A 144,179-nucleotide genomic window follows, 5' to 3' on the forward strand; every position below is an offset into this window, starting at 1 on the left:
GGCCTCGTGATTTCATCAATTGTTTTCATTCACACTTTCAAGTGCTGCTAGTGAAACATCAAGTCTTCTCTCTCACTCCCTCTCCATGGGAGCTCAAGAAGAGGTTTCTATGCTCAAGAGCTTCGCTATGGATGCATTGTTACCATATACATGTGGTAGTGACGTGTGTGAACACACTAGGACCGCCAGGGCATTTTTTCCCTCTTTAGGAGGTTTTTTCCCCCGTGCATTGTATATACGCCCATCACTCTAGGGCTATCTATCTTTCCATTGCACACTAAGTAACGCACACTCTATTGTGTGCCTTGAGCTTCCTTCGTCTTCTCCAAGCTTTGTGCGTTTCTCTACAACCATAAATCCAACAATTGGTATCAGAGAAGGTCACGTCCTCCCAGGCTTAGTCGCCAGCTGCTCCAGCACACGCTTTCTCACTTTCTCCAATTTCAGTGAGCTTTGGCAAGCGTTCGCAAGTCGACAAATATTTTGGGAGAGGTCGTAGAGCTCGGTCTGCTCAGAATTTTGATTTGGGCTCATTTCGGCCTCCGTTTCCACTACAGGGAGTACTGCACAATCTGTTTCGTCATTTTGTGCAAAATTTCTGTCAGTGCCGTTTTCTGCATAACAGGTGCCTTATAGTCTTCTACGGTTTGTGCTATATAGCACAGGTTGTTCCCGCTCCGTTTCTCCTATTTTCGTGCAGTTTTCACATCAGGTGCAACATTTACCATGGTTGACAACAACAACACAGATGTGTTCAAGATGTTTGCTGCTGAGGACAGGTTGGATGGGGACAACTACCCTATGTAGGCTTATATGATGCAACATGTTCTTGTGTCAAAGAGTGTCTGGAACATTGTGCAGTGCATTGATGTACGTCCTGGTTCTGAGGATGTAGGCGATGTTGAGGATGTTGCAGGTCTTGCTTCAAAGAATACAGCTGCTAAAGTTGTTTTGCCTACGACAAAACAAGCTCGTTGGGATGTTAAGGATGCGTAGGCTCATGCATTGATTGCGTTGTCTGTGAAGCGCACCATTGTTCCTCACATCCGTTTAGCGAAATCTGCAAAACAGGCTTGGGATATTCTAGCAGGTCTTCATGCAAGCCGCAATGAGGCTAAAATTGCTTTCCTGCGTAAAGAGCTAGAATCGAAGATTATGCATGAGGAAGATGATATGGACACTTTCCTTGCTAGTGTCAAGGATATCAATGAGCAACTTATTTTTGCAGGTGAAGTCATTTTAAACAGTTCCCTTGTGCAGACTGTTCTTGATGCCTTACCACATTCCTACCAGACTTTTGCTAGTACTTGGAGACAGATGACCCAAGGAAATCCTGAAGTTGTCCAGTTTGATGCATTATGCACATTGCTGTTGCAAGAGTCACTTTCTAGAAAAAACAGGACTAGGCAACGTGCAGTTGAACAGGCTTTTATTGCTTCTCAAAGAAAGGGTGGTAACAGCAATGCAGCCACTTCTTATGGTTTTGCTGCGAGTGGCAAAAATTCTGTTCCTAATGCTTATGTTGGCAGCAATTCGTCTGGAAATTCTGGTGATAAGGGCAAAAAGAAGATGCGTTGCCATTATTGTAAAGCCAATGATCACTTGATCAAGTCGTGTCCTAAGTTGAAGGCCAAAGAGGCTAAGAAGAAAGAGGGTGGTTCCACTGCAAATGCTGGTTCCACTACAAATGCAGGCATTGTTGAGTCTTCTATGAAAGGAGACTGTGTTGCTGATGTTGATGCAGAATGGGCTTTTAGCGCAGAGTGCACTTACAATCCTGTTGTCAATGATGCATGCTTGTCAGTTGCTGCAGATTCACATGTGTGGTATTTCGACAGTGGTGCTACAAAGCACATTACCTCACATCGTGAATTGTTTACCTCTCTCGAGTCTGTCCCTCATGGGAATTCAGTCACTTGTGCCAACAACGCCTCTTATCCAGTTCAGGGAGTTGGAAAGATTGTGCTCACTACTACTAATGGCAGTTCCTTCACACTTGTTGATGCACTTTATGTACCTGGGATCAAGAAGAATCTCTTGTCTCTATCCACACTTGCTAGACTTGGACTTGTAGTCAAATTTGTGGATGACAGATGTACAGTTCATGATCTCAGTTTTGGTGATGAAATTGTTGCATCAGGCCTTTTGTGCCGTGGGCTATATAAGCTCACTTTGTATAACCAGTGTGGACAAAATTTTGCAAATGTTGTTGCAGATTCAAGGGCTATTTCAGATGCAAAACTTTGGCATGCACATTTTGGTCATCTGAATTTTGCTAGTTTGCTGCATTTGCAGAAATCTGATATGGTTGCTTCTTTGCCGCCTCTTGAAGCACCTGTCAAACATGTTTGTGAAGGCTGTATTTTGGGTAAGATGCAGCGTTCTAAGTTTCCAAAGGATGGTTCAGTTCGGGCCACATGCAGGTTGCAGCTTGTGCATAGTGACGTTTGTGGGCCCATGCAAACTCCGTCCTTGGGCAATTACCTGTACTACGTGACTTTCATTGATGATTACTCCAGGCATGCATGGGTATTTCCGCTTAAAGGGAAGTCCAAAGTTTTATGTGCTTCAAACAATTTCTGGCTATGGCTGAAAATGTCTCAAAATGTACTATGGGCACCCTGTGTTTCGATCGGGGGGGAGTATATGTCTCATGAATTTAATGCATTTCTAGCTAGTTGTGGGATAAAACACCAATGTACAGTGCCTTATACACCTCATCAAAATGGTGTTGCTGAGAGGAAAAACAGGTCACTGACGGAAATGGCACGATGTATGGTCAAAAGTTAAGCTTTGCCGCATTCTTTTTGGCTTGAGGCCATCATGTGTGCCACTTATGTACTCAACAGGTGTCCTACGAAAGCTTTGCAGTCTATTACTCCATATGAAGCATGGCATGATAGAAAGCCTTCTATTGAGCACATGCCTGTTTATGGTTGTTTGGCATATGCTTTGGTGCCACAAGTGCAGGGCAAAAAATTGGATGATAAGGCTGTCAAATGTATTTTTGTTGGTTATAGTGCTGAAAGAAAATGTTACAGGTTGTATCATCCACAAAACAAACGTATTCTGGTTTCTCGGGATGTAGTGTTTGTGGAAGATTCTGTTCAGCCCTTGCTGTCATGTACTAGAGACAGTAATGTAAGCTCACATGACATTTATGACACTTTGTTGCCTCTTTTCAGTGGTGGAAATACGAATGTAAGTTCCAATGAGGCAAATGTGCAGCCTATGGGGTTTCTGAAAATGTTTTAGATAATCCTATTACTGATGCAGATGTACATGATGTACTTGATGAGGAAAGGGCTGAAAATGAGCAGGCTAGAGGTATGCCAAAATGGTTGGTTCACACTTTGCGTGACAGTAAATTAAATGCACCTTTGTCTAGTCGTACTCGTTCAAGCTCTCGCCATGCATCTTATGCATCAGATTGTTATGCTTTGGCTGTGTCTAGCTTACATGATGTTGAGGAGCCACTATCTTTTGATGAAGCACAGAATTCAGAAAATTGGATGGCTGCCATGCAATCAGAATATGATGCACTTATAGAAAATGACACAGGGAATTTATGTGATTTGCCTCTTGGCAAAAAAGCCATTGGTACGAAGTGGGTTTACAAGTTGAAACGCAAGCCAGATGGTGAGATCAATTGCCATAAGGCTCGATAGGGTTATGCACAGCAAAAAGGCATAGATTATGAAGAGACTTTTGCTCCCACTTGTCGTATGATTACTATGCGTTTTCTATGTGCATTGGCAGCTCATTTTGGTTGGGATGTACATCAATCAGACATTGTTACTGCTTTCTTGAATGGTGACATATTTGAGGAAGTTTATGTAACGCAGCCTCGCGGTTTTGTCATAAAAGGACAAGAGGACAAAGTGTGTAGATGTAAGAAGGCTTGGTATGGGTTGAAGCAATCTCCTCGTGCTTGGTATGAGAAAGCTGACACTCATTTGGTTAAACGAGGCTGTCGTAACAGTCCAACAGAAAGCACATTGTATGTAAAGTGTGGGGATGATGTATTTCTCATTATGGTTCTTTATGTTGATGATTTTCTGATCACTGGACGAAATGAGAGACATATTACTGAATTTAAGGCTAATTTGAATGCTACTTTAAAGATGAAAGATTTGGGGCTGTTGCATCATTACTTGGGTATAGAGTTTAAGCAGTGTGATGGTGGTATTGCCTTGTGTCAGAAAAGTTACATAGAGACATTGCTATGTAAGTTTGGACTTGAGGATTGCAAACCTATTGCCACTCCCATGGAAACAGGTTTGAAGTTGAGTCTACATGATGCTGGCCTACTGATGTCACTCTTTAGCAAACTGCTGTTGGCTGCCTCATTTATGTATGCAACACGAGGCCGGATATTCAGTTTGCAGTCTCACAGGTCAACAGATTTATGCATAGCTCAGGGTCTAAGGATTGGCAGGCTGTCAAGAGGATTTTCCGCTACCTTAGTGGCACTTTACATCTTGGCTTGTTTTATCCCAAGGGGGGATCATTGCCGCCAGACTTACATGCTTTTTCGGACTCAGATTGGGCTGGTTGTTTTGACACGCGAGTGTCAACAAGTGGTTTTTGTTTCATGCTTGGCAGTTCATGTATATCATGGTTGAGCAAGAAGCAACCTACTGTGGCCACTTCGAGTTGTGAGGCTGAGTACAGGGCAGTCTTCACAGCTACGGTGTAGTGTGTATAGCTCAGACGCCTTATGGCTGATTTGGGTGTTGGAGAGGAGACTGCCAACACTATCTACACTGACAGTCAGAGCGCATTGGTAGTTGCGAGGAACCCAGTTTTTCATGCTCGCACAAAGCACATTGAGGTGCATTACCACTATGTCAGGGAGAGGCTCTCAGCAGGAGAGATCAGCTTGGCTTATGTGCCAACACAGGACAACCTTGCAGATCTTTTCACAAAGGCATTGTCTCGTGAGAAGCTTGAAGCTTTCCGCAAAGCTTTGGGCTTACTCCCCTTTGTGGACTGATCATGTTCTTAGGGCATGGCACTTCCCTTTACTCATGTGCCAGCTCTTGTTCACCGCATCACTCTAGGGGGGATTTGTTACCATATACATGTGGTAGTGATGTGTGTGAACACACTAGGACAACCGGGGCATTTTTTCCCTCTTTAGGAGGTTTTTTCCCCCGTGCATTGTATATACGCCCATCACTCTAGGGCTATCTATCTTTCCATTGCACACTAAGTAACACACACTCTATTGTGTGCCTTGAGCTTCCTTCGTCTTCTCCAAGCTGTGTGCGTTTCTCTGCAACCCTAATTCCAACATGCATATCCAAGCAAGTGAAAGTACTTCATCTTCTTCTCCTTCTCTATTATTCTAGATATGCTTAAAGCTTGCTCATGGAGTAAGAATACTAGAAATTATTCCTTCTTTACTTAAGAAATGCTTCTCGTCATCCTCATCTACCTCTTTCCCCATTGAGGTGTTTAGGGCTTGGGAAGGAGGGTTATACCATGGAACCATGAAGTTCACCGTTTTCTTGGTTTCAGGAATGCTCTGCAAGAGCACAATCCTGTATTGTAATCAAAGCTCTCTTTTAGTATATTATAATATAAAGTCTTTTTTGGAGGGGGGGGCAGCTCCAAGAAAATCTAGTCCTCAACAGGTTGTCAATCTTAATCATGTTATTCTCTTCAAGTTATGTGCATGATTTAATGTTCTAATGTGTAAATGTGAAATGAAATCATCCCGACACAAACTATAATCTCCTCTAGAATCCTCCTAAAGGAAAACTCTCTCCTTTCATAATATAATTTTGATGAATTTATAAGAAAATACTAGATTCTCTAACAATGCAGGCTCCAAAGGGTGCTCTTTTGTCTTCTTGTGCAACTGATCACCTAAGACCACACGCTATCACATGGTTTCTTGCTGGCTTGATGCTAATTAGACTGGAGACGGTACACCATCAGCATGTTGTGGCATAGGCCAGCGGCCACATACCCCTCTGTTTTTGCATTTTGGGGGACATGGAAGTTGAGAAGTTCAATGGGGAGGGCTTCCACATGTGGCAACGAAGTTACAGGGATACGTAATGAGAAAATAGCTATGGGCTATTGAACCTAGGGGAACAAGCCTAGGGCAAGTGGGACATCCACCTCTAGAGGCACACCCAGTAGAGCCCAAGTTGTATAGGCACATGAAAAAAATGAACAAGATCTAGGTATAATTGTCACTAGATGATAGTTATGTGCACTTTACAAATGATTTCACCATAGCACTTCAAGCATGGACAATTCTAGAGGAAGACTTTGGTGCTAAGCAAAAGCAATCTAATATAATCTTAAAGAAAATTCTCTCCAAGCTAACTATGATTCAAGGGGAGGACATATCTAGCTTGACAAATAGGTTAAGGAGCATAATCTCATAGCTCACCTACATTGAGTGCCAGATCCCTAAAGGAGACAAAGCAGCTACGCTTTTGAGTGCTCTACCCGACACCTATGACAACATAGTCACAATTCTGAAGCAAAAGGATCCCACACTTTCACTGTGACAAGCAATTAGTGTACAAAGAAGAAAAGAAGCAACAAAGAAAATTACATCAAATGGAGGAGCATGTCTTACATCATCATCTAGGTCAAATAACAATAAAAAGAAGTGTTATGTGTTGAGATGAGCCCAACTCATGGCCTTTATGGGAAAGCTAGCTAGCCACCTAGAAAGGATGAAATAATGACATGGTTCAATAGCAAGAGAGTGCAATAGCACTGGCCAATGATTGTAAAGCACCAAGCGTATTCGAGAGGCTCTTTTCTAATCAAGCACTTGCATTTTTTGAGTCACTTTTCATTGTGTCCACACACTACGTAATTTGCCTAAAGTTTATAGCCTTAATTCTCATCACATTGATCCTAACAACATGGTGAGCTTGAGGCTACATCCTCCATAGCCAAGCTCAGTCATGGTGCAATGGAGATTGCGATCCACCTGACAAGTGGTAACAGAGCACACAGTTAAGTTCTCCATTGATACAACTCTGTTGTCATATTCTCACACTCTCCACTTGGCAAGATTTCATTTGATATTCACTTAATTCTAAGCATAATAGTTTATGTGCATATCTAGCAATCTGGCATTACTGTAGTATTTTGTGTTTTTCATGTGTGAGTGAATATAAGAAAGGAGCACCTTTTTGTGACTGTTGTAAGAGAGCATTCAAATCCTTTTCCCAAGAAGAGAAATAGTGCACACAATTTAAGAAAAGAAGGTGAACCATTTGCGAGATCTACCACATCACGACCGGCGTTACCTATGGGCTTTCAGACACCTTTGAGCACTCCTCACAGCAGTGCTAAAATCCACCAAGCATCACCGCAATGCATGTTGGTGTGCTACTCACCGCTTAAATTGTTGCCTTATCCTTGCTCTTGGTCAGCCTCTCCACACCTATAGCTTATGTATGCTGGCGTAGCAACACACACTGTTCAGCACAAGGCCTCTACGACTGCACCTATTGTTGCCCAAGTCACTTTGGAGTAGCGCCATATCTTGCCCTCAAACTTCACATCGAGCACTCATAGTCCTTGCTCGTGCACCTCCATCAGCATGCCCAGAGTATCCTATGGACCACTCTAGCTCCTTACATCTCAAAGGGGAATTATCTTGCTGGGACAAAGGCATTACGCCTCTGCCCACGGTCGTGCGGTCGACTACCCACCCACTATACACCATACCTTATTCTTCATATACACAAAGAATAAGGGGCTCCTCACATTCTTGGAGATTGCTCCACCCACACAACACGGTCTTGATTCTCCCCTTCTTCGTACCGCATTGCAAGCTGGAAAATGAGGAATCATCGAAGCCAAAACGCCGTCGGGGGGTGGGGGGAGGGGGTCGTTGAGGAGACACTACGGAGCTGAGATGCTCCAGATGGGGGCTGGAGGAGAGTCAATTCTGCTCTCTCTCGTCTGTCTCCTGCTAAATTAAAGTCAAGAAGATGGGGTGCCAGAGATGTTTGTTGGAGCAAAAATCACTCCGGAATGAGCATGGGAGGAAAATTGATGGCATAGCTACGCTGTAGGAGAGTCCGACTTCTCTCTCTCTCGCTCTCGCTTGAGGCTAGTAAAATGCTCGATGTCGCCTTCCATCACCAAGCAAAAGTCGCTAGTCGAACCATCGATGCTAGGCATAAATCTGAGAAGAAGATGTTGTAGATGTCAAGAGCCGAGGCCAATGCCAAGGAATCCGTCACCTCCAGGGATGATCGGCCTAGATCTCTCTCTCTCAATCTCCTCACTTTATGCACAGTCAATGCTAAAGAAGCCAATCCGTCAAAGTTGATATCAAAAGTGCTGGAGAAGGCGTTGTTGAGTGAATTCAAGAGTGTGTGTGTGTGTGTGTGTGTGCCAATTTATAGGCGGTTTTCTCATAGGTTGTGCATTCTTTCCATTGCATATTATATGGCACAGATTGTGCACATGTATGATTGTGTGGGGACTATTGGAGAGTGGTTTTAACATGGTTTTGTGCAGTTTATGCTATGTATGCATTTGCGAATACAACTTGAGCTAGGTATAGCTCACAAGTTGGCAAATTCACAGGTTTATAGGGTTTTTTGGATAGGTACAGTCATCCATAGAGCCACTCATCTAGGAGTGAGCCACTTTGCCAAGCTTTTGGCAATGCATATATACCATTTGTGGATCTATTTACTGAGACACTGAGTGTCTATTTTCATGAGGTTTTGGTGAGATTTGTTTTTACTTAGTTTTCAAGGGAAACTCTACTGGATTTTTCCTACACTCTCACCATGTTTTATGTGTATCTGCAATTTTACTCTCTAATGGTTCCCAGACTTTTCCCAGGTTTTCTCGCCATAGTTTTGGTTTCTTGGCATCCATATAGCAGACATGTGTGATAGTTAAGAGTCTACGGTGATGACTGGTGAGAGACGGAGGTCTCACAGTTGCCAATATATGTGATGTTGGCATTGTGTTCCCATAGGGCACATTAAGCGTCGCTATTTCAGACGTATGAGGGAGCAGTGGATATGTATACGAGATGAAGATGAGGTTTTGACACATGCTAGAATGATGGCCTCATATGCCAATGACGGTGATGTCATGTTTTTATTTAATATTCCTCTTGCTTACATGTCTTTGAGAGGTGACACTTCTCCTCGTTGGTTGCTAGATGAGGATGCAGTTTCCCACGTCACACCACATCATGCATGGTTTAACACTTTCTCAAGTGGAAGCTTTGATTATCTACACTTGGTAGATGGGTTCGGCATTTGACATTGTAGGTGCAGGAGATGTTTGTTTGTCATTGCCCAGTGGCTCATCCCGTTCGCTAGACATGTACGTTATGTTCATCAGTTGAGATAGAGCTTGATCTAAGTGAGACAATTAGCAGATTATGGGTGTCAGAGACTGCTTAGAGAGAAGTCTTTCCATATGCATTGCAAATCATTAATGATTGCCAAGGGAGCATGTAGTGGCTTGGTTTATCTTATGCATGTATCTGAGGTTCGAGACGACATGGTCTCAGTTTTGTTGCTGGCATGTGTTGCGCAAGAGACGTGACATGTCTCCTTTGTAAGTGAGCTCCACCATGCTCACAAGACAGATCATTTAGCTATGTAGGATGCGTTAATAGATTTTGTAGAGACAGAGGTAGAGCGACAGTGCTCTAGTGAGACACAACAATTGTTGTGAAAGTTTGTGCAAGCAAAGGTAGAGCACTTTTGCTCCCTAGAGACACAAGGAGAGATGACAGACGTGGAGTTCTTTGATATGCTCATGCTAGAGGTTGATGAGTTGATGTCAAGATGCATGGTTCCGCCTATGGGTGAGAGTGACCATGTCGACGATGACACATCCATACATGATGCATAATCCCGATGATGCAGTGCATGCAAATAGCGCATGGGAAGCTAGGATAGCCAGGTTTACATAGATTTGTCAATGTTCGGGTGTCCCATGTACGACCTACTAGCGTTGAGGTCCGAACTAGCATTTGCATTGGGAGCATTTGCAGTAGCAAGGATTTTCAATTGTATGTTGACTCACACTAGCATGATGCATCGTGGAGCTTTGCAGACCATATAGAATTGCCTGTGAGATGTACATGCCGGCTCTCGTATGGATACACACACTCGCCTATTTGCTAGAGCCGTTATGGTTGCATGTAGATTGTTTAAGCAAACTAGTGGCTGTAGGTTTAGAGAGTCTCTCACTTGTTTTCTTGTACATACTAGTAGTTGAACTAGTAGCACTCACTTATCGTGACGCATCACCTTTAAGTGGGAGTTTGTTGGGATAAAGGCGTTATGCCTCTGTCTACGACCGGTGATCGACCGCCCGCCCACTATACACCCTACCTTATTCATCATATACACAAAGAAAAGAGGCTCCTCACTGTCTTGGAGATTGCTCCACCCACACATCATGGTCTTGCTTTTCCCCTTCTCCGCACCGCATCACACATGCATGCATTTCCTGCACAGTGCACTCACATATCTCCTTGCTCAAATACACCAAGTATCCTAGATTCATCTAGGTATATGTGTAAGTGTATGTGTGTTGTGGGACTCTTTGTTCAGCTTGTGAAAAAAGCTGTCCCCATGCTTGTACAATAAGCAAGCCCTATGCTTGCCCAAAACACCTACGCTCAGTCTGACACTGCCTCAACTACCAGCTACCACATCATCAACCTTGTCAAGGCTTCAACAGACCCTCATCACCATTTCAAACTCAGTCGACCTACCACAAGTGTGCACCTATATATGTCCTTACTGCACAGTCAACTCAGCACTACCTGATCGCATTCTGTCGTGCCGCTCTCATCTATAGCCACTGCTCGCCTGGCTGAACTACTAGCCACGAAGACATTTGTTGCTTGACGATTCAACTCTTGCATTTCTTGCCCATGATTACCCTCATCTTGCTAGTTGTTCTGTAAAGCCTCTCGCCCGTGTGCTCAGCAAGCTCATACCTCGCACGCTGCTCGGCCCCGGCCCCACCATCATCTGCCTGCAGTCGGCTGCCTACTCACCCCAGCTATCACGTTTTAATGTTATGTAGCTTTACCTTTTGTTTTGAATCATCCTCGGGTCCACCTAGCCAAAGGTACCTTCCCACGCAAGTTCACCATCTTCTGCTTGACCCTTGGTGATCTTTTAGCTCTCAGGCCTAGTTTCCTCTACTTCTCATGCTCAATCGGCAACAGAAATGTATGTACAAATCATGCACTATCTTGAGTTTGAACATGGATGTAATTCGATTGTGTACTCACATGCCAAAGATGTGAAGAGAGTAGACACTAGCCATGACATCTCTATATTGGCATCACATATTATATATGCTCAAAATGCTATGTGTGCTACAACCCTTCAAAGAAGAATGCCTGTCATCATATGCACACAAGACACATGAAATGTATGCATGCTATGCACCCTTGGCCATGAATATTGCACCCTCAAAAAAATGGACCAATAAAAATCAAGAAACTGAAGATCAATATTGGCATATAAATGAAAAAAACAAGATGACAAATGAAATACGAGAAGAGGAAGATCCCTCTTCACATGAATTTATTTGATATGAAATTTTGTATGAGCCTTAGGATCTCCGGAGACCCTACATGTTGTATCCGATTAAACCATGGTTATTGAATCCCCTGAGAATCGCCACGATGTATCCAATTGAGAACAGTGAAGTGTTAAGTCACTGAGACCGGCCATGATGTATCACAAGAACCTTGTAGATGTATCCAACAAGATACCTGATCACTATAACATCACAATTTCTTCAAAAAAGCCCCAAATTTGATCTAAGGGAGCGATTGTTGGGATAAGCCCAATTTGTGGCCTTTATGGAAAGCCAACTAGCCACCTAGGAAGCATGAAATAATGATATGGTCCAATCGCAAGAGAGTGCAATAGCACTAGCCAATTATTGTAAACACCACGCCTATTTGAGAGGCTCTTTTCTAATCAATCAGTTGCAAATTGTTGCATCAAAGGTCATCCACCATCAAAGTGTCACAATAGTAGCAGCATCAACAAGGACAAAGGTAAAGTCAATATAGTAGAGGATGAAGACAAGGAAGAGGAGAGCTCTCTCCACGTTTGTATTATACCTAACCCTTAAATTTTTTATAGTGACATGTTGTAGAGGATATGGTTTCTCTGCAGCCTATTCATTGAGTCTACATTGATTCTTTATGTGAGGGGAGGATACTTCAATTTGTGTGACACCATATCATGACGAAACTACCTATTGTAGCTTGTGTGGCTGCAAAGCGTGTGTGGTAGTGAGTTTCTATGTAGCCTTTTTCATTAGTCCAAAGTCCAAGGGAGGGTTGTTGGGCATGTGGTCCCACAACATGTTGGTGTGTACCATGTCCACTTTAGTTAACATCCAGTTAGCAGGAAATCATGTGTGCTTATGTGAGCAATACAACAAGGAGCCAAAAGAGTGCCCTTAGGAGCCTACATTGGGAGGTTGACCTTTGACCTTGTGCCTCTTGGTCCTTGAGAGGTCATTGTACTACCATTTGCACTAGCCTTGCTACTTCTATATAAGTAGTCACATCTTGTACACACACTAGTAGTGTTGCTAGTTCATTTCATAATCAAGTTAATGTTGTTGGTTTTACACTTTGTGCATTGTCTGATTGCTATCTCTAATCTTTCATTAAAATGCTACTCTAATTATGCCACCCTAATGCTAACCCTAACCCTAACATATTTGATGCACATGAAGTTGTTTGAGTACCATGAGCTTAGGGGAAAGGAGCTCTCTCTCTCTCTCTCTCTCTCTCTCTCTCTCTCTCTCTCTCTCTCTCTCTCTCTCTCTCCCCCCCCACAGTCTTCGAATTGATAAATATTTTAATTTATACCTAGGGTTCAAAGTAAGCTCTAAGCTCAAAATTTTGGTATGAACATCCAGTCAAGACTTGATATGTCAATTACTACAAAGTTTGAGCTTATAACTTTGCTTAGCTTGACTCATTACGTAAGTACAAAAAGATTACAATTAGCAAATATTCCAGTATAATCAAGCAAAAATGACAAAGTACCATATTGTCTTGGAGCTTTCTATCTCTTGTAGAACTCTTGCAATATAGCACAATGTTTGACAAACCCATTATTTGAAATCTTGTCCTAAATTTAGTTTCACTATTCAAATCACAACATAGGCTTTGATCATGAACACATAGGGCAATTCATTTAAAAGAATGAATTTGAATTGCATCTATTTGAAATAGTTGGAAGCTTGTGAACCTTGCCCTTTTGTGGTATACTGTACAATAAAAACGTTTAAGGACATGCAATCTTATGCAAATGAAAACAACACTACACATATGCATTTATGAGTATATTACACATCAAAATATGATACTCCGATATCGCCTAGTTGAATTGACGAATTTGCTTTCCCTATTATAGCATAGATGCCATGTAAGGTACTTCACTAAAAATGATGCATGCGCAGTGTGTGTATATGAACTAGCCAATATCTTGTTAGCCTTGCCTATTTTGGGTATATTCTACAATCACAACATTTGAGGAGATATCTTGAGAAGGAGGGTTCTCTATGTCACTTTGCAATTGGCAAGAAGCACCACACTTTGCATAGATATTCCAAGAGCAATACTCTGGTGCATATACAACAATCAAAGAAATTTGAGGAATAGTATTTGCGAGAAGGTTGCTTCTCTATGACACTTTGTAACTTGCAAGCAATGTGTACTAGGTTGGACATACACATCCATGAGAGCATCACTCAAGGCAAGGTAGTGCTCAAAAACAACTTTGCTTGTCTAGAAATTACATCGTTTATTCTTGTCGAAGGCTCCAATGATAGTAGACGGACTTTGAGGACACATGGCACACATATATGCCACTTAGTTTATAGGGACAACCTCATGCTCTTGTCGAAGGCTCCGATGATAGTACATGGACTTTGAAGATGCATGGCACATGAATAGGCCACTTAGTTTACAGGGACAACCTCATGCCGTGTCTGTCTAAGACAACCAAATGCTCGTAAAGTTTGCTTAATTTAACTATACTCGACAATTAGATCACTCAGAGGGGTCATCATTCAAAAGGTAGTAAAAAACCCCTTTATTTACAAACATTGAAGTAATAAAACAATTCCTTTTTCTTAAGAAACTTATGGATTTTTTCAAAAGGCAATAAAAAGCCCCTTCTGCTAATGTAATTCTATTAATTCGAAAAAATAAAAGCCCTTTGTTTTGAACTCACTTGATATACTTACATTTTTGGGGTTAAGGACCCCCCCCCCCCCCCCCCCCCCCCCCCCCCCCCCCCCCACACACACACACACACACACACACAAAGTTAGGGCATTCTACAAGAAGATTTGCTCAAAGAGAGCTTCTAAAGGACATTTTGCACCTAGTAAAAAGCACCAAAGTTACGTACACATCCATGAGAGCATTGTGTACGACAAAATAATGCTCTAGCAACCTATGTGAACCTATGTGTGAAAGCTTCCTCATTTTTTTGCCCATTTATTGATGGCTCCAATGGCAACACATGCTTTGATGATACACATATGGGTCACTTCATTTTGCAAGATGTCCTTGGACCTATCATGCTATTGATGGCAATGCCATTTTCAACAACGTGCAGTGCAAGAAGTGGGTCTTGAGCAAAATGCTTAGGGTTGGTCGATGGCGCAACTTCCGGCTTATTGAAAGTTTGTTTAAACAGAAAATTTTGCAATCGTCATGTCCTTTATATTGATGGTAAGCGTGCTTATTGATTTGGTGTCAATGTGAGGCTTGTATTTGCATACCCGTGCTAGTTGTGGTAAGGTAGATTCATTCTTGATTGCTTTTGGGGCTTACACACCACCTAAACACAATATCAAGCTGCTCAAGTCATGGCATCCACTTGTGAATGGGGGGCAGACATTTGGCCGTGCAGGGTTGCAAATTGCCACCAAAGGGTACTACATGATTGGAAGCTTGAGCACGGGTTTCATTAGATGTAGATTGAGCTGATTGGCTAAAGAAAGCTCCACCATATTTGGACAGCCCCATGGTGCCGTCCAAATATGCCACAAGTTTCGGCATGTAATAGCTTCCAGGTTAACTATGGTCATGACCTCCAAATGGTTGTGTGTAGTAGCATCCAAATCGACGTGTCGAGAAGCTATTGGCCTTCATTTAATCAAATAGGGGGCGCTCCATATAGTGTGTCTTACTGTTTTGGGAAACTGTTTGTCGGCACTGTCGAAGGCAGTTGCTAATGTTGTTTTACTACAAAAATGTGGCCGTTAATTTTTGACCACAAATAGAAATTATCCTTTACCACAACCCATCTTCTATGCTAAACTCCTTATTTTTGCTAAGCTATGTTTTTGCTCTCTCCATGCTAGAGAGCGAGAGAGGGGGAAAGGAAACGAGGGCTTTTCTCTTAGTGTGTCCACCTCCTAAGGCTGGGTTCAGACGAGCGCGGCGGCGGCAGACTCAAAGATTTTCTTCTACCTCTGTCCTCACGTTCACACAGGACGACGTCTGGGTTTGTATAAACAATGGCGGGAGCGTAGACAGGCAACCATGCATAGCCTGGCGGGTGTGCTACTGGTTGCAGTTCTGACGTGCAGGGTTCAAGCTTGCTTCTCCGTGTTTTGCGCTAAAAGGGAGCCCAACAATGAGGTTCTCCCGGTGTGGTGGTGGTGGTTCGGGGGGGGATCGCCCAAGAGAAGGCGGGTTTGTAGAGAAGTACGAATTTTGCAATCCGATGGGTGCACGCCAGGTATGAAGCACGCACCTTCCTTCCATTCTGCTGCCGGCCCATCTGAGCCCAACCTAAGCTGCGTCTTCACATCTCGCTTCAGGCACGGTCGTTCGTCCTTGGGATATTCTAGGGTAAAACCCCCTATTTTAAGACCTTTAAGCTGTGGACGAGCGGAATTTTCCTAAGGTGTTGCATTTTGGGCATAGAAGGGTGCAATCCATAGCCAACGTCAAGACCGAGCTGCAGCAAAAACCCTGGCGCAAATAACCCTTCACAGGTTGCGCTCGTCGATAGTCTTTGCAATCGCGAGTATCAAAAACCGGTGCCATTAGCAAAAGTGTCGCGGCCCTACGGACAAGATCTTATTTCTGCCTTGCTAACCACGGAAGCATCCACTTTTCGGTGTCTCTAATGTGGTCCTAACACTAGTTATTTTTTGGGGAGTCGCTCGTCCCAGCAGAGGACCCCGACCCACAACTGGCCCCCGTACCCTACCTACAATTGTAATATGCAACAGATCCGATTTGGATTTTGAAAACAGCATGACAGTAAAATGTGTGTTTTTTTAAAAATGTTCGCGACTCGAAACACGTAGAGCGAGCTCCGTCCCGACTCGACTGCGACAGTCCGCGTTTCAATTCTTTGGAGGGCTCCTCTGCTTTCAACCATTGCAACCCTTTGGTACTACAGCTATGAAGCCGTTGCAGGAGTACTTGAAGCGCTACACAAGCGATGCGGATAAGCAGAAGAAAAAGAAGAAGAAGAAGTCCAAAGCTTCGACTGGAGGCGCTCTCACTATTGTTGACGCAGACCCCGTTTGGCAGAAAGAAGTCAAAGATGACTCTTCTGAATCAGAATCTGAGAAAGGTACTTTCGCGCGTGCGCCCGCACACACACACACACACACACACACACACACACACACACACACACAGACAGATGGTTTGGCGTGAGAGTTCTCAAAGCATTGTCCATTTGCGCAACTTGGTGATTGCTCTTGCATGTTTGATTTGAAGAGGATGCTCCCTTGGTAATCGAGGATGTGGAATTCAAGCGGATGCAGAGGTTGGAAGCTTTGAGGATGCGTCCCTATCTTGCTATGGCAGCTGATGGTAGTGGATGGGTCTCACTAAATGACAATGAAAACCAAGGTAAGTTTTACTAAGGTCTGCGCTTGTTTTCGTGTCTATGAGAGGGACCGAAGCTATGCTTTCAATGATTTGTTTAAGCTTGTGTAGAAAGTGAGTCAAAAAAATTTGGAGAGAGAGAGAGAGAGAGAGAGAGAGAGAGAGAGAGAGAGAGAGAGAGAGCATCCGGACGCCGACCTCCTCTTCTCATCTATGTTGGTGGTCTCCATCATGTGCAGCCGGTGTCACTCGGCTTGTCGAAGTTGATGTGCCTGATTCTCCTATTGCCCCACTTTGCTTGGTGTAGTATCCTTCCCGCCATCGCGTACTCATGTGGCAACTTCCTAATTACCAAGGCCGCTAACTGAGTGTAGCCCATGTACTTTCCATAACCATGTTTGAACTTGGTTCACCGTGGTCGTCAGAAACCACTCGTCGCAGAAGACAATGCCCTAACCTACGCGATTCCATAGCGTTTCAAAACGCTAATGCAAAGACGCGCCTTCATCATTCTGAAGCTATTGGCGCGAACATATTTCATGGCCCAAAATAGTAGTCCTTTAAATTTTAGGAGATGAAGCCATTAGACTCTCATTGGTCATCTGACCATCTTTCACCATTGGGACCACGTCCAAAAATACAATGTAGCCAAGTTCTCGCGTGATTTTCTCTGGGTGACCCCACCTTGTCACTCACTGTGTCTCTATGGAGTTAATTTCCTAGTATCCACCAACTTATTAAGTGCAGCGAGGGGACCTAAATGACTTTGAAATGAGCCTAGACACCCTTTTACTACTCGAACTCCTGTGCTGACCAACTTCCCGTCTGCGGGTGAAACTACTATTTCACACTGGCCATACAATGGTCGGCCATTTGCAACTTTAAAAAGAGGGTCTCAAAAATTAAACGAAAATCATCGGAAAGAAACCAACAACTAAGGTTAGCAGTTGCCACGTCCTCGTGACATACCCCCCTCTTGAAATCGCAAATGTCCTTGATTGCATACCATAAATACATGCCATTGATGATCTTGTGTTGTTGGCACTCTTTTATCATTGCATGTATCCGTAAGAAAGATGATAAGACATAGATACAAATGACCTTCATACTTTTGTCATTTCCATCTATGATAGAAATGAGCATTATATCTTTTACACTTGAAGAGCGATGCACACTTTTGTTGCACTGAATCTGTATGTACATTTGATGTGCTAGCTCCATCATTACCCCTCCTTTGAACACGTTGAGTTGGGGCATACATAGGGTGTAACCCAAAGGCCTCAAGGTAAAGTTGCAATACATTTGGTGACTCTAGCAGTTCAGACTCTTCCATCCACTTTGCATCCATAGGTGGATAGTTCTGAACTTCACCAAATACTGTCTTGCAACTTGTCCCTTAACTTTTCTTTCTTTATGTGCCAAGATTTGCGGAGGTACCAAGATCTGATCAAGTTCATCAACTTCAGGCTGATCCTCCTGTGGCATATCTTCTAGCACATCACCTACAAAGGGTCATAGAAGACTCACGTGAAATGCATTATGAATCTTCCAAGCGTTAGGCAATCTCAGCTTGTAAGCAACATCGCTGATCTTATCACGCACTTGAAAAGGTTATAGTAACGCATGCTGAGCTTCGGAAATAACCGTTCCTTGCCCTTCATTTTCTTCAACCCTGTCTTTTCAAATCGCAAAAGTACCCAATCACCAGGTGAAAACAACAGTTCACGACGGTGACGATCAACAACCCTTTTCTGTTTGGCCTGAGTCTTCTCCGGGGCAACTTTAATGTTCTTATACATCTCATGCATGTTCTCGACATACCGATCTGCCTCAAAGTTCTTGTCGTTTGTTTGCAAAATGGGAGGAACCTTTTTGCCGCCTTCCACAATCTCAAAAGGTGCCTTGTTAGTTGTCACAAACTCCTGACGTGTCAAGCTACTGAAGAACGGAGCCAACCTTTAGATCCCGGCCAGCCAAAATCCTAAGAAGAAGCAACAACAGAAGAAGAAGTTTAACAGACTTACAAAGTCCTAACCAGTGGCCTACTTTTAAAGAAGAGTTCCCACCAACTTATGGGACCTCGTCTGATGGGGCCCAAGTGACATAAAAGCATTAAAAATAAAGCAAAACACACTCAGAAGACTTTGCACAACAAAATATGATGACGTGGCACGTGTACGGACGTTCTGCAATTCGCCGGCAGATTTTTAGAAAAATCCCAAAATTTTAGGAAAGTATTTTTTTGGGGCCAGCTTTTCATATTTGATGCTTTTAGGCTTTGGGTCTTTAAATATGAGCCTTGGGGGCCCTCTCCGGCACGAGGTGCTCCCCAACTGTTGTACTTTGCGAATCAGCAATAATAAAGAAATACCGAAAGGGGCGCCAACATTTGGGCCAGTGCTCTCTTGGGGTGGAACTTCGCCACTCCCTGTCTCGGGTCGTGCATCTTTTCCAATTCAATTGTTATTTGAAGTGCTTAAAGTTGTTTAGTTTGTTCTTTTCTATTGGCACGTGGTGCCCGTCCTGCCTGTCCTGTGACAGTGGTATCAGAGCATTAGGCGTGTGCTTTTCTGAAAGCATACCGGTCCTACAAAAGAGCAGACAGAGCAAACCAAAGACTACTATAATTTTATTTGAAGTGTCTTCAGGCCCCGAGCCCGGACTTATTAGGCACTCCCACCCTTACTTCATCGCGCATCGGCCGTGCTCTCGTCTTCATCGCTCATGTCTTACAAGGCATAAGCCAAAAAGATCACTTGCAAGAGAAGGATCCAAGATTTGTTTGGAGTCACTGTTTTTCTCAAAAGCAGTGCCATGCAGATGCTGATGTCTATAGCTACCAAGCCGCACACTCCAAGGACTTGGCAAGCTTTCAAGAAATTTTTGCCTGAAGTTATATGGTTTCTTACATCTTCTTCCGAAGTGCAACTTTTGGCAGAGTGGGGTATTAAAAAATGCTTGCCATGGAAACCCTAGCAGATTATAACTTCAAATTTTTAGACAACTCTAAACAGGTGTCTCTTGTTGATAACCTCGAAGATCCGATGTGACTGCTATGTCTTGGGACTACCATCACCGCCACAGGAACACGGTCTATCCAAGACCTTATGGACCATGGTACAGTCAGCTATGACCTTATGGAAGGAACCTAACGCTAATTTTTTTGGTATAGGTTTCAGGATGGAAAGTCAGTCGACTTTTCGAGCTCGGCTGATATCGAGATTGCTTTTTAAGTTTGAGTTCTGTTTGAGAACTTGATTGGTGATCCTGTTTGGAATTTGTTTAAAATGGATGGTATCTGTTTTGAACTTGTCTTGGTGCCGATTTGAATTGTTTGACTCTGGTTTTAATATTGGTTTCAATGATTGGTGATTTTACTTCCGGGTGGAGTAGTGAGAAATGATGTTTGAGAATGCTTGTTCATACTCATGGCCCGGAGGACCCTTGTGGTTATTTTCGGGGGGAGTATTGAATGATTGAAAAGTGCTGTTTTTACTCATGGCCCGGACCCTTGTTGTTATTTACAGGGGGAGTATTAAGAAGTCTGAGTTGTGGTTACTCTCAGACGCAGGCTGCGGTCTAGGGGGAGTTTGGTTGTAAAAGGCCTCTATATCTCATGGCCCATACCTTTTTAGGTTATTTGCGGGAGGAGTGATGAGGGACTCGTTGAACAGCTCATGGCCCGGACGTGGATGATTATTTGTGGGGGGAGTGTTCATCGGCGGCTTTATCTTTCTACGTCTTGTAACATGTATATGTGAGCATTTGTTTTGCATTGTGATATGTGCCAACCATTGAATATTCCTAATTGGATGAGATTGCCTGGATAAGTAATTTCAGTGCATCAAGATCAGTGCGGTCTAGGTGTGATGGCTAATTTTACTACGCCGGAATATCGAGTTCCAATCTGGACAAAAGGAGAAGCCAACTTCTTAAAAAAAGAGCCAAAAGGAGAAGCCAACTCCTTAACACAAAAAAAAGAGCAATCTGATTGTCTAGGATTGTCCCTCGGAAATTTTTGAGCTAACTTGAGTTTTTTTGCAGATATGTTGTAATCGGGGACAGTTACTTTCTTTCAAGAAGGGGGGATGTCACAAATTGCTGACGTGTCAAAGCCACTGAAGAATGGAGCCAACCTTCACATCTCGGCCAGTCAAAACCCTAAGAAGAAGCAACATCCAAAGAAGAAGTTTTTTAGACTTACAAAGTCCTGACGAGTGGCCTATTATTAAAGAAGAGTTCCCACCAACTTATGGGATCTCGTCCGATGGGGCCAAGTGACATAAAGGCTTAAAAGATAAAGCAAAACACACTTCGAAGACTTTGCACAACAAAATATGATGACGTGGCACCTGTACGGACGTTCCGCAATTCGCGGCGGTTTTTTAGAAAAACCCCGAAATTATAGGAAAGTGTTTTTTTGGGGTCATCTTTTCATATTTGATGCTTTTAGGCTTTGGGCCTTTAAATATGAGCCTTGGGGGCCCTCTCTCGCACTCTTCAGGGCGTAGATTGCAGAGGAGGTGCTCCTCGGCTTTTGTACTTTGCGAATTAGCAATAATAAAGAAATACCGAAAGGGGCGTGAGCATTTGGGGCCAGTGCTCTCTTGGTGTGGAACTTCGTCACTCCCTGTCTCGTGTCGTGCATCTTTTTCAATTCAGTTGTTATTTGAAGTGCTTAAAGTTGTTCAGTTTGTCCTTTTCTATTGGCACGTGGTGCCCGTTTTGTGACACCAGTTGACGAATGCACCATATTGTTACACGCATACTCAAGCATAGGCAAATACTGTTCCCACTTGCCTTTGTTATCTGACACATAACATTTCAGCAGATCCAGGACAATAGAATTAGCCTCTTCTGAGTGTCCATGAGTTTGTGGATGAAACGAAGACGAGAACTTGAGCGTAGTGCCCATGTTCTCAAACAATCCTCTCTAATACAAACTTGCCATGCGAGGATCACGATCACTGGCAATCGATTGTGGCATACCATGGTACTTGAACAGAGTGTACATGAATAACCGTGCCATCTGATCAGATTTTATCTTCTTCCTGACACGGGTAAAATGGGCCTGTTTGCTGAACCTGCAAATAATGGTCCATATACCATCATTCCCTATTGGCGTTCTTGGAAGATCAAAGATAAAATCCATAGCAATACTTTCCCATGGCTTATCCGGAATCGGCAGTGGCTGTAACAATCCTGGTGCCTTTTGCTTGTCAAACTTGACCTTTTGGCAAATCAGGCATGCTTGCACAAAGACATCCACATCTCTCCTCAAGGTAGGTCAGTAAAAGAATCTACTGCTTTAGCTGTCGCATCAATACCACGATGCCCTGCATACGGTGGGACATGACTTTCTATCATGACCTTATGTTGTAATGGCCTAGCGACACAAAGTCTGCATAAAACCGTCTCTAAGGAGGTAGTGCTCATGATGTTGCCTCTCTTGCAACTATTCAAAATTCCTTGCGAAGTCTTCATAGGTAGCATATTGTTCCTTCATGTCATCAAGTTCATGATGATAAGGAATTGACACAGCTGAAATCTGTGGCTTTCTTGATAACGCATCAGCCACAACATTCTTCTTGCCTTCCACATGCATAATCTAGAAGTGGAACATAGAAACAATGTTTGCCCATCGCATATGCTTTTCGGGTAGCTTTGACTGTGTCAAGAAGTATCGCAAGGCTTGATGATCTGTCTGGACAACAAAATCAGTACCTAACAGGTAGTGCTTTCAGCTAGAGAGAGCATGAATGACGGCCAATAACTCTTTCTCATAGATTTGCATAGTCTTTTCTGGCCCTTGCAAGATTCTTCTCTCATAAGCTACTACCCGATCATCTTGCATTAGCACTGCTCCGATGCTATTGTCACACGCGTCACACTGGACCACAAATGACTTTCTGAGATCAGGTAAAACAATCACGGGATCTGAAGTCAACTTTTCCTTTAAGAGACTAAAAGCTGAAATCTCTTTTTGGGTCCATCTGAAAGTGACCTCTTTCTTTTGCAAAGCGTGAAGGGGTGAAGCTATCTCTACAAAATTCCTGATAAACCTTCTATAGTATGAGCATAATCCCAAGAAGCTTCGGACATCGTGCATAGTCTTCAAGTCTGGCCATGTCTTAATAGCTTCAACCTTTGCGGGATCCATTCGGACACCATCTTTTGATACTATGTGGCCAAGAAAGTGGATCTCTCCTAGGAAGAATTGACTTTTCTTAGGATTAACTAGTAACTTGTGACTGCGCAGCTCTTCAAACACAATGGTCAAGTGACGCCTATGCCCCTCTTCATTCTTCGAGTAGACTATCATCTCGTCAAAGAATGTGCCAATGAACTTCTGATGCGAGTGGAAAATCCGGTCCATCATCCTATTGAACGTGGCAGGAGCATTTGTAAGACCAAATGTCATCACTAGAAACTCATAAAGACCAAATGTCATTCTAAACGCAGTCTTGTACACATCCTCTGGCCTTATATGAATCTGATGGTACCCGCTGTTAAGGTCTATCCTACTGAAAATTGCAGCATCCTCTAAACGGTCAAGAATATCATCAAATCTTGGGATAGGAAGCCTGTTCTTGATGGTATTCTTATTCAAGGCACGATAGTCAATACACATGCGTCAAGAGCCATCCTTCTTCTGCACTAAAAGCGCTGGGGAGCAGAAAGGTGAAGAACTAGGCTGAATCAGCCCCTTCTCTAAAAGCTCCTCTACATGGCCCATAATCTCTTTCTGTTGAGCCGCACTAACCTTGTAAGGAGGTCTGTTTGGTGGGCTACACCATGGCACCAAATCTATCTCATGGTCCTCAGGGCTCTCCGGCGGCAATTTCGACAGTAATGAATTAGAAAAACAACCCTAAAACTCTCGCAAAAATGTTGACCTTTTCTTTATCTAACACAGATAAATTTGACTGACAATAGCATCATGTGCAAAGATCAAGTACATAGAAAGATGATTTTTAATTACAGAAGTGATAGCTGAAGCAGATACAATCGGGACAGACTCCCCTTTGAGCTTTACATCCAAAACATGAGTTTTGCCCCTATGTTGAAGGGTGATCATTTTGCCGAAGACATCCAACACACCATGTACTCTGAACATCCACGGGATTCCCAGTAGCACATCACACCCTTCCAATGGCATGATATAGAACTCTTCAGTGCCCGCATACGACTGAATATGCAGACGTAGTTTTCCAATAATGGGAGTAACACACTCTGCGTGGCCAGGACATGCCAACCTTGCCTCTGCCGTGTACCCCATCTCTTCATAACTCGCTGGCATTTGTACTTGGCTTGTCACCCTGTCACAAAGTGATGACGTGGCGGACAACAGAAACCCTAAAATTCCTGCAAACCCTAATTTCTGCCAGAAACCCTAATTTCCGGAAATCGCGGAGGCGGATTATTAAAAAAAAAATTTAAATTTTTTTTTTTTTGGGAAAATGATAAGCGACGCGAATTTTGCTTTTCCTTTAAAAAAAAAAAAAGAGAAAAGACTCTCTAAGAGAGAGAGAACTGATGCTTTTGATTTTAAAAGCTTTTGGGGCTCTGCTTTTGGGCATCCCTTGTAACCTTTAAATTAGTGGTGAGGGCCTCACTTCTCAGAGCATCTGGACGCAGAGTCTGAGAGTGAAACCCTAACCGCTCTCTTGTACTTTGATGATTGATTAATACAAAAAGAAATACCGAAAGGGGCGCCAGTCTTTGGGGCCAATATCTCTAGGCACGGAACTCCGCCGGGCCAGTGCAAATCTATTGTGATCTGTGAATTGTTTTGAAGTGGTTATTTGGTGCTGTCGTGGTTGATTCTTGACTTGGAGTGTCCAAGTTTGTTACACACCCACCATATCTGGCACCAAACCTGCCGTGGGCTTAAGCTTCTTCCCTTTCTTGTCCTCTTTTATCATGTGAGTCAGCTGGTCTTTTCCTTTATGGACAATCTGCAGCAAAGTGATTAGGCTGCTCGCATATAAAGCATTTATTCTCAGCCATCAAGACCTTCTTTTCCTCGAGCGACTTACGCACAAAAGGCTTCCTTTTGTGTTTCTTTGCTTGCGCTCCAGAAGTCCCGGTTGAGTCCTTATCCTTGTTGACCTTTTCTAACCCGTGTGACGCTTTAGAAGCGTTTTCACAAAGGGCTTCTTTGCTGAATTTTTATTTTGCTACCCCCTTTCACGTTGCTCGGAAACCCACTGTCTGTCACAAACGGGAGCGCATAACAATATAAAATATTCTCGGATAAATAGAATTTATCACTTAATACTGAAGCCAAAGGAGAGAGAGAGAGAGAGAGAGAGAGAGAGAGAGAGAGAGAGAGAGAGAGAGAGAAGATCGACACAGTACTGGGGACCAGAAGATGGGCTGGTCCCCTCCTTAGAGAGAATCCTTTATTAGGTACAATCTTTTTATAAGCACAAGAACCGGAGAAAACCTTTCCGTTCTAATTCTCTGACTCGATGGTCGTTTCTTCCCGTAAGGGAAATGCGAGAGACGAGCTCTCAATCCTTTTTCCGTCTGTACTCGGAGTCGAGACTCCGCATACAATTTCCGAATTCCGTTCCCGGAACTCCCAAGCGTAGGCCGAAGCCTTCTCGCTTCTCCTTCGCGATGAAGTACCTGCAAACACATACGCAAACACGCGACAACAATTCGTATGGCGAATCCACAATAGATACCTGTCGCTCTTGCGCGGGAAAAGCGACTTCCGTGCTTTGTAGTCTCGCGATCTCTTGCGTTATTTGGCGGCAGAGTCTTCTCTTGCTGATGTTGGTAACCACTTTTCGGTGAGGGCATGTGGTGCTTTTATAGCTCCTTGGCCACGGCACGAATAGCTGCTCGCGAAGAGATCGCGACCGTTTTTTTTTTTTGGGCTGTTCTACCCGAAATAGGGAGAGAGAATTTGTTGGCTGGTTTTGTTGCTTTATTTTCTAAGTGGCTGCCCACTTATTAAGTGGACGGCTGACATCTTTTAAAATTGGTTTGAACTTGCCCAAAAACTCAATAAAACCTTATAAGTTAAAAACAATGCAAACATAGACTCCTCGCGGGAAAGCGTCTACTCTTCCCGGAAAACTCGTTAAAATATTCCGCTTTTTAAGAAAAGCTTCTCAAAACCTATCTTTATTCATTCTTGTGCTTGCGTCTTTACGCGTATTCTTCTTTTCGAGTTTGGATTTCCTCTTGACCTTGTGACACATCAGGAATACCCATCACCTAGTCCTTTCCTACCGAACTTACGGTACAATCCCCTTCACGATGCTCGATGTCACCCATCGTATGACGCATCAGAGATGTCCATTCCAAGATGGTCGGATACTTCTTACTGATGCTCCCCGTCACCCATCCGTTGTGACGCATGAGAAGTACCCGTTCCTGGTGGCCTTACAGATATTCCCATTCATAGTGCTCGCGTCATTACTTTGAATGACGCACTAGGAATACTCTGTACTCGGATGTCTCCAGTGAGAAAAACCCTCTCACTTAAAATTCCAATAATTCATTTAGAATTATTTTTCCTTGGTGTTCCAAGCGAGAAAACCCTCTCACTTATAAATCCAATAATTCATTTAGAATTATTTTTTTGTCAGACAAAGCCAATTTAGCAACACTGTCCTCTCCCTGCAACAAGGCAAGACTAGTGTTGGCAACTTCCATAAGCTGAGTGAGGGTAGCCACTTTGTTCTTTGTACAATAATCTCGAAGCCCTTTAGGCAACCCACAACAATACTTCTCTATCTGCTCTGTGAATGCCACGAATCTGTAGGAGGTTACTGAGAGCAACGCTTTGCAAAACCTCCGATTGTACTCCTGTAGGCTCTTGCAAGTAGCCGCAGTGAGTTGGTGCCAATCCGTCATGACATTGGCTTCGAATTCATTTGACAGCCACGTAGATGTTAACATTTGTTTGAAGTATATCCATGTGGCAGGTGCCTGTCCTTCCATTAACAATGTAGTCCACCATGTAAGCGCATTCTCTTTCAAGAAAGTGGCAGCTTTCTTGACCTTAGAGGCCTCTGTAAAATTCCCTCTTGCATACGCTGTATCAAACTGCTGGAAAAAAGTAAGAGCCTTTGCCTTATCCTCAAAGCCGCTGAAAGAGCTAAACTTTACAGCTGCACCATCTTCTTTGTAAGCTTTCGGCTTTTCCGGTGCCCCCAAATTGTCATAAGGAATTGTTTGTAACATGGGCACTGTAGTAGGGATCATCGGCTCGTCTTGGCCATTGACATTTTGCGTCATAGGTGCCTGTCTGGCTGCTGTCCAAAAACACCAGCGATGCCAAAATTGCCTTGTGGCACCCCAAACTGGCCCTGGTTGCTCTGAAAGCTTTGTTGCATGCCAATGCTACCATACATGGGTTTGGCATCATGCCTTGCATACCCCCAAACACTGTTCCTGGCATTGATTGCTGGTTTCTAGGTGCATAACCAGCCATACGTTGGAACACAAATCCACCCCCGAAATACCCAGGATGTACCGTGTGTGCTCAAAAAACATGATGCATTGCCTGGAAATGGGTTCCTTGTCCCTGCAACGCAACATGCGGGCTTGGAAAGGTGGCGGACTGAACTGGCGAAGCCTGTAGAATAGGTGTCCTAACCACCTGTTCAAGGACACAAGGAACCTGTTTTGGAGCCCCTGACTCCGGAACATGCGAGTGCTCCCTATCTTGCTGGGACGCATGAAGTACCTTGGCTTGAGCTTCAACAGGCTCCATGGGCTGTGTGAGTTGCCTTGACTGCTGTGGCACTGGTGGTGCTTGCAAAAACTCCATAAACCTTGGGTTCTACAACAGTCGAGAAAACACGTTCACAGGGGCAACTAACTAAGTCGTGAACGCATCATCTTAAAGTTGCCCAGCCATAAAGTCTTGCATTGGAGGAGCATTCACATCGATAGGAGGTACAGACAAACGTGACTGTGAACTCTCGCCAACCTCAAAACACTGTAGGAATTTCTTGCCTGTCCTTCAAAGAGGAACCCTCTTCCATAATGCCCTTCCCTTTGTTGGCCATAGTATAATCCCGCGTTCCTGTATTCTGTGTCTTCGCCACAAACCAACCGAGGCTCACTTCTTGAGAAAAAAGTGATTCTATCTTGGTGACGGAACCATGAAGGGCGGTAGACGTAGGCTTTCACCCGAAACTTTACTTTAGACTTTAGGACATAAAGAAACTTTGCAAATAAAAACCTTTAACGGGAATTGATACTTCAAACACACACGACTTGGAAGCTAGAGCGCTACCAAGCAGACACCGACACCTGTTGGCCCCAAAGCCCCTTTCGGTATTTCTTTATTGTATTCACAGAGGGAATAAAACGTGCGATTTCCTACAAGTTGCTCCGCTTAATCCGTGCCGAAAATGACATGTTTTGGCCCGATTTCGGCAGCATAACCGTACTAGGATGCTTCACAGACAGTATCCCCATGCAAAAAGGGACTTTCCTGACGCATACAGACACTTTGCAAAACCTGGTGGCGAGAATTTACAGAACGCTGAATTCTCTATTTTCTGCCTTGAAAATGCGCCAGATCACTCGCACAACGGTCTTCTTGCGTCCCCGGACCTCGTGGGGGTATTAGGGACCGTTTAGGGCCAAAACGCTAAACCTGCAAAAATACACAGCAGGCTGTATTTCCCTGTTTTGGGCTCCGTTTCGCGAGCCGGTTGCATCCGTAGCAAGTCCTCGAGCTCCCGCACCTGTAGGGCTACTTGCCCTTTGAATCGGACGAGATTTCTCTGTGAAATCTCTTCGAATTCACCTGTATCGAACGGGGGATCATCAACTAGCTAATCCAGTACCTGTGCAAGAGGCTCTTGCCTCGGCAATCGCGCATGAACCCACACAATTGTACATAGGTCAAATGAAGAGACCTCTTGTGGGGCATCACATAACTGCACGGAGGGGGCGGGAGAGAGCAGTGAATGCTGTGCAAGGCTTTAGTTCTTGCACTTCACTGTACATAGAGGGTAGGCAAGCACACAGTAGCTTTGGTACCTGCAACAATTCACCATATGGCTGAAAAATGCAACCCCCAGGTTTATTTCAACGATTCTCTATTGCTCAAGGTGGAAAATACCCAAAAATGTGCCAAGTGGCACTCATGCATAGTTTTCCCGTTTTGTACCTTCCGGTCTAAAAATATCTCAACCGGTTGCTCAATTGACTTTGTAGCAGCGTAATAAAATGTTCCGCTTGTCATTTTGAAGCTAATGGTGCAAACAGATTTCGTGGCCCAAAATAGCAGTTTCCTAAATTTTAGGAGATGCTTCCATTGGACTCTCACTGGTCATCTGACCATCTTTCACCACGTCCAAAAATGCAATGTAGCCCAGTTCTCGCGTGATTTTTTTTGGGTGACCCCACCTTGTCAACTGTGCCTCTATGGAGTTAATTTCCTAGTATCCACCAACTTATTAAGTGTGGCGAGGGGACGTAAATGACTTTGAACTTAGCGTAGACACCCTTTTACTACTCGAATTCCAGTGCCGACCAACTTCCCATCTGCAGGTGAAACTACTGTTTCACACTAGCCATACAATGTTCGACCATTTGCAACTTCAAAAAGAGGGTCTCAAAAATTAAACGAAAATCATCGAAAAGAAACCAACAATTAAGGTTAGCAGTTGCCACGTCCTCGTGACAGAAGCACTCTTGTGGGTACCCCCTACACGAGTAGATATCAGTAGAAGCTTCTCCCGTGCAGAAAATTCGAGTGCGAAGCAGACATAGCCATTCTCAGCTATAGGTATGATGAATTTTAGTGAATAGGCTTATGATTGCATGCATTTTTATGCATTAGAAAGTGTATGGGACATGAACAGTGAGTATTGTTTCGGGTTCTTGTGCTTGTAATAGTTCAAGAAGTAATACAAATCTCCTTCAAGGTTGGTGGGGGGGGGGGGGGGGGGGGAACCAGCCCATCTTCTGGTCCCTTGTGTTGCGTCGATTTTTGCATTGTTCTTCTCAATTTAATGTCGTGCAAAATTCCACGCGAAATAGTAAATTAGCTCTAAAGGATTAAGTGCATGCTTCCAAGTTCCATTTCTATGAAAAGTAGTAGCAATCTTTGTGTTCATGTCCAAAATTTTCACAGAAGTGGCAATAAGCTCGAAGGGGGCATTCTTGTGGAGGATGCCTTGAAGAGAGACATGAGCTACAATAGAGCACAAGCTTAGACTCTTGTTGAGCTTGGAGCTCTTCTACCTCTCTCTTGATTTGGTCCAAAGCTTCTTGATGTGGGGACTTCTCTTGTTGAAGAGAGAAGGACCTCTCCTCTTGAAGAGCTTGTTGTAATTTTAGTGCTTCAAGTTCCCTGCGTATAGAGATCAAGGGGTCAAATGCACTTTCCATGAGAATTGAGGCAGTTTATACTTGAGGGGGTCCCTGGAATAACGGCCGGAACAAACTCCACCAGAGTTACCTCAAATGGGAGAGTCTCCCATATCCTTTCTGTATCATGCTCATAAGGTTCAACAAGAAGTACATCATTGGCTTTGCTTGTTAGCTCATCCCCTTCTAGGCAGCTTACCATAGAGGGAGACATATCATGTTGGTATGTGCTGATGACATCATGGTTTGAGCTTCATTGGTTCAACATAGACAAGACTACCCCCCTTTTAGTACTCTCTGGATGCACCCTTCCTCACGCATCAGGAGATTACTGGAGTTATTAGACAGGACCTCATCCAGTTGGAAATCGAGCGGATATGGCTAGAGCTCTCATAGGTGCTAGGGACGAAGATGGATTTCTACCGGGAACATTTTCTTCATAGTGCAGATGATGGTTTCGTATTACGACCCAACTACATGGACATACATCTCGAGATGTGCCATTGGCCAGATACGCACTTCTTCACACCAGCTTGAGATAAAGAGAGACAGATGCAGGAGAGTACCACAAGAGGAGAGGATTTGTCAGGTATGACAAAGATAGGAGCACTACATATGTCGATGCACCGCCTATTATGAGATTAGAGGACAACTTCCACTGCCTATTTAGAGAGTGTCACAAGACGGGCACCACGTGCCAATAGAAAAGGACGGACTGAATAGACTTTTAGCACTTCAATAACAACTGAACTGAGTGAGAGAGAGAGAGACGACACACGACATGGAGTGGCGGAATTCCATCCCAGAGAGTTTTGGCCCCAAACATTGGCGCCCCTTTCGGTGTTTCTTTATATTGCATCAACATAGTACAAGACGGTACTCTAGACTCTGCACCTTCTCCAGGAAGCATGCCAGAGAATGAGCCCTAACCTCATATTTAAAGGCCCTTGGCCTAAAAAGCGATTACAGTGAAAAGCCTTCAAACTCAAAAGCATCTGATCCAAAAAGCAATGCTCAAAAGCTGCCAGCGTAAAATTCGGAATTCCGTATAGCTGCCACGTCAGCAACGCAAAACGCGGAAATCCATACAGGCTGCCATGTGATCAGCCAGCGTGATTTTTGGAACTCTGCCACGTCATCAGCAGCTACGCAATTTTCGGAAATATGTTGCTGCTTCTGCTTCTGCTAGGGTTTAGGCCCCTCGGCCGGTAGCTCCGTTCTTAGGTAGGTCAACACGTCAGCAGTTTGTTACATCTCCCCTTCTTGAAAGAGGGTAATCGTCCGCGATTACAACATATCTGCAAAACAACTCAAGTTAGCTTAAAAATTTCGAGGGTCATTCCGAGGGACAATTAGTTTGCTCTTTTTGTTAAAGAGTTAGCTTCTCCTTTTGGCTCTTTTGATCAAGGAGTTAGCTTCTCCTTTCGTCCAGATCGGAACTCTTGATATTCCGGCGTAGTAAAATTAGCCATCACACCCAGACCATACTGATCTTCCATGGGTGTCTTGATGCACTAAAATTACATACCCAGGCAATCTCATCCAATTAGGAATATTCAGTAATTGGCACATCACAATGCAACACAAATGCTCACATATGCATGTTACAAGACATAGAAACATAAAGCCGCCGATGAACTCTCCTCCCGCATAACCTAACAAGGTCCGGGCCGGGAGATATTCAACGACTCCCTCATCACTCCTCCCGCATAACCTAAAAAGGTCCGGGCCGGGAGATATAGAGGCCTTTTACAACCAAACGCCCCCTAGACCGCAGCCTGCGTCGTTTTGAGGTGCTGAGAGTAACCACTGCTCAGACTTCTTAATACTCCTCCCGTATAACCATCCAAGTCTGGGCCGGGAGTCACAACAACAATACTCCCCCCGTAAATAACCACAAGGGCCCGGGCCATGAGTAAAAACAACACTTTTCAATCATTCAATATCCCCCCCCGCAAATAACCACAAGGGTCCGGGCCATGAGTATGAACAAGCATTCTCAAACATCATTTCTCACTATACCCGGGAGTAAAATCACCAATCATTGAGACCAGTATTAAAACCAGAGTCAAACAATTCAAATCGGCACCAAGACCGGTTTAAAACAGATACCATCCATTTTAAACAAATTCCAAACAGGATCACCAAACAAGTTCTCAAACAAATCTCAAACTTAAAAAGCAATCTCGACATCAGCCGAGCTCGAAAAGTTGGCTGACTTTCCATCCTAAACCTGCACCAAAAGGAGAAGAAGACTTCCACAAGTACCTCTCAGACTTCTCAGAACCCTCAGAACGGTAAGACTGGTAAGAACGTACCTCTTCTAACCAATCTTTCAACAGTCTCTCAGAAAAGAATTCTTCCAATGAACCTAAGGGTAAGGCTAACACAATTGCTAAACCTAAGCTTACTCCAGATGAAAAGGTAGCACAAGGAATTGTAGGAGGATACATCACGTCGGAAGAGCAAAGGACTTATTCTAAGGAAGGTCGTTGTTTTCATTGTCACATTAAGGGTCACATAAAAAGAACATGTCCTAAGCTTGAATCGAATGAATCTAAAGAATCCACAGAACCCACTTCCTCTGTCAATGCAATTACTAATAACACGAGTGTGCCCCAAGTTTCTCTTGACCCTCCCATTGATGATTCTCTCATTAAATGTCATGGTCATATGTCGGGGCAGCATTTTGTCATATTGTTTGACCTAGGTAGTATGCATGATGTGATCAGTCCCTCTCTTGTTGAGAGAGCCCGCCTAAAAGTTAGTCAGAAATCTCCTCTCGAGATCTTTGGCTTTGTTCCCGGTATGGACTCTCTCATCATGCAAGAGTGTCTTGGTGTGTTGTTTACAATTCAACAAGCTACTTTCCGTAGAAGATTTTTTGTCTCTCCTCTTTCAGGATGTGATATGATTTTGGGCATTCGATGATTTCGTGATCTTAACCCTCTCATTGATTGGGAGGCTAACACTTTCACTCTCAATGCCAAAAGTGACCCTCCCATTGTCATTCGTGGAGAGAACATTGTTCATTCTCCCTCTCTCATTGCTAATGTGCAGGACAAGATTGAACAGAATCAAGAGAAGGAGACTCTCTCAGTCTCTTTTTCTCCAAATCAAGACACACATGATTTGCATGATGATGATTTGAATGACAATGATAAGCATGATGATTTGAATGATAATGATGAGCATGATGATTTGCATGATCAAGATGTGATTTCTCACAAGTATGATGAGTTGCATGAAGATGGTGTGATTGTTCACAAGGATGATGTGTCAGTAACTTAGTTGATACTTTCTCTAGTGAAGCTAACCTCATTGCATGTTCGATCAATCACGAAGAACCGATCTTGGCTCTTGAGCTTAGGTCCAAAGAACCCTCACAGGAAGTATTATGTGTTCGCATGATTATTACGCACGCATTGTTCGAGTGTTTCATTCGTGATCGTTTCCTGTATTTTAGTCAGCGTCCCTATGTGATCCCTTTTACTAGGCATGGCATATTGTATGTTGAGCACGTTTCGCTCATGAATGAGCATGAATGTATGCGGATTGTTCCTGAAAAGCTGAAAAGTATGTATGTAAGGAAGTCACTTTCCATGTCTCTTCCTTGGCATGACACATTTGTAGAAAGAGCACATGAAAGTATGAGCACCAAGCATGGGCATTTCCGTTGTGAATTGCCACAGTTGATTGCTCTAGATCATAAGAGAAAGATTCGATCTCATTGTTTGCGTGTGTGTGGTGACGGTTTGGCACTCCGTCTCTTTGTTCATCTACATTGCATGCACAGTCTATTAGGACGACAATATTTTTTCCACTCACTTTACATGGAATAGGTATGTTCATGGTTTTGTGTTGGAAATGGTTTCAAGAATTTTCAGCCATGGAGATTCTTGAAGAAGAAAGAAGCTTGACTCTCGACAAAGTTGAAGCATTGAAGGAGCCACAAAAGACTGTTGCTTTCGGCGCGGCCCAAAGAAGCAAGCGTTGCAGACCTTTATGAAGTTCAAGTATCGCATGACCCACGCATCAGAGTGCGCCGGCGAAGATTCCCTTCCAGGATTCCGGATGTTATTGACGATCTCCCTCGACGCCATACAGTTCGGTACCAGTACCTCACTTTGAAAAGGAGGGGATGTCACGTGACACATCCAACCCTATGTGTCAGTGGACAAGCTACAACACAACAAGTGTTCAGTCAGTCCAGTCAGTCTAGATTAGCAAGTGTTCTAGCACTTTTGTGAGTCTGTTCGCAGACCGTGCATGCCCAGTCACTTAGTGTAGATGCATATCCTCTGGTTGCACACAGCATGATCATAAGCATTCCCATCAAAATCCACCAGAATATTTCAGTGCATTTAGCTTATTTTCCCTATTTTTGACATTTTTCACTTATTATTTTTAAGTGACTTTTGTTGGAAAGTAGGTAGGGCAAATTGAGTAAGTTTGTATATAAGCAAACCTAAACTAGCACTAAATGGCAGAAGAGGCAACAGGAGCCAAGCTCAATAGGCAACTTCTCAAGCAAGAACTTGGTGGTCTCCCCTCCAAGCAAAAGGACTTAGCACGTAGCGTTTTCCTCATCAGCATCAGCCTGGCGTTTTCCATCAGGAGGATTATCGCCCACACACTCCCAGCACCTAGCGTTTCCAGATTGCACCCCTAGCGTTTTTGGAGATTATGGCGTTTGCAGATTTTCAGCCTCTACAGCTTTCAGCCTTGGCGATTATCAGCAATGAAGGACCATCAGTTTCAGCCCTAAAAGAGCAGCAGATTCAGCCCAAAGAACATCACTTTTCAGCCCTGCAGTAGATGCAGATTTTCAGCCCTAAAGACTAGCAAAATCAGCGTTTTCCTTAGCGTTTTCGGCAAGGTCAGATTTCAGGCCATAGCGTTTTTGGACAGCATGTAAAAGATTGCAGATTTCAGCCCTTAGGTCGGTGTCGCCATCCGCGTCGCCATCGTCGACATAGCCTAGACTTGCATCGCCATCGTCGACATAGCCTAGACTTGCATCAGCCACATGCATTCACTTTGTACCAGATTTGGCAATCATAAGTAGACCACTCTCGCCGACGAGAGTGGGGCCTTCGGAGGAGGGTTTTACAACGTCTTTGGTGTCGTATCTCTCTTCTCTGTCTATCCCTCAGTCTCATACACTTTCACGCGTAGTGTCCATTCACTTTGTTTGTGATCATAGCACTCTCTCATTAAGAACGGAAGGCTCTCCCTTCCATGAGAACAAAAAGGAACCTTGAGCACAGTTCGGAGCACTCATCTTGAGCAAAGTTCAAACACTCATTCCGCTACAGGCGGATCAAGATAATCATCGATCGACATCGAGCACAACCTGTCAGGCTTCTCAACATGGTGGACATTGACACTCTATGATAGAGAACAATGCTTGATCTTTTGAGATGAGCTGTTGCACACCTTGAGCCTCTACCCCTATTCCCCCACTCCTGTTGTGTGTTGAGATGTACTGATTTATGATAGTCTCTAGCTCTCATCTCCCGTACCTTGTTCACCGTGTTTACTCACCTAGATTTTAGATTTTCTATTAATTTTCTATTTTCATAGCTTTCGAGATAGAGTATCAAATTCTGTTGGGATGTAATTTTAGTTTTTTTCGTACGCGTCCGGTTGCCAGCCGTACTTCCGTATGGGTCCGAGTACGGAAGGGTATGGAAATTGATTTTGTACTGCCAACTAGCGGGCAATAATATTTGGGGCAAAAATTTTTCGCTTGCAATTTTTTGGCCGCGCGAGTTGGGCTGCTGACTCTGTTATGCACGGATTGCAGGGAACGTAAGGAGGCGTGGGTCTTGGGCACATCAGTGAGCTGCGAGCTGCGAATCAGCTGCCAGCCCATCCTCTCGCCGTCTCATGCTCACCTTCAGGCTTTTCCCGCGCCCACGAAGCCTAAACCATCGCGGTTCATCTTCCTCGCGAGCCCAACACACCGGCGCGACGTGACTCTTTCTCGTGAGAGCCAAGACACTCCAAGGCTCAAGCTCCATCTTCCAAGCTGGATTCTTTGCAAGTTTGCAGATGGGCCGAACCAAGCGTGCAAAGTGGCAATACGTGCACAAAATGAAGAGCCTCCCAAAAGGAAAATGGACTTGGAAATGTATTTTTTTGTGGGCATTCATGGGACGGTGGTCCTTTGCGTATCCGTGCACATATGCTGGGCATTGCTGGCCATGATGTGGGAGGCCCATGTGATGAGGCCCCGACCAATGTTTTAGAGACTGTTAGAAGATTGAATGCGATGCAAGGCCAGAGGGAGAAGACAGAGCTGCTTTTGTAGATGCATTGGTCAATGATTTGGAAGGAGATGCCTCTCAAGCTCAAGGAGGTGCTTCAATGAGTACGCATGCTAAGGGAAGGACTAATGTAAGTGGCTCTGCCTAGTCCAATGTGCGGGGTCCTCAAGCAAGAAAGGAAGGTTGTGCAGGGGGGTTTGGCAAGTGCATTCGACTTGCAAGCACAGAAGCAAGCAGACTAAGCCTTGCGCATGTTTTTATATGTTGTGGATGTTCCTACATGGAAAGTAAGGAGCCCTTTCTTTCTGCAGATGGGTAAAGTAATTGGACAAGCAGGTCCTTCGTATGTTCCCCCCTCTTACCATGCTTTGCGCACCACAGTGGAATGACGAGATCAAATTCGTAAAGACTGAGATCATGGGTGTGCACGAGAAAGGGAAAAGACAAGGATGCTCTATTGTATGTGATGGATGGTCTCATACTAGGCGCATGCCTATCGTTAAGTTTCTTGCATGCTCTATTCATAGGTCAGTTGTTTTTGAAAGCTATGGACACATCTTGGGAAATAAAGACATCGGAATTCATTTTTAAGCATTTCAAAGATGTTATCAAAGAGGTTGGCCAACAAATGTTGTACAGGTATGCATGGGCAATGTAACCAATTGTGTTGGTGCTGGGAAGATGATTGAAAGGGAGTGGAAACACATTTTTACCGTTCGAGGACATTGGCAAGTTTGCTTGGGTTGCAAAAGTGCTTGAGGATGCAACAACGGTTGTCACATTTGTGACAAGAAAGTCTAATGTGTTGGCATTGTTTCGGCATTTTGGCATTTTAGCAAGGACTTGATGAAGCCATCAGCCACTTGATTTGCATACTACTTTATTACGTTGGCCAATCTTGTGGATGAGAGATGCATGCAAGGTATCGACAAGCTTATGATTGATGACAAATTTGTGAAGATGAAGAAATCCAAGACTGAAAAGGATATCGAGGTCTCGAACATTGTGTTTAATGTATCCTTTTGGCAAGAGGCCAAACCGATTTTGAAAATTTGTGGCTCCCATTTTGAAAATTCTATGTTTGGCTGATAGGGAAGGAGTCACCATGGGGCTTTTGTATGAGCTTACGGATCGCATGGTAGAGCAAATTGAAAACATGCAAGGCATTGATGCTGCAAAGATTAGAGAGATTAGGGAGGTCACATTGGAAATGCTCAAGAAGGAAAAAGATGAGGAGCGCTTGCTTGCCTTGCAAGAGATTCAGGATGCCATTGTAGAGAGTACTACAAATGATGCGGTAGAGCCTATTTCCATTGCTGGTACCAGTCATATGGGGACATCATGCCGAGTTGGTGGTGACGAGGATGAGGACGAGGACGAGGACGAGGATGATGGTGATGGTGATGATGATGATGATGGTGGTGATGACGGGCGCCGCTTATGACTTTGAGGATGTGAGCTATGGTGAGAGTTAAGCTCAGTGCGCCTGGCCGCCTGCTTATGTTGTTGGACCTCTACTTATAGTGTTGACTCTACAGTTTAGATTCTAGCCTCTAGTCTCTAGTTATGTCTTGGATTCATGAGACTATACTCCTGAATGTTTTTTAGCTTGCTTCTACAGTCCTGACTCCTTTTTGTTTGGAGGCTACATTATTACTTTGAGGCTCCATCTCTCCACTTTTTGTTCTTTGTCTACATGCCTTTGAAGTTAGGCCTTAGCCAATCAATTTTGTCAAGTTATGAATCGTGATGGTCATTGACTGATTGGTGTACCGTGTGCAGGTTGAGCAACTGTCAACAAGCTAGTCTCTAAATTCTAATTTCAAAAGTTTCTATGGTTTTGTGTTCGTGTATGAAGTTTTAAACATGGTGGTGTAGTATGTATGCTGTTAAGCATCCTATGTAGTAGGCTATATGACGGGTGGAATTTTCGGGTAGTCTGATCCGTTCTTATTCCGTACTTCCGTACCCGTGTGTCTGACGTGTGGTAGACGTATGGAAAAACTATGTTTGGTCCCATAGGTCAATATGGCCTTTTGAAGACGTTTAATATAACATTTCGTTTCATTTTCTCTCTCTCTCTCTCTCTCTCTCTCTCTCTCTCTCTCTCTCTCTCTCTCTCTCTCTCTCTACTCGAGCTGCGCAAGACACAGAGAGAGCCTGATGGAGAGGCTAGCCAGTCTCAGAGACAGATCACAGACTTTTTTAGAGTTGCCACTGGACACCCGGAGGAGTTACTACCACAGCAGAGCTCGTCGCCTCACACCAGGGCACACTGATCAACCGAGCGACTGAGCTGGGGAGATCCAGACGCCCACGACTGCAGAGGACTACATAGCATCGACGAATGCTGCATCAGAGGATTCAGATCACTTTGGTTGACATGCACGACGCCCGGTCAGACTACTGACCATGGAGGAGATTGATGAGATCCGCAAGCGGACCGTTGTTGGATCTCCTGTGATCTAGCTATCCCAGCTAGCTGTTTAGCTGCTTAGTTCACACCTAGCAGTTTAGGATTCCATAGTATTTTATTTTGTCATTTTGTCATTCTGTCATCTTGTTACTCTGACTTTGTATCAGATCCACCACATTGTAACTTTCTGGTCTCATAGGTCACTTTGGCCTTTTGAAGACGTTAGTATAACATTTCATTTCAGTTCTCTCTCTCGCTCTCCCCTTGCTACCCTGACCCCGTCGCGCTCCCCCACTCTCCTCCCCCCCCCCCCCCCCCCCCCCCCCCCGCCCCGGCGCTCCCCCCTTGCTGCCCGTGCGTAGAGAGAGAGTGCAGCGCTCCCCCCCTTGCTGCCCGTGCGTAGAGAGAGAGTGCGGCGCTTCTCCCTTGCTGCGTGTGCGTAAAGAGAGAGAGAGAGGAGGAAAAGAAGGCGTATAGAGAGAGAGAAATAAAAAGTGTAGACAGAGAAAGTGGAGGGAAAGAAAGCGTAGAGAGAGAAATATAAAGCGTAGAGAGAGAAAACCTGCATGCGTAGAGAGAGAAAAAAAAACCTCAGGCTGCAGATTTTTTGCTTAAATTGCTAGGGTACGCAAAATGCATACTTGATGCGGGAGAAAATGTATGCATAATGTGGAAACATGTGCGCATAGGCTCTCGTTTTGGCGGCGATTAAGCATGAGGAAGCATAATGATAAGATCGACCCCTTAGAGGATGCCATCCAAAAGTGCAAAGAAGAAATGACGGTAATCATTAGCAAGATGAACCGCAACCTATTGGGCACAATAAAAATGCTCGAAGGACGCTTGTTGATCCAAGAAAGCAAGATAAATGCACTGGAAGATCGTGTGACGGCTCAGGATGAAGAGATTGCGTCACTCAAGAAGGATCTCGCTAAAGCACGATCAAGAAACACACTTGAAGAGGGAGAATTGCAACCCTCAGTAATAGAAGAACTCAACACGATCAAGGAGCAAGCACGGGCCATCAAAGAAGGAGAAGAGCAGCACAAGGAAATGACGACTTCTTGGGTGGATGTTATTACGAAGACTCAACAGAAGGCGGATGAAGCCGAGCAATGGATCGAGGTTGCCAAGAAAGGGAAAGGCAAGGAAACAACGTCCACGTCCACACCCACTATTATTAAGCTGACACTAGAGGAGGAGCAAAGAAGACGTGTGCGCGCTTTACATGTGAGAATTTGCATTAAAGACAAAGATAATGTGGACGAAGAGGTAAAAGAACTCATGGCTTTAACTCGGGTTTATGAGCCGATGCACACAAGAGCTTGGAGAGTGGGCAACAAGAAAAATGGAAAACAATAGGGAAACCTCAAAAGTAAGGGCACTCATCCTTTGTTTTCCCTCCATGGAAGCGAAGGACTTTTTGAAGAAAAGGCAAACTCTTAAGAAGACGGGCATCTTTCTCGGAGGTGATCTTGCCCTCTCGCAGATCGCTCATATGCAGGAGGTAATGCCGGAGATTAGAGCGGCAAGGGAAAAAGGCAAGATTGCCTTTTACCGAGATGGCAGAGTGGTAATACTGGAGCGACGCTCCACATGACGGTGCGAGACCTATGGGACCACACTCAATGTTGCCACCTGGAACTGTAATGGATCTATGCGCCTTGATGTGGTTGCTTTTGAGGATAGTTTTATTAAAATGGACATCATCTTCTACTCTGAGACACATCAGGCCCCTGGGCAATCTATGCCTCATATCAATGGATACAGATGGGAGAGAGCGTGCAGACAGGAGACGATCAGAGCACAAAGGGTGGGGATCAAGGGGAGTGGCAGTGTTATTCAGAGAGGAGTTGCAACCATTGATACATATAGTACGCAGGGCATATAGTACGCAGGGATGAGCAGGCTAGTTACATGTGGGTGAGATTGAGAGCAGAGACAGGCAGATATCTTTACATCGCTATTTGCTACTTTGCCCCGAGTACGTCAGTCTATACATCACCCAGAGGCCAGTCCCCCTTTTCTATTTTGGATGATGACATATGGGAGTTCTCTAGAGATGGTGACATTATCATTCTAGCGGGCTTCAATGCTAGGACTGCCCATCACCAGACAGTCTTTTATGATACTTCAGAGGAGATGCTGAGAGAGCTGTATGCTGTAGAGACGGGCCTGTCCAGACTATCACATGGTGTGAAACATACTCAGTATGGACGACACTTGGTAGACATGGGAACTGCACATGGACTGGCCATCTTGAATGGCCTACTGAGTTTTCCCGCTGCGGGAGATTTTACATGCTTTCCACACAAACATGGAGCTAGCACAGTGGATTATGTCATGGCACCGCCGAGCGTCATCTCTAGTATCCAGGATCTCATGGTTGGACCCAAACCTGCTTTTAGAACAACGTTTGGCCTTTACGAATTTCTAGTGATGCCCTTTGGTCTCACAAATGCTCCTGCTACGTTCAATAGGATGATGGACATAATTTTCCGTCCACACCAGCAGTTTGTTGGTACATTCTTTGATGACATGATAGTCTACTCAAAGAATGAAGAGGAGCATAGGCATCACTTGGCCATTGTGTTCAAAGAGCTACACAGTCATAGGTTGCTCATCAATGCAAAGAAAAGTGAGTTTTTTCTGGAAGAGATTCATTTTCTGGGACACATTGTCTCAAACGATGGTGTCAGAATGGATCCTGCAAAAGTTGAAGCGATCAAGTCATGGCCAGATTTGAAGACGGTGCACGATGTCCGAAGTTTCTTGGGACTATGCTCCTATTACAGAAGGTTTATCCGAAATTTCGCTGAGATTGCTTCACCTTTACATGCTCTTCAAAAGAAGGCAGTCACCTTTAGATGGACACAGAAAGAGATTTCAGCTTTTAATCTCTTAAAGGAAAGGATGACTTCAGATCCAGTCATTGTGTTGCCAGATCTTAGGAAGTCATTTGTGGTCTAGTGTGATGCCTGTGGTAGTAGCATTGGTGCAGTGCTAATGCAAGATGGCAGGGTAGTAGCCTATGAGAGCAGAATTTTGCAACGGCCAGAGATGACCATGCAGGTCTATGAGAAAGAGTTACTGGCTGTGATTCATGCGCTCTTAAGTTGGAAACACTACCTGCTAGGTGCAGACTTCGTTGTCCAAACGGACCATCAGACCTTGCGATACTTCTTAACACAGACAAAGTTATCTGAGAAGCATATGCGATGGGCAAATATCTTGTCCATGTTCCATTTTCAGATTGTGCATGTGGAAGGCAAGAAGAACGTTGTGGCTGATGCCTTGTCAAGGAAGCCACAAATTTCAGCTGTGTCAATTCCTTATCATCATGAACTTGATGATATGAGAGAACAGTATGCAAATGATGAAGATTTGCAAGGGTCTTCGAGCAGCTAATGCATGGACAACGTCATGAACACTATCTTCTCAAAGATGGGTTCATGATGATGCATGGCAGATTGTGTGTCACAAAGCCATTGCGACGCAAAGTTATGGAAGAGAGTCATGTCCCACCGTATGCAAGGCATTGTGGTATCGATGCTACAGTTAAAGCGGTTGAGACATTCTTCTACTGGCCTACATTGAGAAGAGATGTGGATGCCTTTGTGCGAGAATGCCTAATATGCCAAAAGGTTAAGTTTGACAGGCAAAAGGCACCAGGGTTATTGCAACCACTACCTATTCCAGATAAACCATGGGAAAGTATTGCTATGGATTTTATCTTTGATCTTCCGAGAACGCAGACAGGAAACGATGGTATTTGGACCATCATTTGCAGATTCAGCAAGTAGGCTCATTTTATTCCTGTCAGGAAGAAGATAAAGCCAGATCAGATGGCACGCTTGTTTATGAGCAATATTTTCAAGTATCATGGCATGCCAGAGTCGATTGTTAGCGACCGTGATCCACGCATGACAAGTTTGTTCTGGAGAGGCTTGTTTGAGAATATGGGCACAACGCTCAAATTCTATTCGTCATTTCATCCTCAAACAGATGGGCAGTCAGAAGAGGCAAATTCTACTGTCCTAGATCTGCTGAAGTGCTATGTGTCAGAGCATAAAGGAAAGTGGGAGCAGTATTTGCCATTGGTGGAGTATGCATACAATAATACAGTGCATTCATCAACTGGCAAGGCACCTTTTGAGATAGTTGAAGGTGGCAAGAAAGTTCCTCCCATACTGCACACAAAGGACAAGATATTTGAAGCAGATAAGTATGTTCAGGACATGGATGAAATGTACAAGAAGGTCAAAGTGGCCTTAGAGAAGACTCAGGCAAAGCAAAAGAAAGCAGCTGATCGTCATCGTCGTGAAGTGGCATATTCACTTGGTGATTGGGTGCTTTTACGCTTTGAAAAGGCAAGGTTAAAGAAGATGAAGGGCAAGGAAAGACTGTTTCCAAAGCTCAGCATGCGTTACTATGGGCCTTTTCAAGTAATGCGACATAATCAATGATGTTGCATATAGGCTGAAATTGCCTGACAGTTGGAAGATTCACAATGCGTTTCATGTGAGTCTTCTCAGACTCTATGTGGGTGATGTGCCAGAAGATATGCTCGTTGAAGATCAGCCGGAAGTCGAGGAACTTGACGAGATCTTGGTCCCGAAACAGATTTTGGCACATAAAGAAAGAAAAGTGAAAGGCAAGGTTGCTAGTCGTTACTTGGTAAAGTTCAGAAACTATCCACCAATGGATGCTAAGTGGATGGAAGAAGGTGAACTTGCAGAGTCACCAACTGTGTTATCACTTTACCTTGAAGCCTTCGATTTGCAACCTACCTTGACCTCTTGAGTTTCAGAGCTACATGGATTGTCAGTGTGACAATGGCTTTTGAAACAAATGATGTACATGGTATTTAAAGTGAGCTCAAATGAAATACATGTTACATGAATGTTAGAGCTGTACAGATTGTCAGTTTGGCAATTGCTCTTATGGAATGTCCAAAAGTTTGGTTAGTGCTATAGAAGTTAGTATTTCTTGTCAGTTTGTCAAGAATACAGTAATTGCTTCTATTAAAGAGTACATGTGTAACTGCATTCTTAAACTGTCGGTTTGGGTATGCTCGAAAGTGTTACGGGATCCAACGTGTACTATAAGACAGTGGCAAAATGTGCAGCTACCATTTTGTCATTGGAAAGTTAGTGACTCAAAGCAATGGCAGAGTGTGAAGCTACCACTATGTCATTGGGACAGGGTTCACACGCAGGCAATACATGTGTCGACAAGGTGTTAAATATGCGAGGGTTGACAATGAGCATGTATGTGTCGTACATGTGTCGACAGGTGTTGAATACATCAGTGTTGACTAGGAGCATGTACGACATAGATGCAAACGAGGACGTTTGAGATTTCAAGAGGGGGGTATGTCACCAGCGTGTGACTACTATTTATCCTTTTTGTTGATTTCTTTCTTATTATCTATTTACTTTCACTTTTTGGAAACACCCCTCGGGAAATCTAACTGCCCTGCATTGCATAGCTAGTGTGGAACTGTCCAGAGGGAGTCCAGGCCTGAGGGCAAGAGAGCACTAAGGTTGGACAAGGACTATGGTTAGCCAAAGTGGGGTCATTGATTAGCCAAAGTGGAATCCTTTGCTACAGAGGCTACATTTCAGTTCTGGATGTGGCTGCAGTGTACAAAGAGGGTCAGATGACCTAGAAAGATACAATGGCAGCATCTCCTAAAATTTAGGGAACTGCTATTTTGGGACCTGAAAATGTGTTTGCGTCATTACCTCCGGAATGACAAGGGGAACATTTTCTTACTCTGCCGTGAAGTCAACTGGGCAACCGGTTGGGAGATTTTTAGGCGGCAACCCCGAAACGGGAAAATGCTTATAAATGTGCCAAGTGGCACCTTCTGGTGCACTTTCCTCATGCAAGAGAAGGGGGCGCTGATTTTAGAGAGGAGAAGGGCTCATTTGCAGATTTTTGCCACAGGTTAAGAGCTATGGAGTGCTTGCTTTCCCTCTTATGCACAGTGCGGTGCCAGGAGTGATGCCCTGCACGCTACGCACTGCCATCTCTCTCCTCTATGGCAGTATGTTATTCCCCACTAGTGGGATTTTCATTTGACCAATGTACAGTTGTGTGGGTTCATGCGCGATTGTCGAGGCAAGAGCCTCTTGCACAGGTACTGGATTAGCTAGCGGCTAATCCCCTGCAGGTACAGGTGAATTCGGAGAGGTTTCACGCTAGAAATCTCGTCCGATTCAAAGGGCAAGTAGCCCTACAGGTGCGGGAGCTCGAGGACTTGCTACGGATGCGACCGACACGCGAAACGGAGCCCGAAACAGTAAATTACAGCCTGCTGTGTATTTTTGCAGGTTTAGGGTTTTGGCCCTAAACGGACCCTAATACCCCCAGGAGGTTCGGGGACGCAAGGGGACCGTTGTACAGGTGATCTGGCGCATTTTCAGGGCTGAAAACAGAGAATTCAGCGTGCTGCAGATTCTCGCCAGGTTTTGCAAAGTGCCCGTATGCGTCGGGAAAGTCAGTCAATGCGTGGGAATACTGATTGTGAAGGGTTCTAGTATAGTTATGGTGCCGAAATCAAGCCAGAACAGTTGAAATTCAGCCAAGGTTGTGCGGAGCAGCTTGTAGGGAACCACAACGTTTATTCCCTCTTTTAAACAATAAAGAAATACCGAAAGGGGCGCCTAAGTTAGGAGCCAATCTGGTGTCGGTCTACTCATACAAGTGCAATCTAGCAGCCTGTATCCCTCTCCCCTTTGTTGTGTCTTGAAAGTACAGGTAAAGTGGACGACAAATTAAATGGGTGAAAGCCAAATCAAGGTTTAAAGTAAAGTCTAGCGCCCTTTTTGGATTGAACAATCCGGTTTCAGATCTACTAGCAGAGCTTCTAGCAGTTATGTTTAACCATGCCTGGGAATTATCGCTCTATCATGATTGGACACACATTGGCACGGTTGTACACGTCCATTCTTGAGCAACAGCTCAGTAGATGGGCAGAGAGGGAGAGGATACGGGGTTTAGGAGAGGCTTTTCTACTCTTGACCATATCTTGACACTCAAAGCCATCATTGAGGAGGGCAGATCACATGGGAGACGGATCTATTGTAGCTTTGTGGACTTCCGAAAAGCATTTGACACAGTACCCAGAGCTAGATTGATACTCAGACTACAGGAGATGGGAGTACTTACAGAGCTCATTTGGGGGATCATGGCATTATACAGGAGGTCAGTATTGGGGCATGTCCGCACCTCAAAGGGTCTATCTACACCGGTTCACTCCACTATTGGGGTGAAGCAGGGCTGCCCGCTCTCTCCTACTCTATTTGGTATGTATGTGGATGAGGTTGCTGACTACATTGAGAGCGTTGGTGATAGAGGTGCACAACTGGCAGAGACATGGATTCCACTATTGTTATATGCTGATGATATTGTGTTGATCTCCGACTCCCTAGAGGGGATGGAACGTCACTTGGATGCCTTGCATAGGTTTGCCCATGAAAGTGGTTTGTCTGTCAATCTTGGTAAAACCAAGGTTATGGTGTTTAATACCACCCACATACGGCCAGGAGATAGTGGAGTATACAGATGCTTACACTTACCTTGGAGTTGTTTTTAGTGGACCAACATTTTCATTAAGGAGGTCAGCAGAGACGAGATTGACTAGAGCCCATGCATCATTGGATAGATTGGAGAGGATGCGTCCGCAGGTTAAGTTTCAGGAGCCTCGGACGAAGCTCTGGCTCTCTGACACTTAGGTGGCTTCTGCATTGCTCTGTGAAGCTGAGATATGGGGATCTTCGTTGGATCATCATTGGAGGTTGGGTCGCATTGATGGATGGGGGAACATGGAGAAACCTCTGGTCTCTATGATCTCGCGGCTCATTAGAGCCAAGGCTTCAGTACCATGTGCCATTATCCGAGCAGAGCTAGCGCCCCCCCCCACTAGTGGTTGAGGTGTTCCCCAGATCAGTCTCCTTCATACACCGCATGTGGGAACTTCCCAGAGACAGATATGCCCGCCTTGCACTTGAGTCCTCTTGACAGTTAGCCATGCAGGGAGATACAACATGCTTGTATGGGGAGATGGCATCATGGTTTCAGACGCATGGGTTCAACATAGACAGATTGCCACCCTTGCAGTACTCACTGGATGCACTATCTCTCACTCTTACACAGTCCGAGATCACCGGGCTCATTCGCCAGGACTTGACTCAGCTAGACACCAGGAGGACATGGATACAGCCAGCACATGAGCTGGGCACGAAGATGGCTTTCTACAGAGAGCATCTTGTCCAGCTTACGGAGGACGGTTTTGTGATGAGACCCAGATACATGGACACCCATCCGTCTCATGGGATACGATGTGCTATTGGCCAGATACGCACATCTTCACACCAGCTGCGGATTGAAACTGGGAGATATAGCGGAGTACCAACAGAGGCCAGGACATGCCCCTTGTGTGACATGGAGCCTGAGACAGAGTTGCACTACACATGCCGCTGCCCTGTCTACTACGAGGCCGCTTCCATTGCTTGTTGAGAGAGGGTTTGGGACCACTATCCAAAGTCATGGGTACGAAGATCAGAGATGCCTGGGTTTGTTTTTGCTCGAGCTGCGCAGCCACAGGGAGAGCCTGATGAGAGGAGAGGCTAGCCAGTCTCAAAGACGGATCACATATTTTTTTGGAACAGACACTGGACAGCCGAAGGAGTTACAACAGAGCTCACATTTGTCTCACATCAGAGGCACACTGATCGACCGAGCGATTGAGCTAGGGAGATCCAGACGCTCACGACCGCGGAGGACTACACAACATCAACGGAGGCTGCATCAGAAGATTCGGGTCACTTTGGCCAGGCATGCATGACGCCCGGTCAGACTACTGACCTTGGAAGAGATTGATGAGATCCGCCAGCGACCGACGCTGGATCTCCTGTGATTTAGCTATTTAGCTATCCCAGCCAGCTGCTTAGTTTACATCGAGCGGCTTAGGATTGCATAGTATTTTTATTTTGATATGTTATGTTGTTATTGTTGTTACTTTTGTTACTATGACTTTGTATCAGATCCACCACATTGTAACTTTCTGGTCTCATAGGTCACTTAGGCCTTTTTGAAGACGTTAATATAACATTTCATTTCTCTCTCTCTCTCTCTCTCTCTCTCTCTCTCTCTCTCTCTCTCTCTCTCTCTCTCTCTCTCTCGCTAAAACCCTTCAACTTTGGAATAAAATTATTTTTTGTTTGGGGGGTGCAGGGGTGGGGTGGGGTAATGGGTGCTATCACTTTTTGAGAGGGGGGATTCCTATAAACGGGGCATCGCCTAGGGGCTATAAAAGCACCCTTGGGCTGGCGGGTGCGCACACAGTTTGATTGACAGAGATTGCTTGAGCATTTGGTCCTGGTTGGCTTGCATCTGAATATTGCACTTGAAGACTTCAACTAGTAAACTAATACTCAACCTGCTGGTCCATTGCCGGATCCATCCTGCACACATGATGTGACACAAGATGTCGAACACATTTTAGGATGCATTTTAAGGCTGGTTAGTCTAAAGCAGAAATATCATTTGTGCTGATGTGTGTGTTCCTGCACCTGTCAAAGCATGCCAAAGGAGGAACTTGATCATGTCTACCATTCCTGCTTGCTTGCAGAAATGTCATTTGTGCTGATGTGCGTGTGCAACACCTGTCTACGCATGCCAAAGGAGGAATTTGATCATGTCTACCATTCCTGCTTGCTTACTCTACAGGTGTAACTCAATCATGAGAAATTGGATGAGTATGAAGCTCACCTGCACTTCTCATCTATGCATGTCGCAAAAGAGATGAGGGAGCTATTCATTTCTGTAGAAACAAGACTTTCTGTATGTAACGTTTTGTCTTTTTCAACTCAGGTCAAGAAATACAGCTCTCTAAATGATTCATTGTAAAACGGTGAGTAGGTACATTTATGTAATATGCTTATTCTGCATTATCAAGTAAAATGTGCCTGAAAAGACTTTTGTACTTGTTTCTATTGAGCCAATCATTCGAGTCCTTATACCTACGATTACAATCTTTCTGTTTGTTTTGTCCATAATTCTGCACTCAGACAACTTCAAATGGCCGAGGTTGCTAAAGCACATCAGATGTGTATTGTCCTTTAGCTCAATCTCATATTTTTGTCGGTTGCTTTTCTGATTGGAAGCGCATCACACATGTGCTAAAATGAAGGAATCATCTCACGTTTATGTTGAATTGAATGTGCACGTGTATTTCTAAACACTCACAAGTTGCATTTATTTAAGCAGAATGTTTTAGCCTCAGCTCCTTTGTTCTTACGAATAGAATCAGCAAGTTATTTTATTTTGGAGGGTTTATTAGATTTTTGTAGCTTATGCTGTTTGCGCTTTTTTCAGGTTTGGAAACACACGACATGGGATTAAAAAAGCCAATGCCAGAAGATGGTATGGATGCAGACTTGAGTTTATCACCTCAAAAAAAGGAAAGAGGGTCTTCATCTCCAAGAACAGAGACAGATTTGTCACCGCCAAGGAGTAAACAGGATTTATCACCTCCAAGAAAAGGTCGTCATGATTCTCCTGAATTAATTTTACCACGTGAAGGTTCATCTCCTCCACAGAAAGGCTCAAGGAGGCGTCGTTATGACTCTCCTGAGTCTAGTCCACCAAGTCAAGATTTGTCTCCCCCAAGAAAACCCTTGCAAAGGGGTCATCAAGGCTCTTCGAATACGAATCCGCCAGGTCAAGATTTGTCCCCTCCAAGGAGAGCATCAGTAAGGGGTCATCGCGATTCTCCCGACGTCAACACAAGAAGAAGAGATTTGTCTCCTCCAAGGAGGAGAGAGTCAAAGACGGGTCGTCATGATTCTCCTGAATCAGGTTTAGGGGGAAAAGGTAGTGCCAAAAGAGAACAGGAACATGTTTACAAAGGTGATACAGATCTCTCTCCAAGAAGGCGAAGGACCTGTGACTCTTTTGGTGCAAAAGATCTTCCAATATATCAGAGGAAAGAGATCATGGGAGATGGTACAGCTGCAGGTCTACAATCTGGAAGGGAACTTGCAAAAGAGACGATGATGAAGAAAAAGAGTGAATCCAAAAGGTTTTCCTTTCTTTTCAAAAGCTATCCTTATTTTGTAGTTTCTCCTTTGTTTTGGTTTTTAAATGCTCACAACAGTGGGCTCAGCATGTAGAGCTGGCAATTGTAATAACGAGACACCATTTAAATTAATGTCACTGAATTTTTTCTGCTTTAGAAATGTTGTGATGAATTGCCGTTACTATGAGCCTCAAGCATGGCAAAATTAGTGTCGAACATTGTTAACTTGTTTGCATGAGCAAGATGCAGGTAGAGCTTGAAGGGTCAAGAGGAGGGTCAGATTGTGTCTGTAGGTTGGCAATCAATCATAATTTCAGTTGCTATAATTTTCTCTTTCTCTCATCTCCGATTGAGCATGAAGGGTGCGGGTCATTGAACATTCATCAGATCCATTTTCTCATGACAGATTCCGTGGCTAATCTTTTTTTTTTTCAACTGGTTGAGATTCTCACCCGAGAGACGTTTTGAAGGATGCAGGATAGTAATGTGTAGCTTTTGAGTATGTTTATTAACAGCTTGCATGTCCTCTGAGACGTTTCATATATTTTTCCTCTTCAAAATAGAAGCAAACCCTCAGAGTTACTCCAACTTTATCAAGAGGATATGTATAATTATCAAACATGTTCACCAGAATTTGTCGAATGCCTAGAGCTCTGTTTGATAAAAAAGAAAATACACTCACAGTTTGTTGAATGCTTTTCTACTTGAGAAAATATGAGGTCTTTGCAATTTTGTTGACATCCTGCTTTTAATATCCCAGGGTCAAGGAGCTAGACATAAGCATAAGTGGGCGCAATGCAAACACCGTCTATCGAGATAAGCACGGTATGCTGTTGTTTTTCACTTTATACAAGATCTTTTGATAAAAGTAGGGATCCAAACTGCCAGTCCTCAGTTCATGCATCCTGGAAGGCTTCAGCATGTTCTGAGATGATGTGCTTATCATGTTGATGCCCTTTTAAAATGGTGGATATTTCCAATGATTGCAGCATCATGCCTCTGTTTATAATCTTTGGCATATGACTTTGTTTGTCTTGTATATGGTGAGCTTTCAAAGGCTGATTTTCACACCATTAAATTTTGTCGAAGTTGTGACCAGTTGCTATTGTGTTAGTTCTTTTATCATTGCCGCAATAATATTTTTTGTCTAAGACCTTTGGTTATTGCTAGGCTTCACTCCCCCTTGCATCACTAGAGCCACGATAGTCTACAGAATGCATAGCTCTATACTAATGTATGCTCATTTCTGCCTGTATGGGCATAGTACTCAATAAGGCTTTTGCTTGACTCTCCTCTTAGTACTATGTGTATTGTGCATTCCGATGCAATGTATTACATGTGAAGCAGATGGCACAACCTAGGCACGCGGATTACAATGGATCTAGCCACAGCCTAAGGAATGAGATTTTGTTGAATCTAAAAAAATGATATCAGACTATGGCCATACATGAGAAGGAATGGACTGAAGCATGTGGTTCCATGCTTTACACTCTCGTAAGAAAACTTTAATATAGGTCGATACTCTGCCCAGTTAGTCTGTTGTTTCTTCCTTACATATGCTTCAAATACTTGGTTTACCTGCCCATGAGTCTATGGTGGACCAACGGTGCTTAAGTTGAGCATCGTACACCACCTTTCCAATATGCCTTGTAAAAAATGACTCTTGAATTTTGAATGTGATGGCTAACAGTGTTACTGGCAGCACATAAATCTTGTAAACATTCTTCATGAAGAGCCGTGCTGACTCTGGAGTTTGTGCTACAGACTTTGTAGGAATAACACATCTTTTTTAGTCAGTGTACCACAACCCAAATGGAATCATGTTCAGGATTTATGGTGGGAAGACCTACAATAAAATTCATAGAGATACGTTCCCACTTCCCATTTGGAATCTGTGAAGAATGTAACAGCCCGCTTGCCTTGAGACGCGCAGTCTTGTTCACCTGCCACTTTTGGCAAGTTTAAAAATATTCTTGGATTGCTTGCCGCTTGGTGCAATTTGGGCAGTTAAATTGTTGTTTTAACAATGCAAGTGTCTTCTGTAACCTTGGATGACCTACCCTTGGACTACAGTGACACTCATAAAGAATTTAGCGCCTAGTGTCCGAGTTTGTGGGGACGTATGGTACCGTGCATTTGTACCAACTCATGAGGGTTGACGGTTAGCTGCCCCATAGAGGCAATCAAGCAATACTCATGTGGCACAGTCGTCCTCTACAGCCGAGCAGTGAAGAGAACCATTTTAGAGAAGGACGCGCACCATGTGTACAACCTTCTCCTTGCCTTTGCCCTTATGTTGTGGTTGTGTTTTCTAGTTTATTGTAGGGCAATCCTTCTTCTCATGCTCATCCGAGAGACAAACATAATAGACCTTGGCTTTATGAGCTCCCCCGGGCCCTTTTAGGCTTCTTAGTGGACTCTATTGGAGGAGAGGGAGGGGCTATCTTCCTCTTATTGTTGCGTGCAACAAGCGAAGAATTGGCTTGTGGTTCCATCCCGATCTGGTTTTGGGTTAAAAGCCTAAATAACCCCTTTTGTATATTTTTATACTTTGTCCAGGTTTACATTGATCTTGGACACATTTTTTAAAGATCACTTTATAATAAAAGTGGGAAAACTCAACAAGTGAGTTTTTCCCAATTGAGCGAGCTCTCTCCCTCTCTCTGCTTTCGATCTGTAGCGCTTCTGCTCTCCTGCACTCACGCTAGGCTACGCCCGGCGCAGATCTGCACTCCTTCACCTTGCGCATCTCCTGGTAGCCTCTCCTTCGCGCTTTCAATTGGTATCAGAGCACTAGGGTCTGAAAGAGGCCCTGCGCAGGCTGTTGGACAGCAAGCTATATTGCTTTCCCGCGACAATTTTTGCTTCCATCGCAAAGCTCCTTGCTTCTAGGGCCAAGAAGGTCACAAAAGTTGCCAAAACAGCCCAAAACGGAATGTTTTTAGGTCAAAATAGGTGATTTACAGGTTATTACAGGTTATAACAGCAATACGCAGGTGTACCAAATTTATGGGATCACATGTTTTGATGTTTTGTGTGAGGATTTGAGTGAAAAGCTGAGTACAGGTGATTTAAATGGTCATATTCAGCTGAAAATTCAGATTTGGACAGTTTCATTTAAAAAAATTGAGGTATATCGTATGCAAAGTCTTGTGGTTGCTCCTATTTGCTGAAATTTTCAGCCTATTGCATCTCTCTTGTATACACACTTGTGGTTGAGTTAAGATGGCTGTTACCTCTTCCGCATCTGACAGTAAAAGTTTGATGAAAATCAAATGGTTCAATAGTCAAGGCTTCGACCTTCTTAAAGGATTGTGAAGATGCATTGGAAGAGAATAAGCCGCAAGGTTTGTCTGACTTAGAGTGGGCCAGGTTGAATAAGAAGGCCATGTCTACATCAAAATGGCTATCAATGATGACATTTTGACGGACATCAAGCGTTTGGACTGCTTATGCTATATGGCAAAAGCTAAAGTCCAATTACGAGAACACCACGCCTATGAACCAGATGCATTTGATGCGAAAGTTGGTGAATATGCAGCTTGATGACTCGAAGTCAGCTTCTGAGCATCTGAGTACTTTTATAGGTGTGTTGAGTCAGTTGCAGGACAGTGGGCTTCAGCAATTTGATGATAAGATGAAAGCTATTTTTTTGCTTATGACATTGCAAGATACTTGAGAAACATTGGTTGTCTCCTTGAGTAACAGTCCCAGCCTCACGTATGACAGTGTGAGAGGGTCTATTCTCAATGAAAAGATTAGACGCAAGTCTAGTGAGGAAGGTGGCAATTTTGCCTACAATGCAAGAGGTTGAAATCAAAAGCTTGATGCGGGCAAGAGGACTCAAAATAGAAGTAAGAGCAAGACAAAGGATAAGGATGTCAGTTGCTATCAATGTGGCAGAAAGGGTCACAAGAAACCCGATTGCAGGTATTTCAAGAAAGAGCAGGATAGAAAGAAGGAAGTGGAAGAAAAAAAGAAGAAAGATGAGAAGAAAGGGGAAAAATCAGCGGGTGATTCCTCCAAGGATGTTGAAAATGCAAGTGTATCCTCTAGTGTTGTCATTGAGAAGTTGTCTGACGTTGAGGAAATTTTGGTTGCGGCTTCATGCCCCTCAGATTTGTTGATAGCTAATGCAGAAGATATACTTATCTCAAAGAAAGATGTCATTGATGCATTGCTAAGTGCTAATGATGGCCTATCCCAGTGTTGGATAGTAGATTCTAGTGCTTCTTTCCACATGACTCCATCTTTGGAGTGTTTTGTTACATATGATGCAGGCAATTATGGCAAGGTTTACCTTGGTGATAATTTTGCTTGCAATATTGAGGGAATGGGTACCATGCGTTTGGCTCTTAACAATGGTCAAGAGCTTGTATTGAATGATGTCAGGTTTGTATCAGGCATTCAGAGAAGTTTGCTATCAGTGGGCCAGTTAGATGCACATGGTTTTACTACCATTTTTGTTGCGGTTCATGGAAGTTACTTAAGGGCTCTATGCTTGTTGCAAAAGGGTCTAAAAGAGATACTTTGTACTATCTTCGATGCAAAGCTTTGCCTGGCAAGTTTCTTGCTGTTGCTGAAGTTGCTTCACATATGGAATTGTGGCATAAGAGACTTGGCCATATGAGCCAAAGGGGTATTGACGTGCTTTCCTCTTTCAAGAGGGTTGATGTAAAATGCAAAAACTTGGATTTTTGTAATGATTGTCTTTATGGAAAGCAAAAAAAATCTTCTTATTACTCTGGTGTCTTTTGCAAAGCTAATCCTCTTGATCTTATTCACTCCGATGTATGCACTATGCCTGTTAAGTCTTTTGGTGGTGCATTGTATTTTGTTACATTTATTGATGACTGTACTAGGAAAGGATGGGTGCATTTGTTGAAAAGTAAGAGTGAGACTGTTAATGCTTTTAAGAAGTTTCATGCTTTTATCACTACTCAAAAGAGTGCTAAGCTTAAATGTCTCAGGTCGGACAATGGAGGAGAATATGTATCTGTTGAATTTCAGCGTTTTTGTGATGATAATGGGATCAAAAGGGAGTTGACAGCCCCTTATAATCCGTCTTCGAATGGTGTGGCTGAGAGGTACAACCGTACTTTATGTGAGAGTGCGTTGCATGTTGTTCACCGCTAATCTTTCCCAAGAGTTTTGGGGAGAGGCATTAAAAACTGCAGTTCATATTTGCAATCGCTCTCCGAATAGTACACTGAAAAATTACATTTCAGATGAGGTTTGGTCTGGCAAATCTGCCTCTAATGATCATTTGAGAGTATTTGGCTGCGAAGCGTTTGTTCATGTATGCAATGACTCGAGAACAAAGCTTGATATGAAGTCCATTAAGGGAGTCTTCCTAGGTTATGGGGAAGAAGGTGAAATTGGCTATAGAGTGTGTTTACCACAATCTAGAAAGGTAATTCGCAGTCGAGATGTAGTGTTCAATGAGGCAATATTGCTTACGAATGCTACAAAATCTGATTTTGACAAGAAAACAGTCATATTTGAGCTTTTCGTGCCACCTATTGATGTTGAAAAAGAACCTCATGATGCATTACCGCAAGCTGAAATTGATTTTCAACCGGTTAACCTTGAGCCAAAAGCCTTTCTCCCTTTAGGCAATGGCACAAGATCCCAAGTATCATTTGCATACAAGGATTTCATTTCCTCTTGCATTGCAAGCTCCCACTTATTGCTTGACTTACATGACTTAGCCTCCTTGTAAGTGCTTGATTTGGAATTGAATCAAATGGATGTAAAGACAACATTTTTGCATGGTGACATTGAAGAGGACATATACATAAAACAACCCGAGGGTTTTGTGGTTCCTACACGCGAGGAACTAGTATGCAAACCGAAAAGGGCTCTGTATAGTTTGAGACAATCATCACGACAGTGGTATAAGATGTCACAAACTGCTGATGTGTCAAAGTCTTGAAGAAGGGAGTCAACTTGCAGATGTCGGCCGAGGAGTCTAAACCCTAAGCAAAATAAGTAACAGAAGAAGAAGTCCTACCAACTTATGGGGACCCCGTTCGATGGGGCCCCAAGTGACATAAAGGAAATAAAGCAAGACATAACACACACAAGAAATTGCATAGCTGCTAATGACGTGGCGGATTTCGAAAAATTATGCTGGCTGATGACGTGGTAGGTTGTACGGATTTCCCCGTTTTGTGTTGGCTGATGACGTGGCATGCTGTACGAATTTCCGTGATTTACGTTGGCAGCTTTTTGGCTTTGCTTTTGGACCAGAGGCTTTTGAGTTTGAAGGCTTTTTACTGTAAACTGCTGTTGGGGCCTAGGGTCTTTAAATATGAGGTTAGGGCTCATTCTTTGGCATGCTTCCTGGAGAAGGTGCAGAGTCTGGAGTACCGGTTTGTACCGAGTTGATGCAATATAAAGAACTACCGAAAGGGGTGCCAAGGTTTGGGGCCAATACTCTTTGGGGTGGAATTCCGCCACTCCGTGTCGCGTGTCGTCTCTCTCTCTCTCTCTCTCTCAGTTTTGTGTTTATTGAAGTGCTAAAAGTCTGTTCAGTCTGTTCTTTTCTATTGGCACGTGGTGCCCGTCTTGTGACAATGGTATCAGAGCATCAGGCGTGTGCTTTTCTGAAAGCATACCGGTCCCACAAAAGAGCAGACAAAGCAAACCAGAGACTTTATTGGAGGTATCTTCGCCCTCCAAACCGGACTTATTAGCCACTCTCACCCTTACTTCATCGCGCATCGGGCACGCTCCCGTCTTCACCGCTCATGTCTTACAGGGCATAAGCCATTAAGATCACTTGCAAGAGAAGGATCCAAGATTTGTTTCAAGTCACTGTTTTTCTCAAAAGCAGTGCCATGCAAATGTTGATGTCTATCAAGCCCCACATTCCAAGGACTTCGCAAGCTTTCAAGAAAAATTTTGCCCGAAGTTGTATGGTTTCTGACATCTTTCTTTGGAGTGCAACTTCTGGTAGAGGGGTATCCTGAAATGCTTGCCATGGAAATCCTAGCAGATAATAACTTGAAATTTCTCGACATCTCTCAGTAGATGTCTCTTCACGAGTAGATTACCTTGGAGGTCCAGTGCGATTGCTACCTTAGGACTACCATCACCACCAGAAGAACATTGTCTGTCCAAGAGCTGATGGACCATGCTGTTGTCGACTACGACCTTATGCAAGGAACCTAACCCTAATTTTTTTGGTGCAGGTTTCACGATGGAAAGTCAGTCGACTTTTCGAGCTCGGCTGATGTCGAGATTGCTTTTTAATGTTTGAGTTCTGTTTGAGAACTTGTTTGGTGATCCTGTTTGGAATTTGTTTGAAATGGATGGTATCTGTTTTGAACCTGTCTTGGTGCCGATTTGAATTGCTTCACTCTGGTTTGATACTGGTTTCAATGATTGGTGATTTTACTCCCGCGTAAAGAAGTGAGAAAACTGTTTTGGTATTGTTTGAACCTCATAAGGACGCAGGCCGATGCCTGGGGAGCGTTTCGTTGTATGTTTGAAAACCTCCAAACGACGCAAGCCGATGCTTGGGGAGCATTTGGTTGTATGCTTGTAAAATAATTGTTGTTGTGACTCCCGGCCCGGACCAGGATGGTTATGCGGGAGGAGTATTAAGAAGTCTGAGCAGTGGTTACTCTCAACACCTCCAAACGACGCAGGCTGCGGCTTGGGGGGCGTTGGTTGTAAAAGGCCTCTATACCTCCTGGCCCGGACCTTTTTAGGTTATGCGGGAGGAGTGATGAGGGAGTTGTTGAATATCTCCCGGCCCGGACATTGTTAGGTTATGTGGAAGGAGTGCTCATCGGCGGCTTTATGTTTCTATGTCTTGTAACATGCATATGTGAGCATTTGTGTTGCATTGTGATGTGCCACCACTGAATATTCCTAATTGGATGAAATTGCTTGGGTATGTTATTTTAGTGCATCAAGACACCCTTGGAAGATTAGTGCGGTCTGGGTGTGATGGCTAATTTTACTACGCCAGAATATCAAGAGTTCCGATCTGGACGAAAGGAGAAGCTAACTCCTTGATCAAAAGAGCCAAAAGGAGAAGCTAACTCCTTAACAAAAAGAGCAAATTGATTGTCCCTCAGAATGTCCCTCGGAAATTTTTGCGCTAACTTGAGTTGTTTTGCAGATATGCTGTAATCACGGACGATTACTCTCTTTCAAGAAGGGGAGATGTCACAAACTGCTGACGTGTCAGAGGCTTGAAGAAGGGAGTCAACTTACAGATGTCGGTTGAGGGGCCGAAACCCTAAGTAGAACAAGTAATAGAAGAAGAAGTCCTACCAACTTATATGGACCCCGTCCGATGGGGCCCCAAGTGACATAAAGGAAATAAGCAGGACCCACACACACACACACACACACACAAAAGAAATTGCGTAGCTGTTGATGACGTGGCAGCTTTTCGAAAATTACGTTGGCTGCAGACGTGGTAGGTTATATGGATTTTCGCGTTTTGCGCTGGCTGATGACGTGGCAAGCTGTGCGGATTTTCGTGATTTACGCTGGCAGCTTTTAGGCTTTGCTTTTGGACCGGATACTTTTGAGTTTGAAGGCTTTTTACTGTAAACTGCTTTTGGGGCCTAGGGCCTTTAATTATGAGGTTATGGCTCATTCTCTGGCATGCTTCCTGGAGAAGGTGCAGAGTTTGGAGTACTCGCTTGTACCGAGTTAACGCAATATAAAGAAATACTGCAAGGGGCGCCAAGGTTTGGGGCTAATACTCTCTGGGATGGAATTCCGCCACTCCGTGTCGCGTGTCGTCTCTTTCTCTCTCTCTCTCTCTCTCTCTCTCAGTTCTGTTTTTATTGAAGTGCTAAAAGTCTGTTCAGTCTGTTCTTTTCTATTGGAACGTGGTGCCCGTCTTGTGACATAAGAAGTTTGACACTTTTATGCTGTCTCAAGGCTTTAAACGCAGCCATGCCGACCTTTTGAAACCGGCCCGTAGTGGGGCGGTAGGCTTTGGCTTTCACCCGAAATTCTTTACTTTAACTTTACGACACAAAGGAACTTCACGAATAAACCTGTGACTGGAATTCAACACTTCAAGACAAGCCACGGCTTGGCAGCTAGAGCGCTACGAAGTAGACAATGACACCGTGTTGGCCCCAAAGACTGGCGCCCGTTTCGGTATTTCTTTATTCTTACTATACTTGAGAAAAGCCTGTAAACTTCCACAAGATGTCCCACTTTTATCGGATTGAAATTCCTCTACTCCAACCCGATTTCGGCAACATAACCATAGTAGAAGTCTCCACGGACAAAATCCCAAGCAATCATAGACTTTCCACGCACTTTAGAGCTCTTTGCAAAACCTGGCGAGAAATTACAGCTCGCTGAATTCTCTGTTTTGCGTTCCGATCCGCGTGCCGATCACTTTTCTGGGTAGCCCTCGAGCTCTCGCACCTGTAGGGTCACTTGCACCTTGAACTAGACGAGATTCCTTGCGGGAAAATCTCTCTAAATTGTCCTGTACAAGCACCCAATGCTTTCCCGAGGCTCCCCTGGCAAATAAACGTTCCGAACACTTTCACCTAACCCTCACCAAGCTGTCCAAACCTGTCCATGGCTGTAATTGCAGGTTTTGACCTAAATTCGCCAGCATAACGACGCAAATATCCCTGTAGGTCAAAAGTACAGGTAGGACACTTTCCCTTGCGGTAAGGAAGCTTTCCAGTGAGCTGCAGGTCAATTTCAGCATGTTGTAATTTTCAGTTTTGCCACTTTTGGGTGCCTATTGCCTTGTACATGCATCCCAAGGCCTTTCCGAGGCTCCCCTGGCGATTCCCTGCAGTTTAGGGGTGAAACCCTAAACGTGCAAAAAAACACAGCAGGCTGTAATTCTCTGTTTTGGACCGTTTCGAGCGGAGCGAGCACGCCTACGCGTGTCTTAGGTGCTTCTGCATGCAATGGGACAGTTCCCATGTAAATCGGACGAGTTTTCACTCGAGAAAACTCTCCGTTTTCGCATTTCTTCGCGATGGAACTGTGTGTACTTGAAGGGGATTAGCAATTAGCTAATCCGGTTCCTGTACAGAAGGCTCTTGCCTTGGCAAACGCGCATAAAACCCCCAGAACTTTACATGGTCATCTGAGTAGCCCAACTAGTGGGGCATTACCATACGTGCAAAGGGGAGAGAGAGATGCGCGAGAGCAAATCATTGCGCTACATAGAGAAAGGGAGAAGGCAAGCTTTCCATTAAAGCTGAGCGCCTGCACCCACTACTCACACACTGTAGCACTTAGTGGGCTGCAATTAGCCCCCCTTTAAATGGGCGCCCCCTCTTGCTGATGCTTCTGGCAATTGCATCAAGAGTCGCCAAGTGTCCAGTTTGCCTCCTTTGAGTTAATTCCCTAGTACCCACAACTTATAAGTGTCGCGAGGGACCTAAATGACTTTGAATTGAGCCTAGACACCCTTTTACTGCTTGGATTCCAGTGCCGATTAGCCCTACCAGCTCGTGGTGACCTGCCCTTCCCGACTACGGGAAACTCTCGGCCGTCGGTCGTTTCACACTGGCCACGCAATGGCCGGTCATTTGCAACTTCAAAAAGAGGGTCCCAAAAATTAAACAAAAATCATCGGAAAGAAACCAACAACTCAAGTTAGCAATTGCCACGTCCTTGTGACACTATTGTTTGTATACGAAAAAGGATGAAGATGGTAGTCCTATCATACTTGTTCTCTATGTTGATGACATGCTGCTTGCCGGGAAACATAAGACTAATCTCGATGCTGTGAAACGTAAGCTAAATTCAACATTTGCTATGAAGGATTTGGGTGATGCAGAGCATATTTTGGGCATGCATATTAAAAGAGATAGAAAGTTGAAATTGCTGTTTTTATCTCAAGAAAAGTACATCGCTAAAGTACTTGGCAAATTTAATATGGCTGATGCTAAGCCTCTTGGAGTACCTTTACCTCCATACACTAAGCTTAGCAAAGCAGCTTGCCCAAAGGATGAGGTGGCATTGAAAGCAATGAAGGAATCCCTTATGCATCAGCTTGTGGTTCTCTTATATATGCTATGGTTGCCACTCGTCCTGACATTGCTTATGCAGTGGGAGTTGTTAGTAGATACATGTCGAATCCTGGCAAAGCGCATTGGGAAGCTGTCAAATGCATTATGAGATATTTGCAAGGTACACAATCAAAGTCTTTTTGTTATAGCAAAAGTGACTTAAAGTTGCATGGATATTGTGATGCAGGCATGGCATGGGACATGGATGCCAGGAAATCTACGAGTCGATATGTATTTTCTATTACTTGTGGTGCAGTCTCTTGGTGTTCTAGGTTGCAGAAAATTGTGGCACTAAGTACTACTGAGGCTGAATACATTTCAGCCACAAAGGCTTCAAAGGAGGCCATTTGGTTGGGCCACGTATGAACCCATGCACCTTATGGAAGTCATTAAAGTTTCTTCAACTTGATGATAATGGCCCAAAACGTTTTGGTGTATGGTCTGGCTACATTTTCCAGATACGGTCTTTCTCATCATCTAGAAAAAAATTATGATGGTTATGGTCTTTCTCATTACCTGGAAGAGCATCTCAAATGCTGTCCAAGAGATAGGTTTTAGCTCTAAGCTCAACCACCACTACTAGGCCTTGCCTTAGATGAGGGCGTTGCCGACAACACATCTTGTGTGTGTAGCACTTGATGTAGATCACTCCACTCGTGGAGGAATGTATCTATATCATTCTTGCTACACTCCCGCTCTTAGCCATGAAATAAAGGCTGCTTGATGTTGTTAATGAAGCAGCGGGTTGTAGCAGGAAAAGTGTGTTGTGCTCTCTACTGTGAATCCTCCTCAGTGCAATATGCATGAAACCTCACTCCAACAAAAAGAAAATACTATAGAGCAATTAAACAAGCAAACTCAAAAGACAACAACAGACTCACTCGACTACTCGTGGAACCAATACAGACTCTGGTTGACAGCACACTCAACTCCAAGCCCAGGACTCACAGGTACAATGGGAGTGTCGAGGCTCCATTGTGCAGGGAGAGTGCAGATGTGCGGTGCTAGACACAAGACACGAGACTCTAGACTCATAGAAGGTTTAGGTATATCACGACTAGAACTAACTACACATATATATAGAATCATAAAGAGCCACTAACGGCTAACAAAATATCCCTGACAGTCTATCTACATTTATCTTTGAACTGTGGTAGTGATGAACTGGCCACGATGTCCACTAGACCATCACCCATGTCTCTGCCACGTGTCATTTCCTAGGCGAGAGTCCATTTAGTGTGAACCCAAGACCATTTGGTGTGAACCTAGAGGAAGAGGAAAGGAGCAAAGGAAGAGTGGACTTATTCCCTCCTTTGCTCTTTCTCTAGGGTCACGTTGATGATTGTGGGAGTGGGGATGGCTGTTGGTTCTTTCCCTTTCGCTTTCTTGGTGACTTCTATCCATTTCTCGGTCTCATCTATCTTCTTCCATGTTTTCGTAATTACATCTACCCACAATGGCGTCTTCGCCTCATGTTGCTTCTCTTCTTCTTTGATCTTCCGCACTTGTTCTTTGATGACTTTGAGTTCCTCTATCATTGAGGGCTGGATTTCTCCTCTTCAAGTCCACTCCCCACTCTAGTTTCCGTAAGCTCTCGCTTGAGGGCTGAGACTTCTTCCCGGAGCGCTTGGACTTCTACCTGAAAGTCTTCTTTCTCCTTTTTCCATTGCTTGCCCTCGTTGAAGACCATTTGGATGAGGTTGGCCTTTTCTTTCCACCATCCTTCCATCTCCGTTTTCTACTCTTTCTATCACGTGACACATCCAACCCTATGTGTTCGTGGACAAGCTACAACATGACGAGGGTTTAGTCAGTCAAGTCAGTCTAGAATAGAAAGTGATCTGGCACTTTTGTGAGTCTGTTCGCAGATAGTGTCACAAAGTGATGACGCGGCTACCGACAGCAGAAACCCTAACCTTAACTGCTGGCTGAAACCCTAAAGTGGCTGGAAACCCTAATCAGGCGGGAAATTGGCACGTGGCAGCAGTGTACGGATTTCCGGAAAATACGGAAGATGCTTTTTCTCTTCTAGCGATGCAAAAAGTGCAGCTTTTGGCTATGCAAGAGGAAATTGGAGAGAGAAAGAGAGAATTTGCTTTATTTTGCTCTCTTGAGAGAGAGAGAGAGAGAGAGGATTTTTGCTTTTGAATTGAAAGCTTTTGGGGCTTTGCTTTTGGGCATCCCTTGTAACCTTTAAATACACGGTTTAGGGCTCACTTCTCAGAGCATCTGGACGCAGAGTCTGAGAGTGAAACCCTAACCGCTCTTCGTACTTTGACATTGATTTAATACATAAAGAAATACCGAAAGGGGCGCCAGTCTTTGGGGCCAATATCTCTAGGCACGGAACTTCGCCGGGCCAGTGCAAATCTATTGTGATCTGTGAATTGTTTTGAAGTGGTTATTTGGTGTTGTCGCGATTGATTCTTGACAAGTCCGTTACAGTGGTATCAGAGTACGACCGATTTCTCTTCTACGGGAAATCTGATCCCCAATTTTTTTTCCACGACATCTATGGCTTCACGCAAGGATCAGTCAACTCCCTCTGCATCTGGAGATGCGGGTAGGGATCACAACGAAGATTCCGGCAGAGAGTATGGCCCGCCTCGGCCTACTCAGGCGGAGCAAAGAGAGATGAAGCGTCGTCAATTGATCAGCGATGCAACAAAGATGATGCTCCGAAATTGGCAAAATATATGAGCGAGACTTCTTTTCAGGAAGTGCATGCACAGTGGCAGAAAATCACTACATCACCCCTGAAACCGGCTCTCAAGAAACCTTATGATCACAAACAGTATACAGAGAAGGAACTAGAAGAGGTGGTTGATGCATGGATTGCTCAGCTTTTTGACGTGCAGAAGAAAGCCAAAAAGCACGGCAAAAAGCAGAAGAAAGGCACTGACTTCCCGGGTTATTTGGGTCGTCAGTCGACATTTGACAAAGGAAAGAAACAGAAGAAGCGTGTTCACTTTGAAGGAGTACCCAGTTCTTCTTCTTCTTCTTCTTCTTCTGACAGTTCTTCTAGCTCTTCAGATTCGAGCGAAGAAGAAAGAAAAGGTAAAAAGCGAAGCAAGAAACAACGCTTCGGAAAGGGCAAGAAAAAGGCAAAGAAGGCTAAATCTCGCCCAGAGACTGACAGTTCTACTGAGGACTCGTCTACAGACAGCTCAGATTCGGATGACGGAAACTTTTATGCGAACAAGAAGAATTTTTATAAAGTCAACCAGTATGACTTTCTGGAAGATAAAAGCAAGAAAGTCCGAGAGTTTAAGGAAGGTGGTCACTCGATCAAATTTGATACTTTTTCAGGATACTCAGATGCTTCGAAGGCTTTGTCTTTTATACAGTAGTTTGACATCGCTTTCGCAGGAGGATGCTACTCAGAGCACTCCTAGATTCGGAGAGCTGCCTCTTACTTTAAGGGGAATGCTCGCACTTGGTGGTCCACGCTTCTTTTAAACAAGACTGTGCCAGTTAAATGATTGAAATTTAAGAAGATTTTTATTTCTTCTTGGTTGACGCACGAGTATGAACGAGATATACGAGCTGCTTACTGTGAAAGATTCTGGAGCTCTTTTCTACCCGCCTCTTCATTCAAGAAGATCTCGTTCAGAGAACAGATTGAGTGGTTCACCTTGGGTCTACCTACAGAGAGTCAGCTTCTATTCAGGAGTTGATGAGTCATGCGAAGCGGGGCTTTGCCATTCACTCTGGCAATCTGACCTACCCCACAGATGAGGCCATGACACAACGAACCGAAAAGACTTCTGGGAATGAAAGTAGAAAGAAAAAGAGCAACCCAGAGAAAAAGGATGCACGACCCAAGCTTACTCCTCAGGAGCGAGCTCAATGCATCAAGGAGGGGAAGTGCTTTGGATGCGGGGAACATGGACATATCTCCGCGAAGTGCCCTAAAAAGGCACAGAAAGAACAGAATGATAAGGACGACGACAGGCCTGAGAGTTCAAGAGCAGCCGAGGAACGTGGACGAAAAGGAAGTTGAAAACAGGATTGGTTCCAGATTCTGTGGGTACCGATCCCAACACCATGGACGAGATTACAGAACTTTGCTGAGCTTGGGGCGAAGTGAAAGATCAAGAGGCCCTGATCTTCTTTGATGGAGGAGCCAAGGCCAACTTCATTTCACTGGAATTGGCGGCGCGGCTCGAGATCACTCCCGATCGGATGGGACCACTTGCGGACGCAATTCTAGCGGCACCCGGCAGGGACGTAGCCATTACACCTGTCATTGGCAAACTTCGGTTGCATTGTCAGGGGTATTTAGGGCATGAGGACTTCTTCATAATGCCTTTGGAGGGTTGTGATGTTCTCTTAGGGATTCCGTGGTACCACAAGAACAATCCCGTGGTCGATTATCGGGCGAGAAAAGCGACTTTGACTACAGAAAAGGGCATAACAATTGTACTTGATATTAAACTAAAGGGTGAGCCTGTCCCTATTGTATCGGCTTCGGCCAACTCAAAATTAATAAAATCCAGTCTGTTTGTTTACTCGATCTTTATGAAAGAATTGAGCGATAAGGATAGGACAAATATGTTTAAACTTGATAAAGAACGCCAAGATTTTCTCCACTCTCACGCCGATTGCTTCTCAAAGGGCGTACCAGGCGAGTTACCACCTGCTCGTCCTAAAGATCATACCATTGATCTGATACCTGGAAACACACCACCGAACCGGCCACCTTATCGTGTGAGCCGAGCACAGAATGAAGAGATTATGAAGCAAGTGAAAGACCTCTTGGAAAAGGGTCTTGTCCAGCCTAGTACTTCACTGTATTGCTCTCTAGTGTTGTTGGTTTTGAAGAAAGATGGATCTTGGAGAATGTGCATCGATTATAGAGCTCTCAACAAAATCACCATCAAGAACAGATTTCCGATTCCTAGGATCGATGATATACTTGACAAGTTACAGGGATCCTCGTGCTTTAGCAGGATTGACCCGAAGAGTGGATATTATTAGATTCGAATCGCACCGGGAGACGTCTGCAAGATAGCCGTTCGGACTACTTTTGGGTTATTTGAGTTTTTGGTGATGCCTTTTGGCTTAACCAATGCTCCTGTGACATTTAACCGGATGATGGACCGGATTTTTCGAGAGTACAGGTTATTTGTTGGCACTTTCTTTGACGACATCATTGTTTTCTTCAAGAATGAGGCAGAATACAGAGATCGTCTGCTTCAGGTCTTTCAGGCATTACGAGATCACAAGTTAGTGATTAATGCAAAGAAAAGTGAATTTTTCCTACCAGAGATACACTTTTTGGGACACATTGTCTCAGCAGCAGGAGTGCAGCCAAGATAGAGACTATACGTGATTGGCCCGATTTGAAGAATGTCCATGAAGTTAGAAGCTTCTTGGGACTGTGTTCGTACAACAGGCGGTTCATACGAAAGTTTGCAGAGGTTGCTTCCTCTTTGCATATCTTGACACAGAAAGGAGTCCCTTTCTCGTGGGGATCCACAGAGGTGACTGCCTTTCAGACATTGAAAGAGAAATTGACTACGGGACCAATTTTGACTTTGCCGGACTTGCAGAAGTCATTTGAAGTATATTGTGATGCTTGTGGTCGTAGTCTGGGTGCGGTCTTAATGCAAGAAGGCCATGTCATTGCTTACGAGAGCCGATTGTTCTCTAGGCCGGAGATGACAACACAGATTTATGAGAAAGAGCTTTTGGCGGTTATCCATGCTCTTACTCTGTGGCGGCATTACCTACTCGGAGCAGATTTTAGTGTCTTTACAGATCATCAGAGTTTGCGCTACTTCTTGTCACAGAGGCAGCTTTCGGAAAAGCAGATGCGGTGGGCGAACATCTTGTCACAGTTTCACTTCTTGATTGTCCATGTGCAGGGACAAAAGAATGTGGTGGCAGATGCTTTGTCTTGGAAGCCATTGCTTCTAGCTATTTCCACGATACATCATAGGAGCTTCGAGGATATGGTCGATCAATATGCCACAGATACAGATTTTGCAGATATTTTCACACGGATACGGGATGGGGAGACAGTAGCAGGATATTCCATTCGGGAAGGCTACTTGATGAGAAAAATCATGTTGTGCGTTACACAGCTCTTGAGGGAAAAGGTTATGACTGAATGCCACTGTCGACCTTTTACGGGTCACCGCGGCATTGCTACCACCATGAAGGGGGTAGAGAGATACTTCTTTTGGCTGAGACTCAAAGAGGATGTGGAACAGTTGTGCGCAGTTGCTTAGTATGCCAGAAGGTCAAGTTTGACATGCATAAGGCACAGGGATTGTTACAGCCTTTACCCATGCCCACCCGCCCCTGGGAAAGTCTTGCAATGGATTTCATTTTTGATCTCCCGAGAACACAGAGTGGTCACGATGGTATCTGGATTGTTATTGACAGATTTAGCAAACATGCTCATTTCATTCTAGTAAAGAAAACAGTGAAGCCGGATCACTTAGCGAGACTGTTTGTGGCCCAGATCTTCAGATTACATGGCATGCCTGAGACGATTGTCTCCGACAGAGACCCCAGATTTACGAGTTTGTTTTGGAAGGCAATTTGGGAGAACATTGGCACGCGGTTGCAGTTCTTGTCATCGTTCCACCCGCAGAGACTGACGGGCAATCTGAGATTGCAAATTAAGTGGTTTTAGATTTACTCAGATCAAAAGACTCAATGGGAAAAGTACTTACCTTTGGTGGAATTTGCCTACAATAACACGATACACACTTCGACGGGGAAGGCGCCATTTGACATTGTTGAAGGTGCTGCGAAGGTTCCACCCTTCCTAAGCACGAAAGATAAGATTTTTGAAGCGGATGAATATACGCGAGGCTTTTGCCAAGGTTCGCGAGACTTTGCAGAAGTCTCAAGAACGACAGAAAAGGGCAGCGGATCGCCATCGTTGCGACTTGAATTTGAAGGAGGATGATTGGGTGCTCTTACGTTTGAGAAGGCACGCCTACGAAAGAAAAAGGGAAAGGAGAGGCTTTTTCCAAAGCTTAGTATGCGGTACTATGGACCTTTCCAGATCACTGAAAAGATAAATGATGTCTCCTTCTGATTGAAACTGCCAGATACTTGGAGGATTCACAATGCATTCCATGTGAGTCTCTTTTAATCTTTTAAGGGTGATGTGCCTGATGATGGGGAGCCTGATGAGCAACCCGAAGTGGAAGAAAACGAGGAGATCCTTGTTCCTGAACAGATTTTGGCACATAAGGATACGAAGACTAAAGGTAAAGTCCGAAGGCGGTTCTTGGTTAAGTTCAAGAACTATCCTGCATTGGATGCGAAGTGGATGGAGGAGGAGGACCTAGCAGATACTCCTCAGATTGTGAAACTTTACCTCGATGCTTTTGGTTTAGCATAGCCTACTCCAAAAGGAGCCGGAGATCTGGTGCAGTGGGATGCACAAGAGGGGAGTCACTCCACTCCTTTGTCAACAGATGCCTTGATTTAGATACTAGAGTCACTGATATCTCTTTGAGCTTCAGGGATACTGAAAGCTGACAGTATTTTGCTGTATGACTTTATGAAATGGAATTCTTGATTATGATACTGATTTGTTCTTGACTTCTTTTAAGTGCAGGAACTGATTGGCGAAATGACTGCAACATTTTGGTGTGATAGATCTTGAATAGACATGGTTGCAATAGGGGTTAGTCAATTGGACATCGATGAGGTCCCGTTTGGACCTAGATGCAATTGCTAGCTACATTGCCGATAAATCATGGTCTAAGATCCGAATGAATGTTGAATGTCATGTGATGTCCTGTGATGTCATGTGATGTGACTGTTGATTTGGTACATGTGCTAGATGTGTGTTCCTAGTACGTAGGTACTAACAATAAGTGTCTGCTAAGATGGTTTATGGCTTCTGTCGGTTTTGTAGGCATAATCGCGGTCGATTACAATGCTTTTAAGAGGGGGGTATGTCACAAAGTGATGACGTGGCTACAGACAGCAGAAACCCTAATTTTATGCAAACCCTAATTTTTGCCAGATACCCTAATTTTCAGAAACCCTAATTTCTGGAAACCCTAACCCTAACTGCTGGCTGAAACCCTAAAGTGGCTGGAAACCCTAATTAGGCGGGAAATTGCCACGTGGCAGTAGTGTACGGATTTTCGGAAAACACAGAAGATGCTTTTCCTCTCCTAGCGACGCAAGAAGTGCAGCTTTTGGTTACGCAAGAGGAAATTGGGGAGAGAGAGAGAGAGAGAGAGAGAGAGAGAGAGAGAGAGAGAGAGAGAGAGAGAGAGAGAATTTGCTTTATTTTGCTCTCTTGAGAGAGAGAGAGAGGATTTTTTCTTTTTGAACTGAAAGCTTTTGGGGCTCTACTTTTGGGCATCCCTTGTAACCTTTAAATACACGGTTTAGGACTCACTTCTCAGAGCATTTGGGACGCAAAGTCTGAGAGTGAAACCCTAACCGCTCTTTGTACTTTGACATTGTTTTAATACATAAAGAAATACCGAAAGGGGCGCCAGTCTTTGGGGCCAATATCTCTAGGCACGGAACTTCGCCGGGCCAATGCAAATCTATTGTGATCTGTGAATTGTTTCCAAGTGGTTATTTGGTGTTGTTGCGATTGATTCTTGACTTGGAGTGTCCAAGTCCGTTACTGACTGTGCATGTCCAGACACTTAGATTAGATGCATATCCTGCGGTTGCACACAGCATGATCATCAGCATTACCATCAGAATCCATCGGGGGAATTTTCCAACGCATTAAACCTATTTTTTCTATTTTTGACATTTTTCACTTATTTATTAAGTGCCTTTTGTTTGGAACTAGGTAGGGGAATTTTGCTAAGATAATATATAAGCAAACTAGAGCTAGCACTTTTTGGCAGAAGAGGCAGCAGGAGCACTCGCTTAACTGGCCACTTCTCAACAGAACCCCCAGATGCCCTAGCGTTTTTGCATCACAGCAGAAGGCTAGCGTTTTTGGGACCATATCAGCCAGTGTTTTTGCATTTGCAACAGCCTGGCGACAGCAAGAAGCAGCAGACTCCCAGCGTTAGGAGATTCTCGACAACAAGACCATTTTTAGCCCTAGCGTTTTTGCATCTGCAAGACACTCCAGCGTTTTTGTAGATCTTCGCGACAGAATCTCCCCAAGCATCAGCATTTTCAGTTTTCAGCAGTTAGCACCCGCAGTAGAAGTCCCAAACCTCGCAGATCTCACCTTCCCGTTGCAGATCCTCGCCGCACGGTTAGATTCCGCGAAGTTTAGAGTTTCAGCCCGGAAAACGCAGATTTTAGCATCTGCGTTTTCAGCGCGTCGTCGTCGCATTGTCGCCATCGACATCGTCACCGACATAGAGTCAGGATTCAACAGATTTAGATTTGCAGATTTCAGCCATTAGCGTTTTTAGATTTCAGCCCGTCTCGTCGTCATCCTCATCGTCGTCGACATCGTCGGCAAGTCCAAGCATTGTAGAGATTTGTGCAATCAATCGTAGACCGCTCTCGCCATAGAGAGTGGGGCCTTCGGAGGAGGGTTTGACAACATTCCGGTGTCGTATTCTTCCCACTCTATCTCTCAGTCTCAGCAGCTTCATTCACAGTGTTCACCACTTTGTTTGTGTCCATTGTACTCTCTCATTAAAGGAATGGAAGGCTCTCCCTTCCGTAAGTAAAAGGAATCCTTGAGCATGGTTCGGAGCACTCATCTTGAGCAAAGTTCAACATTCACTTCCGCTGCACCTTACATTGGTATCAGAGCTTTGACAGTGTTCTGTAAGGCAAGAAGAACCACAATAATTTTTTTTTGCTTGTTGTGGTCGCACATAACCCAAGACCTCTTGGGCGTGTCGATTCTTAATCGTGTTTTTGAAGAGTGACAGGAAACCCAAGAAAGAAGGGCTTGTCCAGCCTCCCCTTCTTCTCTTTTCACTGATTGAGAGTGGACCGTGCACTTAGCGGCCGGCCAATCGACGTGAGATGGGAAAAAGCAACCTTGGTGTGAGCGCAAGGCCATCAAGGGTTGCGCCCGCGGGAAAGAGAAGAGCTCGGGTGAAGAGAAGATCCTTCTCTAACACAGATTGCAAGCGAAAGAAGAACCTCAAGAACCTCAAAGAACTCAAGACCCTCAAGAACCTCAAGACCCAAGAACCCAAGACCCAGAAGAACCCAAGTTCCTCGTGAACTTAAGAACCCACGATCTCAGAGTATGGTCATCACCCGAAGCGGAATGGATACTTTGCTTGGAGGTGGTGAGCATGAAAGTAGCGAAGAAGAATTTCCCCACCAAGGAGGTTTTTCTGACCCTCCCCCTCCTCCATTCACGCCAAGGATTGCACTAACTCCTATGGAGGCTTTCGATGAGAGGATGATGGACAAAAAGTTAGAAGCGACGAAAGAATGGCCGCCATAGAGCGTAAATACAAAGAAAGAATGGCAGCCACGTGAACGTAAAGAAAGAATGACAGCCATAGAGCGTGAGAGCGAGCAAGCACTCTTGGAAGCCAAAGAAAGACAAGCCGAATTGAATCGTGAGTGCGAAGAAAGAGAAGCAAAATTTGATCGTGAGAACAAAGCAAGGAAAGCAATGAACGACCGACACATGAAAGAGATGTTGCGACTCTTTTCTCAAGTGCAGGCACAGATGCAAGAGATTCGAGAAAAGGAGACTCTCTCAATCTCTTCTTCTCCAAATCATGACACACAGGATTTGCATGATAATGATAAGCATGATGATTTGCATGGTCAAGATGTGATTATTCACGAGCATGATGACTTGCAGGAAGAAACTGTGATTGTTCACAAGGATGATGGTTTAGTAGATGCTTTTTCTAGCGAAGCTAACCTCGTTGCAGATTCGATCAATCATGAAGAACTGATCTTGGCTTTCGAGTCGAGGTCCACAGAACCCCCACAGGAAGCTTCGATCAATCACGAAGAACCGATCTTGGCTCTCGAGTCGAGGTCCAAAAAACCCCCATAGGAAGTATTATGTGTACGAATGATTAGTCAGCACTCATTGTTCGAGTGTTTCATTCGTGATGCTTTCCTGTATTTTAGTCACCGTCCTTATGTGGTCCCTTTTCATAGGCATGACATATTGTACGCTGAGCACGATTCACTCATGAATGAGCACGGATGTAGGCGGATTACTCATGAAAAGATGAAATGTTTGCACCCAAGGAATTCACATTCCATGTCTCTTCCTTGGCATGACACAGTTTTAGAAAGAGCACAAGAAGAATTGAGCATCAAGCATAGGCATTTTCATTGTGATTTGCCACACTTGATTGATTAAGATCAAAAAGTCAAGATTCGACCCCATTGTTTGCGTGTGTTTGATGAACGGTTTGGCACTCCGTCACTTTGTTCATCTGCATTGCATGCACACTTTGTTCGAAAGAATAGTTTTTTCCAATCACTTTACATGGAATGGGTATGTTCGTGTTTTTGTGTTGGAGGTGGTTTCAGGAATTTTCATCCTCGGAGATTTTTGAAGAAGGTGGACGCATGACTATCGACGAAGTTGAAGCATTGAAAGCGCCACAAAGGACTTTGTGTCGCTTTCGGCGTGGCCCAAAGAAGCAAGCGTTGCAAACCTTTATGAAGTTCAAGTATCGTAGGACCCACGCATCAGATTGGGCCGACGAAGAGTCCTTTCCAGGATTCGAGACCTTGTTGGCGATCTCCCTCGACGCCATATAGTTCGGTATCAGTACCTCACTTTGAAAAGGAGGGGATGTCACGTGACACATCCAACCCTATGTGTCTGTGGACAAGCTACAGCATGACTAGGGTTCAGTCAGTCAAGTCAGTCTAGAATAGGAAGTGATTTGGCACTTTTGTGAGTCTATTCGCAGACCGTGCATGTCCAGATACTTAGATTAGATGCATATCCTACGATTGCACACAGCATGATCATCAGCATTACCATCCGAATCCATTAGGGGAATTTTCCAGTGCATTAAACCTATTTTTCCTATTTTTGACATTTTTCACTTATTTATTAAGTGACTTTTGTTGAGAACTAGGTAGGGCAATTTTGCTAAGATAATATATAAGCAAACCAGAGTTAGCACTTTTTGGCAGAAGAGGCAGCAGGAGCACTCGCTCAACAGGCCACTTCTCAGTAGAACCCCTAGATGCCCTAGCGTTTTTGCATCACAGCAAAAGGCTAGTGTTTTTGGACCAGATCAGCCAGCGTTTTTGCATTGGCAACAGCCTGGCGACAGCAAGAAGCAGCAGACTCCCAACGTTAGCAGATTCTCCACAGCAAGACCATTTTCAGCCCTAGCCTTTTTGCATCTGCAAGACACTTCAGCGTTTTTGCAGATCTTCGCGATGGAATCCCCACAAGCATCAGCGTTTTTAGTTTTTAGCAGTTAGCACCCGCAGAAGAAGTTCCGAACCTCGTAGATCTCACCTTCCCGCTGTAGAACCTCGCCGCACGGTCAGATTTCGCGAAGTTTGGAGTTTCAGCCCGGAAAACGCAGATTTACAGCATCTGCGTTTTCAGTACGTCGTCGTTGCATCGTCGACATCGACATTGTCACCGACATAGAGTCAGAATTCATCAGATTAAGATTTGCAGATTTCAGCCATTAGCGTTTTTAGATTTCAGTTCCGTCTCGTCGTCATCCTCATCGTCGTCGACATCGTCGGCAAGTCCCAGCATTGTAGAGATTTGTGCAATCAATAGTAGACCGCTCTCGCCATAGAGAGTGGGGCCTTCGGAGGAGGGTTTGACAACATTCTGGTGTCGTATTCTTCTCTCTCTATCTCTCAGTCTCAGCACCTTCATTCGCAGTGTTCACCACTTTGTTTGTGTCCATTGCACTCTCTCACTAAAGGAACGGAAGGCTCTCTCTGCCGTAAGTAAAAGGAATCCTTGAGCACAGTTCGGAGCACTCATCTTGAGCAAAGTTCAACATTCACTTCCGCTGCACCTTACACTTTTTCCACCTGTGCTATTCTCTTGTTCGTGACCATGAATGTTGCCTTCGTTACCGTCGAGGGAGACTTGCACACGGGTGAGTTGCTCTTGGTCTCCATTGTGTGTGTGAGAGAGAGAGAGAGAGAGAGAGAGAGAGAGAGAGAGAGAGAGAGAGAGAGAGAGAGAGAGAGAGAGAGAGACTCTAAAACAACCAAAAAAGACAAGAAACCTAAAAAACAGCAAGAAACGATTGTGAAACCCTATAAAACAGAGAAAATTAGCTTTGGAACCCTAAAAAACAGCAAAAAACATTTTCGAAACCCTAAAAAATAGCAAGAAACAACGATGAAACCCTAAGAAATAGCAAAAATAAAGTTTCAAAACCCTATAAACAACAAAAAAACAGCGACAAAACCCTAAAAACAGCCAAAAACAATTTTGAAACCCTAAAAACAGCAAAAAAGTGGTGAAGAAACCCTAAAAAAAGTGAGTTCAAACCCATGAGAGAGAGAGAGAGAGAGAGAGAGAGAGAGAGAGAGAGAGAGAGAGAGAGAGAGAGAGAGATGTAATGAAAGGAAATGTAATATTAACGCCTTCAAAGGCCAAAATGACCTATAAGGCCAAAAGGTTACATGTGGTGAATGTGATACTAGGTCTGGGTACAGAAAGTACAAAGAACTGAAAAGAAAGTAGTGGGAAGGGGTGGGGTGAAAGCTTATACAAAGGGGGGTGAGCTGATACAATGGAGCTCTCTGACAGTAGAGGCATCATATACAGATACACCAGTATCCAAAAGGCTGTAGAAGTTCAATGTTCTCTAAGGTAAGCACTCTGTTGGGACGGCTTCTATGTCGCATTAGTATGGTATGGATCCTCTGTTGCAATCTGCATCGATGTCGAGAGGGTCCCCTCATCCGTGGGCAACGAGATCGCCTCAACTCTATCGCCCGATCAAGCAGTATGCCTCTGGTGCTGCTATGCTATGGGGGCTGCTCAAACTCCTCTGTCTGTGACTGAAAGAAATTTGTAATCTGCCGCTGTCGCTTGATCTCTCTCATTGTGCTCGAAAATGGTCCAAAACCCTCTTTGAATAGATTGTGAAAGCGGCCTCGTATTAGTGACATATGTAGTGTAGCTCTGTCTCGGGCTCTATCTGGCCCACCGAACAAATCCTGGACGCGTGAGGTACGGAGGCCTTGGCTCTAATCAATCGGGAGATCATAGATACCAAGGGCCTCTCCATACGTCTCCAACCATCCTGGCCTACAGGAGGTCCCCATACCTGTACCCCATACATCATAGCTGAGGCTACTAAAGTATCAAAGAGCCATAACTTTGTCCGAGGTTCCTGGAACTGAACCTGCGAACACATCCTCTCCAAGCCTCCCAAGGCCGCATAAGCTCTGGTCAGTCTAGTCTCTGCTGCTCTCCCCAAAGAAAACCTCGGCCCAGTGAAGACTATCCCAAGGTAAGTGTATGCATCTGTATACTCCACAATCTCTTGACCATACGTGAAGGTCGGTGCCGATCTCCTGATCCACTGCGGTGTGGTGTTAAACACCATGACCTTGGTTTTACCAAGGTTTACAGACAATCCACTATCCTCTGCAAAACTGTGTAATGCATCCAACTGTCGCTGCATACCCTCTGGTGAGTCAGAGATCAAGACAATATCATCAGCATATAACAACAATGGGATCCACGTCCCTGCCAGCTGGGCACCTCTATCACCCTCTCTGTCAATGTAATCAGACACCTCATCAACATACATACCAAATAGAGTAGGAGACAATGGGCAACCCTGTTTCACCCCGATAGTGGAGTGAACTAAGTCAGATATCCCCTCTGGGGTGCGTACATGTCCCATCACTGATCTGTATAAAGCCATAATCCCCCAAATCAACACTGTGGGCACCCCCATCTCCTGCAGTCTGCGCATCAGTCGAGCTCTCGGTACCATGTCAAATGCTTTGCGGAAATCCACAAAGCTACAATAAATCCGTCTCCCATGTGACCTGCCCTCCTCAATGATAGCTCTGAGTGTCAGAATATGGTCAAGAGTGGAGAAACCCCTCCTGAAACCTGCCTGTCCCTTTGCCCGTACACCCTCACCCTCTGCCCAGTTACTCAACTGCTGCTCAATAATGGATGCATACAATCGTGCCAGTGTGTGTCCAACCATAATAGTGCGGTAATTTCCAGGCTCTGTAGGATCACCTGCCTTGAATATAGGCACAATAGTAGACAACCTCCAAGTCTCAGGTAATCCCTCACACATGGCACGATTGAACAACACTGCAAGAACCTCCATCAGCATATCCCTAGCATGTATAAAGTGCTCCGCTACTAGACCGTCATGATCGTAAGCCCTCCTGGTCCTCATCCTGTCAATGGCTCTCTTTACCATCTCAGTGGTAAAGAAGGTGCTCGTAGGTGGACATGGCTCTGTAGGATCTGAAAGGGGATCCTGCCCAGGAACCGTATATAACGATGTCGCATACTGGCCCCACACATCAGGAGAAGTAATCACTGGGGGAGGGGAGTGCTCATGGAAGAGTCGCCATGCCTCGCCTGAGTCTCTACTTAAGAACAACTGATACAAGTCTCGCTCCATCTGGGCCAGGTAAGCTCGTTTCTTCTTTCGCACAAGACGCCGGAAAGCAATCCGCGACTGTCTGTAGGTGATGACTCCTAAATGAAGATCCCTCTGAAGCTGGGCTCTCATCTCTCTGCACTCCTCATCATACCAACTATTCTGGGGCATGCTCCCAGAATGTCGCCTCCGATCCGGTTGAGTGTGTGGGTATGCCTCTGATGCTGCATCATGTAGTGTCTCAGTCAGTAAAGTAGTGCACTCCTCTACTGAGAGGCCTGGAGCAACTGTGCATAGACGATCCCAGATCGCCTCTGTATAAACCGAGTCAGTCTCTGGTGTAAATGTATAACGGGTGTGTGACCTGCCTCCTGATTTCTGGGCTGTACTAAACTGAAAAGATACGGACAGTGTCAAGAGAGCATGATCCACTGCTACGCCCACTGGTCTGGCTCCCACTGTGAAATCTTGAATACAAGGAATAAAGCTCGGCTGTGTCATAACATAGTCCACTGTACTGGCCCCATGTCTGTGTGGAAAGCATGTGAAGCCTGCTGCTCCAGGAAACCGCTGTAAGCCATTAAGTATGGCTAGCCCATGTGTAGTCGTCATCTCCGTGAGGTATCTCCCATACTCAGTCTGCTCTCTGTCATGTGAGCATCTGTCAAACCCCAGCTCACCCACATCCAACTCTCTAAGCATCTCATCTGAAGTGTCGTAGAAGACTGTCTGACAGTTGCCCGTTCGAGCATTGAAGTCTCCTAGGAGGATGATATCACCATCCCTAGAAAACTCCCATATATCATCATCTAGAATTGAGAAAGGCGACTGCCCTCTGGATACAGCATATACTGACATACTGGGGGGGGGGAAGTAACATATAGCAATATATAGAAATCGACCTGTGTCAGCTCTCAGCCTCACCCACATGTATCTAGCCTGATCATCTCTCCGTACAATATGTAGTAGTGGCTGTAGCTCCTCCCTAAACAACACCGCTACTCCTCCTGAACCTCTACTCCCGTGCTCAGATCTCGTGACTGTTCTGTGGGCTGTCTCCCATTTGTATCCCACCACATGTGGCAACAGTTGGCCAGGGGCCTGGTGAGTCTCTGAAAAGAAAACAATGTCCTTGTCTCTGAAACTGTCCTCAAGGCACCAACATCCAACCTCATAGACCCATTACTATTCCAAGTCGCCATCCTCAATGTGGTCCCATAGGTCTCGCACCGTCATGTAGAGCGCCGCTCTACAATCACCACCCGACCATCTCTGTAAAAGGCCATCTTCCCCTTCTCCCTTGCCGCTTGAATCTCGGGCATTACTTCTCTCATATGCGCAAGTTGTGAGAGAGTGAGGTCATCGCCTAAGAAAATACCTGTCTTCTTGAGAGTAGGTCTCTTCCTCAAGAATTCCTTCTTCTCTTCCAATGAAGGGAAGCGTAGTATGAGAGCTCTTTCCTTTGAAGATTCTCCGGGGCCCTCACTCTTCTTGCCCACTCTCCATGCCTTTGTGTGTGAAGGCTTCTCCACCCCCATCATTGATGTGAGGCTTGTGACCTCTTTTTCCACATTGTTTATGTCCTTGAGGCCGGTTACCCTCACATGTAGAGCCCGCACCCTCCTTCTTTGTTCCTCTTCGAGGGTCATGTTGATAAGAGTGGGTGTACAAGGAGCTTCCTTACCTTTCCCTTTCTTGGCAACCTCAATCCATTTTTCGGCCTCCTCTACTTTCTTTTGCATTTCGGATATGACCGCGGCCCATGACTTCTTCTCCTCATTGATGTTGTCAATTTCTTCCCTCAAAGAGGGCTGAAATTCCCCCTCTTCAAGCCCATTTTTTGACCGTGTTTCCAACACTTCTTTGTGGAGGTCCAAAATGCTATTCTCCAACGTGGCGATCTTGTTGAGAAGATGATCCTTCTCGTCCTTCCACCTCTTCTCCTTTTCTTCATTTTCTCGGAGGAAAACGGTCTTCGCGTTCCTCCAATCTTCCATCTCTTTTCTCCATGCTTTCATTTCCAATTCAATGATGGAAATTCGTTTGGAGTGAAGCATATATTTGAGTTTGCTTGTTGCCATAGGTGAGGTTGGGGATGACATGAGAGAGAGAGAGAGAGAGAGAGAGAGAGAGAGAGAGAGAGAGAAGAGAGGATTGATGTTTCTAAAGTGCAGAAAATGCAGCAAACCCTAAAACGCAGATCTGTCCAACAACCCCCCCAAAAAAAAAAAAGTTCGCGAACCCTAAAATACAGGTCGCGAGCCCTAAAAACAGGTCGCGAACCCTAAAATACAGCAGCGAACCCTAAACGAAAGCATGGTAAAGAGAGAGAGAGATGGCGTGATGTGAGAGAATGAGAGAGAGAGATGAAATAACATCTTCGAAAGGCCAAAATGACCCATTAGACCAAAAGTTACAACTGTATCAGATGTGATCATTTGCTGGGAAGGAAAGGTTATGAAGAGAGAGAGAGAAATGAAATGAAATGAAATGTTATATTAACGTCTTCAAAAGGCCAAAATGACCTATGAGACCAATCAGTTACAAAATAGTGAATCTAATACCATGTCTGGGTACAAAAGAACTAGAAAAGAACTAGAAGTGGAACAAAATACTACTACTACTACTACAATCTAAAACTACGTGGGTGTAGCAGCTGATACAATAGGTACCCGGTAAACTGGATGTAACAGTGTGTGAAACAAAGATGGAAGAAATGGTGAGGATCCATCCTCATCTGCACTCTGGATGTCGAGAGAGTATGGCTCGAATCTTCTGTTGTAGTCTCCGTCGATGCTGTGTAGCTCCTCTCCTCAGTCGCGGTCGTCTGTATCTCTGTAGCTCCAATGCTCGGTCGATGAGAGTGCCAGTAGTGGTCGAATGAGTGTGGGACGAGCTCTGCAATGGTGGCTGCTCCTCTGGCTGTCCCATATCTAGTGAAAAGAAATCTGTAATGTGTCTCTGGGACTGCCTCTCTCTAGCTCTCCCCAGTAAAGTGTCTCTATACCTGTGTAACTCAAGTAGATATAGTCCAAGACATCTCTGATCCTCATAACTCATGACCCTAGATAGAGGACCAAAACCCTCTCTGAATAAGCAGTGGAAACGCCCCCGTATCTCATAGAACACTGTGCAATGACATATGTAGTGCAACTCTGTCTCTGGCTCTCTCTGGCATAATCGGCATATCCTGCTGTCTGCTGGTATCCCTCTGAATCTACCAGTCTCAATCTCGAGCTGATGTGAGGATGTGCGTATCTGACCAATGGCACAACGCAAACCATGAGACATATGTGTGTCCATGTAGCTGGGTCGAATCACAAACCCATCTCCTGTGAGGTGGAGAAGATGCTCTCTATAGAAAGCCATCTTCGTGCTCAACTCTTGAGGCGGCTCTATCCATGTCCTCCTGGTGTCGAGCTGGATCAGGTCCTGACGAATGAGTCTAGTGATCTCCACCCGTGTAAGAGACAGCGAGGGTGCCTGAAGAGAATACTGGAAAGGGGGCAACCTGTCCATGGTGAAGCCATGCGTCTGAAACCATGAAGTCATCTGTGCATACCAGCATGAAGTGTCCCCCTGTAGAGCTAACTGTCTGGAAGACTCAAGGGCCAGTCTAGCATATCTGTCTCTAGTAGTATCCCATAGGCTGTGCACAAAGGACACTGATCTGGTAAGCGCCTCAATCTCCATGCGGGGGGCAGCTAGCTCTGCTCGAATGATCGCGTGAGGTACGGAGGCCTTGGCTCTAATCAATCGGGAGATCATAGATACCAAGGGCCTCTCCATACGTCTCCAACCATCCTGGCCTACAGAAGGTCCCCAAACCTGTACCCCATACATCATAGCTGAGGCTACTAAAGTATCAAAGAGCCATAACTTTGTCCGAGGTTCCTGGAACTGAACCTGCGAACACATCCTCTCCAAGCCTCCCAAGGCCGCATAAGCTCTGGTCAGTCTAGTCTCTGCTGCTCTCCCCAAAGAAAACCTCGGCCCAGTGAAGACTATCCCAAGGTAAGTGTATGCATCTGTATACTCCACAATCTCTTGACCATACGTGAAGGTCGGTGCCGATCTCCTGATCCACTGCGGTGTGGTGTTAAACACCATGACCTTGGTTTTACCAAGGTTTACAGACAATCCACTATCCTCTGCAAAACTGTGTAATGCATCCAACTGTCGCTGCATACCCTCTGGTGAGTCAGAGATCAAGACAATATCATCAGCATATAACAACAATGGGATCCACGTCCCTGCCAGCTGGGCACCTCTATCACCCTCTCTGTCAATGTAATCAGACACCTCATCAACATACATACCAAATAGAGTAGGAGACAATGGGCAACCCTGTTTCACCCCGATAGTGGAGTGAACTAAGTCAGATATCCCCTCTGGGGTGCGTACATGTCCCATCACTGATCTGTATAAAGCCATAATCCCCCAAATCAACACTGTGGGCACCCCCATCTCCTGCAGTCTGCGCATCAGTCGAGCTCTCGGTACCATGTCAAATGCTTTGCGGAAATCCTCAAAGCTACAATAAATCCGTCTCCCATGTGACCTGCCCTCCTCAATGATAGCTCTGAGTGTCAGAATATGGTCAAGAGTGGAGAAACCCCTCCTGAAACCTGCCTGTCCCTTTGCCCGTACACCCTCACCCTCTGCCCAGTTACTCAACTGCTGCTCAATAATGGGAGAGAGAGAGAGACGGTGTGGTGCAGCCTCACGACCTACCGACCCTTTCTGTGTCGTTTCTCCTTGTTGCTGCCGTGGATGCAGCCCAATTGTGTGCCGCTCGCAAATCTGGTGGTGCTGCACCCCCTGCCCTCTACTACTCGCATACGTCACTTGTAGCTTCTTGTGCATGCTTTGCCTACCTTGCCCGTTGCGATCACCATGTAGCATCTTCCATAGTGGGTGCCGTGCATTCTCTAGTTCTCCTGCCTCGGTCTTCAGTGCGCCTCCAGTTTCTTCTTTCAATGTAGCTTCAACCTCTTGGAAGGCCTCCCCAGTCTTGGACTGATCGAGACTGCACTGACCCTTGCAAGGAATGGAGCCCTTCAACGAGAAGGGTTTCGTGCTCTCCATGGTGTCGAAGAAGGTTTTGCTTGTGGTCTTTTAGTGAGAAGCTTCTTACCTTTGCACGTATTTTTGTTTTGCTATTTCTTGCCTTGTTTGTTCTTGTTTTTGGTTTTTGCATGCAATTATTTTGCTATATGTGTGTATGTGTGGGACCTTGGTGTTGTGTGCATGAGTGGAGCAGGTTTTGTGTGCCTTGTCTTTGTACTCTTAAGACCGGCTTCTTTTTTGTTGGCAGGGGGGGGGGGGGGGGGGGGGGGGGGGGGGTGTGTGTGAAGTTTTTTGTCTTTTGTTTAATTTCTATTTTATGGTTTTTTTTTTTTTTTTTTTGGTTGCCTTCTTGTTGTATTCTATTCTTGTTTTGAATTTGGGTTTCCTTTCTGTTTTGCGTTTTTGATTGTTTTGGAATGTTGGAAGCTGGGTTGTGGCTCTGGTTTCTCTACCAGAAACTCTCTCAATGCCAAGATCTACATGGTCATACTCCCAATAATCCTCTGCGGATGTATCAGAAAAGGAAAACTTATGAGAAGCTGTCCTGGCATTAAAGTCTCCAATTATCACCCACTCTTTTTTACTTCATAACGTCATCATCCAAGGTCACCTAAGGCGATTGATTTCCCATTTGGGCTAGCATATGGCAATGTAAAGAGGACAGCAATCCTTTGTCTGAACTCTAATCCACGTATAGCGAGCATGCTCATCCCTCCGCACTATTTGTATAACAGGATGTAATTCTCTAAAGCATGCAACTCCTGACCCTCCACTAGTTTCCCCACAAGCATCTTTCCTTGCTATCGACTCCCATCTATACCGTGAGACTGTGGGCAAGTTCCTTGTCTTGAATTCAGGAGTTTCTGAATATAAAACAATATCTCGTCCTAACAGTCTCCTTCAAAGCACCTACATGCAATAGAGCGATCCATTATAATTTCATACTACAAACCTTAGCATGGTCTTATAGTTCGCGCACCATCATGCACTCCGTTTCTTCTCAATGATCACTCTCCCCTCTCTATAAACAACCCATTCTCCCACCTTCTTAGCGTTCTAGAGATGAGTTATTGCCTGTTAGTTAAAAAATCTTACCCATTGTCTATACGGAGCCCACTTATGTAGTTAGATCGTCAGCCATTAGCACAGCCCCAACATTATCAAATCTTGGACTCATAGCAATGCCAACTTATCAAGTTGAACGTTGTTTCCTCTTTGTTGATGACATGTTTTCTAGCCTCTAGGCTTGTCACCAACAAAATGTCACGTGCACATGGGATCAGTGTCTCAGATGGACATCCTACTCAACCCATAACCAACCCTTAGACTAGGCAAGCCTAGGGCATCCTAAATTGGCACCTTTGTGAGCATGTTTGTAGGATCTGCATGTCAGAACGATATGATATGATCAATTAGAACCCCTGCATAACTTTCTGTGCATGATTGATTGTACAAGGTGCAATCAGGAAACCCACGGCACTAGCTAGTAGTCTATGCAAGTAGTTTGCATGATTGCGGTTATATACTGGCCAAAATTGCGGGCAATGATTTGTACGAGCCTGTGCATGTCTCACCGGTATATTTGGTGCAAAATTCAATCAGAAGTGATTTGGCAAAATTTTGCAGAGTTTTTATGGCAATTATTTTTAGGTTAAAGACATAAATTTATATAGCTTGGTGCTAGGCCTCCAGTCTACAAAATGTAAAAGAGACCTAGGGGGCTTATTGACGAAGAACCCAAACAGTAGAAGAACCTCCAAGAAGGGCCACTCAGCTAGCATCTTGCCCTCTAGAGATGCACTCCCGAATACCTACATCCTTGCATTTTGAGCGGGTAGCCTCAGCCCTGTTGCAGCCCCTTCCTCTATTTGACTGGAAAATCCCAACTTTGACAGCATTTTGCTGGAGCAGTATTCAGCCAGATGATTGATCACTCATTCTTTGCATTTTGACCGGGTTGCCTCAGCAGTACTGTTGCCGCCCCTCCCTCAATTTGACACAGCATTTTGTTGGAGCAGTACTCAGCCAGATGATTGATCGCTCTCAGCAGCCCAATATCAGCCTTAGTATTGACAAGTAAGCTTCCGTCTATCATCTATAAGCAGCCAGGTGGTTGGCAGACATACGCAACCCTATCAGCCAGAAATAAGGAACATTGAGAATTCAAGCCAGTTGTTAGTAGAGATTGGTTTTGGGAAAGGTACCATGACAAGAAGAGTCAAATGGACTTTCTAATTGGCTCTAAACAAAGGGAGGCTTTGAAGAGGCGTATGTGCAGGAAGGGGCTCAGCTTTGCAGCTTGCTTGAGGATCTGAAGATGAGCTTTCTCAGCCTTGTATTAGAGTTTGTGTTTGTGGTCCAATTTTAGCCACTATTGTAAATGTTTTTCAGCCAAGGGAAGGCATTTGTGAGCACCATGACTGGTTCTAGGGGTTTGCAAGGGCAGTTGTCAGCCAGCCAACCAAGCTGGCTGAAGTAAAGCAAGCCACATCATACTCTGATAAATTTCTTTGTAGTTTTTCGGACATCCTTGTCACCAGATGTAACTTTGCTAAAAGCGAAAACAAAAGGCACACTGACATTTGAAAGTCTTCCAAGAGTTCTTTTTTTGAGCAAGGGACATTGAGGCTGAGATCTAGCTTCTCCCAAGCCTATTTCAGGCCCTTGAAAGTTTCCCTTTAGCCTGAACACCTGCAGGTAAGTTCTCTCCTTTTTTTCCCTTGGATTTTTCACTTTCTTGTGTTCTATTTCAAAACTTTTAATTACAGCTCCATAGTAGGCAAAAATATATGTTGAGAATGATAAGACACCTTGTTCCAATCTTAAGTACCTGCTGTTAAAATACTGCCTTCCATAGCATGGGCTGCAGTGGCCATCTAGGGCAAGATTCTTTGCTGATAAGTAGAAGGCTATTTAGCAGAAGTGGTAAACCTTAAATTCACTGCAGATTTGATCAAGGATAAACTCAAGGTGTATATATATATGTACACACTCAATTTTGTCTTGGTCAAGGATGTCCACTGGTCTTATAGGGACCTGAAAGAGTGATTGATTACAAGGTTTCTAAGGTTCAAATATGATAATCATCTTTGCAAGTAATTGTGTATGTTAGATGTATCACAATGCAGGCTTCCGAGCTTTTAATCTTGTCACTAAGCTCAATTACTGTATGATGTTCCATCATTTTTGGTGGTTTCCTTTCCATAAGTTTTGAGGCTTCTCTTTTCTTGATTCCCAAGATGCCCCTTGATTGGAGCAGCAGATGATTTTGTTCTACGAAAACAAACTGTGGGTGCTGTGATAAGGGAGATACTATTAGAATTTTTAATTAGTGTGTGATCAATGATGTTGTTTCCACCAAATAGTAAGACAATCAGTGTACATAGTTTTTTGGCTGTATGTTAATTCTTTTCTAGGTGATATATTGTTCTTTTCTTCACTGGTGTTGGTGTTTCCTCATCCCTGAAGTGTGTCTTTGATCATATAGGAAAACGACTGGAGGGAGTGGAGGAAATTTTGAAGTTGCAGCAGGCCGAAGAGCCAAAAAAGGAGGTAAGAGCAGAATGGTGTTGCCTCAATTCTGATTAGCTAGTATGCTGTTCTAGAAACACCCTTATTCTTTTAGGTTGAGATCTATTGGATTGTCCTTCTACTGGCGTGGTATTTCTTCAGACATGAACCTATAATAGTGTTTGTAACTTGTGTTTGAAGATCCCTAAGGTTTGTAAATATTTGTAACATTGTTTTTGTTTGATAGTAATATACAACCACGCTTGGTCGTGAGGCATGACATCAACTATACTTTCACCATGCCTCACGCTTGGTTGTGAAGCATGACATCAGCTATGCTTTTCACCTTGTGCTTTGGCTATTTATGGCGTCCAAGAAGGTGTCGATTATTGAGTTGAGTAGAGAGACAAGGGAAGGCTAATCAAAGGAGCCAAAGCTCAAAAAAAGGGAGAGGACATGCTATGTGAAGGATTTTGTCGTACCTGTTGGATGTAGCTGGGCTACAATGTCACTTTGCACGGAAAGACAATTACAACTCGTGGTCGTGGGTTCACACTGGGTGGACTTGACATGTGGCAGGGTGGTCTAGTGGACACCATTGCCAGTTCTTCCCTGCCATAGTTTGGAGATAGGGGCAGCTGGATTGTGAAGGATATTTGAGTTATCTGTTGGCTGCCCTTTTTGTACATATGCTCATATTTGCTTAGTTTGGGTATGCTATTCTAGATGGTTTTATGAGTCTTGAGTCTTGCGTCGTGTGTTCAGTCTAGCACCACACGTTTGCACTCTCCCTGCACATTTGAGCCTCGACACTCCCATTGTACCCGTGAGTTCTGGGCTTGGAGCTGAGTGTACTGCCAGCCAGAGCTGAGTCCCATGCTGTTCGGAGTCTTCTGTTGAGTTTGCTCTGTTGTTTCATTGTTTATGGTTCTGTTGGAGTGAGGTTCCACGCACATGGCACTGAGGAGCACTCACAGTTGAGAGCATGACACACTATTGAATATTCTTGCTACAGGTGCTGTCATTTTTGGCATGCCTGGTGGGACCTCAACCAAAATCTCACTCCGCTGCGGTACATGGTACATGGTCATGGTCGAAGGTCTAACTGGTTAGCCTTGTCTATGGTCTGTACCCCTTCTCTCTATACACCTTGGCTCTCGTCCAACTGGTCTCGCTGGTCCTCGCCTTTGTCTAGCTGGTCTACTTGGTTTAGGTCTAGTCTCTCGCTTTGGTCTGTACACCCTCGCCCTTGTCCAGCTTGGTCGAGCTGGTCCTCGCCTTTGTCTAACTGGTTTTGGTCTAGTCTCTCGTCTTGGTCTTTGTCTAGTCAGCTGGTCTAACGGGTTCGACTGGTCTACTCGCACTTGTCTAGTCAGCAAGTCTAACTGGTCTAGCGGGTCGAGTACAGTCGGCCTTCATCTCCCCTAGTCTTGCCTGGTCTAGTCTGTGTTGAGTTCAGCTGGTCAGGTTGAGTCTCGCCCAATGGGTGGGTTTGTTGCTAGTGCATGACGACACATACAAGGCAGTATAAAGATCGACAAAGCCCACTACTGAGCCCTTTGAAGTATTACCAGAGAAAGGGTCACAGAAACGGAAGCGTGATCTTACAACTTCAAAACTAATTTTCTTTTTCACGTGGAATTCTGCACGACATAAAAATTGGGGAAAACAATGTAGAAAAATAGACACAGCACTAGGGACGAAAAGATGGGCTGGTCCCCCCCCCCCCCGAAGGAGATTCTTATTAATTTCTAAACTGTTACAAGCACGTGAACCTGAAACAAAATTCAGTGTTCATCCCGAATACTTTTCTGATGCATATGGATGCATGATTCTATTAGCCTATTGGCTGAAATTCATCACACATGTAGCCAAAAATGGCTGCGTCATACTGGGATTTTCAGCTCGGGAGAAACTATCCGCTCGCGTATCTCCTTCTTGGTGTTGGCTTGTGTGTTGGGTACTGAATTTGATGTAGGAGGACGAGAATCTTTCTTAAGCTATGGGCAATCTGGTTTCCTATGGCCTTTCTCGCCACAATAGAAACATTTGCCCTTTGCCATGTAGGACTTCAATTGAGAGGGAGTGAGGAATTTGCTTTTCTTCGCCCCCTCTGGCTTCTTTTCTGGGCCTTTGGGCTGATCTTAAGGCCGCTTTTGTGTGGAGGTTTTTACCTTGGTAGTGAGAGCTTTCTGATTTGCATGAAAGGTACTAAACTCCTGCTTTCGAGGAGTTCCTTTTGAATGCAAGTTTCTGGCTATGAGGGCGGACTACATCATAATTTGAAGAGTGTTTCGGGGGTAGAGCTTCATAGTTTTCTAAAGCACTGGTTGGAGTCCAACTTCAAACTTGCGCATCTTCTCTTCATCAAAAACTTTCATAAAGGGAGTTACTTTAAGAAGGACCTCCTAGAATTTGTCGACATAGTCGGACACAACATCATTCTCTCTTTGGGAGAGCCAATCCCTTTCTTTCTTCACATCATTGGCAAAGTTAGGGGGAAGGAATTGAGTGTAGAATTACTTTTTGATCTCCTCCCTGTCTGAAAGTTACGCGCGCTCGCTGCTCTTGATCCGCTTGCTCGCCATCGCTTCCTCCACCTGCCCGCCAGCCCCCCCCTCCCCTCCTTGGGCTGCCCTCGGCAGCCCGCCAGCTCCCTTCTCGCGGCTCGTGCTGCCCTCCAGCCCCCTTTCCCGCCTCGCGCTCCTCTCGACCTGCTCACCCACCTCCTTTGCTGTTTGCAGCCTATTGGCAAAGGATTCGACACATTCGCCCCCTCTTCCACAGTAGCAGACACAGAATGGAGGCCCCTACACCACAGAGGGACTCCTCAAAATCCCCCTCGCCCGACCCTGCAGAGCCGACCCTTCGACTTGCCCTTTTGCCAGAAGAGGAAGCGAGCTTGATGGTCGAGGTGGAACACTTGCAAGCCACCTTGGTTATTTGCAAGATTATTGGCACTCGACCCCACCGAGGTGAGGTTCTGGATTTACTTCAGGTCCGAATCCTCTCCGATGTGGGCATCGATGTCCAGATCCTCGGAAGAAGGCATTATCAGATAGAGTTCGAGTCTCCAGAGATGACGGCCAAGGTGATATCGATGAGCCTGCTCGGTATCTGAGTAGCTCGAGCTTACTTCAGACGATGGCATCACGGTTTCGACCCTACTACAGATGTGCTTGAGATGGAGGCTGACTTGCATATTTCGGTCTGCTTCCCAGGCGTGAGGAGAGAGTACCTCCCTCGTACTTCCTAGGATTGGTTCCATGTTGGGGACAATTCTAGAGTCATCGCGCACTGCAGCTTGAGTTGTGGCCAAGGCCGCAGGTTTACCTACTGTGCGGGTTCTTGTTCAAGAGAGACACTCCGTCGCGAAGGTGATACTGTTGCCTCTGGTGAGCGGTGGTTGGATGAGATAGAGCGTAGAGTATTCGGGTCTTCCAAACCAGTGCTTCATTTGCAAGCAGATGGGTCACTTAGCAAAGGCTTGTCCTCGCAGGAGATCTCGACCCACAGCGCATGCTCAGTCTCCCAAGGCTGAGCATGCCCAGCAGACACGTACCTAGGACACACAGGGACAGAGGCTAGTGATTAGACAGTTGATGGTTGGCAGCATGTGCCTGGCCGCCGTCGATAGGGGCGAGCTTGCCACACTGCCTCCCCTAGTGGCCGACCTTCTCCAGCTCAGCAGCATTGAGTTCCGACAGGGAACCGTTTTGACCCCATCCAGCAAGACCCCCCTGAGGAGGCTTCCTCCACCTTCAGACGCCTTAGCTCCGCCTCCATCCCCACCCCCACCCCCACCCCCACCTCCCGCTCCTGTCTCCTGAGTGGGGCCCTCAGTCTCATCACTCGACCTATCCCACACTGCTCCTCAGACGCAAGGGACTAGACACACATCTGCAGCGAGACGATCTCTTGGTAGTGCCTTCGGTATGAGTCGCACGGCTCAGAAGGGGACAACCCCACCTAAGGACGCCACTTCTTGTTCAGATCTCTCCTTGTGCAACAGTCACTCGGGGTTTGACCAATTTTGACATTCGCAGACGATGGGACTTCTTCGATTACAGCTTCACACGCTTTCTAGGTAACTCTTCTCCCAATCTGGAGGATGCTTGCTTTCTAGTCCACGTCCTCTTTCTAGTAGCCTGAGGCACCGAGGGGGACCTGGGGGTGACAGATCTGGTACAGATACTTTGGCCTTTAGCCAAGTTCAGTGTTACGCCGCCGGATGCAGTAGGTTGCAAGCACATTGTGATGCGTTTGTTTGCTGACACTCAGAGCTCCCCTTGCTATGTATTTGTACATGAGGATTCTTGGATAAAGGATATAGCCCTACGGGTTGCACGCTCGGCCTTGGCGTGAGTGGGACAGTCACTTTAGACGCATTTGTGTAGAGGTTGCTCGGATGCGGATTACTCCCCATCCAAACCGGCTTCAAAGATAGAGAGGTTGGCTGTTACTGGAACATCTGTTTTTTCTCACTGACGCCATGAGGATAGTCTCATGGAATGTGCAGGGATTAGGAGGGCCCCAATTTTAGTGTCAGAGGGGTCGGTTGTGTCAAGAGCTTCAATGATGTGTTGTGGGTGGTGAGATTGATAATTTTATGCTACAGGAGCATCATCTTTGTGAGAGTCGCATTAGACGATGTGGTCAGATTTTGCGTGGTTGCTATAAGACATTTTGGTCAGCTGCATTTATATTTGGAGGTATCCAGGGAGGGGTATGTATGACTATTGTGGATTCTTGGCAGTAGGCCATTGTAGACAGAGGTATTATTGTGCGAGGTAGAGCTCAATGGATTACTATGTAGGTTCAGGTTTGCCTCATGGGTTTCCTGAACATATATACGCCCAGTGTGGCAAGTGCACGAGCAGAGTTTTGGTCTCATGTTGTTGAGTCTTTGCTGCATGCAGAGCATTGGTGTATTGGGGGGGACTTCAACATGTTGGAGGACCCCTCGGACAGGATTGGAGGTGGCTATGCTACTGCACATGGGGTTGAGTTGGCAGCTTGGGAGCGGCTATGTATGACTATGAGGGTTCTTATGTTTGGCAGCACTCAGGCTTTGTGAGACCCCGAGAGAGCCTGTCTTTCTCTCGCTCTGACCGCAGTGTAGGAGGAGTGAATCTATCTCGGATAGATCGCTTCTATGCCAATGACCACATTTGTGACATGGGGAGATCTGTTTGCATCCTAGCAAGGACTACTTTTTCAGACCATGCGCCAATGATTTTCATTGTGACCGACAGATAGAGGAGGGGGGTGCGATTCTACGCATCCCCGAGAGGATCTTGCTGGATTTAGAGCTTAAGAGAGTGGGAGGGAGCACTTTGGACAGAGGGCCTGGATACGCAGGACACCCGTGCTGGTAGAGTGGCCTCTGGACTGTGAAAGCGTAGTCGTTTCTTCCTTCAGGAGTTTGTAGCTTGCTTGGCTGCAGCCCGGGAGGAGGAGACGACGGGGCATTGTTTCCTTGCAAAGTATGCAAGAGCAGTATCCGGACAGAGTCCTTGGTTGGAGGAGCAACTGCAGTAGGCTAGACAGGAGTTCGCTAGCATTGAGGAGCGGCAGGCTAGACAGGAGTTGACAGGTATCTCAGTGGACCCACGTGGGTGACAGAGTTACTGGGGAGTTTTTTGAGACAGTGGGGCCGTGCCATGAGTTGAGGAGACCTGATGGATCAGTTGCTTGAGAACCTGAGGATATACGTGTAGTTGCTACTGACTTTTACGGTGATTTGTTGTCAGCTGAGCCTCAGTCAGAGCGCCAGGATGCATGGAGAGAGAAGGTTTGGGCACAGTTGCCTTGCCTTGTTACTGAGGAGATGCGACAGAGACTCGAGCTTCCTTTCTAGCTAGAGGAGCTCCATGAGGCCCTCAGAGCACTCCCCCGAGGTAGCTGTCCACGGGAGGATGGGTTGACTCCCAACTTTTTCTCGGAGTACTAGGACTTGCTCGGTTTAGATCTCTGCAGCGCATTCCAGTACATTTTGCACATTGACGAGATGCCTAACAGCATGAGTGAGGGCTTGATCTACTTGATTCCCAAGGAGGGAGGCTCCTTGGATGAGATTCAACAGTGGCAACCCATTACCATCCTCAACTCATCCTACAAAATTCTAGTAAAGGCTCTCAGCTTGAGGATCCAACCACTCCTAGAGAGCATTATACATGGGACCCAAACAGGTTTTGTCAAGGAGCGTAGTATCCTTGACAACATCTTCACTTTTTGGGAGAGAATCTGGTGATACTCCTCCTCGATTTTGAGAAGGCCTACGACAGAGTTGAGTGGGACTTCTTGGAGGGCACTCTATGCACGATGGGTTTCTTGGATGCTTGGATCAGAGGTGTGTTAGCTCTCTACAGGCATGCACACAATTAAGTGTTCTTGGCAGGGGGAAGAGGGGAACGCTTCTTGCTGACGTGTCCGGTCAGACAGGGTTGCCCTCTAGCCCCCTTTCTCTTTTTGTTCTATGTTGAGGCGATGAGCAGATTTTTGACTTCTCAGCAGGTTGGTTTGCGTGGTCTTGAGCTTCTTATTGGGGCAAATGAGCTTCTTGATGCTGAGTTTACCGACGACTCAGCCTTGTACTTGGAGGGCCAGGAGGCCAATCTGCATAGGTGTGAGCAGGCTCTTAAGGTGTTCTGTTGTGCATCAAGCACGCTGATCAACTGGAGGAAGAATGTAGCTTTCTGGGTTGGCAGTGCTCCTACGCCTGATTGGTCTCTAGGTGAGGGTTTTAGATGGATTCCCCCAAGGACTGCAGTTCGTTACTTGGGTTGTCAGGTTGGCCATTAGGAGGAAGTTGTTGCATTGGAGTTCGGCACGGCTCTCTTTGGCAGGCAGAGTTGTAGTGGCCAACCAGGTGTTGTTGGCTACTATGTGGTACATCACGTCTTGCTTGATTTTCTCGAGCTCCTGTATCAGCCAGGCAGAGAGGCTGATCAAGAACTTTCTTTGATTAGGGCGCGACACCCAATTAGCCCGGGCCAAAGTAGCTTGGCAGGTCATCACTCTACCATGTTCTCAGAGGGGGCTGGGGATCATTGTCCCAGCACAAACAGAGCACAGCCCTTCTTGGGAAGTTTGTTGTCAAAGGATTGCTTCAAAGGGAGGAGCCCTGGAAGGAGGTGTTGCTTCACCAAATTCGGAGTGCCTCATGAAGGAAGCCCTTGGAGCCCTTCCATCAGGTGGATCTTCACAGAGATGCACAGGGGTTGGAGGATCGGTTTGCTGCGAGCTTGCTTCGGTCCTGGGAGTAACTGAAGAGTGGCCGGGAGCAGCACGATCCCACTTGCATGGAGAGAGCTCAGAGGCCACCTGGTTGGTAGTAGGCCTCATGTTTCTTGGGGTCCCATGGTAGAGAGCCCAGCTCGCACTCTCGATGACTGGCTTCAATTTTCAGGTTTGGCAGAGGAGGTACATAGCATCCAGCTAGAGGCATGAGAGGGGTGCAGAGCATGTGCCAAGACATTACATAGCTGCCCTCTGGCACGCGTGCAGTGGAATCCTGGAGAGTGGTTTTAGAGAGACCCCTTCTCTTCAGGTGACCACCCTGAGATCCCTTTCTTGCAGTACACTATTCGAATAGGGCGTCACATACTGGCAGCACGGAGAGAGGCTCGTCTTGCTGCAACACTTCATTGGTAGGAGGAGGGTCTCACAACTGAGTTCTTGTTAGGCTTTTAGGAGCGGTTGTGGGACTCCAAACAACCGAGGCGAGTCACTTTGTTACAGTGGCTAGTTGCACACAGAGCTATAGCAGTGGGGAGCTGGCTGGTACATAGTGGCCTTTCGGCAGCCTTTGCAGCTTGTGACCATCCTTTGGAGAGTCAGCGTCACTGTCTCTGGGACTGCCCCATGGCACAACAGGTTTGGCTTTGGGTTCTTTGATTGATGCCAACTCTTTCCATAGGTGACAGTACACAATTTCATAAGCCTATTGGCTGAAATTCATCATACTTGTAGCCAAAAACGGCTATGTCTGCTTCGTACTGGGATTTTCAGCACGGGAGAAACTTCTATTGATATTTTCTCGTGTAGGGGATGCCACACGAGCTCTCCTTGGCTGAAATCTGCTTTTGGAAGGCGAGAGAGTGTTGAAATTTTCGTAGGCAGCCGGTTCTGCGCTTGTCTAAGTGCGACTGTTCCGCGTAGGGACGCATACAAGCTCCTATGGCTGCAATCTACCTCCTTCTCGACCTTCACAGCCTCTGCACGGTCTTCACGGATTCCAGAGTAAGAAAAACGTGAGGAGAGAGAGAGAATGGGCTGAACTGAGAAGTGAGTGAGAGAGAACTTTGTGTGGATGGAAACTGCTACTGAACCCCCTTAACACTAGGTTGGTAACCTAACAGGACATAAAAGTGTCCTTTCAGGGTTTTGAAAAAAACCTCCAAAACCATAGTAGATCCACTCATTTTGTAAAATCCTCTCATGAGGTTATAGTTCAAGGCCTACTACACATGGAAAAAATAAGAAACTTGTAAAATTTCTCATCTTTTGGTCACACCAAGCCTCCAAAGTTGATGGACCAGTACATTTTCATCAAAACAGTCATTTCCTACGTTTTGTTGCATACAAATAAGATTAGGGATTTTTGTAGAACTTGAGATAAATTCCCTAGTTAACTTCAATGGGTTGGTGATCAGAACATATGATTGCTTCTCACTCACTAATTTTTTTTTTGTCAAAAGAAATAGGTACAAAAAAGTTGAATTTTTACCATTCTGCAAACCTATCATCAAAGTTTCTATAGCCACACTCAATACAAATAATATATGCATGTTTTCTTAGTTCCCTATTGTCCTTTAGGTTCATAAGAAGCCATGGAGCATGTCAAAAGAATAATACATCTCTTACGAAGGGGAATCTTGGGGACAAAGATGAAGTGCTAAATACAGTAAACATGAAAAAACTGGGTTCAACATTATGAGTTGTAGAATCCCATAGAAACTATTCAATATCTAGGCAAATTTGATCCTTATGACTAGATATGGTTACTACCTACAAAATGCATTTAGTTGTCACAAGAAACTAACAATATTGAAAAAGGTATACTTGATATACTAGAATGTTTCGTTTTCTTCTATAAATGAAAAAATCAACCATCGTTGTCTATTATGCAAAATAGGATATTAGGTACCCCAAAACTCAAGGAAGATTAGCTTTATGTTACAATATGTGACATAGAAAGTCAAAACTGCATTTGGATATCATGAAAGCCACCAAAAAAAGCATAGAAGAGCTAAAATTGGCTAAAAAACAGGATTTGACAATTTTTGTAATTTGGTCATAACTTACAACTTTAACATTTATTTCTCCCTAGAAGCATTAGGACATGTTGAGGACTACTAAAGATAGTTCTCTAGCATTATAGACCTCACAAACATGAATTCTAGAGCGGTATAGTTGCAAAAAGTTGAAAAAAGCCAAAAACAGGACCCGTTTTTTCACATAGTTTAGGTTGTGAAATGTTGTGCAAGGAGAAGGTTAAAGATGGAATTGATATTCCAAAAAAATGTCGAGTTTTTTTCAACTCATGAGACAACTTTCTAGACAGACAGCACCTCAAAATCCATTTTGAAACTCTTGACATAATTCAAGGAAAATGGTCACTTAACAAGACATAAAAGTGTCCTAGGACATAAAAGTGTCCCATTACCAACCTAGTGTTAAAGGTAGCGCTAGCCTTCCTTATAGTCTGGCGAGAGAAACTGGCCATTTGGCGTTGTGTGAGGGGGGAGAGAGAGATCGTAATTTAGAAAACACTGGCTGTTGTAGTTTCTTACGCTAAGCTGAATTTTTTAATGTTTACTCATTTGACTTTGTTCATATTGAACCTGCAAGCTCAAAAATGAGTGTTGAAACACGGGTTTCTGACTGATCTAGAGTAGTAAAAACTCGGTTGAATTCACGTCTCTCCCGTCTAAGTTTGCCGGCTCTCGCCGGGTAGTATTTCCATTGTGTCCGGGCGGCCACTTCGTAGGTTGCCACCGCAAAAACTATTAAATTATAGCTTTTTTTGAGTGAACTAGGGACACCATCTTATTCATGTGCTTGTTCTGAATTATTCTGCAATGCAACCCGCTAATATTTTACTTATCATACTATCCAGACACCAATAAATTTCTAGATGGCACATTGCACCGGAAAATTTATCCGTTCATAACTAATTGGTACCAATAAATGCACAAATTCATAAATTCATTCTGTGTGCACAAAGATCATTTTCATTTATCTGTAGCCGTAGCTAAAAAATATTACAAAAAGCGCCAACCTTTCGTGCCAAGTAGAAGTCCACCAGCCTTGCTACCCCTACCCTCCCAAGCATCTACTTCTACTCCTTCAACCAATTGCTCCCTCCCTGGTCACTTTCTCCAATACACTTTTCACCAACTGTGTTACAGCAGGCTCTGGAGCAACAAGCTTCGGAGGAGACAACCATGGAGGAGCTGACAAGCATTCTTGCTAAGATGAACATCAAGTTTCTCACTTTCAAAGGACTCTCCACCAAGGATGCAGACGACCACGCTAGGAGTGTAGCAGGGCTACAGTGTCCTTCACGGTACAGTGTCCTTCACAGGACAGACAGTTGGACAGTTGTTACAGTTGGTCTGGTTCACATTGGACGGACCCTCTGGCTAGGGAGTGACACGTGGCAGGGTACCGACGGTGGTCTAGTGGACATTGTGGCCAGGTCACGAGATAGACTTAGCTGACTGGACATTTATGAGCCGTTGGTTGCTCTTTATGATGGTACATGTGAGTAGTAGCGGTTGGGTCAGGATCATCATCTTCTTCACCTCTGGAGCTTGTACGTAGTCGTCTAGAGTGAGTGAGTCTATACACAGAGCACGTCTTCACCATCCCTGCACATCTGAGCCTCGATACCCCATTGTACCTGCGAGTCCAAGGCTGGAGCTGAGTGTGCTACCACGCCAGAGTCTGTATCAGTCTTTGAGATAGTCGAGTCATATGTTTTGGTCTGTTGTTGTGTCTTTGTGAGCTCTGTTGACGTCTATTGTTTCCTTTCTGTTCAGTCTGTTTGAGTGAGATTATCACGCACATTGCACTGAGGACCACCCACTGTAGAGAGCACGACACATTATCTGCGCTACAGGTGCTCTCATTTTGGCGATCACGGTGGGACCTCAACTGAAATCTCACTCTGTGAGGTACAAATCTTGAAGCTCGTTGGGTCTATCTAGCTTCGCCTACCTTGCCTTGCACTGTTCCTCTCTCGCCTGGTCCAACATGTCTAGTCCCTCGCACTAGTCATCCCTCGCCTTGGTCTGGACCTCGTGCCTGGTCCAGCCTGGTCTCGTCCCTGGTCCAACCTAGTCTAGTCACTTGCCAGCCTGGTCTCGTCCCTGGTCTGGTCTCGTCCCTGGTCCAGCCTGGTCTAGTCACTTGCCTGGTCTAGTAGAGTCCACACCAGTCTTCAGCCAGTTCAAAGTTTTCTTGCCCAAAAGCTTGGTTGGTTTGGTGGTCGCTGCATGACCCATACAAGGAGGTCAGTCGAGTGTCAAAGCGCACTACTGAGTCCTCTGAAGTACTACAACAGAAGACGACCCTTGGAACTTGTTAGAAGCCCATCAACCTCATCAACCATACCTCCACATACGACATCACCCCTTCCTCCCTCCGGTTCCATATCTTCCAGATCACCTTCTCCAGTAAGGCTCTCTCCTATTCTGCTACAGCAGGCTACTGAGCAACATGCTCAGCAAGGGGCCATGGAGCCGTTGGCTAGCGTTTTGGCTAAGGTAAACATCAAGTTCCCTACATTCAAAGGACTCTCTTCAGAAGATGCTGACGACCATGCAAGGAGGTTTGTATCTCTCTGTAGGGGTCGGGGTCTTAACAGGGAAGATGCCTATTTGATACTCTTTCCATCCACCTTGGATGGCTTAGCAGACAAATGGTACAGCCAGTTTGCAGAGAACCATTTTGCAACTTGGGCAGCCTTAAGACAACAGTTCTGTGCAGCTTTCAGGCCAGGTGACTACCATGCAAAAGTGTTGGATGAGTTGGCCAACATGGTGCTCCAGCCAGAGGAGACCTTTGCAGAACTTATGACGAAAACCAAGTCTCTGGTTGCCAAGCTTCCCCAGCAACCAGGTGAATTTATGGTTAAGAAGTGGGTAGAGAAGGCGCTTCCCAAAACTTCTCAGCAAAAACTACGAGAGAGCCTCCGACCCGACGCCACTCTGGAGGAATTCATTGCAGGTGCTACTAGGATAGAGGGGGCTAGGAAGCTGTTCACCAACTCCCCTCACGTAGAGACCACCTCATCGGAAAGTCCTTTTGATCCGATAAATTCTTTACGCAGGGAACTGGAAGCCCTAAAGTTACAGAGAGCACTTATAGAGGAGAAGTCAATTTCCCTAAGACAGGAGAATCCCCCACATCACGACGCTTTGGATCAAATAAAGAGAGAGCTAGAAGAGCTTAGGTCTCAACAGGAGACTAAGGCTATGGTATGGTGCAGCTCATGCCGCTCTCCAGGACACCCTCCACAGGACTGTCCCCTTCGGGTTTACTGCCACTTCTGTGAGAAGTCTGGTCATGAGGACAAGGATTGCTACTACCTCAAGGGATTGCGACAAATACAGCAAAGGCTTGGTCATACTCTTCAACAAGGGATAGCTCTGGCATCCAACATGGTTTCTCCCTGTGGCCATCCACACCATATGCCACCGTTGTTGACAGCCCCTCCTATGCAAGGTATGCAAAGTACTTTTCCGTCTCAGAGCTTTTATCATACCCATGCTCCCTCATCCCCTCAAAACTTCTATGCCTCCACCTCCAACTCCATGCACCAGGAGCAAGGACCACCTCGTCCGTCAACTCGCCCTTTGAATCGGCCCATTTTGTGCTACAGATGTGGGGAATATGGGCATTACCAAAGCAAATGCCCCCTACCAGAAGGGTCTCCTCCTTGCCTTCATTGCCCTGAAACGAAGGATCACTACAGTAAGGATTGCCCTAAACTTCGTGCATCCACGGCTTCGAACTCAAGTCAAAGCCAGAATGAGTTTGCCTTTCCCAAGCTCAATTTGATAGCAGTGAGCACCGTTTCTCAGCCGCCCCCTTCTACCCACGTGGTTATCCCTCAAAATAAGCCACCGCAGTTGGCAGAGGAGCCATCGGACGTCCTCACCCGGGCCCAGAGAGCCGCTCTCGGTCTTAGCATTCCATCAAGTTCAACTCCCCCACACATTCTCACACCAGTGGATACCCTGTCTGCAGCTGTTAACAAGCCATCCCCCAATGCCATGAAAGAATCCAAATCTTTGCTCTCCGATATTGATGAAGCTTTCTTGGAAGCAGTTTCCGATCTGCAGAAGATCAAGATACCAGAGGAACAACAGATAGAAAAAGAGAAGCATACTGCAGAGACAGTCTTGAAGAACACTTTCCAACAAGTGTCCCTCTATGACATGTTGCGGCTAGATGCAAATTTTAGAAGTGACACCCTTGCTGTTGTTCAGTCACTTTATCCTGGAGCAGTGGCGGGCACCTCCGAGTGCGACCATCAGAGTCCTATATGATATCCAATCCCGCTGCTCCACTCACTGATTATAGAAGCCCTCGCCTGACAGTGTCCGTTTTAGGTCGGCAATTCTTAGGAGTGATAGTGGATGGTGGATCTGGCATCAACCGGATGCCCGAGTTCACTATGTTAGCTCTAGGTCTACAGCCCACTCGCCCTGCTCCCTTCACAGTTACATTGGCCGACCAACGGACAGTCTACCCAGTGGGCATAGTGGACAATGTGCCTCTGCAGGTACAAGACTTTACTTTTAACTTGGATTTTGTTGTGGTTCGTCTTCCCCAAGTTGAGGGCGGATTTCCTTTGCTCATTGGAAGACCATGGCTGCGACACACTAACGCACTTCATGATTGGGGAAACGACGCAATGTGGATACATACTTCTGGCTCCTCGATGCAACCCATTCTCTTAGAAGGTGGTATGGATCCCGTGGTGCAACAAGTTTCTTTGTCAATGGAAACCAAACCTGAACAAGAACAGCCTACTACACTTGAAGGGTCAGATGAAGATCTGCTCGAGTGGTTGGAGGTACCAAACCTATGCCTTGTTATGGAGTCTCTATTCACTCTTGGCCTGAGGATACACCCTCTTCAAATGTTTCCACTGTCACTAAACCTAATGTGCCAGCTCAAGAGTTCAAGGTCACAGAAGATACTCTTGATGCGCTCTCGGTGAAAGCCCTCTTGATGAAAGCCGTTGAATTTGGAAAGCCTATGAAAAAGTATATAAGCGGGAAGAAATCTCCCCTACAGGAGTTCACCACCCCTCAAACATCAACCCCTGTGGTGTCTGCTTCTCCGACCAGAACAAAGCTCTCCTCTGCATCTAGCAAACTCCCTTCACAAAGCCCGTCCTGCAAGATGAATTCCAAGATCATGGTATCTGTCTTGGTCATGATAATTGGGTGCTTCTTATTTGCCCCTAGTCCACCTCATCCCCTCGCCCCCTACCCCTCACCCTACCCTCCCCCTCTCACTACGCCTCGCCCTACCCCCTCTCCCACTCGCCCTCGCCCCCTCACTACCCCTCCCCCTACCCTCCCCCTCACTACCCCTCGCCCTAGTCCTAGTCCCTCGTCCCCTACCCCCCTTTCCCCTCGCCTCGCCCTAGTCCCTCCCCCTCTCCCCTCTCCCCCTCGCCCTCGCCCTCGCCCTAGTCACTCCTCCTCAACCCCTCGCCCTACCCTCCCCCTCGCCCTCGCCCTAGTCCCTCCCCCTCACCCCCTCGCCCTACCCTCCCCCTCTCCCCTTAGTCCCTCGCCCTACCCTCCCCCTCACCATCTCGCCTAGTACCTCCCCCTCGCCCTCGCCCTACCCTCCCCCTCACCTCCTCGCCCTAGCCCTACCCTCACCCCCTCGCCCCTACCCACCCCTCTCTTGCCCTCGCCCGTGCCCTCCCCCTACTCGCCCCTACCCACCCCCTCACACACTCTCGCCCCTACCCTCCCCCTACTCGCCCCTACCCACCCCCTCACACACTCCCCCTACTCGCCCCTACCCACCCCCTCACACACTCCCCCTACTCGCCCCTACCCACCCCCTCTTTGCCCGTGAGTGGAGCAGCAGGATTGGATATCATATAGGACTCTGACGGTCGCATTGGGAGGTGCCCGCCACTAGGACCTGCTCCAGGGTAAAGTGACTGAATAACTGCAAGGGTGTCACTTCTGAAACTTGCATCTAGCCGCAACATGTCATAGAGGGACACTTGTTGGAAAGTGTTCTTCAAGACTGCCTCTGTTGTATGCTTCGCTTTTTCTACTTGTTGTTGTTCCTCTGGTACTATTATCTTTTGTAAGTCAGCAACTGCTTCTAAGAAAGCCCCATCAATATCGGAGAGCATAGTAAAAGATCCTTTCTTAGCACTAGGGGATGGCATGTCAGCTGCTGGAGGAGGTGTAGGCATTGGGGAGGAAAGGGCTGTACCTGTTGGAAGATTGAGGCCGAGGGCTGCCCTTTGAGCTCGTGTGAGGACACCAGCTGGCTCCTCTACCAGCTGCAACTTGTCTTGAGAGGCAATCATATGGGCAAAAAGGGGTGGCTTGGGGTTGGTACTAACTGCTATCAAATTGCTTTTGGGAAAGGTGAATTCAGGTTGGCTCTGACTTGGGCTCGCAGAGGTAGAGGCGCGTTGTTTTGGACAATCCTTAGTGTAGTGATACCGAGCCTTCTGGCAGAGGGCATTTGCTCTGATAATGCCCATACTCTCCGCATCTGTAGCAGAGTATGGGCCGATTGGAAGGACGAAACAAGGGACGAGGTGGTTGCTCAATGGAGTTGGAGGCTGAAGTGTAGAAGCTCTGAGGGGTTGAGGTGGCATTAGCATTATGAAAACTTTGAGTCGGGAAAGTACTTGACATACCTTGGACAGCAGGGGTATTGAACAAAGGTGGCATGTAGTTGGGATGGCCGTAGTGGGAAACCATGTTGGATGATGGTGCTAACCCTTGTTGGAGAGAAGGACCAAGACTTTGCTGTATTTTGTGCAATCCCTTTAGGTAGTAACAATCCTTGTCCTCATGTCCAGATTTTTCACAGAAGTGGCAGTAAACCCGAAGGGGGCATTCCTGTGGAGGGTGCCCTGGAGAGCGGCATGAGCTACACCAAACCGTAGCCTTAGTCTCTTGCTGACACTTGAGCTCTTCTAGCTCGCGCTTAATCTGTTCCAATGCCTCATGATTTGGAGGCTTCTCTTGTCTAAGAGAGAAGGACCTCTCCTCTTGAAGAGCTCGCTGTAACTTTAGGGCTTCCAGTTCCCTGCGCAAGGAAGTCAAAGGATCAACAGGACTACCTTCTGAGAACACAGAGGGAGTATCTATGTGAGGAGAGTTGTTGAACAGCTTCCTAGCCCCCTCTATTCTAGTAGCAGCTGCGATGAATTCCTCCAGAGTGGCGTCAGGTCGGAGGCTATCCCGGAGTTTTTGCTGAGAGGTTTTTGGAAGCGCCTTCTTCACCCACTTCTTAACCATGAATTCACCAGGTTGCTGGGGAAGCTTGGCAACCAGAGACTTGGTTTTGGTCATAAGCTCCGCAAAAGTCTCCTCTGGCTGGAGCACCATGTTGGCCAACTCATCCAACACTTTCTCTTGGTAGTCGCCCGGCCTGAAAGCTGCACGGAATTGTTGTCTTAAGTCTGCCCAAGTTGCAAAATGATTCTCTGCAAACTGGCTGTACCATTTGTCTGCTAAGCCGTCCAAGGTGGATGGAAAAAGTACCAGATAAGCATCTTCCCTGTTAAGACCACGTCCTCTACAAAGAGATACAAATCTTCTTGCATGGTCGTCAGCATCTTCTGAAGAAAGCCCTTTGAAGGTAGGGAACTTGATGTTTACCTTGGCCAAAACACTAGCTAGTGGCTCCATGATTCCTTGCTGAGCCTGTTGCTCTATAGCTTGCTGTATCAGAATAGGAGAGAGCTTTACTGGAGAAGGTGATCGGGAAGATGGGAAACCTGATGAAGGAATGGGTGATGTGATATGTGGAGGTATAGGTGATGAGGTTGAAGGATTTCTACAAGGTGTCAAAGGTCGTCTTCTGTGATAGTACTTCAGAGGGCTCAGTAGTGAGCTTTGACGCTTGACTGACCTCCTTGTATGTGTCATGTAGTGACCACCAGTCCAACCACACTTGGGGCAAGAAAACTTGTGACAGGTCTAGACTCCACCAGACTAGACCAGGTAAGTGACTAGACCCGGCTGGACCAAGGACGAGACCAAGGACGAGGAGGTCTAGACGAGGGACGAGGACAGGTTGGACCAGGGCGAGAGAGGACTAGACCAGTTGGACCAGGCGAGAGGGGACTAGACTAGTTGGACTAGGCGAGAGGAGAACAGTGCAAGGCAAGGTTGGCGAAGGTAGGCGAAGCTAGATAAACCTAACTAGCTTCAAGATTTGCACCTCACAGAGTGAGATTTCAGTTGAGGTCCCACCGTGATCGCCAAAATGAGAGCACCTGTAGCGCGGATAATGTGTCGTGCTCTCTACAGTGTGGGTGCCCCTCAGTGCAATGTGCGTGACAATCTCATTCAAACAAATGGAAACTCTCTCAAACAGAATGAAACACAGAAATAATGGAAAACAACAGAGACACAACAGTGGACCAGAACATGTGGACTCGACTAGCTCAAAGAACCATGTATAGACTCTGGCATGGCAGCACACTCAGCTCCAGCCCAGGACTCACAGGTACAAATGGGGGTGTCGAGGCTCAGATGTGCAGGGATGGTGAAGCGGTGCTCTGTGTAAGACTCTCTCTAGACGACTACGTCCAAGATCAAAGGTGAAGAAGATGATAACATCACCAACCGCTACTACTCATATGTGCCACCATAAAGAGCCACCAACGGCTCATAATGTCAGCCATGTGGTGACTTGGCCACGAGGTCCACTAGACCACCGTCGGTAGGTACCCTGCTACGTGTCACTCCCTAGACCAGAGGTTCGTCCAAAGGGTCCGTCCAGTGTGAACCAGACCCAGTGTAGCCAACTGTCCAACTGTCTGCCCTGTGAAGTGACACTGTAGCCCTGCTAGAAGTCCAAATGTTGCATTAAATGAACAGGGAACCAGTTTCCAAGCTATGCAACAGGTTCTTCCACCACCAACGGTACATCTTGGGTATTCCGAGGGTCGATCCGTGTTTCAAAGCATGGGTGGTTATGCGCTTGGAAACCAACAATATATGCCAGGAACAGTCTTTGGGGGTATGCAAGGCATGATGCCAAACCCCATGTATGGTAATATTGGCATGCACCAAGGGTTCAGTGCAATCAAGGCCAGTTTGGGTTGCCACAGGGCAATTTTGGCATGGCTGGTTTTTCTGACCAGCAGGCAAATATGGTACCTGCGACTCAAAATGTCAATGGGCAAGGGGCGCCGATGATCCCTATTAGAGTGCCCATGTTACAAACCCTTTCCTATGATAATTTGGGAGCACTTGAAAAGCCAAAACCATGCAAAGAAGGTGGTGCAGTTGTGATTCGAGGTTGACGGTGCGGACGACGATGACGAAGCTAAGGCTGAAAACTGAATGCTGTGAGTCGGTTTCTGCCTCACCAAGTTGGGGTTGTTCCGCGAACTTGAGGCCTTGCTGAAACGTTGTCTTGCTGTCTACAAAAACGCTAGCTCTGCTGGTTCAAAAACGCTGTCTCTGCTGCTCCTAAAACGCTGGACATGTTGGTTCCAAAAACGCTGGTCATGCTATTCAAAACGCTGGTTCTGCTGTCCTAAAAACGCTAAATTTGTTGCATTGAAAACGATGCCTGCTGAAAAGAAAAACGCTGAAATGGCTGTTCAAGGCTAAAAAACGCTGTTGTTCATGGCTGAATTTCGCCGGGTTCCCATGCTGAAAAAGCTAGGGCTTCTGGGCTGGAAACGCCAAGGTTCTTGGGGTAGTCTTGCTTGAGAAGGTGCCTGTTGAGCAATGCTCCTGCTGCCTCTTCTAACGGAACTGCTAGTGCTAGGTTCCTTATATATTTCACTACTCAATTTGCCCTACCCAATTCCCAACAAAAGTCACTTAGAAATAATAAGTGAAAAATGTCAAAAATAGGTAAAATAGGTCTATGCACTGTAAAAATGCTCCTGATGGGTTCTGATGGGAATGCTGATGATCATGTTGTGTGCAACCAGAGGATATGCATCTAATCCAAGTGTCTGGACATGCACGGTCTGCGAGCAGACTCACAAAAGTACCAGATCACTTCCTAAGCTAGACTGATTGGATTGAACTGAACCCTTGTCATGAAGTAGCTTGTTGACGTACACATAGGGTTAGATGTGTCACGTGACAGTAGCATAATAGCCATGGAGTTTCAAAACGCAAAGTTTTGAAATGGGTTTGAGAGGTTCGGTACATGTTTGACACGCCACCCTAGAGATATCATGAAAAACTTCAAAATAAATGTTGACAATTTATACATATATACTAAATGATTATGCACATTACGCACCATATAGTAGTAAGTATGATTTAGGTGGATTACGTTCTAGATACCTCATGGCTTCTTTGCAACTTGAAACTTCATATAGGATAGATAGGAACCACCAAAGCAAAATTTTGGTCTTCAAAGTTCAAAGAACACAAATTTCAAAAACACTAGGTTTCAGAAATGTTCCCCAAGATCTTTTGTGGAAGAAACCGGTTTCGTGGCTATGTTGAGCAGACCTTAGGGCACAAGGTTAGGAAAATGAAGGGTAAGCTGGTCTAGAACTGATTGGTCAAGTTCAGGTGCTACCGTGCTCTTGATGCAAAGTCGATGGAGGAGGAGGATGTTGCAAATACTTATCAATTTTTACTAGTTAGAGCTTTACCTTGAGGCTTTTGGTTTAGCTGCGACTATTCCAAAAGTGCACGTTGATTCAATGGGTTGAGCCTAGTGCGGTGCGTGCTCTACAAGGGTGGAGCGATCCCACTCCTTTATCATAGATTCACGACAAATTTAGATAGATTCAAGTAGTGTCTTTGAAATTTTGGGGGTACTAATGTACTGGTATGTGATGTTATGGTAGGAATTCCAAGAATATGTGAAGTGTTAGGACAAATGTAAAGTACTCTTGCAAACATGTGTTTGTTTGAGGATGTGAGGTGAAATGTCAACAGCATTTTGTCTTTATGCATTGGTATGGGTGATAATGATGATTAATATGACAAATATAGTGCATCTTGACATTTGTTATGTATTGGTGAGGCTTAGATGTGATGGCTAAATGATTCATTTTGGTATCACAATTATTGTCTAAGATCTCGAGTGGGCACAAAGAAGTGGGTGTGATTGTTACTTGTAATGTGTTATTTGCCATGCACCTATCTGAGGGGCCACGGCATCTTAGTGGTGAACTCCGCCCCATTGTGTCTTATGTCTAGTTTTCAATGTCTTTTCAGTAATAGTACTTGTTGATTAATCGCATAAGTCAATGCACATAACCTGTGAGGAATCTACTCTCGAATCCTGAGAGTCCACAAGAATGCAGGTGCAGTTTGTGGTGTGTGTGTCTGTTTCACCGTCTTGCCAGAGACTCGCCGGTTATAATGACTACTATAAGTCTATAATTTGCACTTACCTTGGATTCATAGGTCTCGTTTGTTTCCTAGATTCATTTAGGTATTACTAATTGAGTGGTTTGTTTTGATTGAAAAAAGTCCCCAAGAAGAGGGTGTGAAAAAGAGGGCTTGGGTTGTTAAAGTAAGAATGGTGGGGCATTTGAGTTGCCTGTTATAATTTTTTCCATTTGTTTAGAAAGTAGCCACTTTCTTATGTCATTTCTCTCAGCTTTAAAGCATAAGTCTGCATGCCATCAATCAAAGAAATCTGCCTTTGGGCTACTTTTTATATCGCCCCGCTTAGCTTTAATGAGAAAATCTCGATCTTATTGATGGATACTGTTTCAGGAAAAACCGTTGGAATGGGGTAAAGGCTTGGTACAAAAAAGAGAAGCCGAGTCTCAACTTGCCGAGCTGGAAGCTGAAAAGGCAAAGCCATTCGCTAGGACAAGGTAAACTAGGTTATTATTTGTCTGAGTTAGGTTTTTGTGTCTTAAATTGTTTTTTTTGTCTCTTTGCAAAGGAGAAGCACATCGCCCTATTCCCCTTTCTGTTTGACAGGCTATATATTACAAACCCAGTTTCGATTGGACCTTTTGCATATGTTGGTATAGTTCATGGTGGGCTAGGAAGGGCTGACCTTCATAAACATTTATCTTTTGCTTCAAACCAAGTGTGCAAGTGCAACATTGAGACATTTGCATTCCAAATCCCGATGCCAGATTTTGGCTGGAGAGATGACTTAACTACTGGCTCAGTGGGGAAGGTACATTTGAAGACACATGCATGTTTGTGTGTGCGCACGCGTGCGTCCCATGAGTTTGTGCTTGTGCATGTGATTCCCTCCTCTCAGTTTTGGGAAAATTCTGGAGGTTTGGTGTCATGTCGAACATGTCGATAGATTCTTACATGGATTGATATTGGGCCTTAATGCTTATGGTCCCTGGGATCATGTTCTTTGAAACTCCACAGGACCCTTTTTACTTCTTTGTGGCATCTCTCAGGCAAGCATTTCATTTTGGCTTTAGCATTGATGAGATATCTTTGCAGACCCCTAAGATGTTCTTTCACTGTTTCGAGTTTCGCCATCTGAGCCCTCTCAAGGTATTGGTTTATGGTCGTCTCGTTTTTCATTATCTTCATTATGGGTTTTCCCCCACTTTGATGTTTCATCCTAGTAAAATAAATTTTCACCAAAAAAAGGTGTGTGTTTATATATGTGCAAGAGAGAAAGAGAGGGACGTACACAATGTCCTTCCTTCCTCTCCTTCCTCCGTCTCTTTCGATCTAGCGTTTCCTGGAAGTGACCTGAACTCTTTATTTCAAGTCAGAGAAATTACTTCATGTAATTATCCGTCAAACTTTTTCTCAATGTGATGGTTGCGTGATTGCAGACAGATTGCAAACTCGTGCATTGTCAGCATGTGTTTTTTGGCCTGTGAGTATATTATTTGAGTCTGCAGATGTAATGTTAATTGTAGTTCTAGCCCAGGAATTTGTAATTGAGAAAATGACTAGCTGTCATTAGCTTTGTATTGGTTTCTTGATCTTTTTTGAGGCATTCACAGCGTTGATACATATAAACAAGCCAATAGAAAGATTACGTCCATGTTTATGCAAATTTTACGATAATATGAAATGAAACAATACAAATTTCTTGAAATTTGGGTTTGTCTGTACAGAGATGATTTGGATGCAATGCTCAGAGATCAAATTAGGTGGGGGGACCCCATGGCCCATCTGGTGAAGGTAGGAAAACTTTTTGCCACTTCGGAGTTGGCCATATATCTTCATTCCAACTCTGGCATTCTCACTTGCATCTGTTAATTTTCGCAGAAGAAAGTTGCTGAACCTATTCTAACTGACTTGGGGGCCAGTGATCAAATGAAGGAGTCTGGATTTGTAGTTCCCCAAGAAATTCCAGCACACAGCTGGATGAAGCGTGGTATTGTGCCCCCTCCAAACCGGTATGGTATCAAGCCAGGGCGTCATTGGGATGGTGTAGATCGCAGTACTGGTAATGTTTCATCTATATAGCAAGGGTGAACTGTGAGAGATGCTATATCATACCTTTTGTGGTATACTAAGTATTGCAATTGTCACCATGAACCAGGATATGAAAGGGACATGTACAAGAGACAAAATGAGAGGAAGGCTGAACAAGAAGAAGCTTATCTATGGTCGGTGGCAGACATGTGAAGTACAACAAATAAGACTTGCCTAAGGAAGTTCCAATCACATTCTTGTAAGAGCTAACCGTGTATTTTATCCCTACATCAAGCTGCTTTGAGGTGTTTTGATCTCCTTTACTAGCAGGGGTTGCTTGTTATTGGTTGTCCAATTTGATTGTCAGCGAGTTTCTGCAATGTTAATATATTCTCAATCTGATATTTCAGCGAATTATAAGGCATGAATCCATTGGTTCTATCTTTCATTGGCCATATATCTTCATTCCAACTCTGGCATTCTCACTTGCATCTGTCTTGAGCAGAGGCCTTTTGATCAATTTTACATGCCTTTTGATAGGGAATGGGACATATTGTACTAGGTCTCTCTTTTGAGGACCGCAGTTTAACTTTCATTAACCAAAGTATCAAGATTGAAAACTTAAAATTTAGTGCTAAAATAAAACTTTTAAGAGGTGAGAGCAAAAACATAAAGAATAACAGAGCTCATTTTTACATCTGTACGGGATGTGCATATCGTTCTTTTGGAAGTGAGGGGCTATCATACTTGGCATACCAAGTTAAGGATGTATTTCACGAATCAAAATATATGGGGCTTGTTGAGATAGTCCTCTCACTAAAGAATGCACAATAGGGGAAAACGAGTTAAAGAATTTTATCAGTGAGGGCTGTTATACCTAGCATACTAAGTTAAGGATGTATTTTGCAAATCAAAGTTTATGGGTCCTGGTTAAAGCACAATTAGAGCATCAGCATGAGCAAGGAGCTCATTGCAAAGGATGAACAAGCACTAGGCTCATGCATCATTGCATTCCATGATGCTGTCTTCACTTCATTGACGAGTGCAAAAATGATCTGAAGTTTGAAAAGTTCTCGAAAAGAATTATGGGGCAAGGGCTAGAAGATAATAAAATGAGCCTAAAGAAACAAATTAAAGTTGCCATACGTGAAGGGGAGGATATCGCTAGCCTAGTCAACAAGACAAGTCCAAGGGTAGACGCACCAAAAAGAAATCATGACGTTCAACAACAACAACAAAAGGCAAATAGAAGGAGCACACTTTGCATATGGCAAAGAAGAAGAAGAAGAAGGAAACAACCATGCTTGCTCTTCCGATTATAATGGATGTTGCTAGTAGATAATGCACTTTTATGGATCCCTCTACTAATTTCTAGGATTCATTTTTGAGATAGCATCGGAGTGCTTGGTCTCTACCAAAATATCCTTGTTTGGTAAGCTTTATGAATTACATTCCTTTGTGTGATATGTGTATCTTCATCGGTGTATCAATCTATGTCCAGAGTCCAAGGGAAGGGTTGTTGGAGATGTAATATATCTTATGACTTTGACCTTCTGTTCAAGACTCCACTCAGTGTTATGATATGAGTATGCTGGTATTGTTGGGTTTCAAGCCCTGGTCTCAAGTCATCTAACTCGTGGGACACACTCTACTACACTCCCTATCAGTAAACTAATGTGAGCCACTCCTTATGTGGAGATTGCATTATAAAAAAGGGGTGTCTACAATCATCCAAGCTTTCTTATCTATGTAAGGCTCTTTATTTTTATCAAGACAACGTGTTACTTTTGTCTTATCAATCTGCTTTTCTCTCCTCTCTCGTTACTCTTCTTCTACGGCACGCCCTCTAGCTTTCATGGCTCCCCTACCTCTTCATCCTTGATAGTTGTGTTGCCCTAACAATGGTATCGGAGCCAACTTGTGGTCGTTGGCAAGCATGGCATGTTAAAATGCTGCTACAAAGCTAGGCAGTGACACACAACATCCTCTTCAAGCCTAGGCGGTGAAGATGGCGTTGGTGAGTGCTTATCAAAATGAAGCAAAGCTTGCATGCAATAAATGTTGCTAGGACTGCTACCCAAGACGATGTCGAATTTCACATGCATAGCTCTTGGGTGGCGCCTCTATAGGTCGCATCTTAAACAGTTGCATGGTGGTGGTTTTGGCGGCTTTGCAAGCACTTATTGAGAATTTTTAAAAACATCCCACCTATGGAGGGTGGTGCCTTTGGCAAGCCTTGGTGGTCTTGTCATCGGCAAGGTAATAGGCAAAGTTATTCAAGCTTACAACTCGTGGTTTCAATAGAGGCGATGCAAAGACGTTTTCAAAACTCCAAGAAAGGTTTACGACATGCTCGAACACATTGACATCAAAAATTATTTATACATGTTTCATGTTATAGATTTCTTATGGGTTTGCTTGTTATCAATACCATTATCTATTTTCTGTCAAAACCTTGTTTTAGATTGTCATTTGTCAGTTATTGTTGTGTCAAAATTGTACAGGTTATAGACACTGCCACATAAAACATGGTAAGACCTCCCAAAATTATGTGTTTGATTGAGTTCTAGTAGTCCCAACTTTGATTGATGGGTTTCAAGCCCTGGTCCAGTCTTCTAACCCATGGAACACACTCCCTATCAAGAAACTCATGTGAGCCACTCCTTATGTGGAGATTTCATGATAAAAAATGGGTGGCTACAATCAGTCAAGCTCTCTTATACATGCAAGGTTCTTTATTTTTATCAAGACAGTGTTTTACTTTTGTCTTATCGATCTGCTTTTCTCTCCTCCTCTCTCATTATCGCTCTTCTGTTGCACGCCCTCCAGCTTCCATGGCTTCCCTACGTCTTCTTCCCGCAAAGTTGCACGCCCTAATAGGTATTCATCATGAGTAATGAGTATGGGAAAGCATCTAATGCCATGCGCAAGAGTCCAAAGAGGTACTGCTTGATTAGAGGGGTGATTTTTGCCACTTGCATTGTGATATTTGCAGTTATTTCAATCCTAGATGTGAAGAACACTCCTAATAAGGAGCTTATGTACACTAATTTATGAAATTATATTATTTCTACTCTCCTTATGAATGCTACTTTGTGTTTTCCAACCTAATGCAACACGGATAACCTTCATATTGATAATGCTTATTCATGAAAAGGAATTGGTAATAATGTTATTAACATTGTAGCCACCAAAAAGGTACATTCATGAATAAGCATTATCAATATGAAGGTTATCAAGTTATTAACATGGTTGTTATTCGAAATTACTTTGCAAATCCAAAAATTAGAGTACTTCTAGGGCATTAATTTTTCAATCATAATTGAAAGCAATTTTTTGCATACTTTATCTGAATGTCCTTAAAATTGATAACTATTCATTGAAATTAGCACATCTCTTTGATAAATTTTTCTCTTCCTTACCTCAAATCATCTCTTTAGTGAGAAAGAGAAAACCTTTTGACGTATTTTTGAATCTCACCTTGAGATGGTGGAATCTCTTACATTGGGCCGTTCCATTGAAGAAGAAGCCAACCTCACCTCTGATACCAATGTAATGAAATTTGGGAGGAATGGATTGCCACCATCAGTTGAAAATAATCGAAACAAGCGATTCATACATAATTAAAAAGACAGAGAAAGAGAGACAACACAATATTGAGAGTCGACATGGAACCCCCCCCCCCCCCCCCCCCCAACTTGCCCATAAGGTGGTTCTTTCATCGTGTCAACATAATGGCCGTCAAGCCAAAAATTTAGACCTTTTCTTATAAAAAACAGACTCATAGAGTCCTCTCTTTGAAGAAACATTGTCTTCTTCCTTCTTTGACATCTCTTCCGCCTCCTGTAGAAGCATAACAAAAACACACAAAGAGTTCCATGCACTGTTCATGCATGACAAATAACTTCCCATCCTCTTCTTCAAGACTAGAGAGCAACAATTTTGTTAAAAAAACTAGTAGACATGATTAAAACATGAAAGTAATATCGTAGGTGCATAAAGCTCCAAAAGAGCCATGGCGGAGCATAGTAGCTATGGAGATCTTAGAGAGAGAGAGAGAGAGAGAACACTGAGACTTTTTAGAGGGAGAAACCATGTTGTACATGCTACAATGAGCTTCATATGCAAGAGTAATTTGCATTTTTCATCCTTTTTTGCTTCTCTATTAAAAAAGTGTTCAACATGAAAGTTGTAGATCTCATCGTTTCTTGTCTAGAGCATTGGCTATTTTCAGAGATGTCTCTGTATTGTGAGATATTTTAAAAATAATGTTAGTCGGTCTCCTTTTGGTAGTTCACCACTTCTAGACCTTTTTTGTAGTTCTTTACTCACTACCATTCCCTTGAGGTGTATCCATCACTCCTCCTTAAGAGTTGTGTGCATGGATAAGTAAGGGTCCTCGAGCTATGTTCAAACTAACCCACATCTCCCTTTAGGTGGCATTCCCGTACACTTTTGGAGGTATTCATGACCCACTTTTAGTTCATTTTGGTCCTATCATAGCACATTTAATTCCGGAGGAAATTACGTTGGCACGTCTAAAAGTTGCATCATCCTTTTGGACCCCAAAGTCTTGAGATGTATCTTCTTATACTAATTGCATTGGCACTTTTCAAGGTCGCTTCATCCTTTTGACACCCTAAGGTCTTGAGATGCACCTTACAACTATCTGCGTTATTTTGGCCCTTCCACTCTTTTTGTTTTCTCTCTTGAAAATGGATGATTATAGAGAGAGAATCATTTAAGCATACCAAAATCAATTTGTTTAGAATATTTTTGAACATAGGGCTGTCGTTGTAGGCTCCACCCTTGTAAAACACTTTACCTTCTCTGTATTACTAGCATGCATATTCACAGCTCCATGTAATTTATTCTTTGTACATATCTAACTTTCTAGATAATAGCAGACTCTCATCCTTGAGAGGCATCATCCTTGACATGGTTGGTATGAAACACACCACATCTTTCAAATATGTAATTATAGTTTTTGCTCAATTTCTATACATGCATAATTCATCTCATTATCAATCGATAGGGACACTAACCTCATACCCATTGTGGCACCTACTCTCACAAATATAGAGCATGATTAGCTCAAAGAATGCACATGGATTTCTCTCAAAAAGGAAAAGGAATCCTCTTGAGATTCTCAATTTTTGTTATGAAACAGGGAAGGTGACTCACACCACGCATGTCATGAATCTATTCCCAAAAAGAGCTTGCACAAGCACAAACTCATGGCATGCTTGCACACACACACAAACATCCTTATGTGTCTTCAAATGTATATTCCCCACTGAGTCAGTAGTCAAGTCATTTCTTTAGCCAAAATCTAGTTTTGGGATTTGGAATGCAAATGTCTCAATATAGCACTTGCACACTTGGTTTGAAGCAAAAGATACATTAGGGGAAGTTTGAGGTCTCTTTTTTGCCTTTTAACATTTAGAGAGAGAGTGCTCTAGGCCAATGAGAGGAGGGCTTCTGTTATGAAACCTTCATTTTTAAAATTCTTTTGAATTTCTACAGTGAATTTTTTTCGAAAAAAAATCTAAGTAGCTCTCCATCATATGGTCGTTTTACCTCAAAAAGGTCTCCTTCACCAACCAAAAAGTGTTTTTGAATCTTCTTGCGGCCTTCTTTTCCCTCCTTTTCTCACCTCCATCCTCATTCCACCATCTTCTTCTTTCTCCTCTTCCTACTATACTCTCTTCACTCATCTTTTGTGTGTCATCTACATCAAGCAATGGAGTCCACTCGGTCTAAACACCCTCGCACATCCGTTGAAACCATTATCACCTATGCCACATTAAAGGAGCATAAATAGTGGATCCCAACATCCATATAGCCAAGTTTAGTTGCATTATAATGTAGCAAAGCAGGATAAGAAAAGAGTCCTCAAAAAAACAATTCTTGTCATGTTGGAAAGAAAGAGTGAAACATTTTAGGCTTTCTAGAGCCAAGAACATGTTTACATGCACAATGAGCTTCATCTCCATCCCGAGAGCTCTAATCTTCCTCTATATCTAGAGATAAATGTAAGTGATTGATAATATGGTGACTATTATTTTCAGTTTACTTTAGGTTATTTGTGTTACTTTTCTCTTATGAGTTTTATTTTTTTTTTCTTATTTTGTGCTACTATGCTTCTTACACATCTCTATCTCTAAAGCATAGAGGAATGGAAATTAGTGGAGTGTGCCATGGAAATTTTGGATGTCTAGCCTTGGATCCATTGGGGAGGAGCTTTACAAAGGGAGAACTCATGGATCTCTGGCAGAGAAGGGGGTATTCTTCCATGTTCTAGGACATTGATATGTGGATGAACAGTGAGCACATGGATACCTTGAAGATAAGATCCATGTGCACATTGCACTAAATGAGGCAACGTATACACAATGCATAGACAGATTTTTATGTACTTTTTGCTTAGAGATAGACGAAAAGTTGTGTAGGTAATGATGCACTTATTTCTACCATTCTTTGCTTCTATGAGGCATATTCTTAATTTCCCTTTTTTATAATATGGCTTGTAGGTCTTGATAAGGATTGAAAGAATTTTCTATGCCAAGAAGTGCTAGAAGGGGTTGTCTATCTACTGCCAAGCTAAACTACTCCTTAGTTAGAGTCCTACTCTATTTCTAGTGTTGTTGGCAGTTTGTATCAATTGTTCCCTACAATCTGCATTTTATACAAAACATTTTGATGTCAATGACAATTAAGTTTGGCAATTACTTGTTTGTGCAAATGTCTCATCTTGTTGGTTTTCATTTTGTAAGGCTTTTCTGTGGTTAGATGGAAAAAGCTGTGTCAATTTCATGCCCTCAATATTGTATGGTGTTTGTATGTTAAAAAAATAAAGTGCTATCATACCACATTCTTGTCATACCCTTGCTTTATAACACTAAAAGTAGCTCAAGCCAGTTTTCCATATACACCTACAATGGGCAATACAGATAGAAATGTGGGTAAGGATACATGCTCTTCTCCTCATTCCCTATGAGCAAGAACAAGGAGAAGAAGAAAAAATAAAAGAGGATGGGTAGAAGACCAGAGAGGAGGGGAAGATAGAGGAAGTAGAAGAGAAGGTAGAGACATACTTTGAACTATGTTTCATCATCTCAACTCTTAGGCCCTCCAGGTGTAGATCTAGAAGATGTCACAGACTATGCTTTGGGGCTTGACATGCTAATTTCAACAAAATTAGATGGGACTAAACATGCAAAGACATATCCAAGGACTGCTACAATTGCAACAGAAATTGAAAGACTATATTGGGAGTTACGCTTCACTTGGGGACAATGAAATTATAACAATGGAGCCTTTGGTTAAATTTACTTGAATTTACTTAATTTATAATCAAACTGTTAATTTTACAAGGGGTTTATAGCTATACAAAATGTTGATTTACAAAAAGGAATATTGTATATTCTTTACAAAATGTTATGTGCTCTTTGCAAAATGTTCCACCTCATATCTATTTTGAGTTATACTGCAACATGCCTACAAAGTTTCTAAAAAGGAAGCCTATGAATTGCCACAATGAGTGCCTTCTATGCTCTCCTAATCTCTCTTAAGCATATCATTCTTTGAAAAAATCTTCTATTCTTTGAAAGAGAATGAAATGGAATCTTCCCTAAGAGATAGGCTTTTAGGTGAAATTGTTTCTTCTTGCTTTGATTTCTCTCCTTGGTTTGCTTTTTGATTCATCATGTAGCTTCTCCTTCTTCATCTCCTCTTTAGGAACCTTCCAATAGTTGCTTGGTCCTTGCCATTAATGACTTTCCCTCCTTGTCTCATCAACCATAGTACAAGTAAAAAGAAGCATATAATTTAAAAGAATACTTGCCTTTTATTTCCATATATAGAAGATGGTGAATATCATCCAAGTTTATTATGAAGGTAAAGATTGTTTTTAGCAAAGGGTGTCCCTTATGCACAAAATTAGAGTACCCTTAATTTCCTTTAAGCAGGGTACTAAAATTAACAAGAATTTTTAAAAACCAACAATGTGACTCAAAATATGGTGATTTTGACCCGCCAATGCATCTGGAAGGCCCAAAAACCGTAGGATCGGCTCCTAAGTCGCCTCTTTTGGACACCCTGGAGAGGAAAAAGCGTCAAAAAAAGCCTCCCAAAATGTTGTGTCCTCCCTGTGAAATTTTTTATACCATATACATGTGGTAGTGATGGGTGTGAACACACTTAGGACCGTCGGGGCATTTTTCCCTCACTAGGGGGTTCTTGCCCCCATTCATTGTATATACTCTCACCATTCTAGGGCTATCTATCTTTCCAATACACACTAACTAATACACTCTCTATTGTGTGCCTTGAGCTTCCTTCGTCTTCTCCAAGCTGTGTGTGTTTTCCTACAACCCTAATTCCAACAATGCAGGTTGTGTCCTCTCGGGCTTAGTCGCCAGCAGCTCCATCACACGCCTACTCACTTTCTCCAATTTTTTATTTGGTCTCATTTTGGCCTTCGTTTCCGCTACAGGTCATACTGTGCAGGCTATTTTGTCATTTTGTGCAAAAAAAGTTGTCAATGTCGTTTTATGCATAACAGGTCCCGTACAGTCTACTACGGTTCGTGTTGTATAACACGTGTTGTTCCCACTCTGTTTCTCCTCTTTTTGGGTAATTTTCACATCAAATGCAGCATTCGCCATGGTTGACAACAACACAGATGTATTCAAGATGTTTGCTATTGAGGATAGGTTAGATGGGGACAATTACCCTATGTGGGCTTATATGGTGCAACATGTTCTTGTGTCAAAGGGCGTTTGGAACATTATTGCAGGTCTTGTTGCAAGGATTGCTGCTGTTAGAGTTGCTTTGCCTACAACACAATAAGCTTGTTGGGATGTAAAAGATACACATGCTCATGCATTGATTGTGTTTTTGGTGAAGCCCACTATTCCTCCTCACATTTGTTCAACAAAATCTGCGAAACAGGCTTGGGATATTCTGGCTGATCTTTATGCAAGTCGCAATGAGGTAAAATTTGTATTGCTGTTGCGTAAATAGCTGGAGTCGAAGATTATGCATGAGGAAGATGACATGGACACTTTCCTTGCTGGTGTCAAAGATATCAATGAGGAACGTATTTCTACAGGTGAAGTCATTTCAGTCAATTCCCTTGTGCAAACTGTTCTTGATTCCTTGCCAGAGTCTTACCAAACTTTTGATAGTACTTGGAGACTTATAACCCAAGGAAATCCTGAAGTTGTCGAGCTTGATGCATTGTGCACATTGTTGTTGCAAGAGTCACTTTCCAGAAAAAACATGACTAGACAACGTGCAATTGAACATGCCTTTATTGCTACTCAAAGAAAATGTGGTAACAGTAATGTAGCCACTTCTCGTGATTCTTCTTCGAGTGGTAAATCGCTTGTTGCTAATGCTTCTGCTGGCAGCAATTTGTCTAGGAATTTTGGTGAAAAGGGCAAAAATAAGATGCATTGCCACTATTGTAAAGCTAATGATCATTTGATCAAGCAGTGTCCTAAGTTGAAGGCCAAAGAGGCTAAGAAGAAAGAGGATGGCTCCACTGCAAATGTTGGTTCCACTTCAAACGCACCTATTGTTGAGTCTTCAGTGAAAGGAGATTGTGATGCTGATGTTGATGTAGAATGGGCTTTTAGTGCAGAGTGTACCTATAATCCTACTGTCCATGATGCATGCATGTCAATTGTTTTAGATTCACATGTGTGGTATTTTGACAGTGGTGCTACAAAGCACATTACCTCACATTGTGATTTGTTCACCTCTCTTGAGTCTGTCCCTCATGGGAATTCAATTCCTTGTGCCAACAATGCCTCTTATCCGATTCAAGGAGTTGGAAAGATTGTGCTTACTACTGCAAATGCCAATTCTTTTACACTTGTTGATGTACTTGATCCCATGTACTTTATGTACATGGGATCAAGAAGAATCTTTTGTCTGTATTTGCACTTGCTAGACTTGGACTTGTAGTCAAATTTGTGATTGACAGATGTACAGTACATGATCTTAGTTTTGGTGATGAAATTGTTGCATCTGGCAGTTTATGTTGTGGGCTATATAAGCTCACTTTGTATGACAAGTGTGGGCAAAATTTTGCAAATGCAATTGTGGACTCAAAGGCTATTTCAGATGCAAAACTTTGACATGCATGTTTTGGACATCTGAATTTTGCCAGTTTGTTGCATTTGACCTCTATTGATGATTACTCCAGGCATGCATAGGTAAATCCACTTAAAGCAAAGGCTGAAGTATTTATGTGCTTCAAACAATTTCTGCCTATAGCTGAAAATGTCTCAAAATGTACTATGGGAACCCTCCGTTCCGATCGAGGGAGGGAGTATATGTCTCATGAATTTAATGCATTTCTGGCTAGTCGTGGGATAAAACATCAATGTACAATGCCTTATAAGCCTCAGCAAAATGTGTGGCTGAGAGAAAAAATAGGTAACTTACGAAAATGTATGGCCAAAAGTCAAACTTTTCCGCATTCGTTTTGGCTTGAGGCCATCATGTGTGCCACTTATGTACTTAACATGTGTCCTACAAAAGCTTTGCAATCTATGACTCCATATGAAGCATGACATGATAGAAAGCCTTCTATTGAGAACATGCCTGTTTTTTGCTCTTTGGCATATGCTTTGGTGCCACAAACACATCACAGAAAATTGGATGATAAGGTTGTCAAATGTATTTTTGTTAGTTATAGTGTTGAAAGCAAAGGTTACATGTTGTATCACCCACAAACAGTGTATTCTGGTTTCAAGGGATTTGTGTTTGTGGAAGATTCTATTTAGCCCTTGTTGTCATGTACTAGAGATAGTAATGCAATCTCACAGGACATTATGACACTTTGTTGCCTCTTTTTAGTGGTGGAAGTTTGAATGTAAATTCCAATGAGGCAAATATTCAGCCTATGGAGGTTTTTGAAAATGTTACAAATCAACCTACTACTAATGCAAATGTACATGATGTACTTGATGAGGAAAGGGCTGAAAATGAGCAGGCTAGAGGTATGCCAAAACGGCTAGTTTATACATTGCGGGATAGTGAATTGGATGCACCTTTGTCTAGTCGAACTTATTCAAGCTCTCGCCATGCATCTTATGCATCAGATTGTTATGCTTTGGTTGTGTCTAGCTTACATGATGTTGAGGAACCTCTGTCTTTTGACGAAGCACAAAATTCCAAAAATTGGATGGCTGCCGTGTAATCAAAATATGATGCACTTATAGAAAATGACACATGGACTTTATGTGATTTGCCTCCTGGAAAAAAGGCCATTGGTACAAAGTGGGTTTACAAGTTGAAACGAAAACCGGTTGATGAGATTGATCGCTATAAGGCTCGACTTGTTGCAAAGGGTTATGCACAGCAAAAAGGCATAGATTATGAAGAGACTTTTGCTCCCATTTGTTGTATTACTTCTGTGCATTGGTAGCTCATTTTGGTTGGGATCTACATCAATTAGACATTGTTACTGCTTCCTTGAATGGTGGCATATTTGAAGAATTTTATGTGACGCAACCTCGCGGTTTTGTCAAGAAAGGACAAGAGGATAAACTGTGAAAATGAAACAAAGCTTTGTATGGGTTGAAGCAATGTGCTCGTGCTTGGTATGAGAAGGCTGACACTCAATTGGTCAAATGAGGCTTTCGTAACATTCCAACAGAAAGCACACAGGGTGATGTACTTCTCATTGTGGTTCTCTACGTGGATGATTTGCTGATCACGAGACCAAATGAGAGACATATTGCTGAATTTAAGGCTGATTTGAATGCTACTTTCAAGATGAAATATTTGGGGCTGTTGCATCATTACTTGGATATAAAATTAAAGCAGTGTGATGGTGGTATTGCCTTGTGTCAAAAAAGTTACATAGAGACATTGCTATGTAAGTTTGGACTTGAGGATTGCAAACCTATTGCCACTCCCATGGAAACAGGTTTGAAATTGAGTATTCATGATGTTGGTGATCTTGTAGATATCATTGTTTACCAAACTATTGCTGGATGCCTCATTTATGTATGCAACATGAGGCTGGATATTTAGTTTGCAGTCTCACATGTCAGCAGATTTATGCATAGCATATGGTCTAAGCATTGGCGGGCTGTCAAAAGGAATTTTCACTACTTGAGTGGCACTTTACATCTTGGCTTTTTTTATTCCAAGAGGGGATCATTGCCGCCAGACTTACATGCTTTTTTGAACTTAGATTGGGCTGGTTGTTTTGACACGTGAGTGTCCACAAGTGATTTTTGTTTCATGCTTGGCAGTTCGTTTAGATCATGGTTGAGGCAAGAAGCAACCTAATGCGGCCACTTCTAGTTGTGAGGCTGAGTACAGGGCAGTCTTCAAAGCTACAATTGAGTGTGTATGGCTCGAACATGTTATGGCTGATTTGGGTGTTGTACAAGACACAACCAACACTATCTATACGAGCAGTCAGAGCGCATTGGCAGTTGCGAGGAACCCAATTTTTCATGCTCGCACAAAGCACATTGAGGTGCATTACCACTATGTCAGAGAGAGGCTCTTAGCAGGAGAGATTAGCTTGGCTTAAGTGCCAACACAAGATAACTTGCAGATCTTTCAAAGGCATTGTCTTGTGAGAAGTTTGAAGCTTTCCACAAAGCTCTGGGCTTACTCCCCTTTGTGGACTAATCATGTCCTCAGGGCATGGCACTTTTCTTTACTCATGTGCCAGCTCTTGTTCACCGCATCACTCCAGGGGGGATTTGTTACCATATACATATGGTAGTGATGTGTGTGAACACACTTAGGACCGCCAAGGCATTTTTCCCTCACTAGGAGGTTTTTTCCCTTGTGCATTGTATATACACCCATCATTCTAGGGCTATCTATCTTTCCATTACGCACTAACTAATACACTCTCTATTGTGTGCCTTGAGCTTCCTTTGTCTTCTCCAAGCTGTGTGTGTTTTTGTGCAACCCTAATTCCAACAAATTTAGTATATGAAGAGGAGATTTAGGAGTCAATGCTAAGGTTTTTGGGCCTTCCGAACGCACTGACTGGGTCAAAATCACCATGTTATGAGTTTTTTAAAATCAGTTTTTTCTTGATGGTGTCCTCCTTGCACAATAACTATGTACATGGGGGGCTCTCCATTCTCGCTTAAGGAGGACACCATAACAAAAAATTATACAAAAGCCTTTGTGTCGTCCCTATGGGAAAATAGTATAGTTGGACATGTATCCAGCTACATTATTTTTTCATAGAGAAGACATAAGCACAAAAAAATTTCAAAAAAGATATTATGTCGTTGCTATGCAAAAACAGTGTGGCAGACATGTGTTTGACGACACTATTTTCGCGTAGTGACGACATGGATTGAAGGATTTACAAAGAAAGCATCAAGTTACAAAATTTCACCTTACAATGAGCATCCAAAGATTAGAGTATAGAAAATGAGGAGAAGGTCCGGTCTAAATCGGATCAGAATGGAGTGGACAAGAAAAAATCATTTGGGTGCGAACGCATCTATATATCGTAGTGCACAATCACCGAGATAAAATTTGAATCGACACAATTTATAATGCATGTATATGACCATTGGGCACGTATTTCGAGGTTCGTGATTGAAATACTATTTATAGCTCTGAAAGTGCTTATATATGTCTTTTTTTATCCATCCTTCATATTTTGTTAAATTATTTGCATAGAACATAAAGCTCAAGAAAGCTCAAAATATTGTTGAGAAAACACAAAGGTACGTATTTTCATTGGATTTTTTTAGTAGAACATTTTTTTCAATGCAAACCTAAAGTTGTCATCCCTACGCAAGCATAATGTACATAGATGCTTTGTCAAATACACACAAAATGCATAGCACCGACACATCCTTGTCATTATATGCAAAAAGTTTTTTGTTTTGATGTGCCATTGCTACGTTAAAATAGAACACTTGGACATGCCTCCGAGTGCTCTATTTTTGCATAGCAACAACATAATCAAGTAGACATAAATTTTTTTCTAATGTTGTCTCTATGCAAAAATAGAACATCCAGACATTCATCCGGATGCTCTATTTTTGTATAGCAATAAAAAAATCAAGCAGGAAAAAGACATATTGCTTTTGTTGCCCTTATGTCAAAATAGAGCACTTGAACGCATGTCCAAGTGCTCTATTTTCGCATAGCAATGACACCAATATCATTATACTTCGCTTTGTTTTTCATAGCAACAATATTATCCAATCCTTCTTATATGTCATCCCTTCCCTTTGCAAGATTACATCACTCGTACATGCGTCCGGATGCTCTATTTTTGCATAGGGACGACATAAGACCAAGTATAAAACCAATATTTTAACCAAGTATAAGATATTTTAAGGTTTTTTTGTTCTTCCTTGTGTAGAAAAGGTGACTAGGAAGAGTTTGGAGGGTGTTGACAATGAAGAGGTTGAGGAGATTGAGCAATTGATGGCTTTGGAAGCAAGGACCCCTTCACTCTTGACTGCTCTAGGTTTCTATTGATGAGCTTGAACAACTTTTGGTAACCTGCCCTATTGATTCCAACTTTGTCCAAAGTGCGTTGAATTTCATCTTTCTCCAAAGTAGAACTTTGCAAAAAACCATTGATGCATTTCTACCTAGCAACTCTAAATCTTCTTTCATTTGATAGGTTGCCAACAACAACAATAGGTGGACTCACTTCACAAAATGATTGTGATGCACCTCTCATGTTTCCTTGTGAATAATCTAGTTGAACAAAGGACCCGAGATAAACATAAAGAAAGACTATAGCACCCAAAGACAACAACTTGCAAAACAAATATCAATTTGATATTAAAAAAGGCACTTTTATCTCACTGCTTTGATTCTTTTGTTTTAGTCTCCACCTCCTGGCTTGAGACTCTATATTCTTCGACTTCCTTTATTTTTGTTGAAGCCCCAGCTCTGTCCTCTTTCTTCTCACTGTATTCAACAATGATAGAGGTTCTTTACCTTCTCCTTGATTTCTTGAAGCTGATGATTAAGAGAATCCTTTTATTATAGTAGCAAATGGTTTTCCAGCTTAAGAAAGTCCCTATGTGTTGCAAGGTTTTGTGAATACCCTAATAGCCCTTTCATAACATTTCCTACAAATTCATCAATGAAGAACATTTGAAAAATTGTGGGGTGCATTTGGTGATGGTGTCTATGGGATACAATCTACCATATGCCCATCGATCAATGTGCTTCTTTTGTTCTAATCTCAATGCTTCTATGGCAAAAGGAGGAGTTTCACAAAGCAGAGAGGGGAATATTCATCTTCCAACTTGACATGGAGATGATAGATACCTCTTTTAGCAGGATTCATGTAGATGATGTGGGGAAGATGATGAGTTGGATATGATGCAAAGAAAGGTGTAGAGAAAGGGCGGAATGAGTAGAGGGAAATATGAAATTTGGACAAAAGAGAAAAACAATGCATTGGGAGGGAGAACTTTTGGGAAAGGGACACATTCCCAAGAGATTGAGACGACACTATATGTGGGGCCCTGAAAAGTGACATCTCGTGCACCTAGTAAAAATATAATTTTTTCCCCCCAATTTTGGGTTTTAAAATTTTTTGTTCATTTTTTTAACAATAAAAAGTATTTTATCTCTCTACCAGCTACCCGGCTAAGGCATGGAAACACTTACACACTTAGTGATCTAATCATGGCAACACGAATGGTTAACTCTATGAGGTGAGCTTCTCAATCTATGGAGGAGCTAAGCCACAATGAAGGGAAATCTCCACATCCACTTCTCTTCACCTCTAATCAACCCAATCACACACACTAATGATTGCAAGACGCACACAACACTAATCCTATCATTCAACACACTAATCGCAAGCACACACACACACATAGATCTATCGAGCACCACACTCCAATCAAACCTATATGCACACACAAGCAAGAGAGGGCAATCACCCAAGATTAGATAGGGATTAACCACTAATTAGTTAAGATTTGGCTAATCTAAGCATCATAGGCAATCATAAGAAGCATGAGAGAGGCATAGTGAAAGAGAATAAATCATTGATTAGTGTTAATCAAGTCTCATGAGCAAGGAGAAGCTTAAGGACTCCATAACCACACACCTCAAGAGCTCCTACCAAAGAGTGCTCTCAACAAATGAGATTGAGAACCCTAATTTCTTTTACACATTGCCTTATATACCTAGGGTAAAAATATGCAATGTCCGGGTTCCCAAGGCCTTTAGAGCTCCACCAAGTACTCAATTTGCAACCTGGGTACACTAACTAACCTGTTCTTTATAGCTTGGGACTCCCATTGAGCCCGTAACACATTAAAATATTACAATGGCTTGAAATAAATCGAGAATTTACAATACATGACCATTTTGAGAAAATGTGAAAAATGTGTAACTCCAATCTTCACTGCTTCTTTGTATTTATCCTCAATGTGCATCCGTACGTCTTTAGTCTTTAGCAGCTTCCGTTAACTGACGTTGACTCACTTAACATTTCCCCCTTCCAATTTTAATGCCCGTCCTTGGGCACTGTTGAAAAGTGTCCATGGAGGCTGTGGAAGGTTTTTGATTGGTTGTTGATGGGCTAATTGTCTTCCTTTTGCGTTGAATTTGTTGATGAGGTTCAATTTGTTGCCTTTGGGATATGCGCATTATTGGAGTACTTATTAGCATGGGAAATATTAATAAAGTAAAGGGATTATTTGCTGATAGATATGGAATTAAAAAGATAGCAAATATAAGAGGGTAGCATGATGGAACATTGGTTTTCCTGTTGTAGTCCACTCAAGGTGCATAGGTGGAAGCAAAAAAGAGTGTCTAATGCATATGTCCAATGATGGGACATCATATTTATGCACACACACAAAAATGCATGGGAAACAATATGATGTGCAAGAAAGATTTTGAGGGGTTCTTCAGAAAGATGGTGTAGCTATAAAAGCATATGCCATGGATTTGTAAGCTGTCACCCCTTTAAGAATGGTTTTTGTTGTCGAGGATATGTGCTCTCATCTTACTATGCACTATGCGTGAGTGTTGGACTCTACGACACTCCACCAATTGTAAGTTAATAGACTTCGACTCTTATGCTCATCTCTCCAGCATGAGCAACACGACTTAGATATGCTCAACTCTTCCAGCTTGAGCGTAAGCCTAATAACTACAACTCTTAGCACAAAGTTTAATATGACTTGAAGCTTTGGGACTAACGCTTTGCTCATTTTATGGCTCAGCAGCCCAACTCTGACTATGCCAAAGAGTGTTTTTTGCACCCTGGCGACTTTTTCTACATTCTTGTGCTTACTACAAACATTTCTTCGGGTGAAAGTAAGCTTGAATCCTTAAAAAAAAGATTAGTGAAGGACCAACTTCTTTTGCCATACCTGTTTCATCATCTTCAAATCTGCATTCACGTTGATTGGGTGGTCCTTCTTTGACTGTGAAGACTCCATTATTTGTTTGATTCTCGAATTAGGCTGTTGGTAGGAGTCTTTGATGTTGTTGTAGGCCTCTATTCACTGTCGGCATTTTCTTTTTGACTAGGAGCATTGGAAGACTTAGGAATCCAAATCTCTTGAGGACCTTTGTAACTCCATTGTTGACTTTGCTTAGCTCTAGGTCTTGTTGATTTCTTGAGATCTTCATGTAGGTTGGTGTAGTTGAAGCTGGCTTGTGGTTGACTGGTAGCCAAACCTTTGTATAGCTTGTGTAGAATCCTTGTCTAAGAGGAATATTCTTTGAGATCCGTCTTTTTTCTATATCCTCTTGAAAGTTGTGGTAGACTTTCGATGTTGTTCGGTTGTGTTCCTGCTTCTTAGGTATCCTAGGATATTGTCGAGGTTGATACCTTGTGAGCCTTCTTTCTTAGGAGGGTCTTGATGTTATTTCATATGCTCTAACCTACGGTTTTGGTACCCATATCTATTTGTTACCTCCATAGTACTCTTGTTCTTTTAAGCTCCATTGTGATGCTATCCATCCCATGTGTTTGTCTTTGTGTTGATTTCTCGTCTTTAATCCAAACCGGATCATTGACTTTGACTAAACTGCTCTAAAAAAACACTTGTTTGACTTTCCTTTGCTTTCTTGAGTACTTTGGTTGAAATACCTTTGATTTGTTGGTGTCTCCTTAGAGGTTTCCATTGGGTCAGCAATTGAATTTAAGTTTTGAAATCCTGACTTGCTTGAAGAAGTTGATCCATGAGGATTCTTTGATGTAGAGGCATATGATGTCACTCCTTTTGTGCTAATCGGTGGAGGTTCCACTTTAGCTTTACCTTTGTCTGCAACATTTGTCTTTGATTCCTGTGACTTTTGCAACTCTGAATCAAACATTAACGGTACCTGTAAATGTTGTTTGCTACCTCTTGGAAAAGAGAGTATTAGCATTTTATCCTCTTTGTAGGCCTTGTGTTGATCTAACTACTGATGTCCAAGGATGACATCTCCAAGCATTTCCTTTGAAGGCTTCACTTGAAACTTTACCTGCTCTTCATGATTTTGGATGCTAAGGGTAGCAACCATTTCTTCTTCTCTAGAATACTCTGGATGTTGTCTACAACCATATTGTACTTTGCTTCGTTATCTAGTAGAGCATTGCATCTGACACTTGCTCCTTTTATACTGCTAAGAACTATAGCTATTCTCATTGCTGGCTCTATTGAAGATATTTGTCCTGCTTTTGCCATGGTCTCATCTTGATCTAATTGTGTCCCTATGGAGGGTCACTTGAGACTATGATTTCCAATCTGAATTGCATCAGTTGATTTGACTGGCAATGTGTGATTGATCTTTGGACTTTCTATTGTTTCTTGGTTGACTGCAACCCTGGTCTTCTTTACATCTGGCTTTGGTGGCATTATTTGCTCAATAGCTTCTGTGGTTGCTCTTTGCTCTGTTTGATGTGCACTAGATATTACCTGATTTGCTTTAAGCTCTTCTAAAGTTCTGATTGATGCAGATGAATCATCTTCAATAAGATCTGCTTTGATATAAGTCTCCATTTTAACTGTGCTTGAGGACTTTGTGCTGTTGTCCATGGGTGACCAGTCTTGGTCTTCATTCTTTGTTGCTTGTGATGACTCCGTCATGTTTGAATTTTGTATCTCTGACATCTTCTGAGCCATTGGCATTCCCATTATGATGTTGTCTGGCATATCTTTTGTTGTGATCACGTGGAATTGGGTTGTGATGATCTATGAACTTACTTCAATGGTGGTGGAGATGATTCCTCAGTATTCTGCTTGTTTGTTTCCTGATATGCTCACAAATCCAGGAGTATCTTCCAATTGTGGTTGGCCACATCTTTTCCAAGTGCAAAAAGACATGAGGTTCTTGTCTAGTTGAAAATCTAGCTTTACTTCTCTTGACAACTTTTCTTCGTTTTTACCAACAATGTTGCACTTTATCAACTTAGGATTCGTGTCTGAATTGACCTCTTTTTCTATGGCAGTGTCCTTTGGTTGAGCTTTATCTGCATTTTCTTTGCTTTGACCACCTGCTTCAATCGATGTTGGCTCCATTGGCTGTAATATTGCACTGTTTGCTGCAATTGTTGAGCATTGTCTGCTTGCATCTTAGTAACCTTTGATCTTAATAGATCCATTGTACTTTGTGGCAGAATCTGTCTCTTTGGAGGAGATTTTGCTGGTGACCTTTGTGTAGCCTTTCGAACTTTAGCTTCCATTGATCTCGACTTTTCTGTTACTTGTTCTGGCAGCTTGAGGCTTTGCATCATCTTTAGATAGTCTTTGACTTCAGTCTTACCATCCGTAGGGGTTTGTACAAGGTTTTAATCTTATTGATATTCGTTGCCATGTGCATCTTGATATGCATATGTGAGCTTGGTCACATGTAACTGCTTGAACACTATTGGATTTGTCGACTTTTGACTTTGACTTGTGGAGATGAGCTGAAACTTTTGTCGCATTTTTCTGCAGATTCTGAGGGAACCTTGGTCAATTGGAAAATTCCAACAACCATATGATCTTTCAGTTGTTTATGCTTTGAAGGGGTTTGTTGGCTAGAAGCTCTAGGGCTTCTAACTGGTGTAGCATTTCCTGGTACATAAGCCGAGCTTGATGGATTTACAGCTCCCCCCTTCCTAGGGTGATCACTATAGCCTGCTTCATTGTAAGAGTTCAAAATTGTCTGGCTTTAGTCTCACCTTTTGAAACTGTGAAGGCACACTTTGGGTAGCACTATTGACATTTGGCATCTATAAACCTTCTGCATAGTTTCCTATGTATCTTCGTGAAACATGACAAATTTCTCCCCAAGTCAAGCTATAAATAGCATTATCTTTGCCCTGATATTGTCTATCCTATGGGTCTCCTATGATATGAGCTTCTATGGTTTCAGGACCCAATGCGTCATAGATGCTAGATTCTTGTCTATATCTACGATTGTTTTGGTCAAAGTATATGCTCGTTTGGTCACAACATCGAAGCTTGATTTTCAATGGAGGAGAGTTTGGCTCTGCACAGATTTCTGGATTCACATGGTTAATATCCTTCAGCTCTAGAGAGGATGTACTATAATAGATTCTTTCCTTTGAAATGAACCATCCTTTGATCTATCACTGGACGCACTTCTATGAGCTGGTATGTGGGCCGTTCAAACACTGATTGATCCTTTTTGTACAGTTTTCCTTTTTGGTCTACATAGTGTGCATATGAATTATGGGTGCCATACAATGCTAACATCATTTTGTTTTGATGTTTCCCTTAGACTCGTGAATGATTGCACACTTGTGGCAGTGGATGAAAAATCATTTACATACCTAACAGTCTTTTCAATATTCGGTGATAACTGGACACCTTGAACAAATTCATGCAAGAATTTGTTGTTCAAAGAATCAATTTTAAGCTTTTCAGGTTCCTGTGCATGTTTATGTTGATTTTGAACTTGCAGTGTTTTTAACTTGTGGTTCTAACACTAATGTAGAGTCATCTGATTGCATTAAAAGTGCCAAGTTAAATGCACTTACATCGAGATTCGCATTTCCAATTTTTTGTGTACCTTGCTTGGCAATTGATTTTTCCCTATTGTCAGGATTTCTTGGACAATCTTCAAAAAAAATGTCCACCTTTTCGTCCACAATCTGAGCAATACGCCATGACTGGTGGTGTTCCATTTGGTTCTGTCATGTCCAGCTCTTGTAGAGGAGTTTCTGCTTCTATGCTTGCCAAGTTGTCGGAATCTTCTTTTAAAACACTGAGCATCAAGCTGTAGATTGCTCTGTCTTGTCCTTTGTACCGTCTTTGGCTTTTTTCTCCAATTAGACTGGCTTCTATTGGTTGATCTGTTGGATCTTGCAATTCTAGTTCTCAATTATAGATCTGACCATTGTTATCCATGTACAATGACCCTGATTGCATATGCACCAAATGCATGTTTTGCTGGCTTGTACAGATTTTTGGATAAACACTTGGGTTGATTTTTTGCACCTCTATCTGCACTTCGTCTTTGAAGTTGCAATACCTGGCTCCACTGAAGTCTGTGAGCATCTGGGAGTTATCTGGATCTGGCTTTACTCTGGTTAATAGGATCTTGGCTCCTGTGCTACTTTTGTTGCTCATCAAGTATAAATGGCCTTCTGTATCTGTGTACAAAAATTAATCTCCCTTGTAGCCATATAGCTGTAAAATCTACTCCATTGCAATTGTGCATGTGTTGCTACTGCTACTTGCTTTGCTGTACTTGATATCTCACCTCGATTTGAGTCCATGTTGACTAGTTCTGTAAAAACTGTCTCCTAGCAGATTTTGGTGTTGATTAGCAGAATTTATGCTGCTTGTACTAGCCTAATCTGCAATCACATGTGAGTTGTACCCTGTTCGTCCGACTGGAAGCTCAATTTGCAATGCGATTGCTTGCACTAGCCAATTTATAGCGTGCACGTTCACTTCTAGCTTCTTGACTGAATTGTGGCTGCACTTTCCAAACCCGAGCACAAAAATTATTTTTGATGCTCACAACTTCGACTTGGTCGATTTCAATTGTCCTTCTGCTGATTTGGTTCACTTTGTGCAGTGTGCTACCCGGATTTTCTTTTTTTGCTTTTCTGGGTCTTTCTGGCTCTTTCTCCCACTTTCGATGGCTTTCTTTTTATTTTTCTTAATTTTTTGTGAAATTTTTTTAGTATTTTTATGATTCTTTTTTAAGAAAACTTTGATTTTTAAGAATTTTTTTGTGAATTGGTGAATTTTTTGGTAATTTTCTAAATTTTTTGTGAACTTTCTATTTTTTCGTAAATTTTAGAATTTTTAATGGAATTTTTGAAGGTTTTATGAAATTTTTATGGTTCTTTCAATCAATTTTGATTTTTTGTTATTTTCTTGTGACTTTTTATGAATTTCTTACACTTTTTGTGAATTTCTTGTGGAATTTTTGAATTTTTTATGATTTTCTATGTGTTTTTTGATTTTTTGTGAATTTTCTATGTTTTTCTTTTTTATGTAATTATTTAAAATCTTTTTTATTTTTTATGGGATTTTTGGTTTTTTATTCTTTTTTATGAATTCTTTTGTGATTTTCTAATCTTTTTTTATTTTTTAATTCTTTTTTGGGATTTCTAATTCTTTTTTGTGAATTTTTAAAACTAACCTAAACTAACTAAACTAATCTAACCTAGCTAGAGCTAACCAAAGCTAACTATCCTAATTAAACTAGTCTAACCAACTAACCTTACCAGGCGGCGTTCACGGCTTGACTTCGAGGTTGACAGGCTGGCAACGGCGCGCAGCGCACAGCACGGGGCACGAGGGGAGAGAGAGTGAGAGGGCGGGTGGCACGGGCGTCGCGACTCGCGAGATTCTTGGCACGCGGTACAAAACGAGGCAGGGCCTGCATGCAGGGCACAAGGAGAGAGAGAGAGAGAGAGAGAGAGAGAGAGAGAGAGAGAGAGAGAGAGAGAGAGAGAGAGAGAGAGAGAGAGAAAGAGAGAGTGAGTACGATAGGTAGGGAGCATGGGTCGGTAGCGTGAATGCGGGACTGCGTGGCAGCCGGCAGACTCCAAAGGGAGAGTGACGACAAAGAGGCAAAGGGGGGTGTGTGTATGCGCGCGCGCGTGGACTGAGAGAGACGGTACCCGACAATGTTGACCTACGGAAATCAAGGCGGCCTGCAGCATGAGAAAAGACTGCGCAGCACTGAGTGTATGTGTGTGTAGTCGACAAAAGGGAGAGATAGAGAGGGAGGTCACGCTGGGAGAGAGAGGGTGGGAAAGTTAGTGAGAAAGAGGGATATGTTAATCATCGCGATTTAAGAGAGAGAAAAAGAGAGAGTTAGAGAGAGAGAGAGAGAGAGAGAGAGAGAGAGAGAGAGTTAATGAGCGCTTGTGGGAGAGAGAGAGAGAGAGAGAGAGAGAGAGAGAGAGAGAGAGAGAGAGAGAGAGAGAGAGAGAGAGAGAGAGAGAGTGGGTGTGGCGTGGGTTCACACGGAGAGGGAAGAAGAAGATGAGAATTTCAACGCAGGCGGAAATTATCCCAATAGACTGTAAGGATCTATCCATCGGCACCGAATTTTATGCGCTGCAAGGCACGGTGGTTGCAATTAATTTTTTTATTTCCAAACGTCCAAAAATGCCAAAAATAGGCCGAAACTCCAAAAAATGCAAGAAAATCCCAAAAATTTTCAAAAAAGTCTAGGAACCTTAGAAAATCATCGGCAATCACAATCAAACACTTTCGACATGCAAAAGCACACCAAAAATAGTAGATTTTATCAAAAACGCCAAATTCAATCAAATCGTCAACCGGGGCCCCGGGAATAGTAAAACGCTCAAAATTTGGCAAATGAAAGCACAAATGCGCTCAAAATCAAGCCAAAGACACACATTGAAAACAGCTTGTAAAGATCACAAGATATCAAATTTTTATGGAATTAACCAAAAAATAATGCAAAAATTTGTAAAAATTATCCAAAAAAATCCTTTTAAAAAAATATATCCACACATAGAGATTAGTGCAGCCAAATAAAATCACAAAAAGCACATCAATTCAATTGCCAAACAATTTTATCAATAAAATCAAAACTAGGAAATTAAATCGACAAAATTAGGTCAAAATTCGAATTGAAGTGTGTAAATCCCTGTTTTGAGCTAAAAGAAGCAGCAATTAACCATTACACACATCAAATATGCAATCAAAACATTGAATTAACCATGCACATTAAGCACTTCTTAGGCACACACACACACACTAATAAAATTGGCAGTTAATTCATACGCCACCAAATCTTAAAAATTTCGGCATTACGACGGCATGAAAATGAACAATCCAAAAAATTTCAATCCAACATATCATCAACATTACATTGCATCATGGTGGGATCTCTACACAATTCTACACATCTTTAGATTCTAGGGAGGTTGAGAATGCCACCTTGATTACCTTTCCATTGAAGGTCAATTGAACGGTTAAAAGCTCCAATCCTTCATAGCAAATTAGTGTGTAAGCAAAATTAGTCAAATTAGCAAGGAATTAGTGTGAAATTAGAGTGTGTAAACACACAATTGGAAAGATACGGTGACAAATTAGGGAATTATGAACACATTGATTCATGTGCACACATCCAAAATCCACAAAACCATAAACACACAAGTGAAATTAGTGAGGAAACACATTCGATTATGTCACAATTACACTAGCGTAGGCCAGCGTCCCCGGTAGCGACGCCAAATATTGGGGGTCCCATCGTTGCATAAATCCAATGACCAACAAAATTATCAATCCGAAAGCTATCCGGCTGGACATGGAAACACTCACACGGTTAGTGAGCTAATCATGGCAACACAAATGGTTAACTCTATGAGGTAAGCTTCTCAATCTATGGAGGAGCTAAGCCACAATGAAGGGAAATCTCCGCATCCACTTCTCTTCACCTCTAATCAACCCAATCACACACACTAACAATTGCAAGACATACACAACACTAATCCTATCATGCAACACACTAATCGCAAGCACACACACACATAGATCTATCGAGCACCACACTCCAATCAAACCTACATGCACACACAAGCAAGAGATGGCAATCACACAAGATTGGAGAGGGATTAACCACCAATTAGTTAAGATCTAGCTAATCTAAGCATCATAGGCAATCATAAGAAGCATGAGAGAGGCATAGTGAAAGAGAATGAATCATTGTTAGTGTTAATCAAGTCTCATGAGCAAGGAGAAGCTTAAGGACTCCATAGCCACACACCTCAAGAGCTCTCACCAAAGAGTGCTCTCAACAAATGAGCTTGAGAACCCTAATTTCTTTTACACAATGTCTTATATACCTAGGGTAAAAATATGCAATGTCCGGGCAGCCAAGGCCTTTAGGGCTCCACCACTTACTGAATCTGCAATCTAGGTACACTAACTGACCTGTCATTTACAGCTTGGAACTCCCATTGAGCCCGTAACACATTAACATATTACAATGGCTTGAAATAAATCGAGAATTTACAATACATGACCATTTTGGAAAAATGTGTAACTCCAATCTTCACTGCTTCTTTGTATTTATCCTCGATGTGCATCCGTACATCTTTGGTCTTTAGCGTCTTTTGTTAACTGACGTTGACTCAGTTAACAATGAGTGATTAATAAGGTGAATAGTTGTTTGCATAGCTTCTGCCCAAAAAACCATGGGGTAATGCAACATGTTCCCTTCAAGTCACAAAAGGAATTAATGCGTTTGATGTGTACTCGCCACCATTGTCAGAGCATAAGCATTTAAGTGTCTTGCCAGTCTGATTTTCAGCATATGCAAGAAACTTTTTGAAAAATTCCCAGACATCACTTTTCAAACGGATTGCATACACCCACACTTTACGTGATGCATCATCAGTAAAAGTGACCAAATATTATCTACCACCTAAAGATAGCTCTAGCATTTCACATACATCGGAATATACCAGATCTAGAGGTGATGGCTTCAAATACATAGACTTGTTGTGCGGTGTTTGAGCATGTTTCCCATAAACACAATGTTCATAATGAGAAATCTAAAAACCTCAAACACGGCACATCACCAAAATGAGAAAGAGTTTGCATTCCTTTCATACTAATGTGTCCTAACCGGCCATGCCACAAGGAAACACTTAGTTGCTTGATTATAGTCACCACATGATTACATGAACTAGTTACATACAAAGGATATAAGGTGTCAGATTTAGACCCTTTTGCTACAATCCTTGACCCCTTTCTTACATATCTTCCATTTGCGATCACCAAAACTAGTGTGATAGCCCACTTCATCTAGTTGATGCATGCTAATCAAACTCTTTTTCATTTGCGGTACATGTCGTACATTATGTAACATAAACATCGAGCCATAAAAGACAATTGCACACTGCCAATCCCATCAATGTTACATGCATAGTTGTCATCAAGGTAGACAATGCCAAGTTTTCCACCTCTACACTCAAAGAACCACTCTTTGTGAGGTGTTACAGGAAATGAAGCACCGTAATCAAGTATCCAAGTATGCATGTCAAAATTTGAATCAGCAACCAAGAAGTGCGCATCAAAAGAAGAAGCGTAGAGATCTCACTTGTGTCACTGTCATAGTTGACTACATTGATTTCCTCTGTCTTCATGCTACTTTTGCCTTTATCTTTAGTCATCAATGTTCTTGTTCTTGTTCTTGTTCCTGTGTTTTTTCCATTCATAGAATTCCTGCTTATAGTGTCCCTTCTTGCCTCAATGATGGCACTCTACATCCTTTTTGAACAAAATTTACTACGTGCCTTTCTATTTTCAGGTTTTCTTGTAAGAAGGGAACTCTCCACATCGGCATATGCAAGTGTGGCATTTGAATTCTTCAAAGCTGTCCTGAAAGTGTCACAACTTTCAGGCAATGTGCATAGCAAAAACGTAGCTTTGAATTCATCATTGATGTTGAATTGCAAATTTGTCATCTGGTTGAAAATTGAATTAAACTCATTCAAATGTGCCGACATCAAAGTACAAAGGTCCATGAGCCTTTTCAACCAATATACTTTGCTAGCAGCACTTTGTTGAGCATACGAATCATCAAGCCTTTTCCACATATTCCATGCATTCTGCTCTTTGTCGATATTGAATAAAAGAGAGGCGTGCAAGCTCATCCATCTCTTCCCTCTCTTCATCATCCATACCTGTAGGGTTTATCCCTTTTTCCTAAATTGGCCTCACGTGCCTCTTCTGCAAGAGAACATTGTAACACTACTTCTTCCATATAGCAAAGTTATGGGCGCCTTCCAACTTTTTGATGTGCAACATATTATTACTATCACTGTTGGACGCCATGTGTTACCACAAGAGACCAATGAAACACCCAAATACAAGTAGTAAATGTTGAAATTAACATGTAATGACACAAATTCAGCACCTCAGCTCATTATACATATGCCAAAAGACCCAAAATGTCATTAATTTGGCAATTCCACAGTGTCAATACATCAATTTCAGAAACAATCCTGAAAATTCAGCATCAATTTCTCATTTGAAGATAAGAAATTGTAACAATTTTTCTTTGGAATGCAAAACCCTGTTACCCTCACGGCTCACGGACACCCTATCACCTACGACGGACGTTGTATTATTTACTTGGTAGAGTCAGGTACCGGGCTTGTCGGTCCAATAGGAAAAGGGTAAAAGTGATCGTCAATGAGAGGCACACTCTAACTGGAACATTCAAGGGATTAGTTGGCTAAGCATGGGCACCCAAGTGTGAATGGGGCGAGCTCATATAAAAGTCAACTAAATCTAAAATTCACTCATTCTATCATTTGTGCAATTGAAGAGTGCTCTTGCTCCATCTCCATCTTCTTCTTCTTCATCTCCTTGTGTGTGTGTGTGTGTGTGTGTGTGTGTGTGTGTGTGTGTGTGTGTGTGTGTGCGTGAGAGAGAGAGAGAGAGTGTGTGTGTGCGATCAAGCATTGCGGCAGCATGACGGCGGCATGGCGGTTGAGCGCGGCGTAGCGGCGTCTCCCTCTTCTTCGCGGCGAGGAATCCTCCACGACAGGAAGCGTAGAGCGGTGAGTGACACACCATCGCCATCTTTGAGCTTACTAGTTTAGTCTTGTTGTGTGCTTGGAGCCATGTGTGGCTCGCACACAGTGTATCGACAAGTTCCTTGCATTGACATGTGCGACATACGCACACATTTTTGGCGCCGTTGCTGGGGAATGCCATACACTAAGCTTGAATGGCACTCTGTGCTTCTTTTGTGGTGCAATTTCAATTGTAGGAAAGGTAAGGAAGGAGGGTGTGTGTGTTGAGAAGAAGGATTTTATGTTGCTACTGTGTATTTCTTTGTTAATGGAGTTTTCAAAGGTATTGTGTTTTTTCTCTGTCATAAGGAATTAGTATTAAGGTTGTTAGTTCTGTGTTATGCAAAGTACAGTAAGTAGGAAGTAGATCTGTGAGACCTAATGAAGTGTGTTAGTGTGCAACAGTAGGTGTATTAGTTGTAAGTAGGTAAGTAGAGTGTGTGTGTGTGCTCTCGCGCAGGCCGCGGCGACCTTATCCTTTTTTAAAAAAAATTAAAAAAATTAAAAATTAAAAAATCTTTTAAAAAATAATTTTTAAGGTAGGATAGGGATCGGGGATATCTCCCAGACCCAAGCCCAAGCTCACGCTCAGGCTTAGGCATCTATCGCCCTTTAAAATTACGAATTTTAGCTTCACACGTAGCTAAAAATCGACTTTTTTGAGGACCAACAGAGCTTCAGGTGATCGAACGTTGTGTTGTAAAGCACACCGCGACCCTCTGAGTGATATGCTCGTTTTGAGTTACCACACACTTTAATCAAAAAAATTGATCATTAAAAAACATTTTAAAAAACATTAAAAACGTAAAAAAACACGAGTGGAAACGAACGCTTAAAAAAGTAAGCGGTTAACCTTCGAAGTTATTCGCCGACGCTTGTAGGGTGCCAAAGGCACATGCATTTGCGCTCTGGTCATGTGCTAGAGACGGAGCAATTAGAGAGAATTTCGACTTACGCGAGTTCTCTATATCCACCTACTTTAGGTTCCGGGCCCTCAGCGGGGACCCAAGGTAGTACAAACCAAGACCCGAACATAGCGGCTAGTGACTCTTCCTCTGACTACGACGTCATTGTTACCACATACATGTGGTAGTGATGTGTGTGAACACACTAGGACCGCCGGGGCATTTTTTCCCTCTTTAGGAGGTTTTTTCTCCCGTGCATTGTATATACGCCCATCACTCTAGGGCTATCTATCTTTCCATTGCACACTAAGTAACACACTCTCTATTGTGTGCCTTGAGCTTCCTTCGTCTTCTCCAAGTTGTGTGTGTTTCTCTGCAACCCTAATTCCAACAATTGGTATCAGCGCAAGTCACGTCCTCCCGGGCTTAGTCGACAGCTGCTCCAGCACACGCCTGCTCACCTTCTCCGATTTCAGTGAGCTTTGGCAAGCGTTCGAAATGAGCCCAAATCAAAATTCTGAGCGCACCATCGCAGGTCTGTGAAGCGCACCATTGTTCCTCACATCCGTTCAGCAATATCTGCAAAACTGGCTTGGGATATTCTAGCAGGTCTTTATGCAAGCTGCAATGAGGCGAAAATTGCTTTGCTGCATAAAGAGCTGGAGTCGAAGATTATGCATGAGGAAGATGATATGGACACTTTCCTTGCTAGTGTCAAGGATATCAATGAGCAACTTATTTCTGCAGGTGAAGTTATTTCAGACAGTTCCCTTGTGCAGACTGTTCTTGATGCCTTACTAGATTCTTACCAGAATTTTGCTAGTACTTGGAGACTTATGACCCAAGGAAATCCAGAAGTTGTCAAGTTTGATGTATTATGCACATTGTTGTTGCAAGAGTCACTTTCCAGAAAAAACAGGACTAGACAGCGTGCAGTTGAACAAGCTTTTATTGCTTCTCAAAGAAAGGGTGGTAACAGCAATGTAGCCACTTCTTATGGTTCTGCTGCAAGTGGCAAAAATTCTGTTCCTAATGCTTCTACTGGCAGCAATTCGTCTGGAAATTCTGGTGATAAGGGAAAAAAGAAGATGTGTTGCCATTATTGTAAAGCCAATGATCACTTGATCAAGTCATGTCCTAAGTTGAAGGCCAAAGAGGCTAAGAAGAAAGAGGGTGGTTCCACTGCAAATGCTGGTTCCACTACAAATGCAGCCATTGTTGAGTCTTTTGTGAAAGGAGACTGTGTTGCTGATGTTGATGCAGAATGGACTTTTAGCGCAGAGTGCACTTACAATCCTGCTGTCCATGATGCATGCTTGTCAATTGCTGCAGATTCACATGTGTGGTATTTTGACAGTGGTGCTACAAAGCACATTACCTCACATCGTGAATTGTTTACCTCTCTCGAGTCTGTCCCTCATGGGAATTCAGTCACTTGTGCCAACAACGCCTCTTATCCAGTTCAGGGAGTTGGAAAGATTGTGCTCACTGCTGCTAATGGCAGTTCCTTCACACTTGTTGATGCATTTTATGTACCTGGGATCAAGAAGAATCTCTTGTCTGTATCTGCACTTGCTAGACTTGGACTTGTAGTCAAATTTGTGGATGACAGATGTACAGTTCATGATCTCATTTTGGGTGATGAAATTGTTGCATCTGGGCTTTTGTGCCGTGGGCTGTATAAGATCACTTTGTATGACAAGTGTGGACAAAATTTTGCAAATGTTGTTGCAGATTCAAGGGCTATTTTAGATGCAAAACTCCAGGCATACATGGGTATTTCCGCTTAAAGCGAAGTCCGAAGTTTTTATGTGCTTCAAACAATTTCTGCCTATGGCTGAAAATGTCTCGAAATGTACTATGGGCACCCTCCGTTCCGATCGAGGGGGGGAGTATATGTCTCATGAATTTAATGCATTTCTGGCTAGTCGTGGGATAAAACACCAATGTACAGTGCCTTCTACACCTCAGCAAAATGGTCAAAAGTCAAGCTTTGCCGCATTCTTTTTGGCTCGAGGCCATCATGTGTGCCACTTATGTACTTAACAAGTGTCCTATGAAAGCTTTGCAGTCTATTACTCCATATGAAGCATGGCATGATAGAAAGCCTTCTATTGAGCACATGCGTGTTTTTGGTTGTTTGGCATATGCTTTGGTGCCACAAGTGCAGCGCAGAAAATTGGATGATAAGACTGTCAAATGTATTTTTGTTGGTTATAGTGCTGAAAGCAAAGGTTACAGGTTGTATCATCCGCAAACAAAACGTATTCTGGTTTCTCGGGATCTAGTGTTTGTGGAAGATTCTGTTCAGCCATTGTTGTCATGTACTAGAGACAATAATGTAAGCTCACAGGACATTTATGACACTTTGTTGCCTCTTTTCAGTGGTGGAAATATGAATGTAAGTTCCAATGAGGCAAATGTACAGCCTATGGGGGTTTCTGAAAATGTTTTAGATCAGCCTATTACTGATGCAGATGTACATGATGTACTTGATGAGGAAAGGGCTGAAAATGAGCAGGCTACAGGTATGCCAAAATGGCTGGTGCACACTTTACGTGACAGTAAATTGGATGCACCTTTGTCTAGTCATACTCGTTCAGGCTCTCGCCATGCATATTATGCATCAGATTGTTATGCTTTGGCTGTGTCTAGCTTACATGATGTTGAGGAGCCTCTGTCTTTTGATGAAGCACAGAATTCAAAAAATTGGATGGCTGCCATGCAATCAGAATATGATGCACTTATAGAAAATGACACATGGACTTTATGTGATTTGCCTCCTGGCAAAAAGGCCATTGGTACGAAGTGGGTTTACAAGTTGAAACGCAAGCCGGATGGTGAGATCGATCACCATAAGGCTTGACTTGTTGCAAAAGGTTATGCACAACAAAAAGGCATAGATATTGAAGAGACTTTTTCTCCCACTTGTCGTATGAATACTGTGCGTTTTCTATGTGCATTGGCAACTCATTTTGGTTGGGATGTACATCAATCAGACATTGTTACTGCTTTCTTGAATGGTGACATGTTTGAGGAAGTTTATGTAACGCATCCTTGCGGTTTTGTCATAAAAGGACAAGAGGACAAAGTGTGTAGATGTAAGAAGGCTTTGTATGGGTTGAAGCAATCTCCTTGTTATTGGTATGAGAAAGCTGACACTCATTTGGTTAAACAAGGCTTTCGTAACAGTCCAACAGAAAGCACATTGTATGTAAAGTGTGAGGATGATGTATTTCTCATTGTGGTTCTTTATGTTGATGATTTGTCGATCACTGGACCAAATGAGAGACATATTGCTGAATTTAAGGCTGATTTGAATGCTACTTTCAAGATGAAAGATTTGGGGCTGTTGCATCATTACTTGGGTATACAGTTTAAGCAGTGTGATGGTGGTATTGCCTTGTGTCGGAAAAGTTACATAGAGACATTGCTATGTAAGTTTGGACTTGAGGATTGCAAACCTATTTCCACTCCCATGGAAACATGTTTGAAGTTGAGTCTACATGATGCTGGCAATCCTGCTGATGTCACTCTTTACCAAACTGCTGTTGGCTGCCTCATTTATGTATGCAACACGAGGCCGGAGATTTAGTTTGCAGTCTCACAGGTTAGCAGATTTATGCATAGCCCAGGGTCTAACCATTGGCAGGGTTTCAAGAGGATTTTCCGCTACCTTAGTGGCACTTTACATCTTGGCTTGTTTTATCCCAAGGGGGGATCATTGCCGCCAGACTTACATGCTTTTTCGGACTCAGATTGGGCTGGTTGTTTTGACACGCGAGTGTCCACAAGTGGTTTTTGTTTCATGCTTGGCAGTTCATGTATATCATGGTTGAGCAAGAAGCAACCTACTATGGCCACTTCGAGTTGTGAGGCTGAGTACAGGGCAATCTTCACAGCTACGATTGAGTGTGTATGGCTCAGACGCCTTATGGCTGATTTGGGTGTTGGATAGGACACTGCCAACACTATCTACACTGACAGTCAGAGTGCATTGGCAGTTGCGAGGAACCCAGTTTTTCATGCTCGCACAAAGCACATTGAGCTGCATTACCACTATGTCAGGGAGAGGCTCTCAGTAGGAGAGATCAGCTTGGCTTATGTGCCAACACAAGACAACCTTGCAGATCTTTTCATAAAGGCATTGTCTCGTGAGAAGCTTGAAGCTTTCCGCAAAGCTTTGGGCTTACTCCCCTTTGTGGACTGATCCTGTCCTCAGGGCATGGCGCATCCCTTTACTCATGTGCCAGCTCTCGTTCACCGCATCACTCCAGGGGGGATTTGTTACCATATACATGTGGTAGTGATGTGTGTGAACACACTAGGACCTCCGGGGCATTTTTTCCCTCTTTAGGAGGTTTTTTCCCCTGTGCATTGTATATACGCCCATCACTCTAGGGCTATCTATCTTTCCATTGCACACTAAGTAACACACTCTCTATTGTGTGCCTTGAGCTTCCTTCGTCTTCTCCAAGCTGTGTGTGTTTCTTTACAACCCTAATTCCAACAGTCATGGAGGGTTTCCCAATGCCTAATCCCGATAGCTCAAGCCAAGACATGCATGCCATGGGCCCGCGGTTCGGGCCGAGCGTGCTTAGCCACCTGAAGGAAATCTTTAGTAGAGCCACTCGCTCCGAACATGGAGCTAATGATGTAAATGAGGGGGTGGAGAAGTAAATTTTCCATTCATGACCAACGTAGACCCTATGCCCTTAGAGAATGTGCACGTGAATACTTCATTCACTGCACCTCCTGACTCTTTAGAGCTATTCCCCTCCGAGGTCATATTACCCGATGATAGAAGTCTTGCCGAAGTGCAAGAGGTTGAGCGATATATCATTGCAGCTAGGAAAAAGGAAGTCGAGAGCTTACGCAAGGCGGAGCAACGAAGAGAGTTAAAAGCGAAAGCCCCTATGTCAATATCCTTGCTAAGAGAGCAATCGAGTGCTCCTGACTTAGCAACCGCTAAGGGCCAACCCCTAGAAAGCAACATTGCATCTAGCTCAAAGGACACCCCTAGAACCTCAATCCTAGATGGAGTGTTCTTAAATGAGAACTAGGAGTACAAACTATAAACAGAAACTGTGGCCGACCTATACACAAGCACACCTATCACATGGGTTGGTTAGATGTCCTACAATCCACAATGGGTGCCACTAGTGTGGAGGATCAACAACAAAGAGTTTGTGAGGTCATCCATAGGGTCATTGAGTTAGAGAGACAGAACAAGGGGATCAACATGTCTTCAACGGGTCTCATGAGATTCTTAGATACACGAAAGGCTCAACAACCAACCTTATCTCAAATGGAGACTCCCTCGGTAAGTCTGATGGATCCTCCATATGTTGTTTCTCCAGGGGTCTCAGTGCAATCTGAGCCCACAAGTGATAGCTTCACCTTTCCAAGTCTAGCTCATCTTTCCCTTGATGACACCACAGCTACCATGCATACCCCAATGATGGGCATGCCGAGAAACATGCCATGGACCTCATTTGTTAGTAAAGCACCACTACATGGTAGCTCAATGCCTGCAGCAGTACCTACAAGTATGTACCAATCGTATGCACCTATGGGTCATCGCACTCATGTAGTCCTACCCCTCCCATTGTTTCAACTACCTATGCTCCACAACCACAACACCCAAGCTCTTATTTCCATGGGACTATACCGGCTAGCATTAGCATGTCACATCCGACGTCTGCTATGCCTAGGGCCACACATATGAACTATGGACCACCACATGGCACAACATCATACCCAACATGGAACTGAAGGGCTTCCTATGCGCCAATCCCAATGCCAATACCTACTCCACATGTAGTCTCTGGAGCGCCTTCACCTACGGTGCCTGCTCACTTAGGTGACTTGGCAACATTTGCTCAAGCTATTGGTCGATCTATTGCTGAGAATATGCGTAACACACCTGATAGAGAGCATGGAAGTAAGGCAGTATAAATAGCCAAGCTCACACAAAAATTTAGTGGAGACGGGAATGTGAGAAATCATATCGAAGTGTAGTGTTTGAACAAATATGCGATTCTCTAGGAGAACACAATGACCTGCATAAGAGTAATGCTTTAAGCCTAACTTAAGTGGGAAGGCAAGGGATTGGTATAGAACCCTAAGGGTGGAAGAAAAAATGGTTTACCCTACTCTCAGGAGACTGTTCTTAAAGGAATACATATGAGAGGGAGTGCTTTGGGGTGTAGCCTCTCATCTCCAGAAAGCCCAACGAGAGGAAGGAGAATCGGTGAGAGACTTTATTAGTCGCTTGAAGCATTTGAATTCTCATTGTAATCCAAATGAGCGCTTCAATAATAATCAATTGCTTGATAGATTCATTAGGGGATTACGACATGAGGATATCTACAATGGCCTAGTCATTAGAGGTATCACCACTTGGGAAGCAGCACCAATGTGATCCAATTGAAGGATAATTTAATGATTCAAGGAGAAAGAGTGTCTATTGAGCCTAAATCTATTAGTTCGCAAGCATCAGGGCATCAGCCAATGACCCTAAAGCCTATTGCTAAGGAGCCAAATACATCTAAGATGACTTTAGCAGATCTCACCAAGGCTATTCAAAAGAGTCTTAGAGATAATCGTGCTCCGCAAAACAATCATATGTATCCAAGAAGGGAGCAACAATGGTGCTCAGTATGCTATGGACCGCCTAGTACCAGTGAATGCCCTACTTTTAGAGTAAAATTCAATTGGAACTACAATGTCTGTGGGAGGTATGGTCATCAAGCTAAGGATTGCATAGTATTTAAGGGCGCGATGGCCAATAGACCAACCTTAGCATGGACAGACACACCTCGAGTGCCTGCATTGATGCCGGCCCCACCTCTTGAACAAACAGCACAACACATGGTCCCTAGGGCCCAAAATGTTGTTCAAACAACACCCTTACCACCTCCAGTGCTAGGACCGCAACCACCACATACGAAAATCACTTTTGTGAATCAAGTAGGTTGTGAGTCATCTATTGCTTGTTTGGAAGGCTGTGAGGAAGATATAGACCCTAATATTGCCTATGGGATGGATGTGCTTGAAGGAAGTCCACAATACTACATGGAGGACTATTGGGACAAGTCAAACCTGTATATCACGTAGCTGCTCTTGTGGCAAGAGGCCAAAATATCAATTACACTGCTAACATACCACCTCTTCAATGCTATGAGTGTGGAGGTCCACATCGTGTAGCTGAGTGACCTATTAGGCTACAAAAGAACGCCACACTAATGCAAACTAATCAAGTGAGCACGTCTACAATGCCGATACTCATGTGTAATCGATGTGGCATAGATCATTTGATTGCCCAATGTCCAAATAATTCAAATGTACGGCGCCATTAAACTTGATTGAAGTTATCGAAGAGCCATCACAAAGTACACATGTGGTACCAGTAAACGTACTCACACGATCGATGCTCCAAAAACAAAAGTATATTCTTGAGGAAAGAGACACAACATCAATTGCCCAATCTCAGAAAAAGAAGAAAATGTTGGGATTAAAGCCCAAGTGGCCTCTTATGCGGAT

The 144,179-nt window shown here is 43.8% G+C and overlaps 1 protein-coding gene across 1 annotated transcript; it reads left to right on the top strand.

Moving 5' to 3' along the window:
- The first annotated feature begins 16,256 nt into the window (after positions 1–16,256).
- On the top strand, positions 16,257–108,148 carry LOC147436295 (pre-mRNA-splicing factor of RES complex protein). The gene is made up of 9 exons (XM_086489232.1): positions 16,257–16,625; positions 16,775–16,909; positions 49,313–50,018; positions 50,776–50,840; positions 85,091–85,155; positions 106,065–106,168; positions 107,399–107,465; positions 107,553–107,733; positions 107,830–108,148. The coding sequence occupies exons 1-9, from the start codon at positions 16,451–16,453 to the stop codon at positions 107,913–107,915; spliced, it is 1,584 nt and encodes a 527-aa protein (XP_086345358.1). The 5' UTR covers positions 16,257–16,450; the 3' UTR covers positions 107,916–108,148.
- The last annotated feature ends 36,031 nt before the right edge of the window (positions 108,149–144,179 follow it).

The sequence above is a fragment of the Adiantum capillus-veneris genome, chromosome 18 (assembly GCF_014529385.1).
Source record: "Adiantum capillus-veneris isolate H3 chromosome 18, ASM1452938v2, whole genome shotgun sequence".
NCBI classification, from domain to species: Eukaryota; Viridiplantae; Streptophyta; class Polypodiopsida; order Polypodiales; family Pteridaceae; genus Adiantum; species Adiantum capillus-veneris.

Bases quoted from the DNA above. Each gene is read 5' to 3' on its own strand.
- LOC147436295 (XM_086489232.1), top strand. From the start codon at position 16,451: ATGAAGCCGTTGCAGGAGTACTTGAAGCGCTACACAAGCGATGCGGAT. The intron at 85,156-106,064 runs GTAAGAGCAGAA...ATACTGTTTCAG, and splicing joins CCGAAGAGCCAAAAAAGGAG to GAAAAACCGTTGGAATGGGG. The intron at 107,734-107,829 runs GTAATGTTTCAT...ACCATGAACCAG, and splicing joins TGGTGTAGATCGCAGTACTG to GATATGAAAGGGACATGTAC.